The sequence below is a fragment of the Musa acuminata genome, chromosome BXJ2-4 (assembly GCF_036884655.1).
Source record: "Musa acuminata AAA Group cultivar baxijiao chromosome BXJ2-4, Cavendish_Baxijiao_AAA, whole genome shotgun sequence".
Classification (NCBI taxonomy): domain Eukaryota; kingdom Viridiplantae; phylum Streptophyta; class Magnoliopsida; order Zingiberales; family Musaceae; genus Musa; species Musa acuminata.
In genome coordinates, this window is record NC_088341.1 from 5,045,566 (window position 1) to 5,167,710 (window position 122,145).

Sequence of the window (122,145 nt, forward strand, 5' to 3'; positions counted from 1 at the left end):
ATCTTTTCTTTTTATAGTATTTGATTGAGATTTTGATCATAAATGTAAACATGAAATCATACTCCCAACTCGTAGAATATGAAGTGTTATTATTATTATTAAATGTTTAAAATCGTTGTTCTTTTGTGTGGAGCAGCTGTTCGTAGATGACAGCGAGAGGAACATTGCAGCAGGCAAAGCAATTGGCCTTCGAACCGCTTTGGTAAATGGCATCCCTGCAGTCTCCCTTTCCCTATCAAACATTACGTAGGCTTGTGTGCCACGATCTCTTGTTTTACATGTGAAGGTTGGAAAGCGTGAGAAGACGAAGGAAGCGGACTACTTGTTGGATAACATCTGTGCGTTGAGGCAACTCATACCGGAGATTTGGGGAGAGCAGGAAAAGGTGGAGGCAGGTGGAGAGCACGGGGTGACGACGACAACAACAACGAGGCCTGAATTGGATTCCATTAGAGCAACCACCATAATTGGGGCATAGTCACGGCGCTGCTGCTGCTGCTGCTGCAGCGTCGCCATCACTCGTCGTCAGCTGTACTCCTGCAAATAATGCTCCAATTAGTAATCTAATCTTCCTCGTGCGTTGCTGACTGGATGTACATGTCTTATGCCTCCAAGCCTTGCGTCGGCTGTGTACATGTATAGATATAGTACATCCAACTGTTGCATTCCACACATCGATTCTGGCTGTCATTATCTCCACTCGTAAAATGTCTACAGATCGATGGACATCAGTGACGGAATTGTTTGAACTTGACGTGACATGTTGCGTAGGTCATTGGTCTTTGAACTCTCGATCTCATCTTAGCACTAATGAGTCGGATTGGAAGTTTTGATTTATATATCAACAGGTCACCATCTTGGAGTGATTTGGCTGCCAAAATTTGATTTGCCACTAAAATTATGAGTAAGAAGACTACACGGAACAAAGAACCTCATCAAGAACTCAACGATGGGTCTTAGGTCTGTGAGAAACAACAGATGGGATTTCAGGGGTGATTCGTCTGCCATAATGATTTAATTCCATTTGCGGACTAAATAACCGCTAATAAAATATATGCTCCAATAATGAAGTATTTAACCATCCTCAGATCAACAATCAGCCACTGTAACATTCATAAAGAACCAATATAATCCTCTTCTCATGATACACAAAATAAGATTAAATTCATATTTGGTTTACTCCGTCACTCTCATCTTCGATAATAAACATGATACAGATACGCATCTCATTTGCAGGAGAACCCTGGAGAGCTTAAATTCCAAATGTTTATTACAAGCTCATAGCTGTGACTAATTTATACCATTTCACAGATGAATATATACGGTTTCGTGATTAATTTTTGATGTAAAGTTTGTGTAGGTACATTTCAGCCGATACAGTCAAACTCCATAAATGAAGCACATCATCTTGACTCCAGCACTCATGTATCTCTGTTTTGCTGTTCCCACCTAAGATCCTCGGTGAATTGCAGCATGGCAGCCCTCGGATCACCATCCGAAACAGACAGGTAGTATTCTGCAGTTCCATCATCTACTTGCATGCTTCGCTTCACGGAATTGAAAATTTTCCTTTTGCCTCTCTCGGTAATTGTCCTGTTTGCTGGATAGCCAGCTTTTCCATCAGGACCGCCTTCCAGATACAGCACCGCGACTTCTCTTTTTGCATGTTCATCCAACTCAATGTAGCAGGTTCTGTTAAGAAGAAGCTCTGGTTTGCTAATGGGGATCAGCAGTCTCTCCCTCGAGTATATACCATGGTCACTCATCATATTGTTTAATCGTCTGATGTCCATAACCTACATATAGACCAGATTCGTGATAATAAGATAAATCTTTTCTCCACACCAAAAGGAATAATACAAACATGCTACAAAAATATTCATAAAAAGTTTCAGAAGATAAGAGCAAATTTCAGCAGTACCGATGGTAAACAAGGAATAGGAAGGAAACAAGAAGAATAGCAAAACAAAAATGTCTCCTAGATCAAGTTAGCTGTACCGTGAAACATAAATGTAAAGCAGCAGACTTGTCTAGTGCAACTTAAAGTTGTGCATCTATGTATTTACTGGAAAAACAAAAATATTATTCATACCCACCCATTCTATTAATATAGAAAGAAGAAGACTCATCGAGTTCGATAGTTGGAAGGTCTGGGTTTATCCTTGTGGAACATGTCTTCAGCAACTGATGCTATAAACATGCGTAGTTAACAAATGACATGTCTAAACAAAAGCTTATTCAATCAACCTTCAGCAAATTTATGCATACAAAGAGTAGGAAGTAGTCAGTCCTAAAAGCAGAAATCTGTTTATTTCATTTACAAAGCAGAAACCTCTTATCATCTCTTACTGCATCTGCAGGGAAAAAAATGAAATATTCTCCCTTTGGTGGAGAAGATGTTTATACCGCAGAAAGGCTATGTCAGAACTCAAAACACCAGCCCTGCATCAGTGTGGTAACTCCTTGACAATGACCTAAGTAACAAAGAGCAGGTACATGGCAAAATACAGGTTCTCAACCAGACTCACTCTAGGGAACATTTAGAGAACTTTTCTTAAAGACATGACATGGAGCACTTGTTAGCCTGCAGCAACATGAAACCAACCTGCCAAGGCACAATCCAAGGTATGAGTACTAGTTCTTATTCGGCTGCGATTCAGTTCAAATCCCCAAACCATTGCTAACTTCAATCTATTAGCAAACGTTGATTTACATGACAGAAAAGTTAAGCAGACATAAAAGGCTATGACCACAAGTCGGAAACTTATGTCACTGGGCGTAGAAAACACATTCAACCTGGAAGCATCTGTATAAATCCAGCCTTGATGGCTGCTTTAAAAGTAAGTGAAATTCTTAGAAAAAGAAAGAAAGAAAGAAAAATAAAACTTCTAATTTCCAAGAGTCTTTTATGAGACTTGAAACTGACATCATCTGCTGGTTATTGAATCATCACCCTTTACTAATCCTAGTTACACCTTCACAAAAGCTCCATCAAAACCATTTATCTCACAAAAAAATGATACAAATAAATTTACCTATATGGTGCATTTGGCCAAAGATTATCCAGTTTTCAACTAGATATATTATGTGTGGCCTACAAAATCCTCGTTCGTACTACCTTGAGAAATAACTTCTCATGATGGACTTAAGTGCCAGTAGATATACCAACATAATATCAAAAAAGGAACTTGTGTCAATCAACTCATTATCAATTGGCACATGTCATGCTGATACATTACTAGCATGCCCATATTTCATGAACTTTAATACGTTGATTAGTCGTATAAGAAGTCCATCTACTAACTGCACAAGTTCTTAGTCATGCTTGTATTGCAACTATCCTCAGAAGGTGCACCAGAAACCAAGCAGATGAACGAATAACTACGTATTAAAGCAAGCTTTATTACAACCAAAATCAAATATTTCCAATATGGAAAAAATTCCAGATGGAGTACATCAAAATTTCAGATTATTTCCTAAAGAAAGCTTTATTATTTTTAATACTCCGAAATTAAATATCTTTCAAGTTTTCACGCGATTTAGGAGTTGGGACTGTATGGTACACACAAAGGCAACTCAAAATTCCTCTATTATTACACACAATGGATGGCAATTACAATGAACAAATAATGACCATTTACTTGTTTCCTTTCCTACACTTCTCAATAGACTTGATCATTTCTAGAGCCAATTAAATTTTGAGACACATGCTTCAGACAACACCAGTTTGGAAACAATTAACCTTAAACAAACTCAACCTGTCGGCCAACATGGAGTGCAGACACCATTCAGTAAAGAAACCAAAATGTAACCGTTCATCTTTGCATCAACCAGCCACAATGATATCGCTGGTTGCAACCAATGACACTTTTACAATATCAATGACAATTCTGTGAGCTTCAACCTCATCCAAGATTGTGCTTGATCATCAACCTCGAAGCTTAAGATACAAGAATCTAAAATTTCCATGTGGATGAGTCGCTTAAGAAGCATGCATCTCAAGTTTAAACATAACTGCTGATAGGGTGAAGTGTCAATTAATAGAGGGCAAGACGAGGTATGTCAGTTTGCATTCACAATATCCGCGAACCCAAAAAACTCCTCTTTTTTTCTTTCCTCCTAATTCTATGGGGTGAAGATCATAACAGATCAATCCATTACAACCCAATCTTCCACGGACCACAGATCGCCTATAGAGGAGGATAACAGAAGAGCCCAAGGAGGACAATACCTGGACGGAGTACCTCAGGGCGAGGCCGGGGACGGTATCGCCGCGACGGAGGCGGTGGGAGATAGCGAAGCGGTCGAGGCCGGGATGACGCCAGAAGGCGACGGAGGACGGCTCGCCGAGGACCCGGCGCACCTTCCAGGGCTCCCGGAAGGCCCACTCCTTCATCTCGCGATCTGATGCAACGGCGCGCCACATTCGGCAGACGCACGCCGATCGGGCCAGATCGCCCGGCGGCAGTAGCTCCAGGATCGCCCGGAGGAGATCCGGGGAGCCGAGGGCCGAGAAGTTGGAGTTCATGGGGGAGAGCAACCCTTCGGAGTAGGAGGACGAGGAGGAGAGAGATAGATCAGGGTTAAGGTCAAGGTCGGAGATAGGGGCGAGGAGTTGCTTGAGGACGTCTTCGTCCTCGTCTCCTCCACAGCGTCCCATGGAGGGGGTGGATGAGATGAGGGCGAAGCTTGACCCGATGGTAAGGCCGGAGGATCTCGTGCGTTTCCCCTCCCGGGATAGGAAACGGCTGGTGCTTTTTAAAACAGGAAACAGATCGCGTTTCTAGATTTTTGTTTCGTGAAACAAATTTAGGTAACGAGTTCGCCTTTTCTCGCATTCAATCAGGATGCGGTTCGCGAATCTCAAAGTATACGCGTTGCGTATTTCTGATTTTTATTCTTGAGGTATTTCGAAGATAATAATGAACTTATTTCTTGTATTTTAAGTTTAGAATGTCAATTTTAGACCCAATCTATAGATTTAGATTGGATCAGAATTGAGTAACTTTAACAGGCATTGATGAGACAGGAGTCGTCTAAATCAATCGTCGATAGAAGGGAGAAGAAAAGAGGGAGAGACTATGAACAGAGGACTTAGGAACTTATCATGTAGCAGAAGACCTCATTAACAAAGGGCACATGGTGTTGATGGTCTTTAAATCATTATGTACAGTGAAAATTATGTTTTAAACAGTGATTAGATGCATTTTTTTGCCTTAATTACTTTGTACATCGCGGGTTAGGCCTTCAAAACATTGTATTAGTCATTCACTTTCCCTCATATATGAGAGATTCTGCTCCGATATCATTTTAATTTTTTATTCTGATTAAAAAATTAGGAAATCAAACAATGAAAGATTACTTTGGTGTGGCACAGATTTCAATTAGTAGGTCATGCGAATGACATGATCACCTTGAGCACATTGTGAATTAGGTGTCTTCTCGAACTGGAAGTATGAGAACCTACCGATTATGGCAGCACTTTTTTTGTTTTTGATCTTGGATGATTCCTCCACCAAATGCCCGTTTGTTTCACTGCATGCAGTCAATTATGGGGCATTAATCCATGTATAGATGCACTACGCAAGCAACACAATAGATGCACTACGCAAGCAACACAATTATGGGGCATTAACGCCTACTCAGGCGCGGTTCTTCACGCCACGCCAGCGTCCATGTCAGACGTTATCAGCCTGCCTCCTGCAGACGGGCACATCAAACAGCAGTAAGCTTCCCTATAAATACCCTCTCGTTCATCAGAGAAGGGGGGGAAAAAGAGAGCACTTCTTCACCTAAAACCCCCTCCACATCCACTAACTTGATCGTCGGAGGGGTCGGGCCGAGCTTCCGACCCGACCTGTGTGCAGGTGCAAGAACGGGGTCGCCTCTTCCCGACGCTGCGGTAAAGCTTTCCTCCTGATGCGACGTCCCGACCGGACCACTGTAATCGGCCACCGAGAGATCTCGAGGGACGCCGCGCAAGATCCCCGTCATTCGGACCCCCAACCAAGCTGCGTCGGCCCCGAGGCCACGACATAAAGTTGTTTACACCAACAGATTGGCGCTAGAAGGAGGGCCTCCGAATGTTGGGCGATCAGCAGATCCACTCTGACGAACCCGCAGCTGTCGGGTTGCGCCCGATCAGCACCCCGGGAGAACCCCGAGACGAACGCCTCGCCATAACGTCGGAGCGCTACTTGCGGTTGTTCAACGACCCGGGTTTATCGCCGCCCGATGGCGCCCCCGCCGGCCCGTCGCCTATATCGCCCGAGGCCTTTCAGGACCTCGCTCTTCAAGTTTGAGCCTTGATGGAAATGGTGCAAACCATTATCCCGCTCATTTCTCATCCGGCGCGCCCGCCTGCGATCGAACCACTACGACAACGCAAGGCGCCCGTTCGGGCCCACATGACGCTTCCGGAGCCCCCCACTTCGCCTCAGGTCCGACCGGCCCCACTCGGGGATCCAGTGATGGCAAACCCGAGCGGTCGCCCGGAACCCGAGGCACTCTCTTCGGACTCCTTGCGGGCCCAGTTGCACTTCGTCAGCCAGCGACTCGACGAGGTGCAGAAAGAGGTTCGCATGTCCAAGGGAGAGCTCGGGGAGGACGCACACCGAGGGTCTCCCTTCACGCCCGAGATACGGGACATGATAGTCCCCCCAGACTTCCAGCTCCCCTCTTTGGACGCTTACGATGGCTCCGCCGACCCGGCGAACCATGTAGCTGCTTTTCGCGCCCAAATGGTGTTATACGGAACCTCTGATGCCCTGATGTGCAGAGCGTTTCCTACCACTCTGAGAGGGCCGGCCCATGCGTGGTATGGCGGCTTGGAGACCGGAACGATTGCTTCCTTCACCAGCTCGCCAAGGACTTCGAGCTCCACTTCGTAGCCTATGCACGGCCAAAGCCCTCCGCGGCACTGCTCCTCGGACTCAAACAAAGGGAGGATGAGCCCCTCTCACATTTTGTGGATAGCTTTGCCATGCAAATCCGGGGCTTGCCGGATGCTCAGCCCTCTCTGTTAGTGCATGCGTTTATGATAGGCCTGCGACCTTCCAGATTCCTCTGGTCCCTCGCGGAACGACCTCCCACTACGGTGCTAGATATGCTCCAACGGGCTAACCGGTACATCGCAGCGGAGGCCTGGGCGACTGTGAGGAGAAGGGACGACCTCCGACCGTGGGCTCCATGAGAGAGGCCAAGCACCCACGGTGGCTACCCGATGTAGTCCTCATGAAAAGAAATCCAAGCCCTACCTCAGTCTTTTCTGAGCAAAGGTTCAGTATCTACCTGACCCCCTCTCGGCTCGCGGTTGGCCCCGGCTTAAACCCTTCTGAATCTACACGGCTCGGCCGTAGACTGCCCGAGTCCACCTCAGCGCGGCCTGCCTGCCTGAGTCACCTCTTTCGGCCTTTGCCAGATCCCTCGGACACAGATTGCCCGAACCCACCTCAGGACGGCCTGCCCGCCTGAGTCGTGTCCTTTGGCCTTTGCCATATCCCTCGGCTGTAGACTACCCGAGTCCACCACACCTACGCGGCCAGCCCGCCTGCGTCGTGCTCCTCGGCCCCATGACCTACGCGATCTGCCCGCCTGCGTCGTGCTACTCGGCCGCATGAGGCCAGAGAGACCACGCCTGCGCGGTCTGCGTCGTGCTACTCGGCCGCATGCCCCGAGACACACCTGCGCGGCCAGCCCGCCTGCGTCGTGCTCCTCGGCTCCATGCCCCGAGACACACCTGCGCGACCAGCCCGCCTGCGTCGTGCTCCTCAGCTCCATGCTCCCCGAGACACACCTGCGCGACCAGCCCGCCTGCGTCGTGCTCCTCGGCCCCATGACCTGCGCGGTCTGCCCGCTTGCGTCGTGCTACTCGGTCGCATGAGGCCAGAGAGACCACGCCTGCGCGGTCTGCCCGCCTGCGTCGTGCTACTCGGTCGCATGATGCCCGAGACCACACCTGCGCGGCCTGCATCGTGCTCCTCGGCTTCATGCCTCGAGACACACCTGTGCGGCCAGCCCGCCTGCGTCGTGCTCCTCAGCTCCATGCCCCGAGACACACCTGCGCGGTCAGCCCGCCTGCATCATGCTCCTCGGCTCCATGCTCCCCAAGACACACATGCGCGGCTAGCCCGCCAGCATCGTGCACCTCGGCACCTCGACCCCTGGCCCCGAGACACACCTGCGCGGCCAGCCCGCCTGCGTCGTGCTCCTCGGCGTCATTTTTCCCGAGACCTTGCCTTCGCGGCTAGCCCGTCTGAAAGCTTAAGTCATGCCTCGAACTCTCGTTACAACGTCCGATGCATAGCTTCTTTCCGGGGGGGAATATGATGAGGATAGTAATTATGATAAGACTCGGCTGACGTCGGTCGACGCCTCACGCCTCGATCGACGCGACTGCGCTCAGTCAACCGAACCGGAACACCGGTCGAGGCGCATTAACGCCTACCCAGGCGCGGTTCTTCACGCCACGCTAGCGTCCATGTCAGACGTTATCAGCCTGCCTCCTGCAGGCGGGCACATCAAACAGCAGTAAGCTTCCCTGTAAATACCCTCTCGTTCATCAGAGAAGGGGGGGGGGGAGGGGAAAGAGAGCACTTCTTCACCTAAAACCCCCTCCACATCCACTAACTTGATCGTCGGAGGGGTCGGGCCGAGCTTCCGACTCGACTTGTGTGCAGGTGCAAGAACGGGGTCGCCTCTTCCCGGCGCTGCGGCAAAGCTTTCCTCCTGACGCAACGTCCCGATCGGACCACCGTAATCGGCCACCGGGAGATCTCGAGGGACGCTGCGCAAGATCCCCGTCATTCGGACCCCCAACCAAGCCGCGTCGGCCCCGAGGCCACGGCATAAAGTTGTTTACACCAACAATTGTTACCATCAAGGTTCGTAATACCGTACCGTACCGGTATTTCGACCTGGGCTCGGTACCGGTACGGTACGGTATACCGAGCGGTACACCCAGGTGTACCGAGCGGTACACCCAGGTGTATCGAGTACTGTAGCACTGCTACAGTGCTACAGTACCTACTACAGTGCTACAATAACTGCTACGATACCTCGGACCGGTAACCGTCGGTCCGCGTACCGAAAACCTGTCGGACCGGTACGTACCGCCCGTACCGGGCGGTACGGCAAACCCTGGTTACCATCACTACTCTCTTTTTCTCTTTTTAGTGGCTGGGCTCTCGTTAGTTTAACGTTGGGTGCAGTGTTCGAGTACCACGAGGCGGAGCACAACGTGGTGGAGGTGACGCTGGCCGACTACCAGAGCTGCAGCGCCGCCAACCCCATCAGGGTCTACAGTACCGGCAAAGACACCATCAACATCTACCGAACCTCCCACCGCTTCTTCATCTGCGGCCGTGCGAAGGACTGCCAGGTCGGCCAGACGGTCAACATCAGGGTGCCCGAGGCAGCGACCTCGTCGCCGCCGCCTTCGGTTCCTCCATCCCATCCTCCCTACCCCACTCCTGCCAGCGGAAGCCCGGCATCGCAGCACGCGGGATGGTCTTCGGCGCTCGCTGCTGTCGTCTGCGCCACCGTCTTCTTTCTCGTGGGGTAAAAGTGTGAATTGATTCAAAAGTGTGTCTGCGCCACCGTCAGCATTGTGGAGGGCGGGCACGGCTGCCATCAAAAGAATACATAGTGGTAACATCTAAATGCTTATGGCAACCAGTGGGGTTCAAAGCTACCAGCAGTATTGCTGCTGGTAATTTGCCTGACCTTTTTGTTACCGACCTTCAGTAATTAATAGATCATTCTTTTCAGAAAACAAAAGGCTCATGGCAACAGCATCGAGTGAACAAAAATATTGGGCAACGTTTTCTACATACAATGCAGAATTTTAGAACCCTTTACCTCGCAGTAAGAATCAAATAATATAAACCTCTAGCTTATAGAAGCCTACATTTGTTCTCGGCAATCGGATGGCTGCAGACCATCACTCCCTAAAGTAAAGAAAGATGCAACGAGAGACCAAAATATCGACGTAAAGTATTACAAATTCAGAGTTAACCGGTATATTGCGCTCCTCTGCGTGAAGGTAGCATGTGTTATGCAAACAAAGAGAGTCTGTAAACCGTAAAAGCTTTTATTCTTGGTTGAGAAGACTATCAAGAAGAGGATGCTGAGATCTACAAAGCAACAAAAATACATTTCTTAGCATATACAAGCAAAAGGCTATATGATATAAAAAACCTAAAATTTCTGCCTATAATTCCAATTTTCCTCGTGACCATATTTGCTTGCAAGGATAACACCACATATGTTAATCCACCTTGGATTTTCAATAATAGCAGGTTGATGCACTAAGTTGTCGATCAGATAAAATGGTTGATGCTTGGAAAGCAATGCTGAGGATTAACATGGCATGAAATACAATGATCATATAGAAGCCAAAAGAATGTTTCCAAGTGTTCTTTGCTTTCATACAACACAAGATTTATGATTGGTTTTTACACCCAAACTAAATCATATGACAAGTTTATCCGAAAAAGATATATTATTAAGATAAATATATTTGCTAGGATATATCTGAAAATTTATCTTACTTAAATCCCCTCTTTTCACTAACTCTTCCCAGGTTCTTTAAGCCTATCATGTTTAGGCTATCCTCCATAATTTAGCTTTGACCTAGTATCAATGTACAAATACCATGATGGACTCAAGTCTGGGTCCATGAAGGTGTAGCTTTTGTGGTGTGCATACCATGACAGGATGATCAAATCCAAAGCTAGGTTGGCACGAGCACATAGGCACTTTCCCAGAATCCAAGACCATGTTGGCACAACCATGTGGTCCAGTTTGGCCCAAATCCAAGGTCGTGTTGGTGTGAGCACATTAGCTAAAAGAGTGTGAGCACATTAGCTAAAAGAGCCCAGTATGACTCTGGCTAGGCATGGATGTAACCTCAGCTACCTGGCTTGGCCTTCCCCCCTCTAACGAACTCATCTCCCTCTTTCGGCTCCCCCTCACCTCAATTGACTGTCATGAGTGTCCTATCATCGTCTTCCTCTCAATCAACCCTACCTCCACCTCCTCCCAACCTCCCTTTCCTAGATGCTGCCATCACCACTTCATCCTTCTCTTCAGAACAACCCACCCAAACCTCCCCTTCACCTCCTTTGGTCACTACCTCCTCTCAACTATCCCTCTTCCACTACCTCCTTTGGCAGCCTCAACAGAGGAGTCTGTCCTAAGCCAGTCTGGCCCAATTCATGTTACATTTCAAGGCTGTAGACATACCGTGCCTACTTCTCCAAAAACTCAAAAGTTTGAGCCTGCCTTATCTCATATCTTATCCTGTATCCATATTTGTGCTTCATAGGATAGCAGTAACTTGGTGATTCTTGATTGATAATAAAACATAACAGTCAAAACTTGAGGCAAAAAAATGGGAAACCAAAATTTTGAAGCATGGATCAACTAAGGTGAAGCCACGTCAAGACCTTACACTAGTTGATTGAAGTTCCGTCGTTGCTGAATGATCTCTTTCCTGCAATTCAACACGGGAAGTTTTAAAAACGTGTTCTAGATATAGATACAAATAGCAAGTGTTCTCACAAATAACAAAATCTTTCAGCTGACTACCTCAAGTAATAAATCCTTCCTGGTAATTAAACCTATAACACGGGAAGGACGAGGAACGACAAATATATGCCTCAGTCCTAACTGCCGGAAAAGATTGTACACCTGTCATAGGTAAGATATATCATATAACATGCTAATCACCAAAGATGATATATGAATAAGAAGCTAATCACCTTCCAAAATGAACTGAAGTAAATTTCATTTACCTTTGCCAAAGACATATCCTCTGGCACAATATAGGGAGAAGGGTTTAGAAAAGGGGCAAGATCTAAGTAGAGCTCAAGTTCATCCTCAGTCAGATGAATTTCCTCAATAGACATTCCTTTACTTGAGACAGGTTTGACAAAATCACTGAAGTTGTGTCTACAAAAGGAAAAGAAGTAAACCATCATTTTATTGCAAAGTAGCCAAAGCATCTGAAGTAGAGGTTAAAAAAAAGTACATGCCTGTTGATTCCCCTCATATCGCAAGGAAAAGGACTGTTCTGAAAATCCATCTTGGACTGTAGTAGTACTAATAAATGACTGGAAAATCAAGAGATATACATCAACTGAGCCACACTATTTAAGCAGTTTTTTCATGAAGTTTGCCCATGACTGATGCATGATATACCTGCGAAGAATGAGACCAATGACGAGTGTCTCTCCATTCTGCCCCTGATCTACTACCTGGATAAAAGCATATAAAATGAACTGCAATAACATAATAACAAGCAAACTTAGTTCAGAATAAAACAATTTACTAGAGTTCTGACTCACAGGGTAGCCATTGTGCTTGTTGCTACGTAACACAGAGACAATGTTCCCAACTTTAACAACACGAGGGAAGGATACGACCTTTCATCATAAGGGAAGTCATACGTCAAATAAAAAGCTGAATAAAAGCCTGCGGCTATATTTTTCTTAAGCCTAATGACAAGTAGAACCTTTTGATTCTTGCTTGCCTCCTTGGCTGTCATGTTACGCATATAAAGTTTTGGCCTCGATTCAAGCAGAGGAATGCCTCTCAATTGGGCTTGCTCTTCATATAGACCTTTATTAAAAAAATCACCAACAGCCTGGGAGAAAAAATATCAGTACCATCACTAAATTCAATATGCTTAATTAAGAATAACATTACCCATATACCTTTGATATTAGAAGAACAAGCATGATAAGGGGTAACAGCTTCAAGTTATTTGTGATTTCAACCATAATCACACATAAAGAAACGGTCATTCGCATAGAACCACCAAGAAATGAAGCAGCACCAAGTAGAGCGTACCTGAAAAAGGAGCCAAATATCAAGAGCGAAGAGGGAAAAAAGTACATAAACAATTATGTGGATGCATTGAAGCAATTGATTAATAAATTGTTGAGAGTGCAACAATCATGGCTTGGACCATCCTATTCAAGCTTGTAAAGGAATAAACATTGTTGAAGTTCACTGGAGAGACCTGATGATCAACAACTGTTGATTCATAATCAGAAATGTCCAACTATTAAACTGCAGAGAACAAGGCCAATGATTTCCTAGGTGGTTCTGGTCAAAAATTAGTATGAAAATCCAATACTTTTCCCATGCTTGGAGATGATCAAAATCAAGTAAATAAATGCTTTAGAAAAACTCAGAAAAATTGCAGAGTTGAACCAGACACCTGAGAGTTTGACTGCAATAAGATCCATAAATCTTGAGGATCAAATGTATCTCATAATCAATACCATCATGTGGACAACTGTAATGACCCAGTTCGATGGGATGACTAGTCCATTAACTTAGCCTTAACCAGGCCTAGTTCGTAGTAGTGGACCCACCTATCCTTATAAATTACCTCAAACCTCCTCCTACATCCAATGATCAAATAAGAGTGTTATAATTTTCCAATTTAAAATTTGATATCCTCATCAAAGCATAGTTCACAAGCTAGAAATGAGCTGAGGTGTGGCATAGTAGTAACCTATCTAGCTGTACAAATTGACTCAATTCTTCTCCCATATCAGATGTGGGACTAAACAAGGATATTTCAATCTTCCCCCTTTAAGGCTTGATATCCTCATCAAAGCATAATTTGTAAGCCAGAATAAAGCTGATATGTGACTCCATATCACAATGTGTCCCAGGCCTCATCCACGAATAGGTTTTTCCTACTTAAACCTTTGACCATATCCAATATTAGATTCACTCTGATATCATTTGTCACAATCTAACCAGATGAGATAACTAACTTGTTAAATTGATAGGCTTAAACCACTAACCTAAACTGTTTAAGTGGGGTCAACTGGGACGTTATAGCAACTAAGTGAATAATAAAATCTCACACAAATTGATTTAATTCTAAGCTCACATTCAATGTGGGGTCAACTAGGATGTTATAGCACCTAAGTGAATAATAAAATCTCACATTAATTTTACTTATTGGTCTTAGCAAACTATGAAAATTTAGGGAACCAAGTACTAGGACAGATGTGCTGCATCACTAGCCTACATTGATTCCTTTTTCATGTAAAAATTCTAAAGTATCTAGCAAAATTTGGAATATTATTTGAAGAGGGCTAAGATCAAATAATGAATACCCACTGTTTCATTAAATAGTTTATGTGCATATAACTTATCCACATCGGCATCAGCTAAGTGGATCAAAGTTGGAGCATCAATGGAAGCCAGAGTGAGCCAAGAAAAAGCACACTCTTACCCTTTTGTCGCATGGAAGGGTCTTGAATGTATATTCTTCTAGAAATAGCAAAAAAAAGGAGAGAAAAATGAACAAAATATCAGGGAAGTTTATGACTGTCAAAAATATTAAGGAAAAGTTTTCACTATATTTTTATTTTTCGAGACTAATGAAAATGGATCCTCATGCTTTTCTTCATTTATTTAATATATGTTTTCCTTGAGCTCGAGGATCTCCGCACATTGTCTTTATCAATAGACTAGGAAACCTTTCTGTTCTCTTCTTGCTAGTTTCTGCATCAAATCTTCCATATTGTTTTCAGGTCTCATCTCTATTACATGTATTGGTCCTTTCTAGGGCTTTGTCTACATCACAATGACATATATAGTACTTTCAATGAAAAAATATTTGCCATCAAAATCTCAAATGGAGAAGCTTTTGAAAAAGAAATGTTCTTGAAACAGAGGAAAATAAATGCTGAAAAGATGCAGAACTTACGTTCCCTCCTCAACATTAAGCTTTCTGTAAAATTTCACCACAAGCATTCCAACAAGACGTCCATAAGTTGATCCAATCATTATTCCAGGGACAAATTGGCCAGCCGGAACAGCAGTCCCAAATGTCACCACTGCTAAGGAATAAAACATTACCTGAAAATAGCAGTAGTATAAGAAACAAGCAAATATGCATAAGATGTGCAATAAGTCGAGAATAGGTTGTGGATAAGAAGTCACACCAGAAGAATAGTATAAACCACACAACATCCATTTAACCAAGGATAACAACACCAGATTAAATTCTTCAACAAGTAGGCTCCTACCCCAAAAAGGTGGGTCTTCTCAAACGAATATATAACATTCATGTTACAAGTAAAGACTAAACTAAACATTTTAGTTTAAACCAAACAATTCACTTAAATAAATGATCAAATAAAAAAGAATAATGTAAATACAAGTTGATGTTTCTTTCTATGGGATAACAACATTTGTAAAATACAGACGAGAAACATAGAACGTAATGGAAAATCACGAGTATCAGGACCAAGAACTAGTTAGCTTTGGTGCAGACAATGTTGTAAGGCAACAAGAAATTAAGAGTAAATGGAAACAGTTGATTGACAATCATATATACAATGAACAGTTGTTGTGGGGAAATGTAGACTAATCAAACTTATTCATTTTTCTAACCTGAAAAAATTATTTTAAAATTTAAAATGTCAAGTCAACAGACAGGAGGAAAATTTAAAAAGGAAGCAACAAATCCACACTGAAAGAAAATAACTGAAATCAGACAAATGGAACTCGAATATTGGTATCACTTAAGTGTAATAATTAAGAAGGGTTATATATACCGTGTTAATTGCATATTTGCTTCTCCAACTCATCAATTTGCATATAAACTCAAGAAAACCAAATTTATTTACATCGGCTATTTTGTGGATAATAGATATACTGACAATTTTAAGATGTCTGAGGTCATGCAAAGTGACAAAGTACATATGTGCTTATCTTGCAAGATTCTCATATGGCGAGGATGAAAAAGAGGAAGAATGGATGACAAGGATAAAATTGCACTAATGTCCTAAGATTGAATCCCTGTAACAATGGTTACATCGATAAAATGAGGGGTTACAAGATAGGTTTGTTGCTTGGATTTCGTGTAACCTTGGTTTAGTTAGAAAAATACTTTGTTAATGGACAAACTATGACAGTAGGGTACTGGTGCAAATGAATTTGGTTTTTGGAGACATGCATGCAGATTTGTAGGGCGTGAATACACAAATTGACCCATTGTAAAGGGGCATAGTTTGAGAGTCTGTTCTAGATTGTCCATAGACTCCATAAGCCCAGACTACCAAAATTAAGACTGTACAAAACCTGTATGGTTCTGTCTTGCTAATAAAATCAGGTCTATATTAAATTATTAAGACTTCTCCATAGAAATTTTATATGCACAGCCATTGTGATGCAGCCAGGTTTTCAATCTACTCCAACAGTACTTGACTTAGGTCAAGATTTAGTCATGTCAGGTCTACAATTACGTTCCCTTTTATTCTTTTTGTATTTTAGGCCTTATTTTTTAGTAGGTAAAGAGAAGTCTGATTTGCTAGACTAGGGTCTAAATTACCTGTTCATAAAGTGTTGTATTACCATGATTTTCTATTTTCAGTTTGATTTGTGTTTTATATGGGTTTAAGATAATTAAGTTCAGCTTTAGAGTAAAATTAAGATTAGCTGGTATGGTTAAAGATGAGAGTCCATAGATCACAATAGTCTTAACCACAGTAATTCTGTTAATGTAATATCTAATGATACCTAATATAACTCTAGATAACTCCAGACTGCATCAAATTACCTTTCCTGAAAGGTAAAAACTAGTATGGAATACAACAAATTGATTCTAGGAAAACAAAAGGTTGCATTATTAGGTGACAACCAAGGAAATTATGTTATTTATTTTCAAAATCTAAAATGTATACAAAAAAGAGGCTAAAGATATTAGTCATTGAATGAATAATGTGATACAATCTATTTATACAATGTCATAAATCAGACTGAATAATGTGATAAAAGACAATACCAAAAAAATGACAAGGCTTTGAGCACTGTACTCGTGGAACGTTTTTGCACTAAATAAATTGCGTATTGCATCATCCTGCAGCAGAAATGTCATGATGTCAAAGACAAGAAACCAGCTTCCATAAAAGTGCTTTATATAATAAGAATTGTTGTATTCTGCTAACATCACCTGTGTATTGAAGAAAATTGTCGCCAGATCATTATATTCACTATCCTTAGCACAGTAAAACTGCATGTTCAATAGTGGAATGAAGTTTATAGATACAACAGATAAAAAGAAATACTTACCAGAATAGAGAGGCCAGACTACAATATGGTAATGGTACTTTATATTATAATAAAAAAATAAAAGAAATGTGATAGAAATCTCACATTCACAAAGTTTCCATCTGTCCCAGGTGGACGAGGGCATTCAATACCAGGACTCATCTCCGAATCAGGGCATGCACTGCATCTTCTCAGAAGTGGCAATCCAAATGAAATAACTGAGGTTACCAGGGATATAATGCAAACTTCCAAAATCTGTGACAATGAGCATAACATTTTAACATCAAGCTCACAAACATGAGCTTAACTTTGCATTGGAGCAATAGAGATTCCAGAAGAAATGTTATTGCCAAATGCCAATATCAACATGAACCTGTAATCTACCTTGATTCTATTTCCCTTCTTATGCAAATATTTTCGCCGCCAACTTGTTATAAAAAGAGTAAGCTGATTAAACAAGGCTCCTGTAGAATTAAAAAACGTGGAAGGGTAGTTTGAGCATAGAACCAATTACTGCAACTGGATATGCTATACAAAAAATAGAAATGTAGTTTGGGAGATCCAAGGCTATTGAAAACGCACCAAGAAGACCACCAATAACCCCAATAATTGCCATAGGCAGTAATTCCTGAAAAGAGTAGTCTTCTTGACCACTTCAGAACAAGCATTTATCAGAATTCAGGGTTCAGTCCACATCAAGAGTTCTGTGAGCAGAAAGTGGCAGTGGCCAATAGATAGAATGCTAACCCTGATATGTCCCAGATAATGAAGCCACCAGAACCAAAATGTCCACATTTCCCACTCTTGCACCAGTTCATTGCAGATCTTACCACCACAGCCACAACAGCAGATGTAAAGAACACTCTCCACATAAGCTGGCTTCTCCACCTTTAGGGGAAAATAAGACCAGGAAACATAATATATGTATAATTGCTTACAACAGAAAGGAAAGCCCCTCAGTAATGAACAATGAAACAAAACAGAATTTCATATTGATTTAAATAGAACTCACCAAACAAAGATATAAACTACCATTAATTGATAAACTATATGAATATGTGTCCATTTCTTAATAAACTTTGTCCAGGTATCTACCTGAGGTTAGAGCGAGAGAGAGAGAGAGAGAGAGAATCAACAGCCAATTTTATCTTGAACGTTCGTCTATAAGCACCAAAACTTAAAATTGATGTTGACACCACTATGACAACTCTGTATTCCTGTGCATTTGAAAGTCTCAAGTAATATAAGAATCTAACAATTCGATATGTGCATCCATGCAATAATAAAAACTAAAATTAAAGTGTAGAAATCAAAAGTCTTTTATTCAATCGTAGAACTTTAAAAAGGTGACCTAGTGCACAAGTTCTTCATGAATGTGGAGTTTAGGGTTAATGTATGTAGCCTTACCTATGCAAACAAATAGCTATTTCAGTGATCCAAATGTGTTTGCTGAGGTCCCAGGGGAGCAAACTCACCATTGTGCCAATTTTACACATTACAAACTTTTATTAAAAAATTCCAATAAAATGACTTCTTCAAATGACAATTCGTCTGCACATAGCTATATTATGATATTTGCTTTGATGCTGTATTTCAGATATAGCCAACATCTAACCTACACTATAATTCAGGCAAGACTTTTGTTCAGTCCACATTTTCACAGTGCTCAACCCCTCGTAGGAATCTTAAGTTCGTACTCGTTCTAAGTGACTATGGTATGCATCCACAAGTAATTGCATCTGACTCAAAAGTCATTCGTATACATTACAGAGCAAAGTTACATTGTAAAAATATTTATAGGTCAAATTGTAAAGAAACAAAAATCAGACTGATCATTAAAAGTTGGATTGTTTCTATCATAGAAATAGAATACTGTGCATCCACATAACTGTGGCAAAGAAGAAAAGAATAGTCATTAGCATTAAACTAATAGATAATAAGAAAGACATTAGCTTAATCACCATGATGTAACTTCTTCCAGGGCAAAGAGTACACCACCAACTGGAGCTCGAAAAGCAGCAGCAACCCCAGCTGCACATCCGCAGGTCACCTTTTAAAAAATTTAGCAAAAGTCATAAACCTATTGCAAAAAGAAATGTAATCTAGATGAACCAAACTTGCAAACGATAAACAATAGGTACGAGTACAAAGAAAAGCACCTCTCCTCGAGAACAACACTAGCAAGAAACAGTTATTATATGTAATCTGGGGAACAATTTTCTTATCCATCCAATACTACAAAAGCTAGATCAAAAGCCAAATCATATCAGTAGCCATGCAACCAAGTTTAAACTATCTTTTCAGCCCAGTAGAGGAATGGACTTGTCTAAGAATGGCACTTGGAAAACAGTCAATTGCTGAAAGTGTGAGGCAGTATAGAGGTGAGGAAGGAGGGCTTTATAGCTTGGCGGGTACAATCTCCTCAGACAACACTAGTATCATGTCAAATAATCAACTATTCCATTTTGCATAGCATTGTCCATGTTCTAGACTCCATACTCCAATAACACAAGTAAACAAGATGTTGAATATCGGTGTGATACCGGTTTCCACACATTGTCAAACCAGTACGATAAAATATTCCTGGGCAGTATACCAACATGTACCACAAATCTCATTGAAAAAACAATAAAATAAACACTAACCAGTACCAAGACATGTGGTCCGGTACCAGTCCTTAGACAAGTATTTGTAACCGTGCAAGTAATAATCAAATGCCTAGAGCAACATGAATGGCAGCATCAGTACAACATTTATGGAGTAGATCCACATTACCTCACTCAAACAAACATCTGGCAATAAGCATCATGATAAGAATTAGTTGTCCAAGTGAAATTTAGAGGACAAGAAGACTGCTGGTCACATAGAAACAGCAGATGGTAGCAAAAATTTGACACATTTTAGCACATAGACATGGTAACCTGTCAAAAATCTTTTCAATTTTTACAATTACATGCTCGACTTCACTAACATGCACACATGAAAGGGGTTGGGAGGAAAGAAAGAGTCAAGATTTATGTATGTGTGCCCATTTATATTGAGATATTTGTTTCATTGCCACCATTACTATGACATAGCTGCCAATAAGTTCTACAGACCTATTTTTCAACACCATTCATTTTTCTTGACAAATATGAAACTGACACCTCAGAACAAGGTGAGATTTGTCCAGCAGTCAGGTTGCTTCACTGCAACACTAGATTATGGTTCAGATGATTCATAGCATCTCACCACAAATGAGGACAAGAGTGTACATGTTTCAGCCACCAAACACCCTGCCTTTGAAATGATGGGCATTTAGTTTTTTATTACATCTTGATTCCAATATATAACATTCCCATGCTAAACAAAGTTGAAGAACACACAGAAAGCAACTGAAATTCTATGTCATATGTAAAAACAGGATGAAACCAATGCGAGCTAAGGTCAACATAGTACAACAATAAAGGAATAACTGTAGGTAATTATATATAGTAGAGAGATTTTAAGAAAGGAAACAAAAACGAATATTGTCAATATCAAACACTTATATACAGCAGATGAGATAGTTGAACATTTCTGTGACAGCATGGCTTCATGAGATTTCTTTTTCTTTTGACTTCCAGTTAGATGTGGAATTTTCTTGGGCCAAAGAACACCTATATTTAATATATAATATAACATAAACACAACTGGGTCCTATCCTAATGGTTGATCTCTTTCTTCAAATTGAAGAGGTCTTTGTTTTGACTCCCTATGACGGTGGCAGCCATGTGTATGGTCGTGGTAATTCTATACGTGTGATGGATCTCCCCTTCTGTTTTCTTACATATGTAGGTGTGTTTGTGTATGTGAGTTTGAAGTGTAATACATAAACCAATGTGTACATATGAGTTTAATGTGTGTGTATATAAATATATAAATACATATATATATGACTGTGTATACAAATATATATATACATATATGTGTGTGTATAATGCAGGATCTATTAATAAAACAAAATGATTAAAACATGAAAATTTTGAATCAATCAAGCTATAAAGGTACTAGGTACTAGCAACATAAGAACGCCAATATGGAGTACAATGTATCCCATTAACACATAGTATAGCTGACAGAGAACATAGGCAACGTACAAGATCACGCCGATCACGGTCACTCTCAAAGACACGTACCCACTTGGAACTTAAGTGGTATCTTTTGGATCCACCCTACAGAAATTCAAAAGAGAATGAAATTAAGATGATTAAATAGTCTCATAAATGGTGATAATGTTGTTAATATATGGAGATCAAGTTGCATGGAATAATGATATAATGGAGGCAGAGATCAGTCGAGAATCTACTCAAATTGAAGTTTTCAGATAAAGCATAACAGGAAAATCACAGGATAGAAAGTTGAATTTGAACTGTTAAAGTCAAATTTTGGTATGTTACAGAGGTTGATCAGATGCCCTTATGCAATGAGATCAATCTTTTCATGATTGCATGTCATTATACTGAAATACAAATGTTGGTGAAAAGGTTTCAACATTGAAGACATGCATAAATCAACAATTATAAATACATAGATAACAAAAACTACTGCTATCACAGAATGCATAAGTAGTCCCAATCAAGGTTGACAAGACAACCAAGTGTTCCTAGGTACTGAAGTCCTTAAATGCCTAGATGTTTTACGAGGATCACAAATAAGTTGATCGAATTTTCAAGTATTAATAAAATAAAGAGACCAAAATAACAGTAAATACGACATATGTCCACCAATTTTACTTAAGTACAGACATATAAATAATCACACAACCTACAGCCAGGAAAAGCAAAAGTTGGTCAATAGATTAATACAAAGTAAATAAATGTATTTTACTCCAACAAACTAAAATAAGATCAAAACTCCTAATAGTTATTCAAATTTAATTTTTTGGCACTATTGTTGGGTATAAAATAAGCTATTGCTGGAAGTTTAAAGTCACAATAGCTAACAGGAAGGGATTCAAGAGTAGGTGTGACAAACAAGGCTAAAGAATATGATGAACTTGAAAAGTCAAATTTAACGCAAGTATGTTGTATCGCGCCTTCATTTACGGCCTAAATATGTTAAAGTTTTTAAGTTAACTTGCATACATCAGGCTGAATTATTCACTGAATCCACTTCAGCACATAGTTACTGATAACATTACCTCTTGTCATAAGTTACAAGTTACAACCAACCTAAAACTATTGCATCTAGCCTACCTTTAAATTAAGATTGATATGTATACCCTTAAAATATTGAAGAGCACTTACCTAAGCAATGTTAAAATGAATAAAAAAGCTTCCATTATGTTTTCTTATGTTCCTTATGTTGGCATTAAGACCCACATTAGTGCTTGGGCTGCCTATGCAGCAACATGACAAAGCATAAGATTTTCCACACATACCTATATGTATTTTCTCATTCACTTGTAGTGACTGACTGCAAAGATGGGCACAACTCCCTCTAGTTGGACAGATTGCAACATGAATTTTTTTGTAAGTAAAATAGCATAATTCAAACAGAACATCAACATGAGAGCAGAAGATGACAATTGTGAAAGGCATGTCATGGTTGCCATTCTTGTCTGAAACTTTTGAGAACAGAAATGTCTTCATTTTCAGAAGTTTGTAGAGAAAAACATAGTCAAATTCCTACAATAAGAAACAGAAATGTTATTCCCAAACAGATTATTATGTCTGTTTTCATGCTTCTATTATACAGGAGCAATTTAGAAACCCCATTTAATTGCTTACTTATGTTCAATCTAAGAATAGAATAAGAAAAATGAAGATCTCACTCAAGTTCCATGAGAACCAAATTATATCATACACTGTTCTCAATATTGGACAAGTATTGTCTCAAAAAAATAGTATTGAAAAAGTAGGTATACACCCATTCATATATGCCTTGAAACATATAATTAAATAATCGAAATGAAGATGTTCTTTCATTCAAACCAATGGCAATGTAAAAGCCAAAATGACAAAGTCATCATGCTCTCTATACCTACCAAAAGTAGGTTGATCTCATAATCATCTTGAATATCCAATTAGTTCTTTGCTTCCCTTTGCAGGCTCTTATGGTTTTGCCATACGCTTTTTTCCACTGACCCAAATATTTCACACTGGAATTTAGCTCCCATGTCTAGGTAAAAATCTTAATTGATCAAGCTACCAACCTCTCTAAGTTTGTAAAATACATGTATCAAGTTCACTTCAATAAACTAACTATTTCAAGCTCCTTTCGTGTCTATAAACTGCACTACAAAGAGTCCTCTAAACATCAGAAAGAATCAAAAAGATGGTACCTCAATTAAGATGCTAAAACAACCACCGTGTTGAATGGAATTATTAACATATATACCAAATTCTACCTCAAACATTTCTTCTCATTATCCATAAAATAATTGATCACAATAACTCCTGCAATGCTGCTCCGCCTTTCAGAAATTGTGCTTTTCTGACAAAAAATTGCTTCTTCCTCGTGAGAAGTATTGTTTTAAGGATATCGCAAGTTATAGATTTGCATGGTTTCTACTGGTTTGACAAATGGTATTTTACTTGCCAGGTGAAGTAGTCTAAAACTCTAAATGATATCTTTTCCCTTGCCAGGTGCCCATTCTCCTGCAATTTGCATGTGTCATAGATTGTCATACCGAGCCATATAACTGAAGTATACCATAGTGCAAGTACCAATCTAGTGTTTCATGTCCTCCTAGGGCTTACTAATACACCCTTAGCTACATGATTGGTTATACTGGCTGACAACAGCTCGTGCCAAACTTTGCAACCATTAGATGTTCCTACCATGGAGTACGCATACATGCTTATCATTAGAGAAATGTGGTAAAAGTAACACCAACTCAGAAAAGGTCAAGCCGACTTGTTCATCCTTTCTATTGTCTTTGCTGTATCTTGATCCAAAAACAAATAGTATCCCATTTGTCAATGTGTTTTTCTGTTACAAAAGGACTTATACTTTCATGAAAGATTTCAATACCAGCTAAAACATACAGTTCAAAACCAAACAATTTTGTTTTGGTCAATTCAACTACATACCACCCTGATGCTATAGCTTTGACCAATGTAAGCTATAAACAAATATCTTTTTTCTCCCCCTCTATTCCTTGTGTCCATGCAAGTTCCCAGCTCAATGCCTCAATCATCTGCACTTGCCTTCCTGACCTCATTGCCTCATTACCTACTAGATCCCACTGTTATCTGGCCACTTCCCATCAAGGTGACCTATAGTGAAGGTTTAGACATCATTTGCACACACTGTCCTGCCAAATCTCAATCTTTTTCACTGATATTGGCCCTTTTTCTCAGGACATGACTGATCCTAGCCTCCTAGTGATCAGCATCAACCAAAAAGGGAACCATCAGCCCACTTAAGATCATCAGAATATGTGCTTGCTGCCTCAACCATAACTTTGCCTATGTATGCTTATTGGTAATTGTAAAGCAAAAATGCCACAGCTCCAGTAAGGTACCTTTATGAGCTTCATTTCTGGTAACCATATGCATCATGTTTTCATAAACATAAAAGTTTAAGTTCAAGGAAGGATGCAATTTATGTAATCAATATGCAACAATTTACAATACAATTTTCTAAACAAAATGAGTAGACTAGGAAAGTTATTTTAAGTAAAACTTCAAAAGGTTAATAAAACAAGTTAATATTTGATATTAATAAAAAAATTAATATTTGATATTAACAAAACAAGTTAATAAAATTAGCCTTTAAAGTAGCAACCCCGTACCTGTCCAAGAAGAGATGCAATACAAGCACCAGTATGCACAAGGGGTCCTTCTTTACCCAGAGCAAGCCCACCACCAACAGAGCCAATGCTTCCAAAAACCTAGAGGTAAAAACTTCAATAATACCTCACTGAAAACAGCAGACAAGAAATATGCAAATCCAAAACAAACCTTCCCAATCAATGTTCTAAAAAGAAGGATTCCAGGTGTGTCCACTCCTGCATATATTTCAGTTGGTACAACATCGACCATCAAAAGAAGACACATACCAATTTGAAAGTTAGGTAATGCTTACCATTCAAGTAACCCTTAATCTCAGGTATACCAGATCCTGCTGCAGCTGGTGCAAACTTTGTTACAATATAGACGGAAGAAAAGACCAGACCCAAATTGAATAATATGTACACCAAGAAACCCACAAAATATGAGTGCTGTATTATAGAGAAAGTTGCAGCATATTTCCAGCCTGAGAAGTTTTCGACGGCCAGATTAATGAACACAGCAGCCAAACCAGTACCTGAGAATAAAAGATAATGGTTATGTGACTAAATTAATGACACTGCCACAAGGAAAAATCAAGAAATATAAAGGAAGACAATGAGCCAGTGTCAAGTATATTTGGAAAAGGTGGCCACAAAAAAATTCAGCAAAAGCAACTGAATGCTGTAGATGAAGTCCCTCAAAGAGAAGAAAGTAAACGAGAAAAACCATAAGGAAACAAAATTGAGAATCCACAATTGCATGTGATAAATATAGTATTTGTTCTCCAGAAAAGTATAATAGAAAAGTCAAAAAGACACTGTTCAGATTCTCAAACATGTCTCGGACTATCAATCTTAACATATTCCATTTGACACATTCAATAATTATTTAGTGGTTTGGAGTTGAACATGCTTCATATCATGTAACGACTCACTCCTTTATCTAGACAAAGTAAATGTGTTTATCGTCAAAAGGTAAACTCTGAACGAGGAATGTCACAAAAGATAGCTGTATAATTTATCTTCTTTTGAAGAACATAATACTTGTTATTCCAAATATCTAGATAAATCCCATCAAGGAATACTAATATCTCAGAAAGTCATGTCTTCGAAATGAATTGATGACATCACTAGATATTAGCTACCATGTTTTCTGAGTAAAGATCAACCCCACAAAACTAAGAAACAAAATCAGTTTAACTACCTCATCGGCTTTTGTCACTTCCAAATAACTCCAAAAAATCCGGGTACTATAAGACAATTAAATTGATTACTCCTTGTTTTATAAAGTCGCATCCTTCTTACAACATCCTTTTGACCAAAAAATAAAGAATAGAATAGTAATATGTTTTTCCATCATTTTTTCACTTCTAACAATTCTCTTTCTGTCAGACGCCCACTTTACACCCATTTTGGTTTTCCCTCATCACTATGCATTCGTCTCTCTTTTATTTTCTTTCCTTAATATTCTCTTAAATAAAACTTCCTAAAGTTAATCCTTCAGGTTCCTAAAAACTACTGATGAAGTCATCTTCACAACATCCAATTCCTAGGAAGACCACATGTGGAGACCATGGCTCGCCTCATCGTGCCAACAAAGTATAGGGACCTGACCGGACCAGTATTACAAGAACATATCACTAGTAATCTCTAGGCAGTAAGCTTAACAAACATAAAATAAATATAGTGTTCTTTGACACTGTAGCTAGTGTTTGTATATTTTGGGCCAAAACGTTTTAACTCATATGTATAAAGTGCACGGTATTAAGATGGTTAATCATAAGTAACCTAACCTTATGTTTGGTTTACCCAAGAAGCAAAATCAATCAACTGGATCAACCAGCTTGTAGCAGATCAGCCAATCGTCCTTGGCTTTGGGACTTTCACATTTCATATACATGTGCCAGTTCCTAAATGCATCAACTAAAAAAGAAAACAAACATATAATATCTCGGATAATTAACCTAGTCACCATTTGTGATAAATATTTAGAGAGAAGCTCAAGAGATTCAGCACCAAACATTAAAGAAGTTGGGAGTAACTAAGTTTGGACCATGTGAGGCAAGTTGAATACATCTTAGATGACTGATCCATGAGGGATTAATGGCAGTGAACACAAAGATTCTATATGGTCAAAATGGTGTACAACAATGAAATAAGTTGTTTCTTTATGTCCTATGGATTTTATCTGAATGAAATCTTTGTGTTTCTTTGATGCGTGTTATATTACTTATTATAAAATTTATTAAAAATTATTTCAATATTTCATTTATGAGCAAAAACCAGAATAACAACATTAACTGCACACCATTCACGCCCATTGTTATATCTTCGCTGCGATTGGTAGGCTCTGTGAGCAATAGGTGGAATCTTGTAGGCCCATTACATTACACAAGTATGTTACACGAGCTATATGCATGAAAACCAAAACAAATCAGTCCTGATTAGACAACTGCAGGACAAAAACACAATGCTCCTGATGAAAAAAACAAGGGTTGAACTCTGATCTACTATGATCATCACTCACTGTTTGTCTCACAATATGATAACCTGCTGTGTTAACATAACTAACAAGGCAAAAATCTCAGGAAGGGCCAGAGACAGTGCAAGCCACTTGAGGGTACGCCCAAGCACAACTGTGTATACGACAGCCACTTCTGAATTAGGGGTGAAGACATACTATTGTCACAACAGGTTTTCATGAATGCTTTAGATGACTTAAAGATGACAGCATCTACTTACACGCTCAATCCTCCACCAATACAAGGCATAGTTTAGTAGTTAAGATAGAACTTCATCTCTTATCTTCTATGGGGCAAGCCTGCCCTTCTACAGTCCCCACCCCACAATTCATTTTTCACTTTTGGTTTTCAGAAAATGTGTTAATATAGACGCAAGTATGCAATGATGAATCGGACTAATCTTCTAGTCCACAGAACACAGAAAGTGAACAATCACGGCTGCATAAGGATATCTAATGATCTCCAAAACTGCATCATCGAGCTAAATCAGGCAATTAAAATTCAGTTAATTTGCATAGCAGTATCCGCGTTACTTACCGATACCGATGATTAAAGAGAACAACCATTTGAGGACTACATAATATGAAACCCAGAGCTTTCCTCTCTGTGCCTGCAGAACCCAGAATAACCCAAGGATCGTGTGTTAACAAGACGATTTATCACAAATTCCTTTAATTCCACAACAACGAGAAACCAAGGGGATACGGAACCTGCGCTTCCCGGTAGGCGTAATTCTCGATCACCTCGTAGTCGAGGCTCTCAGCGCCACGGCTGTGGCTGGGTAACTCGATCTCGGTTCTCTCGCCCTCCTCGGAGCTGGGCAGGCGGGACCATACGAGTCGGGCCGTCTCGATCCCGTTCTGAAGGTGATTCGACAGCATGGGGATGGGATCAGATCCAAACGAACCGCTCGATTCGCAATAGATCTGATCCCACGAAGCGATCGGAACCGCTCCTCCGCTCGCCCTGCGAGAGCTGAAGGCGCAATCCGCGAAGCGAGAGGGTTTGGTGGTGGAAGGGCTACGCGGAAGGGTAAGAAGAGAGAAGGATATCCCTTGTTCCGGAGGAAGAAGGAAACAAGAAAAAGAAACTGCGGTAGAGTAGGAGAGCCGTCGATGGGCCGGGGAAAGGAGCGAAACGAGGTTTCCGGTCTGTGTCGCTGTAGTTGGTGACCGTCGACCACGAGTCACCGTTTCCCACTGCGTCCCGGAGTATTCCACGAATCCCACTTGACTCCATTTACGGGCAGAGATGCCTAAAGAAGCGACTTATGGGCCGTCGGGAAAGGCGCACTGGATCTGAGTCACACACCCCCGATTCGTGACTTAAGTAGGACACAGAGTAAAGGGGACTTATTGGTCTTAACACCCCATTTAACAATCTATATTAAATTACGAGGGGGCCCTTAACACAAATCCCCTCCATTGGCATATTGGATCCATCTTTAGGGTGCAGCTGAGCCAAGCTTACAGCATGTTCAAGCTCGTCCCCATCAACCTTCGCCGATGGCAAATCCAAATGTCTGTCATTTTCTCCTCCACTTCGAAGCGTTGCACTTCATCCTCCCATCACCCTCTTCCCCCAGTTCATGGCAGCTTCGTCTGTCCCATCAAGCCCACGTACAGACCCAAGCGATCTCTGTCTCGCCGGAGACATCGCAGGAGGCGGCTGAGGGGAAGGGCAGGAGGAATGATGTCAGGAAAGGAAGATACGGTGGAGATTGCCGATGGACGTGAATGGTGAGGCTGCGAATGACGTCACCGAAGCAGAAGGGGAACTGACTGGAAAGACGTAACGCTTGTGAGCTTCTCATTTGTTGCGTATGTCTACGTCTCCGAGAAGATTGGATCAGTCTACTGTGCTTGGTTGTCCACGGTCAGGTCAACCAAGCTTAGTTTGAAATAACACGAGCTTGAGCAAATTTCTGCAGCTTAGTACAGATTTCATGCAATCTAATCAACACACTAAAAAAAGAAAAGCAATTTACTCTTCCTCACTGGGAACGAAACCGAGTTGGGTGGACAGAAAACATGATTATTATGTATAACCTCTACGGATAAAACATTCTCCGAAGCATAGTAGCGCATGCTGAGATCTTCACCATCTCGCCTCCATTATTCTGAACTCCGTACTCATTTTCTCGGTCCGAGGGGAAAAATGTTATCGATGTTCTGCAATGGTGAGCGTCTGGTGAAATGGTTGTGTGACTTGGGCTGATGGACGAGAACACGCTTTTCCTCCTTGCACGAGTTGAGCGATCTCATCTGCTGGTCTTTAGCTCCCCTTCGTGACTCTGCAGTGCGTAGCTCCAAGTGCAGAGGGGCGGAGGCAGTGGGGGGATTCAGAAGCTTGCCTTTCGATGGCTGGAGCTCTTTCTGCAACTCCGACACAAGTTTCTCCAGCTCAATGACTTTGCGTTCGGATGATCGTGCCCTTTGCTTCCACTCGAGCTTCTGGATCAAAAGAGTTTAAGAGTTACAGCCAAGCTTTATCTGCATAAGACCACTCTTCTAAGTATAGAAGAGGAAAAGAAAAGCTCACTTGAGTATGTTGGGAATGGAAATTGATCTCAGATACAATTGCTCGTCGCTGCCAGTGGTCTCTAGAAGATCGAAGCTCTTCCATCTCTACCCTGACTTGTTCCAACATCTCCTGCATCTGACTCCATTGCTCCGACTCCGCCCTCACCTGCTGCATTATCCTCCCGACCGCCTCCTTGCAACTGCAGCAGCTCACTAGACCCATCTTCTCCTTCTCCCGCTGCAACCACAGAACCTGGAACTCCCAGTCAATATTGAGTCTTGTGAAACCTATATATATGCTTAAAGAATCAAAAACAGCTAAATTCTCTGGCAAGAAAACAGCTTAAAGAGTCAATATTCCCCTTTAAATTTGATCATAATTCTCAGTTATAAAGCTAGTGTAGCATGTACTCTGTAGCACACAAACTACCGACCATGCAAATTATCAACCTGGAACAAATTTGCTTGAATGTTTCTGGAAAGCAAGGAGAGGTCTATCACATCAAAATTATCTACGCAAGATGACCTCATGACGAGTGAGGCAAACTTTGGATCAGCAACATATTTATTGCTAATAAATTTTCCCTGCCAAATAGGACAAAGTTTGGGCAGCAGGTGGATGCATTCATGGCGAAGTGGACACAGTCTGAGCAACAGTCATCATAGCAGATACAGGGAGTGCCTTGCATTCACAGGTCCTAAAACAAAAGCTTTTACTAAAAGAATAATGATGGCATGCAAGTCGTTTGGTGCACGCACAGGTGATGTTTGGTGCACGCACAGATATCCATTAAGACCAGTACCGAATATGACTGACTTCTTCAACTGGGAACAAATCATTCAAGTAGAGGGAAAAAAAAGCTCAAGAATATTACCCTTCTGGTAGAGAAGATGAGGATATCAAATTGTGCGTAAATTGTATGAAGATGATTGATTGGACTAGTGAGGGGGACCATATTATGTTGGTGTTGCTCATCAAGTTTTGCATGAAGAATTCGTAGTGCATTGAGGTGCACCACTTTTCTGAGAAAACCAGTTACCTTCTTCTTGTGGCCTTTTGATACAGTGGCCAGAGTTTGACCCTTCGACCACTGTAGTGATTTAAGTTGTCGACCTAACAAGATTCTAAAACAAGCACCAAAACAATCCTAATGCAAACCAAACAAGAAAGGAACATGAGACATGAACAACAGATGAACATGAGACATGAACATCATTACATCCCTACATCATTTGGAAGGAAATTAAAATCAATCAAATTAAACAGGTCTAACAGAAGTTAGGGCAAGTCAGTATATGCTTCCTGAACATTAAAAAACAAGTAACAAAACACATACCACTAGAAGCCTTTCTCAATAATATCATGTCTGATAATAATTGGACAAACAGCTGAGGCAGAGTTGTAGTTTTTCCTAACACAATTTGTGAGATGTATATGAAAAAGAGTGTGATCTCTTTCCAATAAGAACAAGATATCCCAAAGTTATGAAAGACTTCAATTAGCAACATCAACCATCATTATGTAAAAAGAGATTTACTTAACAATTCTATGTATCAGTTTCCATCTGTTCCTGTGCCAAGACAGGAAAGATTCCATGTGATTGTCATACACAGAGCACAGAATCAGTCACTTGGAACTCATCACATAATTCAATTTTGAGAGTACTGTGGTTGAATCAGGTCATATCATCTTAAGTCTTGTTTGGGTTAGGAATTGAAAGTTTTGGCATAAGCTGAAGCTCTACGGAATAGTTTTTAAATTTGATTCATAAGTTCAAGTAGTCAACTGCAAAGAAAATTGAAAAAGTCAACACATTCTTTGTTCTGGAATATAAGGAAAGAGTGATGGCTTTGAAAATTTAAATTGAAGCAATTCTAGATATGGCTATAAAATGGATAGCATTAATGAGAAATGTATTTAATACAATCGCTTTCACTAGTGATAAGTGGTCCTGATAAATAGGACCACCAAGCATTTCTCTTAGGAACATGGCCAAGCTATACCTGGTGCATAAGGGCAACATAACTAAGAATTGTACTTGAGTTTGATGTTTTTTGCTTCCATAATTTGATAAATGTTGTTCCTGTTTTTGTTTTCTGAAAGTACTTCTTCCCATGGAACTTCGGGAAGTAGAAAATATTTACTTCCAGAATTTTTGTAACTTTCTGTTCTTTGGACTCTTTCAGTCCTAGAGCAGAATTTGTCACCATTCCTCAGATGTCAACAAGTATAATATAATTTACTGCACAAGGTAAGCCAATGAATCTTAAAATGAATGCTAGTGTAGTGATTAGGCTGAACAGGGATATATGGCCATGCCATAAGGATTTCTCCTAATATTCCCTTTGCCTGATCAACCTTTGTTTGCTTTGAATAATCAATATGTAGAGCAATTATGTATCTCTTACTTGCACATCTAAGTTCATTCTCCATGGCATGTTGTGTGTGTCCGAAAGCAGATGATATGGGTTCGAAATCTCACCAGCTTCTCCTGCGGGGGCTGCTGCTTCTGCCGGAGATGAAGAAAGGAGTTGCCTGCTGCTTCACTGTATGCAACAATGTTGTGTCTGCTGCTAATGGCGCTACTGTTGTTTCTGTTGTTGGCGGAGAGCAAGTAGCTGCACTCCTCCATTCTTTCCAACATCCCCCTGGACATCCCCTCCATCTTCCTCCTCAGCTTCTCCATCTTTTCTCATCCCCGGTTCCGAAAAAATCAGACATATCGATGCATGAAAAATAGTCACAAAAGTAAATATCAAGTATGATCTGAAAGGAAGTGAAGATTACTACATCGTCGGGGAACTGGCGACCATGATTCGAATCAGGAGTATCACTCTCAGCTTGTTCTGGCTGTTCAGCTTCTGGATCCTTCTTTGGCAAGGATGGCAAGGAAATCTCTTTTATGTCCTTCACGCTGGTGTCTTCCGTCATCTTCTCCAGCTTGCGTCGAAGCACCGACGCCCGCCGGTCAAAGTTCCCTCTGCAACTCCTCCGCAGCAGCTTGCGGGAGCTTCTTCTTCTCCTGCTGTCACTGCTCCCGAACTTGAACTGCTCCAGCTTCTCCTTCAGCTGCTCGATCCCCTCGTCTAGCGCCGCCCCTACGCCATCGCTCCCGTCGATCTTCTTCCTCCCCTGATCAGTTTCCATCAATGTCCAGCAGCATGATCGGAAGAGTCAAATAGAAAGCCATGGAATCGAGATCAATCAGAACACACCGAGACTAGGCTCTCCATGGCGGATTTCAGTGCGTCTTCCATTTGAGCACGGTTCCTCTCCAGCTTCCGCTGCGCCACCTCCCGCTCCATCCTCAGGAAGTTACACTCGGCGCGAAGGATCTCCGCCTGGAACCGCCACCCATCCTCGGCCCCGGAAACTCCCACGCTCTCGCCCGAGGAGCACGACGGCGCCGGCTCCGGTGGCCTCGCACTGCGCTCCTCGTCCAGTAGATCGCCGAGATTCCGGCATAATCCCGGCTTCGGCGGAGCGGACGCCCGCGTCTGCCTCCATCGTCGGGGCAGGTTGAGAATCACCGGGGCCGGCGGTAGTGCCGGCTTCCACCGTCCGTTCCTCGCCGCCATTCCTTCTCCAACTCCGTGTGTTCGCTATGAAACGATAAGTGGAAGCGGTTTTCAGGAAAGTGAAGCTACGGAAAGCAAGCGACGGCCGAAGACATCGCTGCGGAACACCAGAGTGTGCTTCGTTTTCCGCGAAGAGCAGTTCGATTTGAAATGGACCTCTCACGCCACCCGAAATGACCAAACCGCCCCCCATCTCGAATGATCACCACCTCGATGGCCCAATGATGAGAACGGCTGCTCCGAACGGGAGTGGCAGAATGGAAGCTAAGAAGCATCTTTCAGGGCAAAATCGTGAAATCGCTTCGCATCATTGATGTACCGATAATTCCATGCAAGGATAAGACACCCAAATCACTCCGCCCAAAACTGCCTCGTACCACCGCGACACACGTGGCATCACGTGAGCAACCGATGAGGGCGTCTCGTGATTCGATCTGGGCAGGCGATGGCGTTCTGCACGAGACCAGGCCGCGCGACTGATCCCACGATGTCATCCAATCGCCTTACAGGTACGAGCGAGTGTTTGTACAAAATGTCGGAAAATGTGCTGCTTTAATATTTGCGCCGTCGACGAGGAGGCTGCAATCGATTTAACTTAATTAACCACACTAAGTTCAAACTGTGAGCAGAAACGCGTGTCCTCTTGTCTTGTTTGGGTTATACGCGATCTCGTGGTCTGCTGCACGAGATGCTTTCGTCGGTCACGTCGAACCCAAGGCAAGAGTTAATTAGTGCCCTAATTAACACGAGGAGAGCGAATTGAAATGGAAATTGGAATTGGGAAAGAGAGAGAGAGAGAGAGAGAGAGAGAGAGGACGGCAAGAGTCAGAGAACAGAACATCTTCTCTTACAGGTCTTATTATTATTATTATTAGTCTAATTGCTATGCTATTATCGTTATTCGTGGAGCGAGTTCATGCAGAACCTAGGCGAATCCGAGTCCCAGAGTGCCTTGATAATGACAGTGACATGATGTTTAGCTTCAGAAATGTCAGCTTCTTGGGTAATAAACTACATCTAAGAACTTGGTAATTAGTAGAAATCATACGTTTAGCATGTCATCGAGGACCTGAGAGCTAATGCTAAGCACACATTGCAGTTTATGAGGAGTTTCCACTCCTCAGCAGCCATACCTCTCACAGTGATATGTGATAATTGAATGCATGAGACAACTAGACGACAAGTCCAATGCGGAAGACAACCGGATAGGTGAAGCCACATTTATTCCTCTCCATCTACTCACCAAAGCCAGACAAGAGGAGAGTGACGATAGTTTAGTGTGATGTAAAGAGACAAGAGTACGAGAGGCTCTTCCAGGTAGAAATGGCTGATGTGAAGCTTGGAAGGCGCCGCACGAGTTGGCAGTGAGCTTTAATGTCCTGCGCGCTGTCTTCACTTATGTCCTGCCTTACTAAATGTATACTGATCACTGATTCCAGTTCGTAGCTGCAGATAGCAAGACCTGCGCCACTGCTGTATCCCAATAAATGCACGCCATGGCATTCAAACGTATCAGCAAGCGAGTAGTTTCCCGCTCCTTGACAGCTCGACCTTCTACAACCCTTCGCGTGGGCTGTGCAGTGTCTCATCTGGGTTCTTCAGCTACGTGAGGGAAGGGTGTAAAGCATCACTGTAACTGAGCATGGATTCCAGTTTGCAGGTGCTGATGGAATAGGCTCATCAACTCCCTTGTCGTCTCTTCGCTTGCAGACAGGGCAACTCTTCCAATGTGACTGGGTGGAGTCGACTCGATTTGGGTTGAATACAGACCTCTTCCTGATCTCATGTTATCCACCACGTGTATGGAAGTCATTGGAGCGGTCATGCCTTCGGATAAGATGGACGAATGGCACCTCACGATCTCCTGCGCGCACTCCTTATTACGAGCGTGAGTTGGAGTTGCAGGGAATTGCATGTGTGCGAGGTAGACATGGCATCATCACTCCCCATAACGGCTTCCTTCATCGGCGGTGTCAGCGTCGCTGACCGTCCCTCGATTGGCCGCCGGCGGAGCCTCGTGGTGGCCAAGGCTGCCACCCACGTCAAAGACACCGAACGTCGTGATGGCGGCGAGAACAACGGCCGGCGGGCGGTGATGTTCGCGGCTGCTGCGGCCGCGGTGTGTGGCATCAGCCAGGGGATCGCTACGGCAGATGAGGAGCCTAAGCGGGGGACGTTGGAGGCGAAGAAGAAGTACGCCCCGATATGCGTGACCATGCCGACGGCGAGGATCTGTCACCAGTGAGGCTCTTCCGTCCACCGTCTTCTGCGGTGGTAGCTGGCCGGATGAAGCCATGTTAATTTGCACAAGTATATGATGTATGTTTTGCTCTGTCAATCGAGCTACACTACTCTTTATGTGTTGATCTATCTACCCAGACTTTGCTGTTATCATTTGGTGGGCGATCAGTGAAGGAAAGGCATGTTAATTTCTCACTAGAGCGATTGTCGAGAGGATTTATGGGTGGATAATCTTGCCGACATTCGAATTCTCCTTCTAATATTAAAATATTAATAATTTAATATCATAAATTAGGAATCGATACGACTTGTCATATCCCAAAGAAACAAAATCATCTTGAAATATCCTCCCATGGGTGAGGTGAGAGACAAGAGTTGAATAGTAGCAGGTAAGAATTGATATAGTCTCTAAACTTTCAAGATTATTCCAAGATGGAGTTTGAGTGAGCTTGATCTCTTCGGTGCCCTATACAATAAGTCAATGTCGAGTGGGGGTTTCCAACTTGACCCCTCTAAGGCTTGGATTAATTTTAAGTGGGGACTATAATCTTTTTGTAGTTCAGAATTCGATTCTTATTCAAGCATCAAAGACTTGTAAAGCCTTTAGGATGGGACTATGGTCGATAGGGACGACACGTACATCCTTTTATGACGCATTCATGTGGACAACCGCCTAATATGACTTCCAACGATGCGTTAGCAAAAGATGGTTGAGAGGGTGTTGGCTGCCAACCCAATCATCTTCTATGTTAAGTAGATGCCCCGTTATCTTCCACGTCAAATCTTTGAAGGCTGCTAACTGATGAATCATGATTGATATTGAAATATTCCATATGAATATCTTACGTCCAACTGGTGATCTCAACTCTACCTATTAATTGGTCAGCTCACTTAGATCGTACTCACATGATGAATTTAAATAGAAAAATATATGCACGGATTTAAATGGATTATTTTCGAATGGATTAAACATCAAGTTTGAGTTATGTTCAAATTAGAAGACATTCGAGTCAAAGTTGGCTTTGGATATATGGCAGTGAATTACGAACATCTTAAGAATTCAATTGACCCTTTCTTAAGAATTCTTCTAAAGTATTTATATACATTATAGCAATACTAAATGCTTCCATCAGAATCAAATTATTATTATTATTATTACATAAACATAAAAAGATAAAACAAATATTCGAATGTTTCATAAGGAATTTAAAATAGACTAATTTACACTTAAATCAACAATCCATACATCTTATTTGTTGGACGAAAGAAAATGCTAATGAGTCCATCTTGGATAACTCTCATGCAACAAAAATAAAATGACTTCACTGGATAAATTTATAATATCAATAAAAATAAAAATCCTCTAATCGTAAGGTTTTGGTCAAATCACACTTTCATCACTTACTTTTATTAAAAAATAGAACAATAATAATTTTATAAATTTTATAATATAAATAAAAGAAAATCTCTTGCTCTCATGTTCATTGAACTCCCATGATTTTTAGATAAGCGTCAAGAATTGGCCGGAACAAAAATGATCTCATAAATGTTCATCAACCTGATCAAACTCAAGCCGAGTTTACATTTAAACTTCATAACCCAAATTAGTTCATCTGTGTGGGACTCATATTAGGACAACATAAGCACAATCCTAAATCAACTGGCCTCAAGGAAGTCTTACAATCAAGAGCAATAGCAAAAGAAGAGAGAAGGAGAAGAGCAAATTCGTAGCCTTCATTCTTCCAATTGTATAGCTAGCTTTCATCTTCCTATCCCCCAACCTTTAGTAGTGGCATTGTAATAGAGAACCAACCAAAGCTTTAGTCGTCACTAGTAATCTACTAATGCCAAGAGCCAAAGAAGAGGAGGAGAAGGTGCTATCGAGTTCCTCTTCTAGTTGTAGCCCATTATTCCTTAAATTTCAACAACCAAGCATTGTTCAACTCTTTGGAAAGTCTAGAAGCCTTTCTATTTATTGTTCAAATCTCATGAGGAGATTCTAGCAATAAAAGAGGAGACCAAAAACTATTAGTAAGTTCCTTTTGCCAATAACACTAAGGTATTATTGATAAATAACATGCATTCTTAGTTGAATCTTTTCACGTCTTTATTTTTATTATTTAGTCTCTTGACACTTTTGAATTTAAGACAATAGAGATTATTTTTTTTTTGTTTTACATTCGATTTATAGTGATATCTTTCTCCTCTACTAAAATTTTTCATCCAAAGGTGATATCAAATCGACGAATTATCAAATCTGAATTTTATATAAATAAATAGTAATAATAGATATATACATTTGGGGTAGTATACCAAATATTTTATAGGATAATGTGTATATATCTATATATATAATGTTTAAATTATACAAGAAAATTATTTTTAAAAAAATTATCATTTTTCAGAAGGAAGGTAAAAATTGGCTTTGAGGCAAAATTCACGTACAGAGCTTAGGGAAATATACAATGACTTTCTTGGCCACCGTTGATTTAGAAACTAAAATAAATTATTCATATTCTTTGTAAGGAGGTCACTTTCTTATATTATTTAGTTTTAATTAAAAAATTAAAACTAAATTAAGGTTTACTATTTTTTCATCCAAAATTGATCAAACCTCGTTGGACCCAATAACAGGGTGCAACCTCTATGATCAACATTCGTAAATCTTCCATCTTCAATTATGGGCAAAGAAGGGGGAGGGGATAGCCCACCCAAGTTCCCAGCCTCTATTGCTTGGTTGGTTCGATGGAAGGGAGCAATTGACATGATGGAGGGGGCGAACGACAAAGCGAAGGGTAGTGACTGACGGGAGCAAAATGATCATTTCAAGAAAACAAAAAAAAGAAAGCTCCACGAAATTCTTTTAAAGTTGGGGTGCTATTTGAAAAATTCTCAAACTTATATTTTTAAAAAAATCATCATATATATAATATATATATATATATATATATATAATTTTTAGTTTATACAAGAAAATTATTTTTAATTATCATTTTTAGATTAAGGTGGGTAAAAATTGGCTTTGAGTGGAAGATAAGAGTTGTTCCAAAAGTTTAGCAAAATACATGAACTTTTCGAGAACAACATTAATTTTAAAACTGAGATAAATGATTAATATTCTTTGTAAGGAGGCATCCCTCTCTTTCGAAGTTATGGGATATTTCGTCGAGTTCTTCGTGATCATCATTCTTGTATTGATTAATTTTTATTAAAAAAAATCAAACTAAATTAAGATTTTTGTTTTTTCATCAAATTGATCAAACATAATTCCATCAAGTCGGACACAATCGATGTCTCACGAGTCCAATTGCCATCGGTCACTTTCCGTCTATCACTGTCATTAGAAATATTGCATGTGACGTATAATGCATAGTGAACGATCAAATACGACGTTCCGATTTCGATTAGAATAAAAGAACTATATTTTGAGTAGGAAGTCGTCAACACATCCCTTCTGCTTGAATCGATACGGTACTTCTCTCGTCCCGCTGAAGTCGCGTATGAATCGGTCAAGTCTGGCGTACAAATGCATCTTGGAGCGCAGGCGAAGAGGGACACGTTGGTCATCACGAACTCCGTTAGATTTCCGACGAGCGAGGAGAAACGATCGCGTGTTTCTTGTGATGCTGTTTTGACTATTACAACCCAAGAAAGAAGGCGGATTTTGCTTCTCGTTTGGCTTCTTTTTCTCGTTGTTGTCGTGAGGAGCTGGTGGGAGGGAGGGGAGAAGAGAGTCGGAAGCTTTGACCCTCTCTTCTCACGACATTGGGCTCATTCGATCCTCCTGCTCTTGATTGGAATTCGAAATCTTTTGTTCCAATCCGTTTGTTTTCTTCTCGCGCGGTCCCTTTGTTTGACTCCTTACCTCGTAAAAATTCGTACTTTGCCGCTGTTGCCGTTCGAGTTGAGAGAATCCGAGAGGGGAGGAGATAGCAGAGGGGTGCGGAAGCTCGGATTCTCGTTTTTGGAAGAAGAACGGAGGAAAGAAGCAGGCGAATTGAGACAAGGAAAGAAAAACACAAGGGTTCCTGTTCTCGTTTCTCTTGTCTTCGTTCCTTTCAATTCGAGGAGTTCCGTATTCGTTTAGATATCCCAAACGGTCTCTAATTTGGAGAGGCATTTTGGTTCCCATACCTTCTCTTGGAATTTCAAGCTGTCGAGCTTGATCGCTTATTTTTGGTTGGTAAAAGACCAATTTTTTTGTCATCCCTATCGGATTTTTTTGGATTTTTCTCCTTGGGAAAGATTCAATCTTGCCGCGGCTTGCGTTGGTTCTCAAGGACTCCTTTCGGTTAGTCCTTCGAGAAAACCGCGAAAGGTTGGATCTTGGTCCGAAAATCCACTAAATCCAATGGGGAATTGCTGCGCCGTCCCCGTTGATCCGGAGACGACGACGACGAAGAATAAGAAGAAGGAGAAGAGGCAGAACCCTTTCTCTATCAGTTACCTCCGCGGACCCGCACCCACCCTCGTCGTCCTCAAGGAACCCACCGGCCGGGACATCGAGAGCCGGTACGATCTCGGCCAGGAGCTCGGCCGCGGGGAGTTCGGCGTCACATGCCTCTGCACCGACAAGGCCACGGGGGAGCACTTCGCCTGCAAGTCCATCTCCAAGAAGAAGCTGCGCACGGCGGTGGACGTCGAGGATGTGAGGAGGGAAGTGGAGATCATGCGGCATTTGCCGAGCCACCCAAATATCGTGAGCCTCAAGGACACCTATGAGGACGACACCGCGGTCCACCTCGTCATGGAGCTTTGCGAAGGAGGGGAGCTGTTCGATCGGATTGTTGCGAGGGGGCATTACACCGAACGGGCCGCTGCCATGGTCATGCGAACAATTGTTGAAGTGGTGCAGGTAATACCCCTTGCGGAATCAAACTCTTCGCTCTTCTTTTAATCTAACTCGTTCATCCCTGCAATCCATTTGCTAATCCTTCATGTTTATAAGATTCATGCACATTCTTGTTCTTTTATACATCTGGATCACCGAAAGAAGTATGTATCATTTGCCAAATTGCCAAAACTCACTCGTTTACTTTACTTTTGTGTCATGGCATTTGCAAGTCCATAGAACGAGCTTCTGTGTTAATTAAGTTTAATTGTTGCCTATTGCATTTGATGGATATTTCTGCATACTGAAAAGGTAATTGTGAACTTCCTTAATTAGTCTCAAATTCCAAACATCGAAGGAAATATACTGGTGATTTTTCTGAGGAATATAATTTTATCTTCCTCCCTCGTTCTCGAAAGCCAATATCTACTTTAATGTCCTACCTGTAAGGTTTCTGTATTCGGCACCCTTCCTTCTGTTAATACAATTGTTTGTTCTTCTTTTTTTGGTTTTTTGGTTTTTTGGAGTTTCTACCTCCTAAGTTTGATCTACATTTGTTCTCTTTAATGCATTTCCTGTTATCATGTTAGCGGCAGTTCCAGCTACAGGCCTTGGTCTGTCAGAAGTTCAGTTAATTTTTTCATGGCTTTGAGATCCTGTTATGTTGATATTTAAGGCAATGTTATGCTGGTTCGAGCTGGATTCGAGTATTTCCATGCCTGAGCTATGACTTGATTTTCTAATATCCTGATACGTGTGACTTGCTTGCAATATTATGTTGCCTTCAAGCTGGATTTGAATGGTGCCATGGCTAAAGATCTTACTTGTTTACTTGCTCCATTTTATAACAGAATTGTCACAAGTACGGGGTGATGCACCGCGACCTCAAACCAGAGAACTTCTTGTTTGGAAGCAAAAAGGAAAATGCCCCTCTGAAAGCCATCGATTTTGGGTTGTCTGTATTTTTTAAGCCAGGTAGGTTGTAATAGAATGCTATGAGAATATTTGATTAGTATCCTATAACCTTGGCCGATTAGTATACTCCAGCGTGAAACTTATAATACCTTTAAATCCCTGAGTTGCTACAAATTCATGAAAAATCATTTGATGGTCATTCTAGTCCATGAAGTCGTAGGTGCCATATTGTGTAGGGTAACTTAAGGATTTCTGATGCCTTTGCTGGTTTTCTTTTTGCTATGAAGGTGAGCGCTTTACTGAGATAGTTGGCAGTCCTTACTACATGGCTCCAGAGGTTTTAAAGCGAGATTATGGCCCAGAAGTTGATGTCTGGAGTGCAGGAGTTATCCTATACATCCTGCTTTGTGGTGTGCCACCATTTTGGGCAGGTAATTTCCTTTCTTGGAGAGCCAAAAAGAAAGAACATTCCTGGAAGGGATGCAGTTTGATGCCAGATCCATTGATGCTACATCTATTAATAAGTGAACTGTATCGAGCAATATAATTAAGTCTTTATGATATGTCATTCAGTATCTATTAGTTAATTTAACAACTAGTGGCTATGCAGAATCAGAGCAAGGCATCGCACGAGCAATAATCCGCTCGGTAATCGATTTCAAAAGAGACCCATGGCCAAAGATTTCTGATACTGCCAAAGACCTTGTCAAGCGGATGCTTGATCCAGATCCTAAGAGACGTTTGACAGCTCAGGAAGTTCTTGGTAAATCTTCAATACCTAAATGCTCTTCAATAAATGACTACTCTGAATCGGCATTTTCTGCTTAACTAAATCATAACCTAAGTAGTTTGAGGAAACAAAAGCTTCCATTACATTTCCAGCAATGCGAGGTAATCAAAGTTATGAATATTATCAAGAAATGATGGAGGCCGGTAAAGCATCCTTGATTATTTTCATCTGGTTGTGTGTTAAAATCAAGTAGCACTGTAATTTGACAAAAACTTGCGAATGAATACTTCCACTTGTTCTTAGTCTTTACAAGTTACTCCATCTGCACCACAGAGGGATTTTATTTACATCTGTTAAAATCAAGTAGCACTGTAATTTGACAAAAACTTGCGAATGAATACTTCCACTTGTTCTTAGTCTTTCCAAGTTACTCCATCTGCACCACAGAGGGATTTTATCTACATCCGAAGTAAATCTTCTGGCATATCTTTTTTGCATTTTCGAAGCATTTCCCTCACAATCTACATTGCATTGCAGATCACCCTTGGCTGCAAAATGCCAACAAGGCTCCCAATGTTAATCTTGGTGAAACTGTTCGTTCAAGACTCCAGCAATTTTCGGTGATGAATAAATTAAAAAAGAAAGCTCTTAGGGTAAGAATCTGTTACATGAATAAATCACTTATCCTGTTCGCACTTTAGCGAAAATGACATTATGTCCATGGTCATGTTCTTCACATAATTCTCATGTTAGGCAATATCAAGATCCACAACTTTTTATGTGTTCCTTGTGCTCTTCCAGACTTCAATGCTGACACATTTTGAGACCAAATGGCTGTAGGTGGTGGCTGAACATTTATCTGTCGAGGAGGTTGCTGACATAAAGAATATGTTTGAGAAGATGGATGTAAACAAGAAAGGGCAAATAACACTAGAGGAGTTAAAATATGGTTTGCACAAGCTGGGACACCATATTCCTGATGCAGATGTCATAATACTAATGGAAGCCGTAAGTTTCTCCTCGCGATTACTTAAAGGTGTTATTTGGTCTAGTATTAAATCTTAAGGGCACGATCATGTGTGGTCTCACGATGGCCATCATCTTCTGTTTCCTTCTTAGAAATTGTTTCTTCAGCAGATCGGAATATGGATATTCGTCTTTTCCTACCCTGAAGGGGAAGGAAGCTGAATTGTTTCATACAATAATATAGGGCATTTAAGTTGCATTCCATATGCTTTTAGAGTTTAGTGAACAAACATTATTCGGCAAAACCAGATTCGACTGTCTTGCCCAAGTGTAATTTGCAACAAATACAAGTGTTGAACATGAAAATTTACTCTTTTTAATTCGAATTCATTTACCTTCTTCATGACAGGCTGATGCTGATGGAAACGGCTCCCTGGACTATGGAGAATTTGTTGCCGTCTCCATCCACCTAAAAAAGATTGGAAACGATGAACACCTGCACAAGGCCTTTCAATACTTTGATCAAAATAAGAGTGGATATATAGAAATCGAAGAGCTCAGGGACTGTTTGGCTGATGACTTGGGTCCGAATCATGAAGAAGTGATTAATTCCATCATTCGTGACGTAGACACAGACAAGGTAACATCGATCACTTTCCAATTTCTTCATATTTTGTTTCCTCTCCTTTGAATTAAGAGAAACAAAGAAAACCTTCATAGGGTGTAAAAACATTAGAGCAGATGTGTTGAAGATATTGATTTCTACTTGGATGGTGAGAAGAAATTACCTTGTGTTGATGGCCTTTATCGTATTAAGACACTAACAAGTTGAAATTTTTGACTTCTTTTTAATCTCAGGACGGAAAAATAAGTTACGATGAGTTTGCAACGATGATGAAGGCAGGTACGGATTGGAGGAAGGCATCGAGACAGTATTCAAGGGAGAGGTTCAATAGCCTAAGCTCGAAACTAATGAAGGATGGATCTTTAGAGCCGAAAAGTGAGGGTAGTTGAGAACTGGACAGACCTACATATGCAGAGTTTGAACTCGATATCTCTTTTATTGGCTTTGCATTATTCCTTCTTTCTTGAATACCTTTCGGGCCATCAGTTCCTTCACCTCGTTTCTTCATTAATTTGGTTTCTGTTATATGATATGGAGATTGTTGACATTTGGGATTCATAAAATGTGTGAATACACCGGATGTCATTTGGTTGTATGGTAATGTAGATATCTTTGTGTTTCTGTACTGTTAAATCAGGGATGTGGATGCTGGCATTTCCACAGGATTGAAGGAACAGAAATGCTTCCTTGTAACCTTACACCTTGAAAATATATCTGATTCATATATGATATCTGATCTTTTAGCTTCCTACTCTCTCTTAGTCTCTGTTGCAAGCTCAAAGATATACTGTTCCAGCTCATAATTGAGGCTATCAGATTTTGTTGTTATCCTTCAAAGTATCTTGTAACAATTTCACTTAGCTGAATCTGATCAGCAACTCACAGTCCGATCAGATTAGTCTATTGCATATATCATTGTTTCTGATCATTACATGGATATATAAATAGGGTTCAAAAGGTTTCCAATTCATTTATCCTTAATGGAAAAATATTCTTTTCTGGACGAAAGAACATTCGCCATCAGGAGAACAAGCTTCAGCCAGTTGCATGAGGCTGTTCCTGTTCGATGCAAGAGTACATCTTATACTCCCAGTTATTAACCGAAGAACACATCCATTACTGCAATTGCTTGCCAGGCTGCAGCTTAGATGAAGCCACCCGCAGACCTAAAACTCTTTTTCCTCCCTATACAAACTTCATTGACCTCTCAGATCAACACTTGGCAGTTTCTTTTCATGGATCAGCAACCATTTAAGAAGGGAAAAGCATCAGCCCCTTCATCTCCTTGATGCATGCCATCCTTGTCGTGGAGCCTTTCTTCAGATAATGCTCGAACTCCCATTTGTATCAAGTACTCCTCCAAGTCACTTTCCAGCACAACACAGAAGGAACACAAAGGCATGGGGAGAGATCTCCAAGCTTGACCTTGCAACAGGGACCACTGTTTTCTCATTTGATTGCTTTCCAAGGAGAAGAAAGGCATTACATCTTCCACTCGACTAAAATACAGACGATCATTATCAGATCAGAGATCGTATTCCACCGATCTATCAATCTTTCAGCTGCAGTTTCCTCTCAGGAACTTGGAAGAAGAACACATTGACGAAAGGAATCGAGCCACTGATTCTTTTGGTCTCAAGAGACAAACTTTTCCTCGTGCTCAGTGCATGTTGACATCTCATCGCCTTAGAAAATGGTATGGAAGATAGAGAAAACGGGAGCAGGAATTCTCATGACTCACTGGAGATGCACTGCTTATAATCTTGGAAGGAGAAGAAATGGAGAGACAGAGAATGGAATTCTCATGCCCTTGCGCGGGACCATATGCGGTGGATGTGAAGACCCACTTAACACCTATCTTGTTTGCTTCCACCACGTGTAGATAAGATTCCTCCTTTATAATACGATAAAAGCACAAGAATACAAAGGAGATGACGATGTCACCATCCAACCCCGAAACCACGTGGAAGGAGTCTACAAAAGTTCGCATTATCTCGCTTATTAATTAATATTATTATTAGTCCAATATGATCTTCTCATCAAGGACAAGTGTCATCTAACTTATATATATTGATCAAAGATATAAATATATATGATCGAATTAAAATGTCATGCTTTCTTTGCATCAAGATTAGCGACTGTCCATTGCGCCGTAGGATCGGGCATTTCACGATTCTCAAAGCATGATCCACGGTTGTGGGACGGTATGAATCACTCTTTGATGTCCTGTTCATGTCGGATCGGATTTGACCGCACCACGGAGTCCAGTTCAATAGGCTGACCTTGGATCCGGTACGGCGCACCCGATTCGCGGACTCCACCCTGGATTCCACTTGAGCAGAGTGTATCCCTGCCCTCGAGACACGCACGGGAACTCGTCGGTGACCAGCCTTGACTGCGTACCCTTTCCCTGCCTTTTCGCGTCGTTTCGGACTGTGTACCAGCGGGCCCCGTTGTGATGTCGAATCACAAGGAAGGTAACTGAGGGAGTATTCGAGGTATGGCACTTCGGGTGCATTTGGGTTAAATTTGAAGTGCGCTCCATCTCGACCCGCGTAAAAAAGAATTTAGATAAATTAGAGGCGATCGAGAGGGATCAAATGAAACCTAACAAAATGTGGCTCCCACTTGGGCAGGGTTTCATTTGTGTTGTCTTGTGGGTGCGTTTGTGAGCAAGGGAGACGCCGAAGCCTCTTCTCGCCTCTGCTTTTCCGGTCTCCTCCTCCCTCTCTTATTTCGGTGATGAGAGGCGGCGCCGAGGTTTTCTGCAGCGTCGCCGGTTCCTAGAGGAGTTCGCGGTGTCAGCGGCCGCCTTTTGCTGCTCCCCCGCCTCTGATAGTTGAAGGATCGGGCGGCCTCGAGTTCATTTCGGTGTTTCGATCGCGTTTTACCCGATCTGCCAACATCAGCTGGCGGAAACCGTGAGCTCTCTCAGCTGATTTTTTTGACTCTTTCGATGTAGTCTCTAAGAATACAAATGAGGTTTTCTTCCATCCGATATAGTCAACTTTCAAGGTTTGGTCGTTGTCTTTGGTTTAGTAAACGCCTGACAATTCCAGGTGCTTTGGTTTTGGTCTGCTTGAGGCAGATCCATTCTCTCAGTCGAAGTCATTCTTGTGGCCGGATTTCGTTGCAGAAATGCTTCGATGGCTGCATTTTGTGAAAAAGATTCGAGCTTTGTGATTCCATTATTTCTGTTCATCTCTCGCCAATCTGTGATTTTGATCATTCTTCTGATCAATTTGTAGTTCTCAGGCCTAATTCATGCCAACCGCAGCATGTGCGGTGGTCCGGAGCGCATAAGACCGTCCCCCTCGTCTTTGTCGTCGCCGACTCCATCCTCACAGGAAGAACAGCAGCAACACGCTCCGGGCCTCGGAATGAATCACCTCACCGTCGAGACCGATGACTTCTCTTCAAGCCTTCTTGAGCTCGCTGCCAACGATGACGTGGACGCGTTCCGGCAGTCCCTCGATCGCGATCCATCGGCCATCAACGAAGCCGGCCTCTGGTACAGCCGCAGAAAGGGCTCCAACCAGATGGTGCTCGAGCACCGGACTCCCTTGATGGTGGCCGCCACGTACGGCAGCCTCAGTGTCCTCAAGCTCATAGTCTCCCTACCTTCCGTTGACGTCAACCGTGTCTCGGGCCCCGGCAACGCCACCGCGCTCCACTGTGCCGCTTCCGGCGGTTCCTCGGATGCTGTCGATGCTGTGAAGATCCTCCTTGCGGCTGGTGCCGACCCCACTTTGGTCGATGCCAATGGAAACCGCGCGGCTGACGTCATTGCGGTGCCTCCCAGGCTGCCTGATGTGAAGAATGCCATCGGACAACTTCTTGGAAGGTGCAGCGATATCTCGGGTGGTGGCTTCGATCGCCATCATCCTCCCCTTAGTGTGACGACCAGCTCGTCAAACTCCACTTCGCCACCCCGTTCTTTGTCCCCTGACGAGGAGGGTTCTCCATCGGCCCGCTCGACTTCCTCTCCTCCGACAGCGAAGTACCCTGACCTTACAGTGACTGTGTCGGAGAGGAAAGAGTATCCAGTTGACCCGACTCTCCCGGATATCAAGAACAGCATATATGCCACGGATGAGTTCCGCATGTTCTCGTTCAAGATCCGCCCCTGCTCTCGTGCGTATTCCCATGACTGGACGGAGTGCCCCTTTGCCCATCCTGGTGAGAATGCTCGGCGGCGCGACCCGAGGAAGTACCACTACAGCTGCGTCCCGTGCCCTGACTTCCGGAAGGGGTCGTGCCGGAGGGGAGATATGTGCGAGTACGCACATGGGGTCTTTGAGTCCTGGCTTCACCCAGCGCAGTACCGCACTAGGATCTGCAAGGATGGCACCAGCTGTGCTCGCCGGGTCTGTTTCTTTGCGCACACGGATGACGAACTCCGTCCACTTTATATGTCCACTGGCTCTGCTGTTTCTTCTCCCAGAGCATCAACTGCTTCAGTGGAGATGGCAGCTGCGCTGGGGTTCATGCCTGGGTCACCGTCTTCGGTTTCTGCTGGTATGTCTGCCTTCACGCCACCCATGTCCCCTTTGGCCAATGGTATTGGACACTCTTCGTTGGCTTGGCCTCAGCCGAATGTGCCCATGCTGAATCTTCCTGTAAGCAATCTTCAGGCTAGCAGGCTGCGGTCGTCTCTGAGTGCAAGAGAGATGCCAGTGGACGACCAATTAGTAATGTCTGAGTTTGATAAGCAGCAGCTGTTGAATGACTGGTGCCAATCTCGTCTGAGCTCTTCTACTGCAAATCATTCTGTTCGAACCAAAGCTATGAACCCCTCAAACCTTGATGACCTTTTTTCAGCCGAGATCACCTCATCTCCAAGGTATAATTCTGATCAGGGGTGTATTTTTTCTCCATCTCACAAGACTGCTATACTAAATCATTTCCAGCAGCAGCAGAACTTGCTCTCACCCATTAATACAGGTGTGCCTTCGGTGAAGGCCACTGATGCTCAGCAGCTACCTGTTCATTCATCTCTCTTACAGGCCTCCCTTAATATCTCATCTCCTGGTTTCATGTCTCCACGAAGCATGGAGCCTGTTTCTCCATTGAGTTCTCGCCTGGCTGTTCTTTCACAGAGGGAGAGGCAGCAGCAGACACTTCGGAGTCTGAGCTCCCGTGATTTTGGTCCCATATCATCGCCGATTCTGGATTCTCCCACTAACTTGTCATGGTCCAAGTGGGCATCTCCGTCTGGTATACCTGATTGGGGAGTGAATGGTGAAGAGCTGGGACTTCTCAGACGATCATCTTCCTTCGAGTTACGAGGAACTGGGGATGAGCCTGATCTGTCATGGGTCCATTCACTAGTGAGGGATACACCGCCTGAGAAAATGGTTTCTGCTGCAGTGGCTCCTGCAGGGCCTTCTGACTTGCCTGCCATTGGTGTTGAAAGTTCAAATTCAAAAGGTGAGATGGATGGGCATGATCAAGCTGTGGTACTTGGTGCATGGCTTGATAACATGCAGCTTGATCAGATCATAACTTAGGTAAAAAGCCAAATTTTCACCAAAATCGTAGATGGGAGGTATCAAGTAGTAATTAGCAACAGTTCTTAAACAATGCTTTCTTTGGGTTAATTGGAAGGTGAAGGGAAAGAAGCAGAAAGGAGTGAGATTCATTTCTTCAACAAACATATTTATTATTACTTCAATGAGTTCAGCCAATTCCAGGATGTATGGGGGTGTGCTTCTGGATTATACGAAGGCCTATCCCAGGTGAACTGCTCTCCAATAGTTTGAACATTTTGCTTATTTTTTTTCTTTTGTTCGTAATCCCGAAATCTCAAAACATCAGTTTATGCTTGATGACAATGAAACTTGTCTAGTTTTCTTTTTAGTCTTTACCCTCAACGTTCACATTTGGTTAATTATAATGCTTGATGTAATGATACTGGGCAATGGAGAGGAAAGGGTTCTCTTTGGAGTCCATTTTGGGTATCTTCTGGCTTTCTTTTATTAGAACAAAGATTATCTAAAAGCAGCCAGTGAAGTGTCCCATTTGATTTTTTAATTATCGCTGATGTTCTAGAGAATCAATAGTAGGAAAGTTGGTGCATAAGTTCCCTGCTTGATGTAACATTTGTTTAAACTATTCCTATTATATCAGTTCCTTTATTTCTTTTTATATTCGGTTGTGGTTTCATGTGAATAGTTGCTTAGTTGTCTTCATCATATGCTTGGTTGTTTGTTCATGAGATACTGCTTTTTGTGGTGCTTTTTCTTTTGATCCGTACAAATCCTTGAATTATTTTATTATAAAACATATCTGAAGGCGGTGGTGGGGCAATTTACAGGGAATCCAGGAATAACATTGCCATGGAGCATACTATGTTATGGACTTGTGGAATTGCCATCTCTTACCTTTTTGGGTTTGTGGGCATCTCTTATTTCCTATCATGTTTGCTGGGTCCTAGTGGAAGCTCATGGTGGTGATTGTGGTTGGGTTAGGACACCTATCTATTCTACCATGATCTGGATCAGTAGCTTTTTGGATTTGTTGTGTGCAATCCATCAAAAGGAAGTACTATAATGAGCATTGATTCAATTCTTGGCTTTTGATTCCATAAGTTCTCTGAGATTTTAGGTCAATATTTTTGTAAATTGAATATTACCATGTTCACCAGCAAATTTAAGTCACTTCTAAGGTTAAGGGTTTCTGATTCTTGTCTTCTTCTCTACAGTAGTCTATGCTGGACAACTGGAAAATTTTAATTGAGATATAATTGTAGAATATGGATTGTGTTGGATTATCTGTCTATAGTTCAGCACTCATAGGTGTGTGTGTATATATATATATATATATATCCTGATCAATGCAGCCTTGTTCTTCTGGTGGCAACTGTGGGTTCAGGGCATGTTATTTGTGTTGGATGGAACCTCAAATGTCATGAGATTCAAGAACTATTAAAGGTTTGGAGCTTGCAACAAGTGTGATTCCAAGTGCTGAAAGCCAATTGTGAACATATAGTTCCTGTCACTAGTAGCAATCCTGTAGACAAACTATTCCTCTTGCCAGGTTACATCAATGGATGCTACATGCACCTCTTGCCAGCTTACATCAATGGATGCTACATGCACCTCTTGCCAGGTTACATCAATGGATGCTATATGCAGTGGGGCATATAAAAGCAATGAATTACTATATAAATTGGTAGAAGTATCATGACAACCCAACAATAGAATCTCATAATCCATGTTGGTCTATCCCCTTAATGTATGATTCAAGAAGGCACAAAGACAACTGATTCAGAAAGTGTCACAATATAGGAGACAAAAATTAAGAAAATTGAGTTATTATTTCCTCAGAATATGTTATAATGTAAAATATACAACTCCTGTGTAGGTACAACTCAATGGGTAAACCAGCTACACCTGACATAAGAAAACCAGTAGCTAAAGAGAGAAAAGAACAAAACTACAAGTAGCCCACCAAAAACACTCAAGCAGGGTGCACAATCTTCAGGAAGCCTTCGTTTTTTCTGGCCAAAACAACTGCAGAAAGGTGTCTGCATGAGCCAAAATGAGAGCAAAATTTAATCCGGAGTGATGACAAGAGCAAGGGAAGGGATATGGTTCATGCCAACCTTGTCAATTATCTGGCATTTTGTAGAATAAGGCACTCTCAGGAGAATAAACCTCATGGCACAAGCATTCAGGCCAAAGTTTAGGAAGAAGAAACAAAGTAGTCACGAATAGTTCTCCTTTTAATAGAGGAAGGAGGGTTGAGGACAGAAGATGGGCTACTCAAAGCAGCTTCTGGGCTTTGCTGCATCTCCTTCCCTTCCCTAAGAAATGAGTTATAACTTCTCTTTCCAGACTTGGGCGTACTGAACTCAAGCATTTTGCTTCCATCAGGAGAGGATGGTTCCACTGATGCTCCTGTCAAAGCTTGGAAAGTGTCATCCATGGAAATCGAACATGCTGGAGGATCATCCAAGATTCGTTTTCTGCACTCGGTAACAACAGCAGTTATCCTTTTTCTAATTGCTGTTGGCGATCTTGCACTTATGCGACCACCCTTCTTCATGTTCCAGACACGTACCTGTTAAATGAGATACAGTTGATAGTGAAGATGAAACAATAGAATATGAAGTCTAGCTTCATATCGAGTAAATCTGTGAACTACATAAACCAATATGCTGAATTAGAATCTGTTATCTGATCCTAACTATCGTCCAAAGAGCAACTTCTGAGCTGTAGATTACTAGTGTTGATTCAGGAAAAACCAAATGTTGTCTAGGTAAATTTACCATGAAGTCATCTGAAGAAGTTGCTAACTTTCCCACTTCTGATGAGCACCTGAAAAGCATGAAGTTTTAGGTTGATATTAAGATCTAGAGAAAATGGATTAACCATCTCTTTCTTATGTTTTCACATACCAATCGACTGCAGTGACTTCTCCGTCATGGCCCTTCAAAATGGCCGGTGCACTTTCAGGTCTCTTCACCTGGTAAATTAACACAAAAATAATGTAATAATATTGGAGGAAAGAAGTCATGCCAAAGTGAAAAGACCTTTTGATTGAATAGAAGGGAAAAATTATGTACCTGCCATATGTAGGCATTACCATCACTAGAACCCCCAAGAATATGAGCTCCATCAGGGCTGATTGCAGACTTCAATCACACAAGAAAAATTAGAAATCAGTGCTTTGATAGTAATTTAAAGGTTAAATAAATTCAATTTCTCTGCCGAGATATATGTTTTATAAAAAGGATAATTGCTGCAGACTAAAAGGGCATCTTACTTGCCTTCACAAAAAATGACTCGATTTTACTCCCAGGGAAAACCTTTACGGGTCCTTTGTCCGGTTGAAGCACCTCATACAAATAGATCCTGATAGACATGAAGCAAGCTAATTAGAAGTGATTTGGGTTACTAAAATTTAATGGAGCAAACTGATGTTAACTTCAAATACCTGCTATCCATGCAAGAAGCTACGAGAGAGGCGCCATGTGAATCTTGAGATAGCCATGTAATTCCATGTTGAATTGTTTCCTTTAGTCACAGGGAACAAAGATACCAATCAATTTCAGAGACACAAGTAATAAAAAGCTTTATACATGCAACGAAGAACACATGTTGAAGTTGTTTTTCCTTTTTTTTGTGGGGGGTGGGGGTGGTAACAGAGAAGGCAATCCTCCATACACAAATAAAAGTTACTTGTCTTTATATAAAGTCTCGTGAACAAGCTATATGGATGATGTTTCCGACTTTCTATATAGCGGCATCATCATCTTTAAATCTTCCTGCTTTCATCTATTTCTCATTTATTTTTCAGATGGAAAATCTAGATTCACCTTTCTGACAAATGGCTCGACATGAGGGCAAGCTTGAGTAACAGATGATTTTAGGTTGCGTGTATCCCAGAACTTCACCACACTGGAACAAAAGAGAACAATCAGGGGAAAGGAAAGAGAGTGAGGAGTATTAAGTAAATGGAATGAACCATGTGAAAAATCCTATTTTGGTTTCACTTGTCTATAATCAAAAGCATCAGTCTTCAGTGACACTGACAATAGTATCTGAAAGTTGTCAAAGATCTTTTTTGAACCTGTCAACTGCTCCAGCAGTGGCAATGGAGATCTCATCCTTGAGATAGAGAACTGATGTGATGCTCATAGAAGCAGCCTGTGAACATGAAACAGAAATCAAGAAACCAGGATAAGAGAAAAGATCAACCAAATGAATCACTAAAAGGTAATGGACAGGAACAAACTTTTCCTTGCCGCCTCCTTTTTCTCGGGGCAGAGGCGTGTGCTTCTTTGACAACAGCAGTAGACCTAAACATTTTTACCCCAGAGATATCATTGACCGTATAGGATCTAGAGCATAAATGATGTGTACAAAAGGATGCAACTAGATTATATGAATTTCATACAACAAGCATGCTTCCCCAAAGCGATTTGTGGAACTAGAGTTGCATCTCAGATCCCAAAGAGCAAAAGATCCATCTCTTGAACCAGAGACAACAATATCTGACAAGAAAGGAATGGAATTTTGACTGTCAAGGCTCAAAGTTCTTTATCAATGACTATAAGCAAAAAATCCAAACTGTAATCAAGTAGAACAAAAAAGAGGCTAATATCTGACAAGAAAGGAATGACATTTTGACTGTCAAGGCTCAAAATTCTTTATGAATGACTATAGACAAAAAAAATCCAAACTGTAATCAAGTAGAAAAAATCTACCAGGATTTGATGAATGAGGGCAAACTGTTTTAACACTTCCTGTGTGCCCTGCCAGGATCCCAATGCATTTCCTCTTTTCAGCATTCCATATCTTGACCTAGTGCAATAACATCAAATTTTCACCAGAATTCAAGGATGGATTCAGTAGGTGCTGCTTAAAGACTCTAATCTTATAATAACTACAAGGACAATAATGCAAGAGGATATGCTTCTTCGCTTACATATTGATCGCCAGAAGCTGTTAGAATTTGATTGTCATCCTGCAGAACATAAACGAAAAACATTATGTAAATCACTTGGGCTATCTCTGGTCCATTTGTTCCAAGAGGAATGCAATTTTTCAGATTTCTTAAGAGACCAATTTTGTGAAACTACTTGAGCCAACTTTAATTGATATATTCATTCCAAAATGAACAAAAGCTTTCAATTGTCTTGGAGAATGTACCTTTATCCAGCATATGTCAAATATTGCATTGCTGTGAGCAACCCACTCACAAACCCTAGATTCAGCTGCAACAACGAATAGCAAACGGATTACCGCATCTAAAAGAGGCAAACTTGATCAAAACCCTAGATCCCGAGTTTGCACCGATTTCTTTCGGTCCTCTGACTAAAAAAGTGCTCTCTTTTCCAATGTAGAAAAGATTTAGGAAAATGGAATTACACAAACCCGTCCTCTCCCGGCATGAAGCATAGGAAGGAAGGCTGCGACGTGTGTCGAAGAAGCTGACATACCCATCCTCATCCGTCACCGCAAGAATGTGAGAATTCCTACTCGTCTGTCTTCATCGGAAGAGAAATTTTTGAAGGGATATAAGCCATTGTTCATACTGGACGGAGGATTTAAGGTGGTAAACAAGATCGGAGGCCAAAGGAGGCACAAGATTGAGAAGGAAGTTGGAACCTTGCAGAAAGAGACGGCAGTGGGAGGCGTGGTGGCGCCACTGTGCTCGACGGACAGCACTCCAGTGCCAAAGCCACCGGGCTCCGACGAGAGATCACCAAGATAAGGCCTTTTGCGTACTACAAGAGGGCAGGGCGATCCGCGATCAGAAGCTGCGACTGGATTCAAGGTTGCGGAACGGAAGGAATCGCCAAAAGGCGAGGGACGAAGGTGTACCTCTGAAGCCATTGAGCTCTCTGCTCATCAGATCGCCGAAGAAGGACGAAGGAAGACATCGGTTCTCCATCGCCCGTGTGAGAGAGAGAGAGAGAGATTGGGATTATGGTGCCACCCAATGACATAAGCATGAAAAATGGCGGGTGGAGTGAGGTTTTCGCGGGAATGGCGATTCGCGTTCTGGAAGCGGGAATTAGAATTGGAAACGGGCGGCTTAGAAGAAAGCCCGGCCCATTTAACTTACATGGATTTAGCCCAAATACAGACGAATGTGAAGCCCATCTGTAGCATAAGGAATTCAGAGAAATGTGTATGATTAATGCTTTTTTTTTTGTTTCGTGTTATGTTTGATTTTTAGGTAATTTTAACATTTTAAATTTAATATCATCTGTAGCATAATTAGGTATTGCAGTAACTAATGGCATGTCAAAGATACAATATATGACATGTCAAATTATGCATCATGCCTCGTTCAAATAACACGTAGTTTCCCCCTTGGAAAAAAAACTCCATAAGATAATCCAACTGATGCTTCCAATTCGGATCGAGTTGTCTTATTCAGGAACACTCTACTCATTTGATGGTGATTTTGAGAATTAATAATCGCTATGAAAGTTGCTTGACATATAAAGACAGAAGTTTCAATCACAAATGGTTGACCCCAATCAAACCAAGCCAAAAGTGACTCCATACCTAATTTTTTTATTATTTTATTCTTACTTTCATTTTGCCATTACTTTCTAACGTCAAGTACACATGTACTTTTTATTTGATACGAAAATAATAACATGGGTAGCATCTATTCGTCATGTAGTCATGCTTGATCTACATCGATTATATCATATTATATGGACAATACTCTAATATTAATATAGTCGATACATCAACACTATGTTGATAATATTTTGAAGTAGTACGGTTGGTTGACATTATGTTATCTCTTGAACGTTATCAATCATTGTTGCATATTCCCTAAATTTGATGCGGCACAATTCTATTAATACTAAGAGAAAATACGTAATTATTCCCGATATCAATGTGCATCTTTGAGTATAATAATCCTGAAAATGCACTATGAAATCTCTCACTAAATTCATTCCTCAATATACTACAGTTCATAAACTCTATGCATTTGATTGTAGAAGTTTTTAGCATTTAGCTTTACTTCTTGAATCGATTAAAATATTGGAAAGGGTTTGTTGAGTATAACCTTGAACCAATATCGATTAGAGACAAACGTGAAATAAGAATTCGATGCATAGAGATACTTTTTATATAAAAGACATAAATCCTAAAAATTAGGAAATGAGTTTTCAAGGTTATTTTTAATGATGAAAAGAACAATAGAAGTTTTGACAATTGTAATTCATTTCCAAGGTTTTTTTTTTAAGAATAGGGGTTGAATTACATTGATTTTGAATAAAAATTAAAAATATATAATAAAATTAAAAAAAAAGTGTAACTCAAATTAAAAAAAAAAAGTCTTCAAAAATTTTTCTCAAAATTTTAAAGAATCATTTCTGATGATATGCAAGTGATTTTTAGTTCAAAGTGTTCTTTAATTCACCTTAGATTGGATAAAATTGAAAGAATAATATAAAACCATTTAATGGTTGAAATAAGTGAACATATACATTACAAAGACTTAAAAATAGAAAATATAATAATTTTTTAAATCGATATTTAACATTTATTGATTTATTTAATACTTTATTATTATTATTATTATTTTAATTTTATTTTAAATACATATATATTAGTATTATTTGATTTTTCTTGTTAGACCGATCTAATGTTAACTTAACCTATCCAATACCACGTTTCATTTAGATTTGATTCGAAAGGGAGGAAAGAAAGAAAGAAAACAAAAACAAAAAACAAAAAACAAAAAAGTAGAATTCTCTTTGCGGGGAAAAAAGAGATTCAAAAACAGGACTATTTTAGGAAAGTTTTTGGTCGTAATAACTAAGTATCATATAATGCTGTGAGGCATCTATTCGTAGTCTTCAACTGTAGTGGCGTGTGGGCATGTCGCGACTTACGAAGCTTTCGCAGGGGTATAACTTGGAACGAGCCTTCCTGGAAAAAGAAGGCGAGGTATACCTGAGTCCGGTTTCATTCCCTCTGCCTCCCCCAGAAGACAGCTTCCTTTTCTTGCAGCGCCTCGCAGGACCCCTGCTCCTCGGGAGAAGCTGTCGCTACAAAGAGCCAAAGAAACAACGAAGTTTCTCTATCCAGAAGGAATACGAGACTTGGCATACCGCGGTTTTCTGAAGGTCTACCGGAAAACACTTGTTTTTGTTTGCTCCAGATTAACTGTTGATCCCTTTCTCGTTCCCACACTACCTTAGTTGCATGCGTAGATCCGATTGAGCTCCCGCGCATGAGCTATTCTGTCTTACAACTGCTTGTTTCTCGTTAAACGATGGCATCTTTGTGTTGTGTGATAGGCTGCCACCTCGTCGATGACTTCTCCTCTCCGAGTTTTATTCAAGGACGCGAGGTGCGGATTTCACTTCTCTTTGGGAACTTCCGCCAATATTTCAACTCGTTGGATTCCGTCTTATCGGTTGTCTGTTCTTGGTTATCAATGCACGACACAGGCATGCTTTTAGATTGGATGAGCTTGGGATGGAGATCATGAGGATCGCCTTCCCTGCGGCACTTGCGCTGATGGCTGATCCCGTTGCATCTCTAATCGATACTGCCTTCATTGGTCACATTGGTCAGTTCGAGCTTTCGTTTATGTCATTTTATCGAGACTTGCCCCGTCTTTTCATGCTGTAATTTTAGTGTGTATTTGTCATAGCGCGGAAATCTACAGGTCAGTGTTTTTCTTGTCAATTATTTCTTTCTTCTTTACTTCGATATCTGTTGTGTCATTTTCTTTCTTCTTCTCTACTTCGATAGCAGCGGCATCGGATGGCTATATGATTTCTGAGAAAACAATAACAAAAATAGTCCTAAAACAGATGTAAAAGAGAAATTAAAGAGTAAAGGAAGATGATAAATTGTACCTTTGTTTAAAGGTTTTGGAAGGCTTGTAAGAATGTGTCGCAAGGATGTATCTGTGGGGAGAGGAGGGAAGCCAGAAGAAAGTAGACAAAAAGAGAAACGCGGGCTAGAAAAGAAAAAAGTGTGGACTAAAAAATATGTGTATCTTTCCTTCAATTGCTTAATAATCGTGGTAAGATATTTATGTGCATCTTTTCTTGTCATTCCTTAATAATTGTGGTCTATATATATATAGAAAATTTATGCTTATAGATTGTCCTCTCACTATTTATGCTTGTCGAGATTCCACATAACGTCAACCCCTATAAGCACTGGATGCCTCTTGAGCCATAAGTGGATGGGAGATTTAATACCCTTAGTTTACTCGAGTTTACAAAATGAGTAAAAGTTAAGTTGGTTGCATCCATGAGAAACAAGTTATGAACTCTATGTTGAGGGACCTTATCACCCACTTTGGGATCTTGTGATCAATAATCATTAACAGCATGACTTGGTTCAATAATACCAAAGAGCTTTTCCAATTCTATTGAATTTAGCTAAAGTTTAGTTTAGTCGCTCACCCGCAGATTAGTGGCATGGCTGAGGTGACTAACTAGACTATCCTCGAGGGACTACAAAAATGGGTTATCAATACCAATGACACTTGGATAGGTGAGCTATTTAGCATCTTACAAGCTTCCCAAACAATTATCAAGACCAGTTCGAGAGAGTCTTCATTTAGCCTAGCTTTCGATACTCAGGTTATTTTGCCACTCGAGATCATTTTTTCGATACCTTAGATCAATAATTTCGATGAGGGAGTTTTCGAGGAGGGACTTCAAGTCGACCTCAACTTGATTAGCGAGGTCATAGTTGAGGCATACCTAAGGATGCTATGGTATAAGAAGGCAATATTCAGACTCTACAAGAGGTGCTCACCCTTGAAATTGGAGTTAACAACCTAGTCCTTCGTAAGGCCAAGGTCAAGGTCAATGACTCGACTCATTCCTAAGAAAAGCTAAAACATATTAACTCAGTATAGCTAGAGGAATCGTACTCTCCCAGACATAACATATTACAAATCTAAGACACGTCTCAATGATAAGGTGTCACGCAACTTAATATCGAGCGAGCAAGCATCTTGGATATCGAGTGTAATAAAAAAAATCGACACAAGCTATAAAAATAAAGTTTCATTAATCAAAGCAAAGATTATACTATACTATACTCCCAAAATGAGACATCGATATATAAAAAACAAATAAAACTAAAAGACCAGATTTGACAGTTAGGTCTATGGACTCAAACTGCAAATTGATCAAGATTGTTACTGAAGGAGTCCTTGAGTGCTATTGGTCTTTCTCATATATATATATATATATATATATATATATATATATATATATATATAAGAGTTATCTTGTTCTTCAGTTTGTGCTATATGGTTCTTCTGACCTCTTAGTTATAAGAGAATTGGTTGGTTGATACCGTCCAAAATATCTCCATAGTCTCAACTGATGATCAGTGCAAACAACATTCGTGCTGTTTGTTGTGTTTTTATGATGTAATTATGTCCATGAGGATATTAAGTATTAAGTTCACATTTTCGTCAATCTTTTTACAGGTCCAGTGGAGCTTGCAGCTGTAGGCGTGTCTATTGCAGTGTTCAATCAAGTATCAAGAATTGCTATCTTTCCTATTGTCAGTGTCACGACATCCTTTGTTGCTGAGGAAGATGCCACCAGCAAAATAGCAAGTGGAGATCCTGAAAGTGGAGAATGCCAGGGGTCTTTTTCTGAGGATAGTGAAATGAAAGAATTGATGCCTTGCACTGGTAGGTGATGTCAAGTGTTTGGTCTCTTCCGAATCATGCATCTTCTTGCTAAAATAGAACACAAAGTTTCACAAAATTTACATCAGAGTTACCTCAGGGTTGATGCATTGCCTACAATTTTATTTTCAGATCATGATGAACATGAGTATACCTCGCCTTTCTCATCGAAGAAATCTGCTACTATGACTGAAGTTGAGAACCGCAAACGGATCCCATCAGCCTCTTCAGCGTTATTAGTTGGTAGTGTACTTGGTGTTCTCGAAACACTATTTCTGAATTTTGGAGCAAAACCCATTTTGATCTTTATGGGTGTGAAACATGTAAGCATCTGTTCTTCTCTTCTGTAAGTTGCCTGCTTCATGACCAAGTTATCATCTTTTCATTGATTGGTTTTAAGATGGCAAAAAATCATGATAGCTTTGAAAAGTTTGCCAGCAAGTTAGTATTTATTCTCATCAAGCTGGAATGTTGTCTAAATGTGAATAGTGGTTATTAATATAATTTTGGGCAACAAACTTCTATTTTTACATGATAATGGTGTATTGGTGTGACCACGAAATGTAGCAACAAAAACTATTTTGATTAACATAGTTAGAAATGGTCACTTAAAAATAAGGCTATGTACATTGACTCTCCTTAGATCCTGTATTGATGGGAGTTTCGTCCACTAGATATGTCCTTTTTAATTGTAATAGTCGAAAAGATTATTTAGATTTGTTCGGCTGCACCCACATTCCTTTTTTTTCTCTTTTTTGCTATCGTGCATGTATGGGGTTTCTGTGGCAATGAATCTATGTAATGGCTAAATCTAAGATAACTGGTTTACATATCCGACAGTTTAACACATATATAGTGTTCTGTAGTGGAAATTGCTATCATGTTTTGAGGCAATACATTTTAATATCAATTAAACTTAATATAACTCCAGAATTGAATTGTTTAACAAGTCATTTAGATTCTTCTGATGAGAAAACCAAAAGAAATGACCGATCAAATAATTTAACTTCACTTTGACTTTAATTAATCAAATATGTCTCATAATATTTATGCCAAACTATCAAGGCAGGAAAGAGTATCTCTGAGCATCCATGTTATAGGACCATTCCAAATTACTCCATTTTTGTGCATGGAACACTTATAGATGAACTATAGTTATAAATGCTGAGACAAGTGAATCTTCAACTGAATATTTTATTATTTCTTTGGATTGATAGAATTTGTGCCCCATCATTTTTGAGAGAATATTATATATATGTATTATATGCACACACACTAAAAATTCACTGATTCTGAGCAATTGCCTAAAAAATGAATGCTTAAAGGGAAAACATGAAGCTCACAGTTGTTTCCAACATATTAATTGTGAATGCAGTTATTGTACTGATCTAGAATGTGCTTATTGTATACTCGGACATAAAGGACTGGAAAAGTTTATCCTTGTGAATGAGCAGTGACATCTGATGGAAAAATCATATATCATGAAGATTCCCATAATGTAGTTGGAAACAACAGTTGAGTTGGAGTTATCCATGGTTGAGGATCTGAAAAAGTCTGATAAATACTGTTTTTTTAGTTCTAATTTCTAACATCATATATCTCGAGATATGTAGTTTTTATGCATGACTTAGCGATACTCCATTGTAAACTTTATTGTTATTATTATTATTATTATTTTTATTATTTTTTTTTTTTTTATATGCTGATGCTTTTGCATTTCATTCCAAATTTATTTGATAAGAACTGTGCCTATACAATAACAGTGCATATTTGTTGATAGGATTCCCCTATGTTGACACCAGCATGTGAGTACTTAACATTGCGAGCTCTTGGCGCCCCTGCTGTTCTATTGTCTTTGGCTATGCAAGGAGTTTTTCGTGGAATCAGGGACACAGAAACTCCTCTTTATGCCACTGGTATGACAACTTATAAGTAGGTTTGGTTGTGCTATAACTTATAAATGTCTTGCTCATGGTTTATATGGATGTTCATTGATGCTTAAAATAAATTCTCACCACTGTGAAACCTGTCTCACAATTGATCATAACCAATTTGGTTTAATTTTTCATGATCAATGGATATCACAAGCATAAGGCAAGCCCATAAAAAAATTATTCATGCATTCATAATCGTCATTTGGTGTGAAGCAGCTGATTTTTGGCATTCATTATTTCGGCAAACTACTAGTTCTGTAAAGAAATATATTGCTGGAACTTCTCAGCTGTTAGTTTTGTTTCTTGAATGATCAACTAATATTGTGTCTTCTTGACTAACCCAGTGGCTGGAGATGCAGCCAATATAATCTTGGATCCAATATTCATATTCTTGTTTCGATTAGGCGTTAGTGGTGCCGCGATTGCTCATGTTATTTCTCAGTAAGTACCATCTTGTTGCTCTCTACACTTGTGCAGAGTGCTGGTAAGTTTACCCAGCTTCCTCTGTCATCGAAGAAACATTAATATCATCCTATTTTTTGTTTCATTATATTCTGCAGATACTTAATTGCATTAATGCTTTTGTGGAAATTACTGAGACAAGTCGATGTCTTGCCTCCCAGTATCAAAAATCTGCAGTTTGGTCGGTTCCTAAGAGATGGTAAGTAGTTCCTTGAATAAACATATCATGTTTAATATCATACTTTTCTTTATGTATCCTGTACATTTGTCAACTGTATCTCTAAAGCCACTGCTGGCTATCTTGTGTCTTTTTTCTGCTACACAAAAGAATTCAGTGGCACTTGTTTCAGTAGAAAGCCGCATTTAAGGAATAGTGAGATCATGCATTTCACATACATGAATAAGTATCTTTTCTGCCATGATTTGGTTGCTTCTTAGAATTTGACTTATACTTTTCCTAGGCAGGATGTCAAATAAGTAATTAGCATGATATGCTGCTTCCTTTAGGATGTTGAAGGCTCCAAGATGTCAATTTATTCCTGTCCATACTATTGATGTTTTCAGAGCTACAAGATATTAATCTGTGCTGGTTTCAGGTCTTCTATTGCTTGTACGGGTTATCGCTGTGACGTTCTGTGTGACACTAGCAGCATCGATGGCTGCACGGCAGGGATCAGTCCCTATGGCTGCATTCCAGATATGTTTGCAGATTTGGTTGGCGACTTCTCTTCTTGCTGATGGCCTGGCGGTTGCTGGACAGGTTAGGAAGCAATTGCTTGCTTGATTGTTTTATGGCAATTCCTTATGTCAGATGGCAATAAGAAAAGAGTTGGTAATCCTACTTCTATCTACTTTCATGTAACGTTATTGATAACAATTATGATAGTGTTTTCATGAAAAACACATCACAATATATTATTTTCTGGTAGCAAGTCAGATCACATATTTCAAAATGGGATAAAACACTAATTTATAGGACACTCACATTGATGTTATAGGATCATTATGGTACCTTCTATTTAATCCTTGGTATGGTCATTAACCCCAACACTCATTTTCGTTTCTGCAAACACAGTATGTCCACTGTCACTGATATGCATCGCACCTTTTGTTTCCTCTTCATAAAGATAATGCATGTTTCAGATGCACCAATGACATGTTCCTCTTGAGCCAAAACACAAACTAGAAGAACCAGTTGATGTCATGTCCTATCAGATCTTTTCACCATATTTTCTGGAAGAACACACCGATAAAGCAACTTGTGGATCATTGCATAACTTAACATGAAGGCTTCCGGTCTGCTATCTAAGATAACTTGGCAGATTACTGCACCAATTATGTACCTTCAAAGCATATTAGTCCCTTGTGCTCATTCCAGTATAAGTTGAGATATGTCAGGAACTTTGCAGGCAATACTTGCGAGTGCATTTGCCAGAAGGGATCATTCTGGGGCAACATCTGCTGCTTCACGTGTTCTTCAAGTATATTTTCCAATCAATAATTAAATTGATCTCTGCCCTTGACGTTCATCAGTTACAATTTCATAGCAACAAAAAGACTAACCTGCACTAGCTTTGCAGTGGGGTATGGTTCTGGGGCTGTTGCTGTGCTTCATACTCGGAATTGGCTTACAGTTTGCATCGAAATTGTTCACCAAGGATGCCAAAGTGCTACAACTTGTTCACGTTGGAATCCCGGTATCTAAGTTGCACATTCTTGGAAGACATAAAAGAGTGTTCTTTTGCATTAGTTGTTGGTGCACTTGTTCTGAAGCTAACTACTCTGCTCCACCAAAAACAATAGTTACGAAAGAACTTCTTGATTCCATTCTCTACTTAATTCATGTTTATCTCTGTTCAGTTTGTGGCGCTTACTCAACCGATGAATGCCTTAGCCTTTGTATTCGATGGCATCAACTATGGAGCATCAGATTTTGCATACGCTGCGTATTCCATGGTATTTCAAATAGAATGATGATATTGGAAAACAGATAAATTTGCACTGTACTTGTCAACTTTCGAGTCCAACAAGATCTCATTATAAAACATCTCAGGTCCTGGTGGCAATAGTCAGCATTGTATTTTTGATCATCCTATCCTCTAGTCATGGTTTCGTCGGTATCTGGATAGCTCTAACGATCTACATGAGTTTGCGGATGTTGGCAGGTTTCTGGAGGTAATTCTTAGACGCTTTATGAATTTATTGGTCATGCTTTGACATGTTAGATCTCTGTATAAATTTGTATTATCAATCAGATAATCTCCACCTATATGTGCTCTGCAGTGCTGCATAAGCTATCTTAATTCTGCAACTTGAGTCAATTAAGTTGGTCTCACCTTTCCTCTATACATCTGTCAACGGCTGCATCATGTTAGCATACTAAGCATGATAATTAACTTCATGATGGTCTTATTTGGTTCATCATTGAACTGGAGCAGGAATAAGTTATGCTTTTATACTGCTTAGTAAATTACTGCTGCAATGTTGGAGGAATGTTCATATCTGAACTTGCTTAGTCTCACCACAAGCATGTTAGAGAAATTTTCTGACACTTGAAAATGAAATCTTGCTTCATTTCAAGGAAATCAAGTGGCCACCTTCTTCAATCTTGAAAATGTTGAAGTTAAGGCAGGAAAAATCCATATTCTCTGAAGGAAACATGAAAACAGCACCTTTTTACATGGTAGGACTATCCAGCATAATTTTAGTTGATATTCCACTAGAAGTACCAAGACACAGTTTTCTTTATCAATCTATCTTGACATAGTAAAAGAGATTTACTTCAAGTTTTGTATGTATTACCAGTTCTGGAGATAAAAATATGAAGTCCAACATGTTTCCAAATGCCATGCAGTTATCTACCAGATATATAATATTGCACATTTGCACAATTTTCCTTAGGTCTAACTTCAGATGATGAGCTATGATGTTATAGCTTTCAGCATCAACCATTGCATGGTGCATGTAACTCTTTATGACATGCTTAGAATTGTCCAGTGTTCTAATAAGATTCTTCAATTTCTACAGAATAGGGACAGGTACAGGACCATGGACCTTCCTTTGGAGTTGATCAGGCTTTCAATTCCTTTTTCTCTTGACAAAAGAGGGTGGAACACTGATTCAACAATTTAAGGTGCAATGTTTTTGTTGATCAAAGGGAAATACTACTCAAATGGAGCTCTCATTACTCAAGTAGCAATTCCTTTTGTTTACCTTACATTGCACATGGACTGACGTTGTGCCCCCCAAAAAATTGTAGCTCAGATCAAGATAGCTTACTCTTTTTTGTATAATTAATGAGTTGTATTATAGATCTTTAATGTACCAAATAATGAGACCTGAAATTCCAGCTATTTCACTATATTGATAGTTTGAGTTCAGAACACCCCTCTGAAAAGTAGACACAGAAAACAGAGAAAAAGAACTTGATCTCAGGTATCATTTAGATCACATGCACCTAATTAATTACACTTGTAAGTTCACATGTTTATTCTGCTACAGGCTGAATGCAATTCTTTACCCTATATAATTAAATGAATCAAAGGACTTAACAGAAACATGGACAGTGACCATAGTTGTCTCTTTGGAAAGCTCCATCAGAGCTACTTTACCAGATAAGTGCAAGGCTTTAAGAACCAAAACAAATCAGCTGAACTCCCTTCTTCAGTATCAGTATCAGCAGCAACAGCAGCAGCTCTGTTGCAATCTTCACCCTTTACAGGTAATCTTGCTGTCTTCTCCTCTTTGTCTTGCTCCATCTCCTGCTGGATCACCTTCTGCTGCTCAATCATTTCCAAAAGGTAATATTACTTACTCTTGCCATTGTGAAAATTAGAGGCCCAAGAATATCTACATGTAGTTTACACCATACAGTTCACCACATGCAGCAACCTGAGGTGGCAGAAGTATCATTCTAAAGATCATGTTCTTCAAATTCTGTGCTTACTTGTCTGCCCTCAGTGTTAACCTTTAGTAGATGGTTACAGAGGTTGTGACACTTACCAGAGTTGCTGATTTCGGAGGCTTGTTGAGAGGGGATCTGCCTATGGCAGTGGCCTTTGGATTCCTTGTACTGCGAATCGACGGTGAAGTGAACCGCTGCGGCGTTGGAGGATAAGCTCTTACTTCTTTGAGTGCTGTTGATTTCTCGATCTCAATCCTCACAGCCATTTTGCTGCTTTTCTTCACTGATGCATCGTCTTTCCTGCAGACAATCCTATGAGAAGAAGAGAACAGAAAAAAGCAAATTTTATTTGGAAGATGAGCTCAATACTTGAAAATTACTTTGGAGTCAGTAGCTTCGTATCCTCTGCTTCGGGAACGATGTCGGCAACCTTCTTGACCTCCTTCTTGGTCTCTTCTGCTGGAGTCCTCCCGCGTCCGATCGCCATCTTCTTGATCTCGTGGTAGAACTCGGAGATCTGATTCAAGATATCCTTCCCGGAGAAAAGATTGCTGGCAGACAATGTGCTCTTCAGCCGGGGTTGGGCCTTCTTTTGCTTGGGTTCCTCCCTCTGCTCCTCGACCTTCTTCTCGGCGCTCGACTTGATCATCTCTTTCGCAGTGTTACACCTCTTCGGAGCACCGAGCGGGCGGCTTGGACGTTGCGGTGTCGACTGATTCGGGTCTTGGTTTTCAAGATCCTCTCTGAACTTCTTTGAAGCGGCGGCTTTTGGCTTGTGAGGAGATACCGGCAGCAATGGAGCAGCGATCCCTGCTCTTCTCTTCAGGTTGTTCTCGTCTCTAGAAGACCGAACCAATCAAAAGAAAAAGAAAACAAGCCGCTTTCACTCCAACATCATCGGAAGCAGTCAAAAAACAAAGAATTCCACAGCAAGATCTGAGCTTTTGTTTAGATCAACATTTCATTACCTACGAGTGCCGTTCCTCTCACCGAGAGGCAGTCTCTCCGAGCTCGACCGCATCAGCTTCGCCTAGTTTCGTTCCAATCAACCGAACTTTAAGGAACAATCATACCGAAACATCTAAAGAAAAGGAAAAAAGGAAGAATCCGAGGATTCGATCGAACCTTGGGGCTAGGTGTCGCCAAAAGCTTGAAATCTTCGGCGGTTTTCGGGTGCTTGCAATCTGGAAACAAAGAAAGAAAGAATGAAAATGTTCAAGAAGCTCGAGTTCTTGAGCTACGGAGAGGGAAAGGGAAGCGGTTCCTTGGGATAGTAACTGACGTACCTGGTCTGCAGAACCAGGCGTCGTCGTCTACGGGTGACGCCTCGGGAGCGGCGAGATCGAGCCACTTGGGGGCGTTGATGTTCTCGTAGGCCTCGTCGCGGACGGACCTCGACTCGATGTTCTTCCAGTCGATGTTGGCCGGCTCCATCCCTCGCTGTTCGACGGCTGCAATGAAGCGTGCGTTGAGAGAGGAAGGAAGGAACCGCGTCCAACCTGAAAGGAACGGGGAAGAGAGAAGCAGGGGATGGAGAGGCACGAGAAAGAACTCTCTAAACAAGAGAGTCGTTAATAAGGAGGGCCTTTGGGTTGCCTTGGAACCCTATCGAGTCCGTCGGAGTGGAACGTTGCTGCCGGTGCGAAGTTTTCGACCGTTGGAGATCTGGGTCCACTCGCGGGTCCCACCGTGACTTTTATTTATTGATTACTTTGCGGATCATCTGGGATCGGGCGTGCTGATCCAAAGCAAAATAATACACATTAAGTAGATTAGTTGATCATTGGAATATGATATCGAAATTTTAATTCACATCGATGTCCATCAGATCGAACGATCTCTCTTCTTTTTTGTGATGTAGAAATCATTATCAATTGCAAGCGTTTAATTTCCTTTTAATTTTTGGTATAATTTACAAAAATAATTCTTAACAGTCACGGTTCGCTGCCGTTGGATGAGAATGCAGTCGACGGAACATCAAAATCCTCACACGAATCCTAAAGCCCAGAGGCCACCTCTTTCCACGGTCGGCAAACCACGGGCGTCGAACGTGGCAGGCGGCGAGCCTTTGGTGGATGTGTCGGTCACGTGCTCCATGAGTCAAGCGGCCGCAATGGTGAAACTTCGACGTCGTCTCACGTGACAAACGTATGTATACACGATACAGCGAGGGACCGTACGCCGGTACAGAATTATCTCTTTATTGGAATTATGATTTAAGATTTAGTTGATGATTCATTGTCCTTTATATAACTCCCGCACTCGATGATATATATGCGTGCATAAGTATCATATACTCTTCATGACTGTTATTAATTATTTGCATCCGATAAATTTATTGGATATAAACCCCCGAGTGGGGTCCCACCGTTCTCCAACGGGCCAAATGGCTCGGCAGGCCGCAAATCACACGCCACCTGGCAAACAATTGAGAACCGTGTCTCGAGTTGTTTTCATATATAATTCTCCGTTTTTTTTTTTCTTTCATTTCCTTTGTTTTTCTTTTTTCTTTTTCCTTTTATTTTGAGGCATCCGGAACTTGGGGACGCGCGTTTATGTAGCGCACGGAGAGGGAGCGCCGAGGACCGTAAGCTGGCAAAGAAGTGGAAAGGGGGAAAAGAAGGCCCCAAATCCTATTCCTTTCAGTAGTTGCTGCTCCTCCTCTCGCTGGATCTCGGCCATGGCGGTCGCCGCGGCGCTAATGGTCGTCCCCTTCGGCCTCCTCTTCCTACTATCGGGGTTGATCGTGAACGTCGTTCAGGTACGCCGCCAGACGTGGCGAAGAATAGAGGGCATGGAGCGGCCCGGTTTTCTTTCTGTTTGTTGGGTTTATTGTTTGAGCCCGTGCGCGTTGGGGCTCCGGTGGAACTCTCTCGGATATGATGGATTCTCTGATTTGGTCGGTTCTTTTAGGTTTTAATGTTTCCTTCTCAACGATCATGATCCGAGTGGCTTATTCTTTTAAAATTTACATTTTTCTTCATTTTTAATCTTCTCGCCTTTTTTCTTTCCGATCTGCTTATTGCTGGTGGTGAGGTTTATATTTGTGTAGATTTCCTAAAGATTTGAACTTTGGGGTGTTCAAAATTTTCCGCAACCGTGCTCATTTTCCGATCCTTGTTTTTATCCCTGCAGGCTGTCTGTTTTATTACAATACGGCTTTTTTCCAAAAGTCTTTATAGGAGGATTAATAGAGTGCTGGCTGAGTTACTGTGGCTCCAGCTTGTTTGGCTTGTTGATTGGTGGGCTGGTGTTAAGGTAATCCTTAAGTGTTCTTAGATCCCATTGCATTTGTTGATTCTTTTGGCCGTTGTAGAGCTTGTTCAATGTCTGGTCTGCATGATGTATTGTGCTCCTATTGAATTTATTGTAGTTTTTAGGCTCCGATTGTCAGGGAGATTTGAAATTTCAGGATTTCCCCAATAGTCCCAAGTTGGGAACCAACTTTGATCCAATGTTGCATTTTACTGAAATCCTGTGTATCTTTGGAATCTCATAAGTTCCAAGTTATGGATAATGAGATATTAGAAGTTTCATTTGTACCTCTGGAACTTGAATCCAAAATTTCAGGCAGCTGACTGGAAACTAGAGCCAGTGGCGGCATTGTAAAGGTGTTCAGAGAGTCATAGTTAAGAGTGCTATATACACATGGTTTTGCCATCTCAAGCAAGATATTGACTGTTTCTACTTATAGAGGTAGCAGTAAAGAAGTGGATCTGGAATAGAGGAGACTTTCAAAAAGTTGTTTTGGTTAATCCATATTATATACTACACAAAAATTGTTTAATAATTGTTTTTGAATATTAATGAATAGTGAACTTCATTTTTATCAGAATCACTCTACCTCTGATGATTTGGGCTTTTCTTCCTCCAGTCAATTGATTTGAGGAATAAAGTTGGTCAAGCTTTCAAAATCTATATCTGTGAAGATGTTAGGAATTCCTAGCATCACTCCCTTTTCAGGTAGTAAGAGGGAAATTTTCAATATTATGATTTTTTTCACACCTGTACTTTGTGGCCTTGTTATGTTGCTGAAATTGTGACAAGATGTAAGTCACCATACCATGCCAGCTTACTGACTGCGTGCTTGCTCCTCTTATATACTTGTAAATGTATGAATTTCAGGCTTCTTATCTTTGCTTTAATTGAGTTGCAACACAAAATGCTCTGGGTTATAGAACATTAACAACATAATTGTTTGTTGGCTATGAGTACTGCTGCGACAAGCTCCTATATCTTGAGTTTGTTTAGTGGAGTCATGGTGGATTTAATTTGTGCAAATTGTCATGTTAGTTTATAGTAGTAGTTATATTTATTATCTTAAAGACTCCTGCATGGAACTGATGAAATGTTTCCTAATGCATCTATCTTTTCTTTGTAAAAAAATATATATGTGCTCTATTTCATGGTTGCAGATTCAGGTATATGCCGATTCCAAGACATTTGAATCAATGGGTAAGGATTGAACTTAAAAATTCTAATTACAAATGCTTTTCTATGATCAATGTTGAGTGTTATAGATGTTTAACCTCAAAATATAAAGTCAGTTCTTGTCTTGAACTTATATGAGGGAAATACAGGTGAAGAGCATGCACTTGTGATTTCAAATCACAGAAGCGACATTGATTGGCTTGTTGGATGGATTTTAGCTCAGGTGCTTATACTTTTATTTTCATGGTAGACAGAAATGTACAGTGAACTCGTAGGGGTATGATATTTAAGGCCATCATGTTGCCTTTACTGGTTGCAATTTGCAATGTCTCATGCATGCGAGAAAGCAGTAGTCCATAGACTCATCTGTATCTTCTCCTTGTTCATGTGGTTATTTAATTGTCTACCTCAGCGTTCAGGTTGTCTTGGTAGTGCGTTAGCTGTGATGAAGAAGTCATCGAAGTTCCTTCCAGTGAGTATAATTATATATGCTTTATTCTGTTTTGTCTATCAATAAAACAATTCTGTTACGTCCTCTTTTATGTTCCGAGGCTGATCTTTGCTTTTATTCCTACCAACACATTCTGGTTGTGTTTAGCTACTTAATATTTGCAGGTTGAACATTCTTCATTATTTATCTATCCTAGATAGTTTTTACTAAGTCATTTTAGATTGCGTAACATCTGCTTGCTTTGCTATTCAATATTTATTTTCATATTATGCACCCTATGACAATCATGCTGCAAGGAAGTATGTTAAATTCAAGGTTTCAAATACCGGTTGGACCGGCACTTGTTGACTGGTATATACCGGTCTGATCAAGGATTAGTAGCAAACCATATAGGTCGGTACCAATTGGTATTCAAATTCTTTTATTTTTATTTTAGGAGATGCTAGACAGGTATAGATTGGTATATTGTCCAGAATTCTGGTACCTTACTGGTCCAACCAATTGCGAAAACTGTTATTGGAATGAGATTTAAATTCTTGGCTAAATTGTTGTTTTATTTTGATACTATATTTGCCATATTGTAAGATACATGCGGATTCATAGATATGACAGAAAGTTGATTCTAGCTTTGGCATGACAAGTTTGGAATAGTTATTCAAGTCATCATGGTGATGTACTTTTACCCTGTACATGGCTCACCTATGTCAATCCTAATATAATTATTCTGATTATTGGTCATGCGACTATTTTTCCAGGTTATTGGTTGGTCAATGTGGTTTGCTGAATATCTCTTCCTGGAAAGAAGCTGGGCCAAGGATGAGACCACATTGAAGGTATTATTCCCTTGCTGAATAGTGCAGACCTCTGCAAGCCAGCGCATGCTGTGCTGATGGGATTTTAATGCTATGCATGGCCAAATCTTCATGGTACCCACATGTGATTGTGGTCTTGTAATCTGAAGGCACCTATATTGATTGCTGGCCTGAATTCTTATATTCCACTGTAATTGAATCTGTGTTTCTAATTCTTTGTAATAATCATAAAACACAGTTGGGTCTGCAAAGATTAAAGGATTTTCCTAGACCGTTTTGGCTGGCACTTTTTGTTGAGGGGACACGCTTTACTCCAGCAAAACTTTTAGCGGCACAAGAATATGCAGCTTCACAGGGTCTGCCAACTCCAAGAAATGTTCTGATTCCACGTACTAAGGTTGAATTTTTTTGTTGACAGTAATGTTTGTTATGTAGGTAGCCTTATGTTAGACTAGTGTCATCACCTAATCAAAGTGGAGTAACAATCAAACACAATATTTTCTATGAGATTTCCACAATACAATGTTCTCATAAGAGCATTCTATATTTGAAGAATTTCTCTGACTTTGATGAATATGTATTGATGCCTTGAATCTGAATTTCAGGGTTTTGTTTCAGCTGTAAATATCATGCGGCCTTTTGTTCCTGCCATATACGATGTAACAGTGGCTATTCCAGCAGATCAACCTTCACCAACAATGCTCAGAATTCTGAAAGGGCAATCTTCAGTTGTAAGCAACTAAGCATTGGATTTTTTTTTTTTGAATTGCTGTAATATTCTCTTAATTTATGTTTTTTATTTGCAAGTCTTGCTTATTATGTATTGTGTCTATTAGCAAAATCTTCCTATTGTTTGCTTTTATATATGCTTAAGGATAAAAATAAAGATTATAGATATTATGTAAGAGACACATATCTTTCATATATATGTGTGTGTGCGTGCAATTTTATGATTGATCTTGTCTGGTATGCATCATGTTAGAACTATTTGGTATTTGGGGACACATCAATTTTTTAATACAAATTTGTGCCATCTGCATGTGGACTAGTTTGTAATGTCTTTAAAGTGCATGTTGTGTTTTACAAATGTCTGTTTGATCTCTTATGTGGTCACTGTTTGGAAAAGATTATGGAAGTTACTATATGCTCATTTGAATGAGGATTTCAATTTCTTTCCCTGTAATTTTGACTTCCTCTTTTGGTCCCCAGAATCATGAGGCAGAAAATCATGTTATTGTTATATATTTCAACTTCAGCATACTGTGTGCCCTCATGGAAACAGGCTATCTAAATAAGGAGCTCTCTATTTAGTAAGACGGCATATATTGGCCCTCCCCATATCCCACATTAATAGGAATGTCGTGTACTAGGTACACCCTTTAGCATATTGTGTGGTCACTTTTTCTAAACCAACAGTTTAGAGTAGTATGGTAGTAAGCTAAAGAAGACTGACCTGATATAATATTATGAATTAAGGTTTTGTGTGGATTTATGCATTAATTTGATATATTTTTTCTATTGTGCCACCAGTTTGGTGCAATAAGTTGTTTTATTATGTTTTTATATGCACTTTCTCAGTTTGACTCTGATTTTTAGTGAAATATCAAGTGTTGAAAGTGAGTAATAAACCAGAGAATACAGCAAGTGTCGTTTTAGTTTTAAAGTGGCGAGTATCCTGTCAAGTATTTGAGATCTTTATTCCAAGTAGGATTTGCTTTGCAATGAGGATTGACTAGCTTCTGGATATTTTAATTTAAATGAACCCTTAATAATGACATCATGAAATTGATTCTATATTAAGTTTTGCAACAAGCCAAAATTTCATCAGGCACTCTTGCTATAAATTTTTTTGCACTTCTCTAAATCCATATCATTTAGTTACTGCAGATTTTCATCTTTAGTTAATGCATTTCGTTGTGTGAATAAATTTTGCAAAATGTTACTCATTTTGCATCAGGTATCTACTTTGTTATTATTGTAAGAAATCATGAGGATGATGGTGCTGAGAATAGGATGATATCATTCTATCAAACTTCATGTTATGCATTTTGTTTAGATTCAGGTTTTGTTAGCAGTAATCATACTACCATTAGCACCCTTATGAGAAGTTTGTTACTTTATTCTGGGCAGTGTTGCCTGGATCATGACATTCTTAAGCAGTAAGCACTTACAAGGACTAAGAAGTGTCTTGAACATGTATTTGGAAAAAGTATATGCAAATCAGCCAAGCAGTTTAATAGAGTTTGGGAAAGATGTTATGATCAACTTTGTTCTGGATCCCTATACTTATTTGAATTAGTTTTGTTAATTGATCGGCCTTCTAGGAGCTTCTAGTTCATGTTTGTCTTATCTGACTTCTATAGGGTCATTTACAAATTCCACAGGTTGCTGTCATTTTATTCCTACATGATATGTTATGCGGAAATCTTCTTATCTTAATTTGGTGTAAGTCCATAAGATTATGGTATCAGATTACTCTATGATGAGCTTTTTTTAAGCGTTATGTTTGTGTTTGTTTAATGGGAAATATATTCTTCTGATGTTTGTTCGTTTAAGTTCACTAGTGGATGATGGAAGAGAATAAAAACCATGTTTGCAGTTTGCATTAGCATTTTGCAGTGCTATATTCTAATGCCTACTTTAAACACAGGTACATGTCCTCATAAAACGGCATGCTATGGCTGATATGCCTGAAACAGATGATGGAGTAGCACAATGGTGTAAAAACTTATTTGTAGCTAAGGCATGTCACTTTTCTTCTCTGCGCTTACTGTTAGGTTTAAAAGCTTCTGTTTGATTGCAGGGCAAGATGTGCAATGTTCCTGCTGCATCTTTATGATTTGATTTCCCATATGTTGTCAACCAATTTATTCTCTTGTTTCTATTGGACAGGATGCTTTACTAGATAATTATATATCAGAGGGCACATTTGGCGTTGAACAAAGACAAATTGGTCGACCTTTAAAGTCCTTGCTGGTATGTCATCGAGGCTTCTTTACAAGTTTCTGGAAGTACAAGCAATACAAAATTCAATCAGAAATATCTTTTCTTCATAAATGAGTTAAAAGGCTATTTTAGACATCAAGTTCTGGCTGTTAAATGCAGTTTGTTCTGCAATCATACTTTAAGCATGCTGCAGTTTGAAATATTGACTTCACTCCATACTCGATAGTCTAGAAGAGATCTATGGTGAAACCACTAACATGAAAACCACTGCTGATAGAAGAGTTCTGCAACTCCATATTCATGTCTTCCTGCTTGATTGCTTATCCTTTCTTTTTCTTTTCTTTTTTTCATCTGTTTACATTTCATTTTACCATAATTGTTCACACTTCTCTAATATGCAAGTTATAAATTTGCATGGGTTGAATAAATCGACATTTAATTCTGAAAAAATCACTGCATATGATTTTTCGTGTTCTCTAAACAACGTGGATCCTCCAGGTGTTTGCATTTTGGTCTTGTGTGCTATCATATGGTGTATTCAGATTCTTCAAGTGGTCAGAGCTCCTGTCGACGTGGAAAGGAGTCGCGATATCAACAGCGGCACTATTACTGGTCGTAATAGTTATGCACATCTTCATTCTATTTTCCCAGTCGGAACGCTCGAGCACAGCAAGGGCTGCACGAACTCGAGCGAAGAAAGATTAGTGTACTTCCCAGAGGTAAAAACTACTCAGCAACTTATTATGAAATGGGAAACTTGAAGCACTTTTCCTTGTTATTTGCAAAGTCACAACTAGAATGCCACTAGGATGTAGACTATTGTTTGGAATTTGTTGTTGCACTTCCATTTTTTGGTCCTAGGCACATATTAGAGAAACCTCGTCTTTTTCCAATTTTTGGTCCTGCAAGTATTATTGAAGTTCCTGGGAAGAAATTTTTGTTATATATGCTTGTTATCTGTCTGGCTGACTCTTTTCTTGTCTCATTATGAAATATGATACAATTCAAGTTTTCCAAGTAAGCATGATAGCCATCTGTTTGGACTTGAGTTTTACTCAAGTGAGTGGCATCTGAAGACATCATCTACACTCCGAAATCTCGTGAGGGCCAGTGGAAGAGCGTTGCAATCTGATCGACAAATGGGCCGGACCCAATTGGGCCTTAGCAAGCTGCTGCTTGGCCCAATATAACGTAGTGGTCGAACCGCTGTCACGATAAAGATGCCGATGACAACGGCTGCGATCAGCCCTCGTCATCAGCCCGTCAAATAAAGGGCGCGTGCCAATATGCCAGCTGTAGTCGAACCAGGCACGCTGATACGGACTCGGGCGCCCGCCGAACCCAACCCCACCCTCGACTCGCACGCGTCGTCCATCCGTCGACCCATTCATCCATCCAACAACGCCCCGTCGCGACGCCTCCCCCTCCGTGGGCTCTCTTTTATCATCTCCCTGTACCGAGAAAGGACGACGAGGCGCTCATTTCATAGCGCTCGCTCCAAGACCGGCCGTGCTCCCGAGCCCCACGAGGCCCCCCGATTCTTGTCCCCGAGCGTGCCCTCAAGAATTATTACGCCCCCTCACCAAACGAATCAAAGCATTCATCCCTCCCTCTCCGAGCTCGAGCTCTTCGCCTTCCATGGATTCGTTTGCCAGTCCTCTTCACCTCGACTCCTGATCCGTCTCCACTCTTCCGGCGGTGGTTGCATCTGCCATCGGTGGTCGATCACCATGGTCTCTCTGGCCGACTCCTCCCAGAGCCCATGCGCCTCCTCCGCCAGGATCCAGCGCTCCCTGGGCCGATCCATGCGCACCATCCACTCCAATCTCTTTCGGAATGATCCGCCCCCCGTCGCGTCCCCGTCCGCGCGGTCCGGCGCCGTGTCCGAGAACCTGACCGACTCCGTCGTCGACTTCCAGCTCCGGGAGCTCGCCGTTGGACCCCCCCGGCCTTCCGACGCCAAGTCTGCTGCCTCCTCCACCGAGTCGGCAGCCGAGCTGTTAGAGCTGTCGCGGGACTTCTCCGACTACTCCAGCTTCAACTCCGACATCTCCGGGGAGCTCCAGCGGCTGGCGTCCATACCCCTGACGGAGGTGCCCCCGAGCCCTGCGACGTCCGGGCCGGTCGACATCGAGGCACTCGTGATGGGGTTTGGTTCGCCGTCGTCGTCGTCGTCGGAGATGCTCGAGAGCGCTTCGGTCGAGAGCGTGGAGCCGGCGGTGAAGGCGTGCGTGGAGGGACTTGGGTCGCCATCGCCGGAGGTGAAGCGCGCGGCGGCGGCGGGGATTCGGCTCCTGGCGAAGCACCGGTCGGACTTCCGGGCGCTGATCGGAGCTTCGGGGGGTATCCCGCCTCTTGTGCCGCTGCTGAAGAGCACAGACCCGGCGGCGCAGGAGAGCGCTGTGACGGCGCTGCTGAACCTCTCCCTGGAGGAGGCGAACAAGGGCCCCATCACGGCGGCGGGGGCGATCAAGCCGCTGGTTTACGCGCTGCGCACGGGGACTGCGGTGGCGAAGCAGAACGCGGCGTGCGCGCTGCTGAGCCTTTCGATGATCGAGGAAAACCGGGCGACCATCGGAGCGTGCGGGGCGATCCCACCGCTGGTGGCGCTGCTAGTCGGCGGGACGAGCCGGGGGAAGAAGGACGCTCTCACGACGCTGTACAAGCTGTGCTCGGCGCGGCGGAACAAGGAGCGGGCGGTGAGCGCGGGGGCGGTCCCCCCGCTGTTAGAGCTGGTGGGCGAGCGCGGCGGGGGCACGACGGAGAAGTCGCTGGTGGTGCTGGGTAGCCTGGCGGCGATACCGGAGGGGAGGGAGGCGGTCGTTGCGGCTGGGGGGATTCCGATGCTCGTGGAGGCCATCGAAGCGGGCCCGGCGCGTGGGAAGGAGTTCGCGGTGCACGTTCTGCTCCAGCTCTGCGCCGACAGCGCCCACAACCGTGGCCTCCTCGTCCGCGAGGGCGCCATCCCACCGCTCGTAGCGCTCTCGCAGTCCGGCTCCTCGCGTGCCAAGCAAAAGGTACGCTCCACCCTCCCTCCTCCGCTGTCCTCCCGACGGCACACCGCCTTCATCATCCTCAATCTTCTCTTCTTCCATTCAACACTCCGAAAGAGACTCACATCGCTGTCTGTGGTTGTACACGATTTTAAACACAGGCGGAGATGCTTCTCGGGTACCTGCGGGAACAGCGGCAGGACGGTGGGGCGACGCCGGCCCCGGCGAGGTAATTCATGATCGGTAACATGGCAAAGATTACATTTTTCCCGTACAGAAGCGAACCATTTTGGTCTCTCTTCACTGTGAATGAACCAATCAGAGTCTGGATCGGGGTCTGTGGTGTCTGGTGTGAATGCTGGCTTCCAGGTTGCGATGACGGGGTTAATGTGTGTGGGTGGTGGGGGGGTTTGGGGGGGGGGGACTGTAAGATACTTGCCGGTCGCAAAAAACCTCTGGTTTTGGTGTGTCATCAATCAAAATTGCTTCTTTCGTATGCTATCAAATTGGGTTTTATGAACACTTGATCCACCAGAGTTCAATCGATCGACAGAGCTGACTGGAAGCAAAATTCTTATCATGGCACTGAAAGCGTGCATGTTGCGTAGCTAACTTTTCAGCTTTGCATCTTTGCTTTTTCCACCATACTTTATTCATGGTCAGAGGTTTGAAAACAGCGTTGGGCATCCACGGGCGACCTTTTTGTAGCTTCGCTCGCTGGGAGAGCTCAAACGGGGCGGCAACTCACATCGCCTCCACGCCATCGGAAATTAAAATGAAGAGTTCGCCGCCTACGTAAGACGACATCGTCCGAAAGCAACGCCGTGGTCTGCGCTATTCGTCGAACAGTTGGTGTGCGGAACAAGCAGCAGCGTTCAGGAGACACGAACGGGGCGTCGTCCATCGCTAGTGTGCGCGCATGAGTTTTTCTCTCTTAGTTCGGTAGCATCCAACTGTTCGACGAAATAACATCGAGAGGTGGCCTTCAAGTAAGTAGTGATCACTTCTAACGTTAGTCGATCATCTACTTGGGAGAGCATTTTATTGGGTTTGGAGAGGACAAAGCAGGAGGTGGTGGAAGCGTCGGCCGCCCACCTAATCAAACCACTGGAATGGACTTTTTCTGCATCTCCTGGTTTGCCGTTTTAAATTGCAAAGATCGTTTTAATAGAATTATTTTCTAAGATAGGAAAGATGACATTAAAAATATGTGTTATTTCAATATTTATTAAAAAAATACTAAAAAAGAATGATAATTTACCTAAGGAAACCTCCACTACTTACTTTCTAACTGATAACATTCCTTTATCGAAAAATTAGGGGGTGAGATGTTTTTTTTTAATCTCAATTTTACTCTTCTATTCCAATCAATTAAAAAAAAATGTGATAAGAATTTTACCCTCTCATCCTCTCCTCCTCTCTTTTTTTAGACTCATGTTTTTCTCCTATCCTTTTCTCTTCTTCCTCATCTTCTAATGATGGTAGAGAGATTACGGAGGGTCGACAAGTGAAAAGGTGATGACGGAGAAGATGAAAAAATAAAAGAAAAAAAAGATGGAATATCAGAGTAGTCCAATTTAGTTTGATTCGATTAAATATAAAATTATATATAAACTTAAATAATAAATGACACATTTACCTATTTATCAAAGAGTATGTCTTTGGTAAATTCTCAATAAAAAAAGTGTCCTCTGATAAAGGCATTGCAGCAAGACTCATAATCAACTATCCCTTCTCGAAAACAAACACTATATATAATAATAATAAATAAATAAAATAAAAGAAGAACTATTCTACTTAACTTTCATGTTCTCTCATTGGTCAGCCATCCTTGCGTTTTTAGAGATATTTGTGGATATGTGGTCTATTCCAGACCTAACACAACAGTTTTGATGGTGATAGACAAAGATTCTCGTGCAATTGGGTCAGCCAAACCCTAAAACAGTAAAAAGAGGAACAATTCTCGTGCAGTGATATGAGTGAGTGTATGGCATCATTGGTGGCTGAAAACGATTGGAGGAGTAGGAAGTGGTCAAGATCAGAGGGTGAGTAGCACTTTTAATAGTGTCGATTCCTGGCACATCTCCTGCCACCCAGTCCGAGTCTGGTTGGATCACAATGGTTGCTCATCAAAGGTTGATTGCATCCCATCCCATCCAAATGTTGATTGAATATGTTTAAACAAAAGTGATTTCTTGGACTATCATCATATTAATTCAAAATCTGATCTCAACTTGGACTACTCTTTTTTTTTTACTTTTTAATTAAAAAATGCTAACTCACCTATTTGTGTGTGAGAGAAAAATATATTTATCTTGAATAATATAGATAAAAAAATAATATAAGAGCATTCGATTAGATATCATCCTATCCTATGGATCCGATACTAATTCATTCTTAACGAAGATCCGATAATAATATAGAAAATTTTTATTTTTTTTTACTTTTTAATTTAAAAAAAATGCTAACTCACCTATTTGTGTGTCAACATAAGCAGAGAAAAATATATTTATCTCAAATAATATAGATAAAGAAAAGTGATATAAAAGCATATCTAGATACATCACCCTACAACTTCTAAGGGGAGCCATCATATCATAATTATAATGATTGATGATTTATTATTATGAGTCTTCACAATCAAATAATGATCGATGATTTTATATAATAATTTTTTTTTTCAATTTAATAATCCTCATGTGCCTCCTTTGGATCATATAAGAATACTAATTTATATTTTTATCTCCTGACTAAACTAATTTAAGTGCCGAAGAAATCTTTATCATATACCTCTAATGTAATTTTTGATTCCCTATCAAATAACGGGTAGACGTGTCAAACAACTAAAATATACGGTAACAATTGTGATGCTTTGTTTCGTCTAATTTGGTCATTGGATTTTTCTAAGTCATATTGTACTACTGTTAATTAGGTTTCGAAAGAATATAAAGTACTAAATCAGGTGGTGAAGTACAACAGAGATGGTGGCCGAACACCTTGACGATAGTTCATCTTACCAAAGTCCATAAAGCAGGCAACACATGGTTCTTGGAGTGCACTCTCAACATCAAGCTACATTCTGCTCTGTGGTCGTCACTCTTCCACCAAAGAGATAAGATGCTCTTTGTCTCTCTCTCTCTCTGTCTCTGTGTGGTGTGTGGGATGTGACTTGCGCTAATTGGCCCCAAAGACACTCGTTCCCCAGATATTTATTTATAGTCACTTTGTACACAAACCAAATGCAAAAGCAGGTAAGGATGACAATTCTTGGGCGAATAAACTTTTGACAGTCAAAGGATGTGTAGTCTTTGGCTGGGTGTAGTAAATAAACTCATTATGGTAATCGTTGCGGAATGGATTGTATGGTTCCTTTTTAAATGTTTTTTTGCGAGAATTTTTTCTACTCTATCTATTCGTCGAGTGGAGAGTATTATTACATATGTTTACGGAAGGCAATCAGTGTGTCTACCGACTTGCTTCGTTTGCTAAAGGGTCCCAAGAGGGATCACATTTAGACGCAGAATTGACATCCTGACTTCTTCTTCTATGTATTAGGGGCTAATTACATATTATCTTATTTTAGATTTTTTTAATATTTTTAATATTTTAATATTTTTTTTATTTTAAAATTTTATAATTATAAAAAAAAAATATTCAGATCTATTTATCATAACGTCATCGATTTTATCGACAAAAATATAATAAATAAATAAAAAAATAAATTTAATATCCTAGTTGCGTTTTCAGTGGTATCATTGGAGCCTACGAATAACTATTATGGATAAGAAGGAAGAGCGACGATGAGAGTTAAGGTAAAGGGAGAAGAGGAAGATGATAACATAGATACCGATGCTCTTCATTTGTATTGACGTCGCGTCGCTCAACAACTACGTTGTCGCTGATGTAGATACAGAGTGGCATTACTTGCATCTGCATCGCTTTACATCTGTGTCGGTACCGATATAGATCTCGATCGACCCTTTTCGCCTCTCTTCATCTGTGTTGACGTCACACCATAACCCCATCCTCCAACTCCAACCTAGCAGGACAACCTCCACCATCTCCTTAACCACCTCATGTCATTGCTTCATGATTGTCCACCGAGGATCTACAAACTTCTTTGCCCGAGGTATCATCGTGGACTTGGAGGTGAGGAAGTAAGAGCTAGAGGACGAGGAGGCCACAAAGTGTGAAGGAAAGATAGTAAGATTTGGATCACAAGAAGCGCAAAGGGGGCAAACCTACGCCGATGATGCGATAACCAGTAAAGAGAGAGTGGCAAGCGGCACAAATGACTTAGCGAACGTAACGAGCCATGAGGAAATTGGTGTAATGGACGAATGTGTCAGTAGGCCCAACAAAGGAAGGCCACATTCGGCTCACAGTAAACCACTGCCCTTTCGTCGCTCTACATATGTTTTGGCATCGATGAAGATGTCGAGCAATACTTTCGCTGCTTTGTATCTGCATTGATGTCACTTGGCAACTGTGTCAGCATCAATGTAGATGTAGAGCATCGATATCTGCGTCACATCTTTCTTCTCTTCTTTTGTCTCACTTTTTGCTATTGCTCTTCCTCCTCATTCACAACAGCCACATGTAACCCCAACGATATCGTCCTCCGTCACCATCGAAAGTATAATTAGGATATTAAAATTATTATTTTTACTTATCGTTTTCATGTTTTCGTTGGTAAAACCAATAACATTAATGTAAATAGACATAGATGTTTCATTTTTATAATTATACAAATCCAATATAAATTTTTAAATTTTAAAAATCAGAATACTAAAGAGTAATATATAATTAGCTCTATATTTTATGCGTTTGATGCCACTTTCTCGTAATAATTTTGAGAAAAAAATTACGTATATCACAGATTGTAATTATCTTTTACAATAATTGGAATGTACAGAGCATTAATACTGATTTTTCCCATGGGTATTATTATATCAAGCAAAATTGCTCCTCATGATTCTATATATTTCATATTAAAAATGTCCTTATCAACTTCTTCCGCACACAACAATTTAGAAGACTCGGCAAAGGAATCCTTCGAGCGGCGGTCCGGCTGAAGCTTTATCGTGGTGGCTTTGTTGATCCCACCAAAGCAAGCACAAAGCATTCTTTCTTCTACATTAATTATCCTTCCAGATTTTTCACTGTTCTTTCTGTGGAAATCATTTCGATAAGTAGAAAAATATTGGAAATCGGCAAAAGGCACTGGATTGCTTTTGACTCCTGGTAGAAGAAAAGGAGACACCAGCTTAGGCCTTTGAAGCTCCACCTGACTGTCCTTTCATCATTTCGCCTCGCCTTGGACGACCGTTCTTATTCTTCGACTCTCCTCGATTTCCTGTGTCGTTCTTTATCTCGCTTTAAAGATTCGATTTTTATTGGGATTTCAACTACGCTTCTTTGGGGTGGCTTCGTTTTGAATTTTTTGGAAGTGATGTGCTCCTCTGAAGCATCAAAACTGGATCTTGGCTTTTCAGACTGGCGTTGGAGAATCCGGAGGCAAGGGTTTCAGTTTCTCTGAGTTCCGCAGACAAAGCCTCTAGGGTTTTATTCCCTTTGTAACCCGCAGAACAGTCTGTGGAAAGCAATTTCCAGCTGCCAAGATTTGTCTTTTCCCCGAGTTTTCCTGCTTCCAAGTCTCAATATTGCCTCTGATTCCGACTTTGCAATCTCAAATTAGGTACCGAAGGCCGGGACGTCACAGATTAGGTTTGGATTCTTTACAGCCTCTCTCCCGCTATGTTTTCATCTCAATGTTTAGCTTAACTCAATGCAGCTCGGTAATCTTTTTGCAGCTCCTGCCTGAAGTAATGAATCCTGTGAAGCCAAGTCTGGAGAGCATCAACAAGAAGCCCGACACCTCCACTGGCGCATTTAGTTCTCTGGGGATTGCTGGTTTCCTTGATGTTTTTGTCCACCAAGCTCGCGACGTCCACAACATCTGCATCTACCACAAGCAAGATGTTTATGCCAAGCTCTGCCTCACCAGCGACCCCGACGCTGCCGTCTCCACCCAGATCGTCAATGGGGGTGGGCAGAACCCGGTCTTTAACGAGAATCTGCGGCTCGGAGTGCGAACAATTGAGTCGTCGCTCAAATGCGAGATTTGGATGCTCAGCAAGGTGAAGAATTACTTGGAAGACCAGCTGCTGGGATTCGCATTGGTAGCCCTCGCCGATGTCCTTGTGGCCGATGGCAAGCTGGTGCACGAGTTCCCCCTCTCATCCACCGATCTCTTCCATTCCCCTGCCGGTTTCATTCAATTGTCGCTCTCTTATGTTGGTGCCTTGCCGGATGTTGTGGCCCTTGCAGCGGTACCCAATTCCATGGTTCCTGAGGCTTCTTTGCCGGATGCAGAAAATGAGGATGAGATTCCCTGTGAGTATCAGAAAATCGAATTCCCTGACCTGAGAGTCGTTAACGAGAACAGGATGATGGTTTCAGAGCTCTTTGGGATCCAATGTACCACCATGGAGACGCAGAATTCTGAAAGCTTGAACACTTCAGAGAGTGGCAATTGGTCGAACGAGGAAGCAGGGGTCCGTCTTGTTGAGAGCTTCTCAGCTGCTAATAGTCAAGATTCGATTGATATTCCTGTAAGCAGTTGTAGCGCTATGGGATCTCATATCATGCTTCCATCCACATCTTCAGCTATCTCTCATGTTCTCTCAGCCATGGCATCTCCAAGCCCTGAAGTTAGAGATGGCGCGGCTGATTCCTCTCCACAGCTGCAGAATACAATGGTGAAGCCAGTCATCGGCGTAAACATTGAGCCAGAGCAGACAGTTGTTCAGCAGGATATTGTCGATATGTACATGAAAAGCATGCAGCAGTTCACAGAGTCATTAGCCAACATGAAACTCCCTATGGATGTCGACGACACCTCTTCAAGTGCACAGAATGGTAATGACAAGAAGGTGCCAGCATCAAAGGGGACTGGCTCTAAAGTCTTCTACGGAAGTAGGGCGTTCTTTTGAACTTAGTCACAGATAGATACACAGGTGACTTAAGCTGACATTTCAAGTGGTCATCTTAATACTTAATAAAGTAATTTTTGGTTGCTGCTTAGGATTATCAAATGGTTATAGGATCCTAATGTTGTTAATTAGTGCTTCTACATGTATATGATCTCCTTATCCTAATGTTGTTTTCACAAAATATTGGGTGCATACTGGCAACTGTTATGTTGTCGTATTGTATTAACCATAATTCTTGCCTTTGGATGTGACCAACACACACAAAATTCTATAGAGTTTCTCTTTTACATGAAATTCAAACTTTTCCAATGTTCATTGTTAAGTTCTTTACTTGGACATTCGGCAGCCAGTATAAGTTCACATGTTGATGTCCTACTGAATGACATATTGTAAATGATTCATGGGAAAACACTGGCTAATTTGGTGTGGCATCTATTGCTAGCAGTTTCTCTAGGTACAGCAGTTCATTTCGTAAGACACGACTGTCCAATCGCAGCCAATCTGACAGGATGGTGCTTTACTGTTTTCCGTCGTCTCTAAACATTCTTGAGAGGGTTAAATTAAGCAGAATGCTAGATGTTCATTGCTGAGGTGCTAAATATGGAGCATACACAATTGGAAAAAATGATTTAAAGAGATGAATTGTAATTGTCAGGAATTTGACAAGATTGAAATGGGCAAAATCCAATGAATTGAGTGTTCCTCACCACCTAGTTGGTTATGACAACAATTCAGGTGGTTTTTCTGACCTACTTGTAATGAGATTTTGTAACATTTATTCTGCTCTTTGGTGTCTCACAACTATGTTGGCATCATCTTTGTTTGTGAACTGCTCAAAAAAATGAATTCAACAATAAATTGTCTGCTTGCTCATGTTTTTTGTTTTCTCCTCATCTGGAGGCACATTTCAGTTCTTATATCAACTACAGCAAGAATTTCTAGACATTGAGATACCACATGAAGTTACAATGCTGAACTACTTGTTGGACTGGTTGTGGTCATGCTTATTTGCTAGTGTTTAACATTAAAGAGTTTACACCATCCAAAAACTAAATAGTAGATCTCTGGTAATAAAAGTAAAGCACTTCAAGATCAATAAAAAGAATGAAATAATTAAATAATAGAAAACTATATAGGATTAAGTTAAAATGAAATGCATACCCATCTGTATCAAGTAGGCTTTTCAGATTTCTCTTCTTCTAATCCAAATATTCAGCATGTTTCTGAGAAGTGAAATTTGAACTCTTTGCAAGAAAATTCTCAAGCTCAGGCTTCAACAAGGTCTTTCTCTCCAAGAGGTATCCTTCCTACCTCAACTTTATTCGCCTAAACTGAACTACATCCTGGTGTTTTCCTTAACCCTCTCTCCATCATCACTTTCTTCACCCCTACCAACTGCCCATCAAACGCATAGATATTGGAGGGAAGGTTACAGCATCCAGCATGCTCGGCCTCCAGTTTCAGTAGATTTCTTGCCACCAAATCACCTATATCGATGTTGGTTTAGCATACAACCAGCAAGCATTGCACACCAAACACGTATGTTCAACGAGTCGCAAGCCCTGTTACAATTCTCCAGGATTCCCAAAGTGATCGACCATGGTGCATACAGTACCCGTCTCCCTTCTTCAACCAAAACCACGCAGACAATGTGACAGCCTTAGGTTTGATTGATGATTGAATCATATTCTCAAATGTCGCCATTGCCTTCGTTCCAAGACCAGGCATTCCACATGCAGCTGTCATAGAACACCAGAGCACTACATATCATCGACAGCATTGGACAAGCTGCCACGTTTGAATACAGGTCTACTAGTGCAGCACCACCAACAGAGACCATATCCTTGAAGCCATATTTGATCAATTAACGACGGTGGCAAAGAGCTCAGCAAAGAATTCTCAACTGCGAACTTGATGTGAAACTTTCCACCATTGTGACAGCATCAGTATTAGATCTATCATTGGCACTCCAAGGACGTATCTATTTCCTCACTGTAACATGAACACTTGTAACATATCGATGAGAGCAAGTGGAAGCAGCTACTCTGAATCGCGCACCTTTCTACCTTCGTGGAGATCAAGGGCCAGGGAACATGAGTGAAGCACAATAACCAAAGTAAAGGAAGTGGGTTCTGCTCCTGCCTCAATCGGATCCTCTTATACAAGCTGCAACGGGATTCTTATTCTGTCTGAGCATAAGGTGAGAAACCACGGAACATATCTCTTTCACGCATTATGTCAAACAATCTCCTCGTCGTTCCAGTCTCGCCCAAACTTTGCATACGAGTTCAAGGCGGAAATCACCAGAGGAAAATAACATTCGAACCTCGTTTGAACCACAAACCCATGGGTGGAGGATTCCGTCGAAAAGCTTGCGGGCAAGTTGGATGTGTCGTAGAAGAAGCAGTCTGTGGTGGCAGGAGACTGGAGCGGAGAAGGCAAAGCAGCCGCGCTAAGGACTTGGCGTCAGTCGAGGATGCAGTTATCACGAACAGGATTGACCGGCAGCTCATTAATTCTTCTTTTGGAGCAGCCATCGTGCAGTGTCTGTGTTGCTACGCGCTCGTTCTTTTTCCCCGAAAGAACGGGGCTTCAGAGTGCAAGGAAAAGAGCTCTTGGATCAGTATATGAAACAAAAGGCTCCGAGAAACTCGTCGCACCCATTCATCATCTCATGACAGTCGTCGACTACGTCTCTCTTCCGTGGCCAATTCCTTTCATGTTCTTCTCAATAGTGGCTATATGATAGCATGCCATGAATTTTATTCGCTAATGCCTACGCTCATTCCCGATAAAGCACATTATCTCATAGAGTTACAACCAAGCATTCTAAACCTACGAAAATGCAGTAGACATTTCGACAAAAGGAAGGTTGTAAGAGAAGATGAGATCACATGAAGTTGTGGATACTCTTAATATCGCTGTTTCTAACTTCAACTATGATGCTACAACTTACACGACCATGTCACAACTGGAAAGTATGAGCAGAATTCTAATTGTCCATAGACAGCTACAGATGCTTACAGACTAAAGTAGCACGAGGAAAACTAGAGATCGTAATTAGTTTGTCAGATACCTAAGTTCATCTCCAGGCGCATGAGACAACCAGAGGTCTATTCCTCCACCCGAGATAAAGTACACCATCTCGCTCTTCAAGCCAGTAGTGTTCGGAGTAGTTCTGTAACAGCGTTTTGATGGTTGCATTCACCAGAGGACTAAGAGGGCATGGCCGGAATCCAGCCATCAAAAACCGAGATTTCCATTTCCCAAAAAGCTCGTGTCTCTCCACTCTTTCAGCATCCTCGCAAGCAACAATGTTAACTATGTCCCTCGCAAGGCAGTGCTGCTCAACACTTATTCTCTCCTTGTTGTCTCTTGGGAGAGTCACATCTATTGATTCAAACATGGCAGTATAATATTCCATAGTCTCCAAAAATCTTGGAAAAAATGGAGTAGTGTTAGTGTTGGATTCTTGTTCCACAAGTGTCACTACCTTTGGCGAAAGGCTCTTAACCAATCTCAAAAGCCTATCTCGGTGGTTCCTTGTGCTCACACTCTCATCTGGCATGTGATGTAGCTGAAAGGGAAAGTTCACTGCCACTGCCTCCCCTGGCCGAATGACAATGTCCTTGAGTTCCACATCACAGCCTGACATGGCGGCACCATGGAATTCAAAGGGCACGTTTCGAGATTGAGCAAGTCTAGATAGTCTCTGCCCCACGATATGTAGGCCACCACCCCTTGCATAAGCAGAATTGGAATCATCAACTCCGGTTATTCTTATGTGTGGAGGACCACCAGGCCTTGCTGAAAGGGCTTGAATGAGGGTTATCCACTGGCTTCCCTGGGCAATCTGGAAATCAATTATGTGAATCATGTTCTCACCCTTGACAGCCTCAGCAATTGCTCCATTTGCAGATAAGTAGCCGAATTTGAAGTATGGACAGACCTCATAAAGAATATGCATGTAGGAGAGGAGGTCAGAACTAGTGGGTTCTTTGCACTTCAATGCTTTGTAGATGGAACTACCAGAGGAAGACAGCCTAGCTATGAGGCCTTCGAGCAAGTATGCACCCAATCTTTGAAACGGTTCCCCAGAAACTGAAACCATCTGCTTCAACTCTGAAATTAGCCATTCAATATTAATCATATCATTGTCAGCAACAGCTCTAGCACAGGCTATGAGAAGCTGTTTCAAGTCTCCTCTGGGAATTCCCATCACTTGTCTCCATGCATCTGGCTCCAATGAAAGATGGCCCGGATAGGCGTTTTCAAAGCTCTCAACTATATCTGAATCAGGCCCTAGCATTGCAGTCTCTATCTCCCTTAACCTGATTTTAAGATCATTTGGGTCTTCAGTAACACATGAAGCACTTACTGAAGATCCGTAGACAATATCATATTGGGAATCTTGCTGGGATATAGGGCTCCCACTGGTCGATGAGAAACTTTGGGAAGATGGAGAATTATGTATGTTATAATTAGCAGTTGCCAAGGAGGACTCTAGAGTGCAGAATTGCACATCACTTGTCTGAGATTGAATTTTTCTTTGCTGAGTTCCATCATCAGAAGAAAAATAATGCACAGATTTGTGATTTTGAGGCATATAACTGGACTCAACATCTCTAGCAGGCATGGAGTTCTGATGATATGTTGACTGCTGGTGTTTGTCAAAGACCGAGTACTTTTTGGATGCTTGCATTGAAGTATAACCCACAATGTAGCCTCTCGAGGGTCTAATAAAATTAAAATCACATTGACTGGAGGAGCATTCTTCTGAAGACTATTTTTTGCTTGCCTGAGCTTTTTTGTCTTATCAAAATAATTTATCTGAAATAGACATATGTATAGGCATGAGCACCAAGATAACTCCATATTAATAACTGATGCTTTAACCAAAGAGGCAAAAACATTATGATTCAATAATTGTGGTTAAGAAAAGAGTAGGAATGAAGATTGTTCCAAAAAGTGTCAGTAGCAAACAAAACTCAAAATAATCATGAAGCAGAGAAAGGCGAGGAGAGGGGACATGAGAATATGAGAATAATCATTAATATGAAAGTCAAAAGAATCAGCAATACACAGGCATTCAACAATTTATGTAGGCGTCATTGTGCTTAATTACATAAACATTTTAGATTTAGTTCCAAATTCATCTCACCTTTATGTAAAGCAATAAGTATTACAAAGGGGAAACAAGAAGAAATACAATACATAAAACACATGTTATATTGCTGCAGACATTAATTGACTGGAAGCATGACAACATACAATTATGATAAGGTTTATTTGCTGATATCATGAATTTCTTATGGTTCCAAAGATAGAAATTTGAACATTTTAAAAGAGAAAGACTTCAACTGTGTTATTATCCTTTGAGGATTTTATATGATTTTTATAATAAAAAAACTGACATTATTCTATTTCCATGTTGATTAGATGTTTCATTTAACATGAAGAATTGAGACTAATCCTAGATACAACCACCACAGGCACCATACCAGAGATAGACAGACTCCATACCGGCTTGTAGTTTTATGCATCCTAGAATTGTAAAACAAGACAGAAGAGCAGATATCCAAAAAGGTAGAAGGAAAATAGATCTGCAACATATTTTGAAGGACTAACTTCAGATAATTTATGAGATATACCAAGTTGAAGGCCGAAACCCACCTGATCAAATGGCTACCTAATCCACCAAGACAACATGTCCAGGAAGAAAAAGGCTAGCATCAACTAAACAAACCACAAAGAAAGAGGAATGGAAGAAAGTGAAAGTCAAAGCAAGGAGAAGCATAACAGAGTGGTTGCAGATCTGAAACTTAAGTATCTTCTTTTCTTTCCATAAAAAATACATAATTTTCTCAAACGAATTCTGCAAAAGACCCCAAATCACTCCATTTTTCCAAGCACAAACCCTAGTTTAGGGGGAAACAAACAACCTATGCATAGAAATTCCTTTCCCGGTATAAAAACTTTGGACATAAAACCCTTGATTAAAGCTTCTACACCTCAATCAAAGGAGAGAAGAGAACCTTCCCATCATCAAGAGCTCATTAGGAAGGAAGAAGGAAAAAGATAGTAGGAATCCCGGGTTAATCGGGAGGATTCCACCGATGTAAGTTCCCAAAATCAACACCATGAAGTTACATAAACCTTAAACAGAAGCTTGAATTCACAGCTCCATCAATCAATCCCACAATAAAAAAAACCAGGAAAATTAAAGAGAAATCAACACAACAAAAAAAAAAATCAACAAACCCCACGACAACGAAAGCCCCACATCCCGTAGGAACAAAGTGCCTGATGATCGACTCTATCACTATGTAATTGCTCAGAAACATGCATATAAATCACAGCAGACGAATCAGGCTTCAGCTTACCTTGTAAGCACCTGAGAGTAGCAGTCGAACACATCCAACAGAGCTCAGCGGAACAAGACCGAGGTTTCCGCTTCCAACTCCCTGTGAGCCAAGCGGAGGGGATGGGCATAAAGACACAAGAGGCAACCACCGCATGGGCTGAAGTGTCCCCGTGGAATGTTCAAAATTACTTTGTTGCCACGCCCAACTTGTACGCGCCCAAATTGTACCAGATTTGACGATACGCTGGTGTTGGAAGCGCCAAGGAGACACGTGGAGCAAGACGAGGCGAAATCGATGGTATTGGGGATCGAACGGGATGGGATTAAGGATACAAATGGGACATGCGAAACCGGGGGCGGATGTCCAATTTGGTCAAAGTGACGGATTGAATTCCTTTTTAATTTGGGGGGTTTGGGGACTAATTTATTTTGACCGGAGGGGGGCAGGCGAGTCAACCGTGCGGGCGAATCGAATGGCCGTGGGGAGGCAGCCATCTGACCCACACGTTTCCGCGGACCGCCTTCCGATATGAAGAAGGTTCCTCCATGCCTTTTCTCCCGCGTTTCCCTTCCCGCTTCAACACAAGGCGGGGGTTGGCCGGACGACCTCTCTTTTGGCTGCTGGAGTTTATCCGACGAGCATATTAGAATATATTTTTATTCATATTTATGATATAATAATCATATATATATTTATGATATTGAAATAAGAACTTACGGTAAATTAGGTATCCAAAATAAACATTCTTGGGAGAGTTGCATCATCATCGATCACCATCAATCAAACACCCAATGACAACACCGTTTTGTCATTTAATTGGCCCAAAGATGTTGTGCCAATATCTTAGCACGCGGAATGACTAATCTCTACGACGAAACAATAAGAATCTCTAAAGCATCATTATCATGATGATAATGACAACGGCATCAAAAGCGGCCCTTTCTTAAGTTGGTCAGTGCTTTTGGCAGCTGATAGGAAGCCATTGTCGAAAGAATGCATCCGAGATGATGGTGGAATCTTCACTCCGTGTCTTCTTTCCACCCCCCCATGAGAAATATAAAAGTAAAATTGTTTATTGGAGCAACAAATCGCATTATATAATTAACAATCTTTCATGTGTGTATGCAAATCGCATGACTTTGTTAATAAAAAAGGTCATTTGACAAAATAATGGCTTTTAGCAATTATAATTCTATATTTGTAGCTAAAAACTCCTTAGCGACAAAAACAAGTTCGTTCCATGACAGGTAAGATGGCAAATTTGTAGCTAAATTTGTAGCTAAATTTGTAGCTATTAATTTGTAGCTAAATTTGTAGCTATTAATTTCCCATCACCTTTACCTTACTAAAGTTTGGATGCCTTGTTTTTTTTAACAAGCATTGCTGTATTTTCTCTCATATTCTACGTATATAATTTTTTTTTCTTCTAAATGTAAGTGTGAATTAACGATCTTACTATCGACAGATAAGATTTAGACTAGTTGACATTCTAAATTTATATTTGCTATCTCTAAAGTTATTCGTAAGGTAGGGTGTTAGGGATGACATGATTAGGTTCGAGTTTGAAAGAAAAACATATTGATCCAATCCGAGATACTAAGACTATGTTTGAAAATATATTTATATTTTTAATATAAATGCTTCGTGTAATTATGAAAAGCTTCATGTGTGTTTTGTAAAGAAAACTATAATATCTTAGTTTCGTCCTTGAATTTGTAGTTGAAATGTTTTAGTAGCAACAAAAATCATGTGTGTTAGTAGATATATTAGGAAAATATTTAATGAAGTTTCTCTTCAGTACTATTAATGATCATAGATAGATTTCTTTTTCATCTTAATTAATAGCTAGGAGTGTATGCCTTACAAGTGGAGTTCATATTGCTACCAAATCTTTGAAGTTTGACCATAGCCAGACAATCAAATCCAATCCATTCCAAAGATATCCAAAGTTAGGGATCAAACCACACAAAGAACTAACGCACAAATCAAGGTCGGACTTAATCTACTCAAAGTGAGACGTCATGGAGCCCCCATGCCATGGTTTGTGCCATGACCTCAATCCATGACTCGTGACTTAAGTCGTAACCACTCAAACAAGATGAGGAACTCGTCTCTTCTCTCTTCTCAATGTAAAATATACTTTACTACATCGACTCCATACTTAATCCGAATCCAATTTATCATTCGATCAAGTTCAATATACCTCGTGAACATTTGGAAGCTTGTATGAATGTGGTGTCGTGCACGTACTTGCGTGATGACATCAAATAGTATTTCTTACGTATTCTCTTGTTGCCGATGAGATAAGAGTGATTGTATTGAGTAGTGTTTTTTCGGAGTTTGGATTATTTTACATATCTCGTTTAAAGTTTATCACTCAAAATGTTTCTTATTGTCGATGAGATTGAGTGATCTCACGAAGTGGTGCTTATAGATAATTCAAATTTATTCTATACATCTAGATTAAAGTTTATAGCTCAAGATATTTATGCTCAAGTTAATATTAAAAATTAAATTCTAACAATAGCCTAATAACTATGTCTAATACTAAGTTGGCTTATATTATTTTGCCATGACTCGATTTCATTCCCACCCCACTATATATCGATGTAAGATTGATCACAGTGTCACAACGTAAGTCGACTTTGACTTAGTTTTGGAATAGATATTATCTTTTTAATGTTTATATTGAATATTTTATTATCGTGGATGGATAGTAAAAGAATTGCTCGTCGAAGAATCATTAAGAGGACATCTAGCAATTAAGATAACAAGTGTTTCCCAAGATGATCGATCATGAACACACTATGAACTATTCTTTTCTCCACTAAGAATAGAAGAAGATCAAGCCATACCTTTAATAAAAAAAAACAGAAAACAAAAAACACTTGGAGTTAAAGTTTTATTATTATATGTCAATTGGATGGGACCTCGACAACAACTAAGATAGCTATCGACACAATCAAGATGGATTGCAGTTTTAACTATTGTAGCAAAGGTGAGGCATAAAAGTGATATTGGTTTATGACTAATTAGGCTTGGGAATCCCATGTAACATTCTTTTTTTTAGATTTTGTTAGTGGTAAAGATAAGATGATATTGTTTAGATTTTGTTGGTGGTAAAGATAAGATGATATTGTTAGATTTTGTGGTCATTTATAATTGGATAAGATATATATATATGTATATATATATATGTATATATGTATATATATATGTATATATGTATATATGTATGTATATATATATGTATGTATATATATATATATGTATGTATATATATATGTATATATATATATATATATAATATAATATAATATAATATAATATAATAAATTGGATTCTGATGACATATTTTGATCAATAGAAAAGAAGTCTACTCAAAGTATGATTCCTTAGGAGATAACCGGAGAAACTTTCCTAATTGCTTATCCTAAACCCCTCTGCTCTCGCCTATAAATAGATAGGACCTTTACTTACTATGAAAACAGGAGAAAGATCTAGTTTCTCTTTACAGATTCACAGTGATCTTGGATCTAAAGACGGTGTCATTGCAAATCAAACAGAGATATATTTCAGATGACATCAAAAGGTACGCATCATAAAATTAGAGCTAATTATTTGATTTTAATCCTGACATAAAAGATTGTTTCTGCATTTCATATAACATATTATAGATTTTATTCTAACAAATATTGCATTATCATCATTTGTATCAATTATAGATTTTATGCCAACCGATATAGTATATTATAGATACCACAATGTCACGACCTTAACTAGAATTGCTTAAGGCGTAAGGTACCCTTGCGGCAAAGACGCGAACTTAGTTTGCGTTGACCCTTACGGTAAAGACGCAAACTTAGCTCGCATTGCCTATGTCACACTTCGCTCTTACGATTTGTGTCCGCAAAGATCAGCCCACTTGCAATCTCTTGTAGGTCCTAAAGGAACTGTAAAAAGAGAAAGTTGATTAGTTCAAAGAACGAGCGACGGAAGTCCCGATGTCTCACGAAAAGGAAAAACTTTAGAAGTAATTCAGCGAGCACCTTGCATGTATAAGAGAAAAGAGGGAGAGAAAGAAAATAATTATTTTAGAAGGATGAATAAACTGCAAGTCCAGAAGAATACCTTTTTTTCTATATTTTTAATATGAGAATTGAAACGTGCACCAACACTTCAGCACAATATAGCTAAAACGTAAATGCGACACAACTCAAAAGCTACGTACTCGACACACATCTGACACCTCCGCATCATGAGGATGACACACCATAACATCTTATAGCTAGGTTAATCATGTCGTTGCTATATGTCAGATCTGATGGTGATGTTATCATTACATATTATGATAGTATAGTTAATCTCCCAAGCCAGGATTCTACTTGGATTGTTGATGATTCAGTTGCTTTATTTTATTTGATGGTGTGGACTTTTTAGAAAGATTTATGTAGAAATCAATATTGAATGCAAAATTGTATTAAGCAACGTGAGATATGTTTTTGAAATACGTCTTAAATTAATTTTTATAGATGATAAAGGTTATGTCAACATCTTTGATAATGAAAGTTGAAAACTCTTAGCAAATAATCATGTACTTAGTTAAAAGAAAGAAAGACAATAACAAACAAGTGAAATCAATTTGAGGAGAAATGAATATAGTTGATAACTCTACTAAATTATAACATAAAAAATATGGTCATATTATTCAAACTTATACTCATTGATTGTTTAGCTAGTAAATAATATAGAATTATATTTCAAATATTATTTTCTTCTAGAAAATCAAATATTTTAGATTTAGTTCATACTTATGAATGTTTAAACTCTTTGGTGATGTTTAATATTTTAGTTTTTTGATAATTATTTTAAAAATATTTGGACTTTTGCTTTAAAACATAAAGATTAGATACTTAATGTGTTTTTATGTCGAATGAATATAGAGGATCATTTAGAACATATTACAGAGAACATAGTATCGGTTTTGAAGAACAGTTCCTATTTAGGAGAATTTAACTATAGTTCATATTCCAAAAGTTGATAAATCAGATTATTATAGGTTATATACATAAAAAAATTAGTTATAGATTATGGGACCCTAAAAAGAAAAGATAAAGATATGATATTTTTTTTAAGATTAGACTATTAAAGATTTTGAGAAAATTCAAAAGGCAAAGTCATTCAATAAACATCCTATAAATCTAAGTCAGTACCTTCTCTCACAGTAGTCAATGATGATAATAAAGATAAATAGAAAGATTATAGTTGTATGCCCTTAAATGATGATAAACATGCTGAGTAAGGTCTTTTAGAACCATAACCTAGACATCAATAGAGAAGATACACTAAAGGTATGGCAGATAATGGTATAAAATATTTAATTTTTTTATGATAGATCATAGGTATGACAGGATTACTTATGAGATACTTTTCTAATATCATTCTGTCCTTATATATGTTAATTATTGATAATTATACTAAGAAAATTATAGGTCTAAAGAGAGTTGGGTAAGAGTTTTACTATGAAAGATTTAGGTTTAATTAAATATATTCTTGATATAAGGTTTATTTATGATAAAAAGAATAATAAACTTTGATTATCTTAAGATAGATATATTAAAAGGATTCTTAACAGATTTAACATGAGCTAGTCAAAACTTATTTGCTATCTACTTATAGGTCATTTTAAGTTGAGTTCGAAATAATATCCTACAGGTGATAAAGATAAAAATAATATATACAGAGTATCTTATGCCTTAGTAGTTGATAAGTATGTCATGGTATACATAATATCATATATTGTTTATATAATTAGTATGGTCAGGAACTTCTATATTATGTTTACACTTTCATATCGAAAAACTTGTGTTAGTTGGCTATATAGATTGGGAACTAACTTGTAATATTGATCGTAAAGATTGATTTGATTTGATTATAGTTTTTTCCCTTCAAATATTTTTTTTATATAAATCTTATCTCGTGATTTACTTATGTCATTAATTTGATTGGCTTATATTATTAGATTATTTATAATATATTTAAAATTAAATTATATCTTATTTTATTCACATAAAAGAGAAAAAAAAAGATATAACATTTGAAGTTTTCATAATTAAAAACTCTTCATATATGTTTTTTTTTTTCAATACTTATCACCACGGATTCTTTTCCTTAAAGTTATTGTCATTTGATTCACATAAAAAAGAAAAAAAATACTTTGATGTTTGTAGTTTTCATAATTAAAATCTCTTAATATTTTTTTCAACACTTATCACCTCTGATTGTTCTCCTTAGAGCTCAATAGCCATTCTAGTTTAAGTCACTGGTTAGAGCTCATCTAGATTGAAAAGTAACACAAGTTAATAACTAGTTTGACGATCAAATCTCACGGCACCATGGTTTTAAATGATGAAACTCAAGTTAACATCACATTGTTTTCATCATTGAAATCTTCTATATCCATGAAGATCACTTGAATCACTCTTGGCCTAAATTGATTGGGTCATCGCATCCGGCCTCCCAATCAATCCAATTGCCTCATCTTGATAAGGTCAACCTTTACGTTCCTCATATTATTGCACGGAGAGAGAGAACTCTTTCTCTCTTTGCCAAAATCTCTTATATGCCACTATCACCCAATCAATTGACTAAACTAAGATTTTGCTCTATTTTCTTCTTACCTTCTTTCAAATAAATTCCTAAGTAGTTATTGCTTCACCCTCACAAAATCCAAACCCATCGATCGATCTTTTCTTGTCTTTCTCATATATAAATAAATTATAAGAATACACATTATTATTCTCGTATATATGTTGGATTAAATTGAAGTGTCACATAGTTATAATAAAGAAAATATTATATAAAATATACCAAAAAAAAAAACACACTTTGAGGTATGGAACAAATTAAGATATGATGGGACATGGATCCATAATATTTACCATAATTTAATTTTCAAAAAAGCATGTTCTAAGCTATCCCCTAAACTCTCTCTCTCTCTCTCTCTCTCTCTCTCTTTCTCTACTCATATATTAACATTTGGTATTCCAATACATGATTGACATCTTCATATCAACAAACAAATGTGACACAAGAATAACCATAATTAAGACCTGAAGTGAGAAGAGGCTGTGTAGTTTATAAGGTTAGATGAGTCAGTATCTTATGTTAATAGTTCAGAGACATTAATTACTCCCATTTCATACTCTAAAATCTCCCCACCCTGTGTTTTACCTCACAAACCTGATATGTACAGCCCACGTGTCGGTACGTAAGAGAGCCGCGTGTATATATATATATGTATGAATGTATGTACACGAAACTATGCATAACGGAGTCAAAGGATAGGAGGGAGATCGTAACGGAAATGGCCTGTTCTAACGGGACGCGATAACGGCCCGGGATTTCCACCTCACCCCGTTAGCGCCAATCCCCGGTTCGTAGCCGGTGGAACCGGTCACCCTAATAACGGAGCAACTTTAATGACCATAATGCCCCTGCAGCATGTCATTACATATATGGATTATGTTCTGTCATTTGGGAGAGTGGCGGTGTCACGGGAGCGCGACTAAATCTAGCACCCAGATTTGCTGTGAGGACCAGAACAGCCGGCCAACCTGTACGCCGTATACAAATAGACGAGCCAACCAGAGAATGTGAATGTCGAGGAGCGGAACTGGGAATTGGTATCGGAGGGTTTGGGGAAGGCAGGTTCAGAGTCTCTTCTTCTGTCCATGATGCTGTGACATGGAGGGAGGAGGTACGCTGTCTCTTTTGTCTGGTCATTGAGGAAGAAGAACAAGTTGTCAGCTTTCTCACTTGTGAATGGTTTCTTCTTCTTCCTCCTCCTCTTTCTTTCTCTTTTATGGGAATGCGCTGTTTCTTGTTGCGGTAGAGAGATTTGTTTGGTTTCTCACTGTTTCATAGTTCTAGGTCATGATCTGTCATACTAACATATCACCTGAAATGGCCGTGGAGTCAATCCTAAATGTAGGTTATGGCCTTGCATTTTGGCCTGTGGCATCCTATATTGCCTTCTTATGTTGTAATTCATGATGATAGGCCTAAGAATGTAATGGGTATGTTGTGAATTATCTATCCATTGATAATGAACAATAATTTTCTTAACGAAATGAGCTTTGCTTTCTTCATAGTTCAGATTTTCCTCTTCATACCATGTCTTTTACCTGTTGAAGATGTCTTTTTGCAGAGCTAGAAAAATCCTTTTCCCTTTTATTTTCCCTTAAAGATGTTTTTTTTTGCTTTTTTTTGGCATGCACAGAGACTAGATTTTATAGTATGGATTTCTTCGAATTGGCCAAGATCATCTTCGGTAGGGTCCAAAAGCTGGAACCTGAGAATGTTGTGAAGATCATGGGATGTATTTTCCTGAAGGAGCCTAGTGAGCAAGAAATGATGCAATTGGCATTCGGCCCTGACACCATGTTGCTCTCTAAGATCAGTGATGCCAAGAACATGCTAGGCATGTTCTCTCCCAAGAACTCCATGTCCGACATGCAAATTGGTTCTTACCCTCCCTCTGTATCGCACACCTTCTCCTCTCCCATCAATTTTCACATCCCAGCACCTTATTGGGATCCTCAGCTTTCTTCTGAACAGCAATGCGCATCCCACAACTTTGATTTTGTTCCGCGACCATACAACACTGATTCGATTGGGGACAGGAACTCACTTCAAAGTCAATCTCAACCGATGGAGCAACTGGATGCTGTGAACCACATCAACAACTACTACTACCACCCAGAAGCTACTGCATTTGGTGGTGGCATGGCTTCAAGGACGGGCAGGAGATCACACAGCCTGTCAGATTTACCTACCAAGGCTTGCCATTATTTCAACAAAGGTTACTGCAAACATGGGATGAACTGCAGATACTCTCATGCCCAGTCCTTTCCAGATGGTTACTCTCATGCATTTAGCTCCAACCTGACTGATTATGCAAATGAGGACCATGTGTACACGCCTAAGTCACTTGAGAACCTAGAAATGGAGATCACAGGGATTTTGAGATCAAGGAGAGGAGTGCCTGTTTCTATTGCCTCATTGCCCATGTTATACTATGAGAAGTATGGAAAGAACCTCCAGGCTGAGGGTTATCTTACGGAGAGCCAGCGGCATGGGAAGTCTGGCTTCAACTTGACAAAGTTGCTTTCCCACTTGAGGAAGAGCATCCGGCTAATTGAGAGGTACTGCAATTATATTTGCTCATCTACACTGCATTCTCCAACTGTTTGCCTCTTTGTCTTATTCTTGGATGTCTTAATGACAGACCTCATGGTCAGCATTCGGTGATTCTAGCAGAAGACGCTCCCAGATATATGGAGTGCAGGAATGAGAGAAATGATTTATGTTCAACGGTTTCTAGTTCACACCAGATTTATCTTACATTCCCAGCAGAAAGCACATTCACCGAAGATGATGTTTCCAACTATTTTAAGTAATTTAATAGCAAGCACATTGAACATTCTGAATGACTCCATCAATGCTATTTCTCACTGGCAGCTTCTTTTCAGGCAATATGGTCAAGTGCGTGATGTTAGGATTCCTTGCCAAGACAAACGTATGTTTGGGTTTGTCAGCTTTGTCCATCCTGAGACTGTCAACATGATTCTTATGAAGAGAAATCCCCATTACATATGTGGAGCCCGTGTGTTGGTGAAGCCATATAGGGAAAAAACAAAAATCATTGACAGGTCAATTTCTTTCTTTTTTTTGCATGGTTTATTACTCTAGTGTGCATTGCCTTCTGTAAAACTGCATTGCCTTATAAAATTGATGTGTTGCTTATTTTTTATAACTATTCCATAAATGATCTCAAGAATGTAGAAAGTTTTAAGATTGAGATCATATGTTACCAAATGAAACATATGACTATCATCATATGGACAAGTTTACAGATTTGAGCTGAATTATTATAACTGTTGACAGATGTTAATTTTGGAAACTTGATCAAGTATTTGATAAGGTCACGATGAACGGATATTAGCTGTCCTCTTGTTCCTAGTATATATCAAAATATAGATTTGTCATCAATTTGTATAGCTGGCACAAGGCCTCGTTCTCCATAGAACAGTGAAAATTTCATTTCGATTTATAATTCAATCCAAGGAAAATGTTGATTGTTTACTTAGGTTTTGATAGGATTTACTAAAAAATCTGTTAATATTTTAGTTGTCAACGATATGCTGTTTATGCCACTATCTTTTGTTTCCTGCAGCATATGCCTGCAGAAATTTGTAGTATCATGGGGAGAAGTTTGTTATCTGGAAGGCTGAAGTCATGAAAGAAAGGAGGGTTCATGTAGAACTAGAATTGTATTTATTTGTGATAGTTGTAAGACTTTATATACCTGGTGAAAACCTGAGGCTTGATGAAGTAGCATATTTGAAATATTTCGTGCCGTATTTTAGGTTTAGATGAAATCTTTAGCTATATAGTTAGAGTGGGGGGATATGTTGTAGACTCTAGAACATTCTGTTATTAACCAGTCATAGTTTGAATATCATGGTTCTTGCAATTTATTGTGAACTTCATTATGAATAACTTTGATTGGGTGGTCAAAATTCAAACAATTCTTTTCTCATCCTTCATAAGCTTCAGAAATGAGATTCTAATTTTTCATCACATTCAGAGAGTTGCTTGAAACAGTTTGGATCAGTTTAGAGAAACTCGTTTTTATAAAATCACACACATTTGTTCATCTTTATTAATGATCTCTTCTGGACTGAGTTATTTTTTATAATGTAGAATGTACTCAGAGAATATAAAGTCCATTGTTCGTTACCCTTCTCACCATCCTGACATGGATCGTGAGGTTACCTCTGGTGAGCAGGACTTTCATGTTTGAATTCATGCTTCAAATTAATTTTTTCCCTGTAAAGATTTTGATATTTATATGCTTTTATACTTCCACCTGCATGATAATTTTATCCAGTTCCTGAGGAATCTGAGAGTTCCAGGCTACTTAGATACCGGCTGATTGAAGATAAGGAGATGATGGAACTTGAGAGAGGGCATCGTTCTAAATTGAACTTAGCACCTAAGACATTAACCCATCAACATTGTCTGACCCAGGGCATGGAAGACTTGACAATTCTAGAAGGTACATACAGACAGTATCCCAATTTGGATTGAAAATTTTTCCTGCTGTTTTGATCAATTAGCTAACATCTAGTTTTTTACTTGTCAATTCTTGTTCAGGTCCCAGTAACTTATTATTAAATCATTTCAGTTATGCACTTGATACTCTGAACAATGGCTGTGTGAGTGACAATAAAGCTAGGCAAATAGGCAACTCATTCAGTGACCAGGAAAGGTAATCACAATGAGTTCTTGAAGATACTTGCAATTTTGATTAATTATATAATCATCATTGTATGTATTGCAATTATTTATATATATCTTGCACATGCAGTTTTTACAATAATCAGTAACTGAAAAAATGATATAATAAGGAGTAGTGGTCTTCTTCTGGCAGATAATGACCGATTAATTCTTATCATCATGCCTTATCCCTCTTGAATACAAATCCAACTTCTGACTGTTCTACAAGTTTCCTGCTCGTCATATGTTCAATTTCAAATCCGAAGAAAGAAATGTGTGAATTCTGAATTTTGTACTCAGTAGAAACTCTGCAATTTGACGGCATCCTTCACCATTTAACCAACAAGTGAGCTTTATACCTCCATTAGATCAGAAAGTAACTATGCAATCAGTCATTACATTTCTGCATTGTTATTTATGCATTCAGACATGCACTTATGGTTGACATACCTGTCAGAAATAATTCTTCTAATATGACTTTTCAATGGTGTATGCAATGCAGCAACCACCTCGAACTCCCAGAGAGCCCTTTTGCATCTGCTTCAGTAGGAAGCAGCATCTCTGCAGTCATATAAATACTCAGAAGAGAAGAATGGGAGCTTCTCGTTCCTCCAAAGCTTTTCGACTCCTATGCATCAATGGCAGTTGATCTCTATACCCGAAAACAGAAAGATAAATGCTTCTCCTTTGTTGCTGTGGGAAGCCTAGGAAGATACAGCCACACACATAATGAAGCAGTAAGCTTCTCATTGTAGATACCGAAGCGAGATTTCAGCGGTCTTACAAGATATGACGACTAACATATCATAGATGATTGGACAGAAGTCATCAGAAAGTAGAAATAAACATGAGATTGGTACAGAATATGTCATTAATTGCTAATTTCAGTGACTATTTTATGTTAGTTGCAATAAGAAGATATGCCCAATCGATCATACAATGTTACATTTGTACTGGCATATATTCTTAGTCATCTGTTCTCCAAATAAAGCTAATATGGATGTATGCAGGCATTACTGGTTTCAGCTTTTATGTGATATCCATTTGAAATGTACTGAAGGCAGAGAGTTTACTCGAAACATAGATAAGTAATATTTATGATATTATCTCAAAATAGGAAAAGCAAGAAAAAGAAAGAGTTGGGATACAAATATAATATTACTTCCCAAGTCAAGGGAATGGGGTAACTCTACAGAGATAGGAAGACTTGCTCACCAACACCCATATCATTCCACATAGCTACTCTTTGTCCTATGCTTTTATTTGGACTCACAAGTCGGAATATTTCACACGAATCACTGCCCCACCTCATTGACTTCATCACACTAATCATGCCATAGTTTCTATCTAATATTGCTAATGAGGACTTTTCTTCTTCCTGCCTTTTCCCGTCCACATCAAAACCCAGAAAGTACTGATACTGTCAAAGACAGAATCTTCTCATTTATGTCCGGTAGGTTCATTCTTCTTCTCTACTTGGGTCTTCTGGTAGGGTTTGGCCCTCTAACATTTGTTACTTACTACGACGTTCACACAGAACTCATATTTTCTCATTGCCCTCGCTTGCATTCACCATCTGAACTCCATTTGGTGCTTCCTCCGCGTCCTTTTTGGTCCCAAACAACTCTTCCATGTCCTCCAGCGTCCTCCCCCTCGTCTCCGGCAAGTACGTGAAGAAGAACACCCACGCCGCCAACGCGATCCCGCCGTACAAGAAGAAGCTCCCGCCGATCGTGATGGCCTTGTAGAGCGATATGAAGGTCATGGTGATCACGCCGCTCGTCACCCGGTTCACTGCCACCCCGATGCTGGCGCCCTGCGCCCGCAGCCTCAGCGGGAGGATCTCCGAGCAGTAGACCCACGTGACGGGGCCCAGGCCGATGGAGAAGAAGGCGACGTAGGCCAGGATGGACACGATGCACAGCCCGATCGCCCACCGGAGCTGCCCGTCCGGGTGGTGGTCGATCTGCGTGAGCCCCAGGCCGAGGGCGGCCAACGACAGGATCATCCCGCCGGTGCTGCTCAGCAGCAGCGGTCGACGTCCGATGCGGTCGACTAAGAAGGTGGCTACAAGGATGAAGAGAGTCTTCGTGAACCCGACGGCCACCGTCGTGGCTAGCAGCTTGTTTTTGTCGTGAATGCCGGCTTTCTCGAACACCCGGGGGCTGTAGAGCACCACCGAGTCGATGCCGGAGGCCTGCTGGAAGAAGTTGATCCCGATGGCGGTGAGCAGCACTCGCCGGACTCCCGGCGTCGGCCTGATCAGCAGCTCCTTCCACACGCCCTCCCCGTGGCTCTTCTTCGGTGCAGGCACGACGTCGTCGTTGCAGCCCTCAGGGATGCCAGCAGCGGCCTTGATATCTGCGAGGCGGAGCTGCGCCTCCTCGGGCGTGTCGGAGGTCTTGTCAAGAACCCGCTTGGCCTCGCCGAGGCGCCCTTGCATGACGAGCCACCGCGGGGATTCCGGCATGGCGAGGACGCCAACGGCGAGGAAAACAGAGGGGATGGCTCCGACGCCGAGCATAAAGCGCCAGCCGAGGGACTGACGGAGGTGGGCGAAACCATAGTTGGAGACGTAGCCAAGGAGGATGCCCGAGTTGATGAAGACCTCCGGGAAAGACGTGAGGAAGCCGCGGGAGGAGGCCGGGGCGATCTCCGCAGTGTACACCGGGGCGATCATGAGCGCGTACCCAACGCCGATGCCGGCGACGAATCGGCCGGCCATGAGGAAGGCGTAGTTGGTGGCAAAGCCCATGAGGATGGCGCCGACGAAGAATATGCCTGCCGCGAAGACGATGGTGTAGCGGCGGCCGATCCAGTCGGAGGTGAAGCCAGCGGCGTAGGAGCCGACGAGGGAGTAGAGGTTGAGGATCCCGAGGAGGATCTCTACCTGCACGTCACTGATCTTGAGGTCGTCCTTTATAAAGATTGCCGCTCCGCTCATCACTCCAATATCTGCATAGCAAAAGAAGAAACCACGTCACGATTTTTCCATATTACTTTCTATGTTATCATCCATCTTCTCGAATTGTGCATGTCATCACGTAGTATTATCCGAAGATATAGTAATACAATCTTCTCTAATTCCTATCAAAATTACGATCTTGAAATTTCGATGATGGAAACCAGAAACCAAACTCTTCCATCTTTAAAGAAGAAAGAAGCAGAAGACACGAGCTAATTACCATAGCCCAAGAGGATGGACGCCATGGAAGCGAGAACGGCGCAGGCGAAGGCGAACATCTTGTTCCTGCTCTTCGCTGGTGCAACCGCCTCCATGATGTTCGCTTCTGGTTTCTGATCACCCATTACTGTGGATGAAGTGAAGGTTACAAGATGTGGAAGAGAGAGGGAGGGACCGAGCTGGTCTTGGTGAGCAGAGAGGCTTGCGCTTAAGGGGATTAAATAGGCGGAAGGAACTGGAATCACATCACCACCTTGATGAACAAAATGCATTACTTTAAAGGCCCCAGATTCCGTGTTTGAAGAACTACATGTGTGTAGTGGTGGATGATGTCTCTACCATCAATGTTTGCACGTATGGTACAGTCTTTTTCCACCGCTTCTCTCTTTGAAACCCTAATAACCTGCCTCCTCGATTCTACATCTGTATACTTGATCACCGGATAAGGGTCACCGAGGAAGCGATGGTCAAATCATTTAGGTTATGGGGCTCGACTCACAAGACACAGATGTTGCTGTGGTCTATTCTTTAGAACGTAGCGTGTGACAGTATAATGTGTGTTCACGAGGACATACCGAGACAAAGTACTGTTCAACTGTTGTATTCTTATTCTAGTGTTCATAGCTCTACTGGCTTCTCTCTCTCTCTCTCTCTCTTTCTCTCCCTCCTCTTCATGAATGGGACACGCACGGAAAATTTCTCTTTCACTCGAGCCTTTGGCTGTATTATTGAGGTGTGATGTGAGTGTGTGGATGGGGCGGACAAGTATTAGGTGGTCCTTCTCATCTTCGTAAGTAATGGACTTGTTTAGTGGTTCGTGGTTGGAATGCTTGTAGAGTCGTTCTTTGACGTGTCTCTTGTCGAGAGATGTATAATAATACTTCACTTGATGTGCACAGATGAACAGAAATTTGTGGAAGATTAAGATATCTATTTTGATGAGAATATTTCATACATATCCCTATAAAACTTACTATAATATATTCAATTGTTTTGAGAAAAAGTTAAAAATATTATGTATGATCCCTAAAACACTATTTAGAAAGTAACTCGAAAGGTGGTAGTTGGAAATAATTCATAGAGAAATATAATAAAGAGATGAGAGAGAAAGATTAAACTCAAAGCTTTTAGAGTGAATTTTCAAAAAAAATCTTTTTTTTTAAACTTTTCTCATTAACTATAATCCATGTTCAAAATTTCTTAAGAGAACTCGATTTTTGCTTAATACATGGAATAATCCTAGTCATCTATTCTTTTTCATCACTTTTCCTATATATTGGTCCGTAGCGTAAATCGATGTTTTTATATCGTGTTATAGTGTTTTCAATGATACTAGAAAAATACTATAATGTAAAACATAGTGTTTTTATAGTATTTTATAGTGTTTTATGATATTATTAAAAATATTATAACACAATGTAAAACATAGTGTTTTTGTAGTATTTTTTTATATTATTGAAGACACTATAACATAGTATAAAAATACTATAACTTGATCCATACGAAAAAGAAAAGAAAAGGAATAAATGGTTAGTTATCAAATCTAGGATATTTCAAGTATTAGAACAAAAAAAGGAAGACTACTAGAGAATTCTGGAAACGAGAAGAAATTTTATGAGGAAAGCCCATAAAGTTTTCGAAAATTGTATTTTCTAGCTGATGTGAAATGTTAAAGTTCGATATTATCCTTATTATTTGGAGTATGCTTTACATAGGATCGAGGACGCTTAATGTCTGAAAATTTTGTAGTTCATTGTTAATTTGATGATGCATATCATTGATCGATCTTAATTCAATGAGAAAAAGCAACTTAGATTCTCAACTAAAGATTGATGGCTACCTGTGATGGCTTGCCACTGTATAATGGTGGTCCATTAAGATCAACCTTGTGGAAACCTAAAGTGACAACCTCCTCTATCGTAGCCTCAACATCTTAAGACAGCTTATACAAATGAAACACAATCCTACCTGAGCAATAGGAAGAACACGTTACCACTTGGCTAATTTTTTAACATATATATTTTGTGAACCACATGAAACAAGTTTGTGTTGAGATATGCTTTCTGTAAAGAAGAAATGAGTGACAAGCAAATATACATGAAGACAACGAAGTGCGTGCACTATCGCAGGTCTCTATTGATTCTCAATATATCATATGATATGAGACCAATTAATCGAAGTATAATTAGGAAAAAAAATCTACTTTTAAAGAACTAATTTCTTGATTATGAGTAATAATTTATGTTATTACTTTAGTTATTATTTTTGGCAATCGATATTTTATACATGGAGTCCACTTAGTCCGAAGATGATAAAGCAACAATTAAATATGCTATGCCAACATGATATCTAAAGAGAATATTATCTCATTTTACAGGAAATCTTGCACTATGCAAACCAACAGTTATCTCCTCACTATGAACTTAACTGAACTTAAGCTCTTATGAACATTTTTCGTCCAACAAAAGCTAACTTGAGGAAGAGGTTTTGCTAAACACACCTTTGATATAATCCAACGAATTAAAACAAGACAAAAAATGTAAGAAATATATATATTTTTAGCCCGCAAGTTATGATTGCCATGTCACATTCTCTTAGAAAAAAATTCTTTATTTCTTCCGGACTCTATAACTCGAAATATATATTATATTCGATCAATTTTGTTACGTCAAATTAATGATCAAAATCATTTTCAAAAAGTGTGGTATAGCCTTATAATTTAATACGACAAGTAGCAAAATGTTATTGTGGAAGTATATATTTTAATACGACGTCAAGATAATCCTTAAATCCTGACAATATCTTAGTAGTCCAATAGGAATTTGCAACCGAAGACACAGATGACTAAGAAATCAATACAAGCGATCAAAAGGTGTTCCGGGTTTTAAGGGCTCCTGGTAGAAACTAGGAGAGGCGTCTCTATCTACATTGGAAGAGTAGGGGAGAAGTGAGTCAACTCTCGCGTCTTCCTCTTTGATCTTTTACGAGGGAGGATGAGGGCGTCTCCAGTCAACGCGAGAGAAGTTTGCATGGATGCTTGTGGAGATACGTCCAAGCATCAAACTCATGTCATTAACGCTCTTTAGTCAACCAAGCTGAGCCTGCAAACAGCTTTTCTTTTGTCCTCTCTACATGTACATATAAGCTCGTAGCTGAGCTTGTCCTTTTGTTTGGGACATCATATCTTTGACATTTGTTTCAGGTGACGATCTCAGTGGAAGTGCACACACAGTCTCGTCCATCTACCTATTTGCTTACTGGTTTGGTTGGTCCAAATTCTGAGGACCTGATCCGAGGTTGTCTTTTGTGTTGGCACGTTAATTAGATCATCTCTACATGCTTTGAAAGGTCACATATGTGATATGTCGTATGTGTTGGAAGAATATTGACGTGTGAAATGAAGATAAAATAATTAAGATTAATTCTACATTGATAATAACATAAAGAGATATATCACATATATTTTTAAGTTTTTGGATTTAATTATTATCAAATAACCATCACCAATTTGACTCCTAACTCATCGTGATCTTCCAAAGTTAATAGGAGAATCAATATCATCATCCAAGTAACGTCGAGGTAGATAATAAAGTATCGAAGGGAGAATGAGTTCAACCTCGAGGATCATACATGCAAATATTTTTTAGACTTAGTGTCCCTCTAATCGCGAGTGATTTGAGAGATACGACTTTGAACGAAAAAAAAATGTGAAGAATATTTTATCAATTGATTGAGAGATATAGTTTCGATGATGTTGGGTGAGTTACATAACTTTCATGTCTCAAGTAGGAAAGTGGCAATCAATATTCCCCATATCACTCATCAATTTCTGATAGTGTTAGACTATAAAATCGTTATTATGTTCGACTTATGGGTTTGTAATGGAATCTAATATACTTTTAAGCCGCACTTAAGAATCTAAACAACTCAAGCCCAGAGCCCATACATGAAAGTAAACATATATGCTACTAACATGGCAGATAGTGCTCAATCATAACCCATTGTCATCCACATCCCACTCAAGGATTAAAAAATCCCAATTTAATTTCAATTTCGATACTTTTGTTGAATCGATGCAGACCGCGGCATTGATCCGATTGATGTTTCAAAAATAACAAAAAATATATATGAGTACCAAACTATATGGTTTGGCATTCAGATATTTCGATATCATTAAAATTTAATCTATGAATATTTAAATAAAATTAAATAATTTTTATCAGCCTAACCCGATTGACATCTTCACAGAAATAAAAATCTGACATAAAAATATTTTTTTGGTCACCCAATTATTATAACAAGGAGTCGAAAACTAGTACATTTATTTTTCTTGGCATTAGTTTTATACGACCTCCACACCTCGAAATAGCTCGATCGAGTCAAGCCATCTTGTAGCTAGTTTGGCTATGTTCATTGATAATCCAATTTGGCTATGTTGATCGCTTAAGGTATTGTATATGTTAATGATATTACATAGAATTATTACATTATTACACATTTTTATACGTTAAAAAATAGCAAACCTTTTTTACTTCAGCTCCACTCATCGCCGACCAAATCTTACACACACAGGAAAGCAAAGTAGTAGTGTTCTTAATCCAATCTTGGAGGACCACATCTTTTTGCCAGCAGTCGTGCCTTTCTGAGGTGGGAAGCACTTTTGGTGGCATAAACAAACACAAGGAGGAGAAAAGCTTAGCTTTAGTGCCGTGATGGGAGTGTGTGTGTCCTTTTATTAGACTAGTATTAAACTCGGGGAAGAAGAGCAGCCAAAGTCTCCATGAAACACCTCCTTGGCTACCTTTCAAGGTTCCAAGTGAAAGATACTTACATGCTCGATCTTGCGATTGGATGCGGGGATTAAGTTAATCGGAGGGAGTTTCCCTTCGATGATTACCCGCCGCAACTTTAGACTAACGTCATGTGGTTTAGATCCGTCAATGGAGTAAAAGATATGTTTGGGTGAGGATTAAGGAGATTACACTTGTTCTTTGGTCGAGTATCTCCTCAAGTACCGAGGGAGAGATAGAGTCAGTCGTGTTGTTGTAATCACAATTACAATTATAATTATAATTAGCTCGTGCTTGGTTCGTTTGAAGTCACATTAGACCAAACTCAGACAAGATTTTATTATTACTTGGATCATTTAAGGCACAGTTAATTTAACTTCTTCATCGCAGGATATGGAGTGCATGAAGTAGAAGAAAGCATTCCCTTCGTGCATGTGTGGCTGGCTACGTGCACATGTATATACGTATGCACATGCATAGGCACACGTGCCAGATCTTCACCGTGACACCGGATTCGAAGGTTGTATTTAGAAGTGCCGTTGGACGGGATCCGTGAGTTCGGAGCAATGTGCCACAATCTTCACCGTGGCGTGGCGTGGCTTAGCCGTAATTAATTGCACTGCTCCCGATCGGTAAGTACAACTAGATGTGCAAACAGTAACCCAAAGAATCCCACAAATCGGCCAATTAACTGTGTGCCCAAACCTTAGCCCTCATCAAAAGCAGCAACCCGATCCCGTAGTTACAATCATGGCTCCCTTGTCATGCGCCGCTTCGCCTCGCTCTTCTATATCTCCTCCTCTCCTGTGATCTCCTCTCTCTACCGCTCCAAGTATGGAGAACACCACTTGGAACAAGAAGCTCAATAAGCACAAGAGCAAGACCGTGAGGATGGATGAGCAGCAGGAGGAATCTGGTTGTTGCTTCTTCTGCGCCATAAAGGAGCCCGACCCCAGGCTTCGGCAGCCGGCTGTCGCGAGCTTCTTCGATGAGATGCCGTACCGCGACGACGAATCCGGCGTCCTGGTCCTGAGCGCGCTCTGGAACATCGCCATGACCCGCCCCGATGACCCCGAGCTTCCCTCCCTCGGTGCGCTCCGCTGCATGTCCCTCCTCATCGCCAGGGCCATCGCCGAGCCCGCCTGGCTCCTCCGTCACCAGAATATCTACGTACCTTACTATGCAGCGCACGTCCTCGGGTCGTACACCATCCACCTCCCCGAGCTCGCGGAGCTCGCCATCGATGCCGGCGCTGTGCCCCCGCTCCTCGACCTCCTTCGCGGGAGCCTGACCTGGGTCGAGCAGCGGGTGGCCGTCCGTGCTCTCGGCCACCTGGCTAGCTACGACAGCACGTTTCCCGCCGTCGCGCAGCACGCGGAAGAGGTGGTGGCGCTGACCATGCGCGTCGCGTCCACCTGCCTCGACACCGTTTACACTGAGTTCGTCGCGGTAACGCCTTCGGAGCGGGAGCAGTACCATCGCGACCTCTTGACGAGGGGGCTCGGCGGGGCCGACATGGAGGACCGGAGAGCGGAGGAGTGGGCGAGCCAGCTCCAGTGTTGGTCCCTCTACCTGTTATGCTGCTTCGCGTACAGGGACCAATCCATTCATCATCTGCTTTGCCGTGACGTCGGGTTCTTGAAGGATCTGTGCCGGATGTGGGGAGGGTTGGTGAACAGCGACTCCCCTGCCGGGGTCGGACTGGTGAGGATACTTTGTCGAAGCGAGGCCGGGCGAGAGGCCATGGCGGGGTGTCGAGAAGTGGTCGAGAGCCTCTGCAACCTCTCGAGATCCTCCGACGATTGGCAGTACATGGGCGTTGACTGCCTCCTGTTGCTCGTCGACGACCACAAGACTCGACAGATGGTGATGGAGATCGCCGCACCTTGCCTCGTGGACTTGGCGGAGCTGCAGAGCCTGAGTGCAAGGGAAAGGATCGGAGAAACAATAACGAAGGCCGTACTGCTAGATTTCGACCATGGAGCTGGTGCTTTGGGTGGAGAAGCTGGAACAGCTGTCAAATTCCTATGGGAACTAATGGTCGAGAGGAAGCGCAGAGAACACCGGATGTCAAACAAGGAGGCCACGGAAAGAACAGCGTTAGCTGCGTTGAAGAAGAGGCATGGCAACGAGAAATTCTGGTCGGGAAACGTCGAGGAGGCCACAATTCGATACACCGAAGCACTGGAGCTCTGCCCCGTGAAGATGAGGAAGGAGAGGCTGGTTCTTTACAGCAACAGAGCGCAGTGCCACCTGCTGATGCAAGATCCCGATGCGGCCATTAGCGATGCGACACGGGCGTTGGCGTTGGCTCGGCCGGCGAACGGGCACGCCAAAAGCCTTTGGCGGAGGTCGCAGGCATACGACATGAAGGGCATGGCCAAGGAAAGCCTGATGGACAGCATCATGTTCGTTAATGTGCTGATGGACAGCGAGAAGGGGAAAGAAAGGAAACACACAAAGCTTCCTTACTATGCAGCACGTATGATCAACAAGCAGATGACAGCTACCGGTCTCTTCGCTGGATTGGCTTCATGGGACAAGAGAAGAAAGGAGGATCATGACAGGAAGAAGAACGCAGTAGCATCGTCTCCTTCCGGTAATCTCTCTACCATGATTCCTTGAGCTTATCATGTTTGTTTCCCAGATTACCTGGCTAAATGGATTTGGCTTTCACGTTGTAGGTTGTAGTCTGCCGACCATTGAAGAAGAACCATGGTTTTGTAGGAGAGAATGCAAAGGAAAAGGAGAGTGGAGTGAGAGGAGATAGTGTGAGCTTTTGCGGCTTATATCTGTTCATACACAGACGAAAACGCTACCATTAACGTAGCAAAAGTTGCATGCAACGTGAGAAGCTATCTCAGACAATTAGACATAGCTCAACTAATTTCCACAGAAGCAAATGATGCTTCCCTCTCATGTAATTGTCTGCTGGACATGTTAGAGATTCATTATCTAGAAATAATTCCACATATCATGATAGATTAACGTTGAAATTATTGAAATTGAAGAAGTGCACACACACACACACATATATATATAGACAAAATGCTAGTGCTAGTAACCATTATTAGGATAATGGAAGCATATCATGTGCATCTAATTATTATGAAACAAGCTAGGGTTTCTGTCTTCATCATCATATATCATCTACATCACGAAAAGATCACGATATAGATGAATCATAAATCAAGTCCCAAAGTTCCTTGAAATGAACAGATTATTTCTCATGCTCAATACATTGAAATTGTCGAGGTTTTTTCTCCCATCCTTTATTGGTTTTCTCTCATGAATTGGTACTATCACTAAATAACCCTAAAGAGTAGTTGTTGACCTCATCATTCATCTTCAATTAGACTCTAAGAAAGTGCAATAATATTTTATCATAAGCAAAAAACTACAATCCCTTGATAGTGAAGGATGAAAGTTTAAGCAATTGATTAGTGTGGAGAAACTTTTCCCATCAACTTGGTCAGCATCCTCCACCACAAGAGCTAATGAAGGGCCTAAATACTACAATATTGTTTGTGATAACAAATTTACCTAGCTAATTGGTCCTCAAATAAAGTATATAATGCAATCATGAATGCATTGGCCATTTCCACACACAAATTCCTCTACAAACAAATGATGCCTTGGTTGATTTCGGTTGTCTATGCTAGCATTTTTTGGGATTCTCTTATTTTACTTCATGTAAATTAGGCTAAATTAACTTTCTTTTATAATTAGATAGAGATGGAACAATCATATGTCTGCCTAACTCCAATTGATCAAAACCAAGAATGATGACATGATAAAGAAGTACTTTGTTGGAACCTTTTCTAACTCTATGTTGCTTGTGACTTAATCAATGCTATTTTAGGACAGCGACCACCTGAAATGGCTTCATGCGCCCATGTTGAGACCCTAATAAATTGTCATATTAATGCCACTTAAGGCATCCATGGAATCTGTCTACTTTGTTAGCATTAATATATGTAAAGGTGCAATTGCCTTCCTAAGCCAATTTGATTTTGGATTAAGAAATGGTTAGCCACTTGTTCTTTGTTGATTAGGTACGCATTAAAATTACTCTCAGTTGGGTCCCCTTGCATTATTTTTATATCATGCTTGTAGTGCTCATTTTGGACTTTTGATGCATGATGTGGAGAGGGGAAAAAAAATATACCATGAGGCTGTTGTAGCTTTTGTTTATTTTTGCCTCAAACCAATGAAGAAAAGAAGGTTGCTGACATGAAAGAAATATACAATAACAATGTATATAATTGGAAAATGAGAGAGAGAGAGAGAGAGAGAGAGAGAGAGAGAGAGAGAGAGAGAGAGAGAGAGAGAGGATAGAAATTAGCCTCAAATTACTAAATGATTAACACAAATTTCTTTCATATATTTGAGACCTTATATCTGGTTCATATATATTTTTTATATATTTTTAGGATAGAAATCCTAAAATTAATTTTAAAAACAAAAATAGAAACAAAATTAAACTTGAAGATAATGATGCTCAATGATCTCATAAGCCTAGAAAGAATTTGTATTTATACTAATTTTGGATCTTAAAAATTAGTTAACTAATACTATGAGATAAAAAAAAAAATAAAAATAATAAATGAACAACTTTAGATTGTTTGAAAATATTAAAAATCTCATTCTTTACATTAACTGCCCCCATTATTCATTGGCTTCCATTAGCTTTCATATGAAACCGATGGACTCAAGAAGAGGCCTCCTCCCCTCCGGTCGTAGGCGAAGTGTTTTTGTTTTTGGAAACAAAGAAGGTACACGTTACGACTCACGAGACCCATGTCTCCTCAACGTTCGGCACGTCAGCGTCGCATGAGACGCTGAATCGCCCCTTAAGTCGCGACATAAAGTAGCCGTCCGCTGTTTCACGGGAACCCACATCCCCGAAATCTGGCAAAAAAGTTCTCCGCGATATGTAAACTCCTACCTTTCTCTTTTCCACGCAACCGACAGCCATCGTCTCGTGTTGTCACGGGGACTTAAGGGGCGCGTCAGCCGCCCTACTAGGGCGTGTACTTATCAATCGCTCGCTTGCCCTTACCCTCCGTTCGGTACCGACTGACCGCCGCGGCCGCACTGAAGAACGACAACGAAAGCCGAAAGTCCCGACGATCGGCTACCGCCGCGGCCGCACTCGAATCGCAGAAATGAGCGGAGGCTTCCTGAGAAGTGGTGGCCGGAGAGCACACGGCCTCCTCCTCCGCCAGCTTCGACCTTCCCCGTTGTGCGGTGAGCTCTCCAAGTCCTCGTCGGCGCCTGTCAGAGCCTACAACCGCTCCCACCTCCTCTCCTCCAAGTTCAAGCAGACCTCGACGGGGCACTCCCCCGCCTCGCCTTCCCTGTACTCCCCTTCCTTGTCCCCCGCAACCGCCGCCGTATCTTCTTCTTCTTCTTCGATCCGGAATGGGTTCGTGAGTTGGTACCTCGGCATGATCGAAGCCCGCCCTATCCTAACTAAAAGCCTCACCGCGGGGGCTATCTTCACCGCCGCGGATATCTCTTCTCAGGTCTGTTTGTTCTGACCTTGTGTCTCGTTATTGCTCTTTCTTGATTGAAAACCCTTTCTTGCTGCATGCGTTTGCGTAACTTGGAAAGTTTGGTTGTCTATCGAACTAGTGCGGGCCGTCAAGAATCAGGATTTTTGGTTCATTTGGCTGAATTGTGGTTTTTTGGTTAAAGGGGACAGTAAGTTTAACTTTGTTTGATGATGATTTTGGCTTTGGGAGGGTGGTGGATTTGGTAAGGTGATTTTGTTATTGAATCTAGGGATTTGGTAGTTTACCTAGTAACTTGACATGCCATTTCTTTATAGTAATTTGGCATATCAATTAGTAATGTAAACTGATGAGCATGGAGTTCAGACCCACTTTTAGCATGATTAGAAGCCCTTTGAAGACAAATTATTGCACCCCTTTTCACAATCAGAAGAATCAGCTATACAAATATCTTAGATGAGTCAGAATCTCGAGTATCATGCAGTTGGCTCCAGACAAGGCCATGCACTTGATCTGAAGCTTTGAATGATTGAGCAAAATGATTATCAATATGCCCTTACTAGTGTCATTTTAAGAACAAACATTTATGTTCTGTCCATCATTAGAATATCAGTTCCTTTTAATTAATATCTATAAATAAAATTCAACATACTTTTGTACAGTTTCAAATTCCCTTATACAGCATCTCCTTAAGAACTTTAAGCTCCATTACTTTAAAGTACTTCATACTTCTTGATAAAACACTGATCACTAATTTTTGTGCATTTTTAGCAGATAATCACACTCTCGTCCTCTGACAGTCTAGATCTCATAAGAACACTGCGAATGGCTGGTTATGGGATGTTCATTTCAGGACCATCTTTGCATTTCTGGTTCAATTTTGTTTCCAGAGTTCTACCAAAACGAGATGTTCTTACTACTTTCAAGAAGATGGCTCTTGGACAAGCAATATATGGGCCTATAATGACTGGAGTTTTTTTCTCGCTAAATGCAGGATTACAAGGTCATATAGTAACATGTTCTTTTGTTTTATAATTTGCTTTGGTAACTGCATTTGTGTTGTACATGATGTACCATACTTTCTCATGCCTGATTATCATGTTCTTTAGTTGATCATTAGTAGATAATGTAACTTGGAAACAATTACTGTTTAGATGGTTTAAGTTCTGTGATGGAGTTATGAAATGGAGAGTTACATTTCATGTGTTGAAAATGAATTATTTTCAGCAGATCATGTGAGCACTTCTATTTTACTTAACCATATAACTAGTTTTGTTATTTAAAAAAAATCATTACATTAAATGACGTATAAGATGCTCACACGTGAGTTTGAACTTGAGGCCTATCACTTGTGCCATAATACACTAACCAATCGGGTGTCTCAACCGAGACACTTCTGTTGTTATTAGTTCATTTATATTTGTAGATCAATATTTAATATAATGTGTTGTGGCATACATGGTTGAGTGTCTTTGTAATTGTAGTTATAATCAAAGTTTATTGTGGTAATTGTTTGGTATGCCTGTAGTTTTCCTTCATTTTTAGGGTGTATAATGATGAATTGGCCTCTCTGTTACTGTGAAAAATAAAAACATCTTTTGACTATTTTTTCTTGGAATATTTTGGCATTGTACCATTGTGCAAATTATTGATTTTTCTTATTACATCTATCAAGGTAATTATAGCAAGAATATAAACAAAAAATTACCATGTTACTGGGCCTTGGTGCCACTGTAGTTTAAGATAACTTGGTGTAAGTTGCTGTAGTTGCAGTTATGTGTTAATATTAAGTTGCATGGAAGTGTGGATATCTACCTTTGGTTGTGCATTGTCCTTGAAGAAAGAAATATTTTTCTTTCCAAAATCTGTAATTTTCACTTAGGTGCAATACTGTTCCTCTTGGATTCAGAAAGCAGAGTGAGTTAACAGCATCTCCATATCTAATTAATAATAAGTTTCTAATCCTGAGAATCTCCTATTCAAATGTCTTAATTTATCTCAAGGCCTCTTGGGTCGCTCTTATTTTCCAAGTGAGAAACCTTGCTGTAGTTCTGTGGCCTGTATGGAAAAGGTGTATTACTTGATTAAAAAAATTGATGTATTGCTTGGTGCAATGTCTACAACAGAATATTAACTAGAGCAGTCCAGCTGATCAGAGAAATCCCAAAAAAATAAGAAAAGACTCAACAGGGATGGGCAATATGCTTTGTCTCATTCCTGGAACCCTACCGCATGCTGTGAAGTAGGTCCAGCTTTGGTTTCTAGAGATGCCTGAGATGGTGTTTATGAGACTCATTGAACGTACTCAACAATGATGTGTCAGTTCAATATTGAATTGAATTTGCTTCTATGATTATATGGTGCAGAGCAGCTCTATGATTATTACTACTGAGTTGGCCCATTTTCCAGTCAATTTACATTGTTTACCAGAGCAGTGCACTTCTTCTACTTTTTCTCCCATTTTATTGCAATATAAGTTGAGAATCTATTAAGTTCAAAGTTCAAAAATCTTTTTTTGTGACTTTACATAATATTTATTCTGTTGTTTATGGGTCGCTTATATTTTAATCTTCAACCCAAGTTTCTGCTGGGTCCTGTTTCTTTTTTTCTTTTTTTCTGAGGGTGGAATTTTTTTTTAATGTCTGTTATCCCTTGAACATCTTCAGACCTCAGACAAATTTCTCTTGTTTTATTCATTGTTGTTGTTGATTGGGTGCCCAGATTATTATTATATATAACTTCTATGGATAACATCAGATGTGGAAGAGGAAATGACCTTAACTTCTTTCCTTCTCCCCTTCCCTCCCTCCTTTCTCTATCTACCTCTGGCACCAGACTCCACTGTGGCACTAATGAGGGCATCATCCTCTTTGCTGCCTCATCATCCTTGCCAAAAAACTGCTTCAAGTGAAAGGTTACTAACATGCCACCAATCCCGCTGGCAAGGCTGTTTGATGCCCACGGGTAGGGTGGGGGTTTTTGGTGTGTTCAGGTCACCACTGAACTGAGCAGTGATCAAGCGGCTTAAGTAGAAATATGGAGATCCTCAAGGGGTGCAATCTCACAAAGATGACAGGACTTGATGGAACATAGTGTTTTCTAGGACAACTCGACTACTTCCACTTCTCATTCACCACGGGATGCCTCTTTCACTTATCTCTCCCTTCCCTCTCCTTTCACTCTATTTTCAGACACTAGCAATTGGATGGGATAGGATAGTTGGATTTAGAACTGTGATCAAGATATTGTTCTGCTTAGAGCTGATTCTTTGTTCAGATTGGATCAACCAAGAATCAATTGTGATAAGGATTGGCTGCCCCAATCTGATCCATCTACAACCCTAACCCGGTGCTTGATTCTACTGAAAGTCTCTAACTAGGCAACCATTCAAGCAAGTAGACATTGCTAGGTGGCCGCTAAGCATTCGTAGTCAGGTACAAGGCATCATCCATGTTTCAAGGACCTAACTATCTAGAGGGCCTTATGCTAGGTGAACTACTTGAGCACCTGGGGCCTAGTAACCAGTAACCAAGAACCTCATTCTTTCAACATGACCATTTATCTACTATGGATAACTACTATAGGAAAAAGAGATGAAGGTAACTTATTTTAGTAACATAATATTTATATTCTAGCATGTTTTTAAACTATCATTAATCAGCTACAGATATTTAAAAGGAGAATAACTAATCTTTTATGCAGATTCTATAATATATAGTCATCTTGTATCAGTGAACATTGTTTTGTTATGCTATATTTTTCTGATGGCATTGTTTGTGGTCTTTATTATGTAACAATTTATAGCCTTATGTTGTTTGGAGATATCAGATTATTTGTGCAAAATCAACATTGTTATGAATGTAAATGTTATTTAAAATGTATGATGATGGCGTGTCTTTAACATTTTGTCATCAATGTTGTTTAACTTTTTTTTTTACAAACTTATACAAATTGATGCAAAAGGTTTATGGTCATCATCTTATAGAAAGAGGTAAAGTTCGATTCTAGTCACCCACCTAGCTTCTAAGGCATTTTGCCTAGGCTTCTAAGGTGATTTCCTAGGACCATGTAGGATGAGTGACAAACTTGGTTACATCAAATTATTTGTGCTTCTGTTAACTGTGGAAGTTAATGGGCCTCTATCTTCTCTGTTAATTCATTTGGTCTATGTGGGGGATACTTAAAACATTTGGATGGAATCAACTATGAATGTGACTTATATTCACTCACCCCCATGTACTGCTGGCATTTCCTTGTCAGCTTGTAGGGCTGGGTATCATAGGGATGCATGTGCCATCATGTATTTGAGGATTTTTTGGAGAGACGAAAGGTGTTCCACGCTATGCCATAACAGAGTTTGTTGTCGTCTTCACCCATAGATGTAACTTCATGTTTTGCTGTGTGTAATTGTCTTTCTTTGGCTTTTCTCTGTCTTGTTCACTGGTTTCTGTTCTGTGTGCCTGTCCTTTATTATAACATTAATGATAGTAGACATGTAGTACTCATCATCTGTTTTGATTGGTTATATACAATGTTTTTTTTTGCTTGATAATGTTTACTGTTTTTGTTAACAATAGGTGAAACTGGTGCCGAAATCTTTGCCAGGCTAAAAAGAGATTTGATTCCTACTCTTAAGAGTGGGGTTGTGTACTGGCCTATATGTGACTTCATTACCTTTAAATTCATCCCTGTTCGTCTGCAGGTAACCCAAAATCCTATATCGTCATTAGTTTCTGAATCTCTTAGCTCATCTTTAAGAGTTTCTCTTGTTTTCTTTTCAGCCCTTGGTGAGCAATTCATTCTCGTTTCTTTGGACCATCTATATCACATACATGGCAAGCTTGGAGAAGGCAGACGTGGAAAAGATATCGACTGACTAGATCGTCTTCATATCTCTGCCTTGTCATTCGGATCCTTCCAAATTTTGTATGGCATGAAGATACTCGCTGCATTCTGAAAAATGAGTGCAAGTCATAGGATTAAAGAACCTAAGTCTTGGTTATTATCAAGCATTATAGAACATCGTCAATCTACGAAAGATTATCATGACCAAGATTTCATTGTCAAACTCTTGCATTACATTTTTTCTATTAGTAAGTTTTCTAAATCATATGTTTGCTGGAATGTGTTCGGTGAGGGCAATTATATACTCATCGATTTGGAATGTGGTTTTTAGTATTCAGTGTAAGCAGTAGAATTCCTTTCCATGGCAACTCATCCCAGTCAATTGCTTGTGAACTATGTATGTAGATTGCGATAGCTCAACATCTGAAGGAAAATGATGCGGATGTTATAGTCACCTTCTGAATACGTTTGACTTAGCCAAGGATTTGATACGACGCATTCGATTGCTTACCAATGCATGTTCCATTACGATTCAGAATCAATTTCACCGAGCCGATTGCATTTTATGTTTGGAAATTACATGCCCAATTAGTCGGAAAATAACAATATTATTAGAAAGCAAATTTTGTATCCTTGAGCAAACTTAGAAACCACAAATATCACTTCATCAATACCCCTCTCAAATTGAAGCATGATGACGAGTACACTTGCTTATTTGGAAATATGTCAAAGAAAAAAATTACAAAGGGCAAGTCACAAAAGTAAGACTCTCGAAGCCAACACCTTATAATTAACTATCAAAATTTTTATACATTAGAGACTTGAGTACACATTAGTAAATTTTATATTATTTTTTAAGATGTGTTAAGTTATTGGTTGTCCAATATGAAAGTTGAGTAGGATCTAACTCGATCATTTGTTTGAGCATTTCTCAAGTTAAACTTGTTATATTATTCAATTTCTACAATAGCTACATATGAGCCTCCTTTTATGATAAGACTCTTTGAGCTGCCCATGTATCATGCGATGGGAGTGTTGGATTTTAGCTATAATCATTGTTAGCTTATGTCTAAGTTCGAGATTGCATTGCCTCTTTAACACATGGTGCCAATCAAATATGACTAGTTGGCTCCTCCCGTAGAGGTGATTGCATTTCGTATACTTCGTGTGGTGATTGAGATTACAGAATATGGTAACCCTTGGGTGGGTGGTCCCGTCGTTTTCATATTACATGGACAGTGTTGCGGGTCCACACTGTACTG

At 40.4% G+C, this 122,145-nt stretch overlaps 18 protein-coding genes across 23 annotated transcripts in view; 11 read left to right on the forward strand and 7 right to left on the reverse strand.

The window, feature by feature from the left end:
- LOC135609635 (uncharacterized) overlaps window positions 1–672 on the forward strand; it is a 1,986-nt gene extending 1,314 nt beyond the window's left edge. The window contains exons 7-8 of the mRNA XM_065103087.1: window positions 137–202; window positions 287–672. Of these exons, the coding sequence (XP_064959159.1) occupies window positions 137–202; window positions 287–478 (258 nt within the window). The 3' untranslated portion in view covers window positions 479–672. The remainder of the gene's footprint in view (window positions 1–136; window positions 203–286) is intronic.
- A 470-nt stretch (window positions 673–1,142) lies between these two features.
- On the reverse strand, window positions 1,143–4,731 carry LOC135609637 (F-box protein At1g55000-like). Its single transcript, XM_065103088.1, has 2 exons — window positions 4,232–4,731; window positions 1,143–1,796 (listed from the first exon to the last, which is right to left on the reverse strand). The coding sequence occupies exons 1-2, from the start codon at window positions 4,658–4,660 to the stop codon at window positions 1,422–1,424; spliced, it is 804 nt and encodes a 267-aa protein (XP_064959160.1). The 5' UTR covers window positions 4,661–4,731; the 3' UTR covers window positions 1,143–1,421.
- Window positions 4,732–9,799: 5,068 nt separating this feature from the next.
- LOC135609638 (chloride channel protein CLC-d-like) lies at window positions 9,800–28,608 on the reverse strand. Of its 3 annotated transcripts, none has more exons than XM_065103092.1 (23): window positions 28,056–28,608; window positions 27,883–27,955; window positions 25,138–25,359; window positions 25,014–25,060; window positions 24,845–24,943; window positions 21,204–21,278; window positions 19,047–19,135; window positions 17,833–17,973; window positions 17,668–17,738; window positions 17,470–17,549; window positions 17,191–17,340; window positions 16,988–17,047; window positions 16,820–16,894; window positions 14,738–14,889; window positions 12,717–12,852; window positions 12,515–12,646; window positions 12,348–12,425; window positions 12,202–12,257; window positions 12,036–12,113; window positions 11,796–11,952; window positions 11,590–11,691; window positions 11,448–11,494; window positions 9,800–10,133 (listed from the first exon to the last, which is right to left on the reverse strand). In XM_065103092.1, exons 1-23 carry the CDS (start codon window positions 28,224–28,226, stop codon window positions 10,091–10,093), a joined length of 2,334 nt encoding a protein of 777 aa, XP_064959164.1. In that variant the 5' UTR covers window positions 28,227–28,608; the 3' UTR covers window positions 9,800–10,090. The 3 variants fall into 3 exon arrangements, with proteins under 3 accessions (XP_064959164.1, XP_064959161.1, XP_064959163.1); XM_065103089.1 differs by having other exon boundaries at window positions 9,800–10,126; window positions 11,453–11,494; window positions 28,056–28,607; XM_065103091.1 differs by having other exon boundaries at window positions 9,860–10,133; window positions 11,453–11,494; window positions 28,056–28,607.
- Window positions 28,609–29,310: 702 nt separating this feature from the next.
- LOC103981584 (uncharacterized) lies at window positions 29,311–33,542 on the reverse strand. The gene is made up of 5 exons (XM_009398335.3): window positions 33,084–33,542; window positions 32,659–33,000; window positions 32,351–32,554; window positions 29,887–30,120; window positions 29,311–29,798 (listed from the first exon to the last, which is right to left on the reverse strand). Exons 1-5 carry the CDS (start codon window positions 33,444–33,446, stop codon window positions 29,478–29,480), a joined length of 1,464 nt encoding a protein of 487 aa, XP_009396610.2. The 5' UTR covers window positions 33,447–33,542; the 3' UTR covers window positions 29,311–29,477.
- A 1,834-nt stretch (window positions 33,543–35,376) lies between these two features.
- LOC103980806 (photosystem II 5 kDa protein, chloroplastic-like) lies at window positions 35,377–35,691 on the forward strand. Its single transcript, XM_009397314.3, has one exon. It carries the CDS (start codon window positions 35,377–35,379, stop codon window positions 35,689–35,691), a length of 315 nt encoding a protein of 104 aa, XP_009395589.2.
- A 4,102-nt stretch (window positions 35,692–39,793) lies between these two features.
- Window positions 39,794–44,294, forward strand: LOC135609639 (calcium-dependent protein kinase 20-like). Its single transcript, XM_065103093.1, has 8 exons — window positions 39,794–40,542; window positions 41,370–41,493; window positions 41,721–41,864; window positions 42,044–42,196; window positions 42,701–42,816; window positions 43,004–43,171; window positions 43,539–43,769; window positions 43,988–44,294. Exons 1-8 carry the CDS (start codon window positions 40,039–40,041, stop codon window positions 44,141–44,143), a joined length of 1,596 nt encoding a protein of 531 aa, XP_064959165.1. The 5' UTR covers window positions 39,794–40,038; the 3' UTR covers window positions 44,144–44,294.
- Window positions 44,295–46,374: 2,080 nt separating this feature from the next.
- On the forward strand, window positions 46,375–49,901 carry LOC135582266 (zinc finger CCCH domain-containing protein 24-like). Of its 2 annotated transcripts, XM_065103095.1 has the most exons (3): window positions 46,375–46,675; window positions 47,003–49,264; window positions 49,362–49,901. In XM_065103095.1, exon 2 carries the CDS (start codon window positions 47,033–47,035, stop codon window positions 49,262–49,264), a length of 2,232 nt encoding a protein of 743 aa, XP_064959167.1. In that variant the 5' UTR covers window positions 46,375–46,675; window positions 47,003–47,032; the 3' UTR covers window positions 49,362–49,901. The 2 variants fall into 2 exon arrangements, with proteins under 2 accessions (XP_064959167.1, XP_064959166.1); XM_065103094.1 differs by having other exon boundaries at window positions 47,010–49,901.
- Window positions 49,902–51,156: 1,255 nt separating this feature from the next.
- LOC135609640 (uncharacterized) lies at window positions 51,157–55,223 on the reverse strand. The gene is made up of 16 exons (XM_065103096.1): window positions 55,088–55,223; window positions 54,872–54,990; window positions 54,638–54,746; window positions 54,413–54,477; window positions 54,189–54,227; window positions 53,968–54,064; window positions 53,658–53,754; window positions 53,496–53,559; window positions 53,331–53,407; window positions 53,077–53,158; window positions 52,695–52,774; window positions 52,528–52,612; window positions 52,324–52,392; window positions 52,156–52,223; window positions 52,027–52,075; window positions 51,157–51,818 (listed from the first exon to the last, which is right to left on the reverse strand). Exons 1-16 carry the CDS (start codon window positions 55,155–55,157, stop codon window positions 51,441–51,443), a joined length of 1,548 nt encoding a protein of 515 aa, XP_064959168.1. The 5' UTR covers window positions 55,158–55,223; the 3' UTR covers window positions 51,157–51,440.
- A 1,937-nt stretch (window positions 55,224–57,160) lies between these two features.
- On the forward strand, window positions 57,161–65,669 carry LOC103981585 (protein DETOXIFICATION 42). The gene is made up of 14 exons (XM_065103097.1): window positions 57,161–57,363; window positions 57,538–57,590; window positions 57,691–57,812; window positions 59,706–59,915; window positions 60,045–60,235; window positions 61,693–61,828; window positions 62,191–62,287; window positions 62,407–62,507; window positions 62,905–63,068; window positions 63,718–63,789; window positions 63,889–64,005; window positions 64,169–64,264; window positions 64,362–64,483; window positions 65,336–65,669. Exons 2-14 carry the CDS (start codon window positions 57,553–57,555, stop codon window positions 65,376–65,378), a joined length of 1,509 nt encoding a protein of 502 aa, XP_064959169.1. The 5' UTR covers window positions 57,161–57,363; window positions 57,538–57,552; the 3' UTR covers window positions 65,379–65,669.
- A 52-nt stretch (window positions 65,670–65,721) lies between these two features.
- On the reverse strand, window positions 65,722–67,776 carry LOC103980810 (uncharacterized). Its single transcript, XM_009397320.3, has 6 exons — window positions 67,499–67,776; window positions 67,338–67,396; window positions 67,181–67,242; window positions 66,593–67,051; window positions 66,311–66,512; window positions 65,722–66,087 (listed from the first exon to the last, which is right to left on the reverse strand). The coding sequence occupies exons 1-6, from the start codon at window positions 67,644–67,646 to the stop codon at window positions 65,911–65,913; spliced, it is 1,107 nt and encodes a 368-aa protein (XP_009395595.2). The 5' UTR covers window positions 67,647–67,776; the 3' UTR covers window positions 65,722–65,910.
- A 951-nt stretch (window positions 67,777–68,727) lies between these two features.
- LOC135609643 (1-acyl-sn-glycerol-3-phosphate acyltransferase PLS1-like) lies at window positions 68,728–75,814 on the forward strand. Its single transcript, XM_065103100.1, has 11 exons — window positions 68,728–68,973; window positions 69,348–69,470; window positions 70,628–70,667; window positions 70,793–70,866; window positions 71,056–71,115; window positions 71,850–71,927; window positions 72,145–72,303; window positions 72,512–72,637; window positions 74,557–74,649; window positions 74,799–74,882; window positions 75,351–75,814. Exons 1-11 carry the CDS (start codon window positions 68,893–68,895, stop codon window positions 75,555–75,557), a joined length of 1,125 nt encoding a protein of 374 aa, XP_064959172.1. The 5' UTR covers window positions 68,728–68,892; the 3' UTR covers window positions 75,558–75,814.
- A 238-nt stretch (window positions 75,815–76,052) lies between these two features.
- LOC135609642 (U-box domain-containing protein 4-like) lies at window positions 76,053–78,452 on the forward strand. The gene is made up of 2 exons (XM_065103099.1): window positions 76,053–77,869; window positions 78,007–78,452. Exons 1-2 carry the CDS (start codon window positions 76,139–76,141, stop codon window positions 78,076–78,078), a joined length of 1,803 nt encoding a protein of 600 aa, XP_064959171.1. The 5' UTR covers window positions 76,053–76,138; the 3' UTR covers window positions 78,079–78,452.
- A 4,363-nt stretch (window positions 78,453–82,815) lies between these two features.
- Window positions 82,816–85,113, forward strand: LOC103980814 (uncharacterized). Its single transcript, XM_009397323.3, has 2 exons — window positions 82,816–83,572; window positions 83,659–85,113. Exon 2 carries the CDS (start codon window positions 83,674–83,676, stop codon window positions 84,838–84,840), a length of 1,167 nt encoding a protein of 388 aa, XP_009395598.2. The 5' UTR covers window positions 82,816–83,572; window positions 83,659–83,673; the 3' UTR covers window positions 84,841–85,113.
- Window positions 85,114–87,747: 2,634 nt separating this feature from the next.
- LOC135609644 (scarecrow-like protein 21) lies at window positions 87,748–91,371 on the reverse strand. The gene is made up of 2 exons (XM_065103101.1): window positions 91,224–91,371; window positions 87,748–89,670 (listed from the first exon to the last, which is right to left on the reverse strand). Exon 2 carries the CDS (start codon window positions 89,540–89,542, stop codon window positions 87,923–87,925), a length of 1,620 nt encoding a protein of 539 aa, XP_064959173.1. The 5' UTR covers window positions 89,543–89,670; window positions 91,224–91,371; the 3' UTR covers window positions 87,748–87,922.
- A 7,429-nt stretch (window positions 91,372–98,800) lies between these two features.
- Window positions 98,801–103,452, forward strand: LOC135609645 (zinc finger CCCH domain-containing protein 54-like). 2 transcript variants are annotated; one of them, XM_065103103.1, is made up of 8 exons: window positions 98,801–98,964; window positions 99,487–100,411; window positions 100,495–100,662; window positions 100,739–100,918; window positions 101,973–102,049; window positions 102,160–102,327; window positions 102,426–102,540; window positions 103,051–103,452. In XM_065103103.1, the coding sequence occupies exons 1-8, from the start codon at window positions 98,952–98,954 to the stop codon at window positions 103,121–103,123; spliced, it is 1,719 nt and encodes a 572-aa protein (XP_064959175.1). In that variant the 5' UTR covers window positions 98,801–98,951; the 3' UTR covers window positions 103,124–103,452. The 2 variants fall into 2 exon arrangements, with proteins under 2 accessions (XP_064959175.1, XP_064959176.1); XM_065103104.1 differs by lacking the exon at window positions 101,973–102,049 and having other exon boundaries at window positions 98,811–98,964; window positions 102,185–102,327; window positions 103,051–103,356.
- A 177-nt stretch (window positions 103,453–103,629) lies between these two features.
- On the reverse strand, window positions 103,630–106,032 carry LOC135609646 (putative polyol transporter 1). Its single transcript, XM_065103105.1, has 2 exons — window positions 105,734–106,032; window positions 103,630–105,503 (listed from the first exon to the last, which is right to left on the reverse strand). Exons 1-2 carry the CDS (start codon window positions 106,002–106,004, stop codon window positions 104,089–104,091), a joined length of 1,686 nt encoding a protein of 561 aa, XP_064959177.1. The 5' UTR covers window positions 106,005–106,032; the 3' UTR covers window positions 103,630–104,088.
- A 4,941-nt stretch (window positions 106,033–110,973) lies between these two features.
- Window positions 110,974–113,527, forward strand: LOC135608930 (uncharacterized). The gene is made up of 2 exons (XM_065101993.1): window positions 110,974–113,121; window positions 113,207–113,527. The coding sequence occupies exons 1-2, from the start codon at window positions 111,357–111,359 to the stop codon at window positions 113,290–113,292; spliced, it is 1,851 nt and encodes a 616-aa protein (XP_064958065.1). The 5' UTR covers window positions 110,974–111,356; the 3' UTR covers window positions 113,293–113,527.
- A 1,903-nt stretch (window positions 113,528–115,430) lies between these two features.
- Window positions 115,431–121,150, forward strand: LOC103980819 (protein SYM1). Of its 2 annotated transcripts, none has more exons than XM_009397331.3 (4): window positions 115,431–116,050; window positions 116,810–117,041; window positions 120,616–120,740; window positions 120,820–121,150. In XM_009397331.3, the coding sequence occupies exons 1-4, from the start codon at window positions 115,691–115,693 to the stop codon at window positions 120,916–120,918; spliced, it is 816 nt and encodes a 271-aa protein (XP_009395606.2). In that variant the 5' UTR covers window positions 115,431–115,690; the 3' UTR covers window positions 120,919–121,150. The 2 variants fall into 2 exon arrangements, with proteins under 2 accessions (XP_009395606.2, XP_009395607.2); XM_009397332.3 differs by having other exon boundaries at window positions 115,434–116,050; window positions 116,813–117,041.
- The last annotated feature ends 995 nt before the right edge of the window (window positions 121,151–122,145 follow it).

Coding starts and splice junctions, on each gene's coding strand:
- LOC135609637 (XM_065103088.1), bottom strand. CDS start 4,660: ATGGGACGCTGTGGAGGAGACGAGGACGAAGACGTCCTCAAGCAACTC. Junction 1,797..4,231: donor CCCTGAGGTACTCCGTCCAG/GTATTGTCCTCC, acceptor GTCTATATGTAG/GTTATGGACATCAGACGATT.
- LOC135609638 (XM_065103092.1), bottom strand. CDS start 28,226: ATGCTGTCGAATCACCTTCAGAACGGGATCGAGACGGCCCGACTCGTA. Junction 12,647..12,716: donor TTGTTCTTCTAATATCAAAG/GTATATGGGTAA, acceptor TTTTTCTCCCAG/GCTGTTGGTGATTTTTTTAA. Junction 11,692..11,795: donor AGGATATGTCTTTGGCAAAG/GTAAATGAAATT, acceptor TACCTATGACAG/GTGTACAATCTTTTCCGGCA.
- LOC103981584 (XM_009398335.3), bottom strand. CDS start 33,446: ATGGCGGCGAGGAACGGACGGTGGAAGCCGGCACTACCGCCGGCCCCG. Junction 30,121..32,350: donor AGCCCCCGCAGGAGAAGCTG/GTGAGATTTCGA, acceptor TGGGAGTTCCAG/GTTCTGTGGTTGCAGCGGGA. Junction 29,799..29,886: donor TCCATTCCCAACATACTCAA/GTGAGCTTTTCT, acceptor CTTTTGATCCAG/AAGCTCGAGTGGAAGCAAAG.
- LOC103980806 (XM_009397314.3), top strand. CDS start 35,377: ATGGCATCATCACTCCCCATAACGGCTTCCTTCATCGGCGGTGTCAGC.
- LOC135609639 (XM_065103093.1), top strand. CDS start 40,039: ATGGGGAATTGCTGCGCCGTCCCCGTTGATCCGGAGACGACGACGACG. Junction 41,494..41,720: donor GTCTGTATTTTTTAAGCCAG/GTAGGTTGTAAT, acceptor TTTGCTATGAAG/GTGAGCGCTTTACTGAGATA. Junction 41,865..42,043: donor TGTGCCACCATTTTGGGCAG/GTAATTTCCTTT, acceptor GTGGCTATGCAG/AATCAGAGCAAGGCATCGCA.
- LOC135582266 (XM_065103095.1), top strand. CDS start 47,033: ATGTGCGGTGGTCCGGAGCGCATAAGACCGTCCCCCTCGTCTTTGTCG.
- LOC135609640 (XM_065103096.1), bottom strand. CDS start 55,157: ATGGAGAACCGATGTCTTCCTTCGTCCTTCTTCGGCGATCTGATGAGC. Junction 54,747..54,871: donor CTGCCGTCTCTTTCTGCAAG/GTTCCAACTTCC, acceptor CGATGAAGACAG/ACGAGTAGGAATTCTCACAT. Junction 52,393..52,527: donor TCGAGTCATTTTTTGTGAAG/GCAAGTAAGATG, acceptor GTGTGATTGAAG/TCTGCAATCAGCCCTGATGG.
- LOC103981585 (XM_065103097.1), top strand. CDS start 57,553: ATGACTTCTCCTCTCCGAGTTTTATTCAAGGACGCGAG. Junction 57,591..57,690: donor GTTTTATTCAAGGACGCGAG/GTGCGGATTTCA, acceptor TGCACGACACAG/GCATGCTTTTAGATTGGATG. Junction 63,790..63,888: donor CTGCTTCACGTGTTCTTCAA/GTATATTTTCCA, acceptor CTAGCTTTGCAG/TGGGGTATGGTTCTGGGGCT.
- LOC103980810 (XM_009397320.3), bottom strand. CDS start 67,646: ATGGAGCCGGCCAACATCGACTGGAAGAACATCGAGTCGAGGTCCGTC. Junction 67,397..67,498: donor CGCCTGGTTCTGCAGACCAG/GTACGTCAGTTA, acceptor CTTTGTTTCCAG/ATTGCAAGCACCCGAAAACC. Junction 67,052..67,180: donor GAGAGGAACGGCACTCGTAG/GTAATGAAATGT, acceptor TCGGTCTTCTAG/AGACGAGAACAACCTGAAGA.
- LOC135609643 (XM_065103100.1), top strand. CDS start 68,893: ATGGCGGTCGCCGCGGCGCTAATGGTCGTCCCCTTCGGCCTCCTCTTC. Junction 68,974..69,347: donor TGATCGTGAACGTCGTTCAG/GTACGCCGCCAG, acceptor TTATCCCTGCAG/GCTGTCTGTTTTATTACAAT. Junction 72,638..74,556: donor TGAAAGGGCAATCTTCAGTT/GTAAGCAACTAA, acceptor CTTTAAACACAG/GTACATGTCCTCATAAAACG.
- LOC135609642 (XM_065103099.1), top strand. CDS start 76,139: ATGCCAGCTGTAGTCGAACCAGGCACGCTGATACGGACTCGGGCGCCC. Junction 77,870..78,006: donor CCTCGCGTGCCAAGCAAAAG/GTACGCTCCACC, acceptor TTTTAAACACAG/GCGGAGATGCTTCTCGGGTA.
- LOC103980814 (XM_009397323.3), top strand. CDS start 83,674: ATGAATCCTGTGAAGCCAAGTCTGGAGAGCATCAACAAGAAGCCCGAC.
- LOC135609644 (XM_065103101.1), bottom strand. CDS start 89,542: ATGCAAGCATCCAAAAAGTACTCGGTCTTTGACAAACACCAGCAGTCA.
- LOC135609645 (XM_065103103.1), top strand. Junction 100,919..101,972: donor AAAACAAAAATCATTGACAG/GTCAATTTCTTT, acceptor TTTATAATGTAG/AATGTACTCAGAGAATATAA. Junction 102,328..102,425: donor AGACTTGACAATTCTAGAAG/GTACATACAGAC, acceptor ATTCTTGTTCAG/GTCCCAGTAACTTATTATTA.
- LOC135609646 (XM_065103105.1), bottom strand. CDS start 106,004: ATGCATTTTGTTCATCAAGGTGGTGATGTGATTCCAGTTCCTTCCGCC. Junction 105,504..105,733: donor GTCCATCCTCTTGGGCTATG/GTAATTAGCTCG, acceptor TTTGCTATGCAG/ATATTGGAGTGATGAGCGGA.
- LOC135608930 (XM_065101993.1), top strand. CDS start 111,357: ATGGAGAACACCACTTGGAACAAGAAGCTCAATAAGCACAAGAGCAAG. Junction 113,122..113,206: donor AGTAGCATCGTCTCCTTCCG/GTAATCTCTCTA, acceptor TTCACGTTGTAG/GTTGTAGTCTGCCGACCATT.
- LOC103980819 (XM_009397331.3), top strand. CDS start 115,691: ATGAGCGGAGGCTTCCTGAGAAGTGGTGGCCGGAGAGCACACGGCCTC. Junction 117,042..120,615: donor GCTAAATGCAGGATTACAAG/GTCATATAGTAA, acceptor TGTTAACAATAG/GTGAAACTGGTGCCGAAATC. Junction 120,741..120,819: donor TCATCCCTGTTCGTCTGCAG/GTAACCCAAAAT, acceptor TTTTCTTTTCAG/CCCTTGGTGAGCAATTCATT.